Consider the following 135,472-nt stretch of genomic DNA (forward strand, 5'->3'; position numbering starts at 1 on the left):
TAGGGAGAAAGAGAGAAGTCAAGGGAAGGGAAAGGAGAGCCCAGAGAAGACATCTGGCCACTCAAGGAGCTGCAAAGGCTCCTGGCTGTCACCTCCCAGGGACAGCTGCTGCCTCTGCTCAGGGCTGTCCCAGCTTTGACAGAAGAAATGCAGGAAAATGCAGTTTTCCCTTGAGCACCTGCAGTGATTCTGCACCTCTGAGGGACATCCAGAGTGCTGCTGCCCTCACAGCCTAGACAAGTTTTGAAGCTGATGACATTGGTTTGGGCTGAGGGAGCTGCTCTGAGCAGTGATCATCCACACCAGGTGACACTGGGAGTGGCACCAGCTCTCAGAGGAATCCCCAGGAGGGTTCCACTGCCACTTAACCTGTTCTGAGGGGGCTAAGGGGCCAGGCATGGTCAGCACAGAGATTGTGAGAGTAACCTTCATTTCCTCCACACGTAGCTGTTTGGAAAGGAGGGAGGGAGGAAGGAAGGAAGGAAGGGAGGAAGGAAGTGGCAGAAGGAAGGAAGTGGCAGAAGGAAGGAAGGAAGTGGCAGAAGGAAGGAAGTGGCAGAAGGAAGTGGCGGAAGGAAGTGGCAGAAGGAAAGGAAAGGAAAGGAAAGGAAAGGAAAGGAAAGGAAAGGAAAGGAAAGGAAAGGAAAGGAAAGGAAAGGAAAGGAAAGGAAAGGAAAGGAAAGGAAAGGAAAGGAAAGGAAAGGAAAGGAAAGGAAAGGAAAGGAAAGGAAAGGAAAGGAAAGGAAAGGAAAGGAAAGGAAAGGAAAGGAAAGGAAAGGAAAGGAAAGGAGTGGTTTCCATCCATACCAATTGCTTTTGGTCTTCAAAATACCTCTCAAAACCACAGATCTCCCTGTATATCTGTCCTTGCATTTGCCCCCAGAGCAGAGGGGGCCTCCTGCCAGACACTCCCAAGAAATTTATTGAAGAGCTGCTTTGTCCCACACGTGAGGTTTGCCCAGCTCTCCCTGCTCATTTCAGCCCATTTTCATCACTGGATGGAGGCTGAGCTCAGCCCCCCACACCACTCCCCTGACACCAACAGTGCCCCTGCACAGAGCACATTGCAAAAAATGACATCCCCATCCCTTTGGGCACCCTCTGGCTTCTCCGTTTGCTGTTTTAGCCTACCCACACCATCCCGCAGTGTCCTCAGGAGGAGGGATTCATCCATGTTTCCTCTGGGGCACATAAAACAAGGTGTTTTGCTCACACTCACATGGTGAGGGAGCAGTAGGGTTGTTGATGGGCTGTGTTTCCCTGTTCTCAGCTCTAGACTCTCAAGAATTAAAACTTTTACCTCAGTACTTTCCATTTTGGTAGTTTTTTACCCAGTCTGTATAAACAGTGCTGTAACAGGACTTTGACCTGGCAGGAAATTCCAAACCCAGCAGTTAATTGATCCCAATTTAAGAAGATGAGCAAAAATATTTTCTCTAAGTACAGCTGCTTCTGAAATGTCAGGATAAAGTTTTGTTTTTAACTGTACCTTTCTTGTCATTTATAATAGGAGGCAATACTAAATTTACCCTGATAAGTACTGCAACACTCATCAGAACAAAGCCTATTACAATTTTCTATCATGAGTATGGAGGGGAAAAAATCATCCTCTCTCCGCAGAACATCTCCACTTTGTGCCGTGTTTTCTGAGAAAATTAATCCTCTTGCTCTCTCTTCAAAAATTCAGGCTCAGCAGAGCACCTGAGAGCAGCAGGGGAGGCAGCATTCCTGGGAGCTTCTCCTTGCAGGGGAAGCAGCTGGAGCCCAGGACAGGCTCTGGTCACACTGACTGTGCCAGCTGAACTGCTGACCATGGCTGTCCTTGCTCAGCTTCCCAAGGAAAAGCACCTTTTTTTTCAGGAGTAATACTCCAAAATCTGTTCAGAGGAGGGTTACAGCGTGTTCTTTGTAGTAAGAGCCTGAATGAGAGATGCGGGACTCCAGGCAGCTCTTCAAAAAGCAGTTTATTGTATCTGAGACGTTACAGCAGTCCAGGGTCGTGGGCGACAGAGCCTGTGCCTACAGCTGTCAGCTCCAGCTGCAGGCAGGCCGGGGCACCCCTTGGTTCTGGTTGCAATACATTATACACTTTCCTCTGCTGAGCATCTTAACACAGCAGAAGCAAGCTATCCCTTAACTTTTATCTATAGCCTATCACAACTATCGTAATTACCATATTCATCTTACTCTTCTCCAGTCACGAAAAGTTAGTACATTACAGTTGAAGCTGCAAGTTGTTTTTCAGTTGTCTTGCAGGGGAAAATTCTGAGACCTTTTTTCTACTTAAAACATTTGCTGACTTGTTTGCCTGTGCTATCTTTCTGCTTGGTAAAAATAATCTTCTTGTTTGGGGTGGGTTTATCCTTTGCTCTAAGCCATAAAAACCCCTTCTAACTAACATACCCTTTGCCTCCTTGGTTATCCACTAAGACTGGCTCAGCAATTCTTTTCTTCCATATCAAAACTTGCTTTCATTTCTATTCCTTCTTCAGATTCTACATGCAAAAATCTTTCTGCTAAGCATACCTATCTGTGAGACTTTCTTGTCAAACTTTCATCCTTCCCAAATCCCTCCGAATCCTCTCCCAGCCATCCCCTCTCACCCCACTGCCTTTTCCCAGGCAGAGCTATCTATAACTGAAGCAATAGCTGTAACATTTGATTTTTCCACCCCCCAACACCTCCTGCTGCAGCTAGCACCAGCCTAAGGTGAGTGCACAAAGAGACATAACACTTTAGTAACATGTTACATTTGCTTTTCGCTGGTGCCAGCTGCTGCAGAAGGCAGTAGGGAGTGAGTTGGAGCTGGAACTGGAGATTTTGGGAAGCTGTTGCCATAAATCCAGGCCACATCTAATCTTCATTTCCTTCACCTTTAGCTGTTTGGAGACAGAAAGAGAAAGAGAGGGAAACAAAGAGAGAGAGAAAGAAAGCAATGTATGAAATCTCACATACAGAGTGACCCCAGCCAGGCATGGATATAGGGGTGCAACGTTTCTCAGTTCATGCCCATTTCTTCTTCACCAAAAGGTGCTTCTAATTATTTCCATTCAGGCTGGAAACTCTTGTTTTCTGTGCTCACCAACTCCACTGAGGGGGAATGTTTCCATCTAAAGAAAGTCTATAGGGGAAATTAACTTTTCCAAGGAAACAGCAGGGAGGAGAGAGAACAAAGCAACTGGAAGGAGAAGTGTAAAGCAACCTGCAAAGCTGCTCAGTGCAAACCTCCTCCAGGGGGGAAAGGCAGCTCCCTTGTGAGAGCAGGAATGGCTACAGAGCTCAGCTTTGCTGTGGAATGTGCAGGCAGGGCTTGCAGGTGGGAGCTGGGACCTCTGGGCTGGGACCAGTTAGGGTAAACCCTAAACTCCCAGTTCATGGAAGCACCAGCTTTTCCTTTGCTTGCTTTGGTGTTTCTGGCCCTCATCTGCAACCCAAGAGGCTGGAGGAGATGAGCAGGGGCTGGGTTAAACACAGCAGGTGTGGCCAGGCAGAATCCCAGTGTGAGTGACACATTTGGCTGGCCATGGTTTTCCACAGCCAGCAGCTGCTCACAGTGGGCTTGCAGATATAATTTTTGCTGGTTTCTTTAACTGGATAAAAGCAAATGCCCCTGCTGCCCTCCCCGGGGTCCCAAGGGAAGCAAACTCCCAAGCCTAAAACCTCCCCAGCACAAGCTCAATTCAGGGCTTCACATCTTCTTGGGTCCTCTTTAAAGGAGGACACAGCACACCACCACACTCACTGAAGTGAGCTGACCTGTATTTCTGCTGCTCCCTTGCTCCACTCTCTGTTCCCCAGAGCAGGGGAGGCTTTTCCTCCATGGTTGGAGAGGACAAAGCACTTTGAGATAAAACCAGGAGGGCCAGGCTGCAGAGGCAGGGCCTGGGGCAAAGACAGAGCTGGATGCCTGTGTCCCCAGGGAACCTGCACCTAAGGCGCCTTAGCCACGTAGCTACTGTCCACTTTTTTAAATTTTAAAGGTTTATTAAATTTTAACCAAAAAAAATACAACAAAAGGACTAAATAAGGGAAAACTACAGCACTGGGAGCTCCCATGACTACCAGCCTCATGCTGGTCTTCAAAATGGATGCTCTGCTTTTTATACTTCTAGCTCCTCTTAAAGTCTTGTCAGTCGACTCCTTCCTTGCCGTCCAGGGGTGGAGATCACTTTCTTACACCTTGATTTGAGGTCGGGGGTTGCCACAGTAACAAGCCAACCCTCCCCAAAGGCCCCAGTGACCAAGGCCATCCCATGATAGCAATGCAAGGGGAGGACACTTTGCAGTAACGAAACTACACATCTACAAAACTTCTCTTACCACACACGTAATGTTCGCCCCTTAATTGTGAGAGCCAGCCATCTCATTACTCATCTGTAACAGCCAGCACCCATCCAGCAGAAGGAAGAGCTTCTGAGCCTGCTTCCCAGGCCACCATTCCAGCTCCTGGTTGTGAAGTTGTTTCCCAACCACCAACATAATTCTTCCAGCAAGGACGGCCCAGCTCTGCAGGGAAAACTGAACCAACAAATCAGTGATGCCCAGACACCCATCACAGAAACAGTGGTGGCAAGAGAGCTCTGGAGATCAGCCCAACCCCCCTGACATTGTGACTGTGAGCCATCCACACAGCACAGAGCAGTGCTGATCCAAGGGGATTCCTGTTTTCCCAGGCTCAGGTAGGTGCTGGTTGAGGTGTTCCTGCTTTCTCTCCCAGCACAAGCCCTGTGCCACATCCCCACGTTCTCACACTGCTGTGAGCTGAGGACCAGGCAGCAAATCCACTGCTCCCCTGTCCTTGGAGTCACCAGCACCCTCAGGGGGATCTGTTGTCTCCTGGTGGTGCCACTCACATTTACACCCACTGCTCTCCAGGCTTTGAGGGAACTGGAAAAGCTCTTTGCTTTATTCCGTCTAATTCACAGTGGAAGTGCAGGGGTCAGGAGGAGGCTGCTTTTCGTGCCAGGATGTCCTGATTAAGTCAAGCACTGCTGATGGCATCTTAAAAGCGCTGAAGAGGGGTAAATCATCCCGCAGCATCGGAAGTTCTGGGGGGCAATTACCGAAGAATGCGCTTGTTAGGAGTCAGAACGGACCGGGCACCTGCACATCCCTCTGCCGGGAGCCCGTGGTGCCCAGGAAAGCGGAGTGGCCCCTCACGACACAGGGGCTGGCAGGCTCTGTTGGCATGGCAACGCGGGATGCTGGCGCAGGGGCCGCGGGCGGGAGTTTGCGATCGGCAACGCGGAGAAATGTTTGATAGATTCAAAAATGCCAACCTCGCACACTCGCGTTCTCCCCTTCCCTCCCTCCTCCCGCACTCACTCACTCCACCTGGTGCTGCCGAGCTGAATAACGGCGTTATTGGGAGGAAAACGGCATCATCTGTGTCCCGGCTGGCAGGAGAGGGGCACAGGGGGCTGAACCACTTTTTTATCTGCCAGTGCCCCATTTCCTGCCAGGATCTCTTCCTGGAGGCAAAGGCAGGCGGTGCAGAGGGATTGGGGTTCCAGCAGGAGGCTCAGGCTCTCTCTCAGGCTGTGATATCCCACGTTTCTCATCAACATTCTGCAGTACTTTACCCTCCCCATTGCAGGATGAAGAGGGCAACTCTGAGTTACCTTTTTTATATTTAAAATGGTTTAACACCCAGGGCTTTTCAAGCATTAAGTAGTTTTTGTTCACCGTTAGAACTCACACAAGGTATTCCCTAGGGAGCTAAGAGGAGTGAAGAGGCAGAGGGGTCAAAAAAGCAGATTTTTCTGCATAGCCAAAACTTCACTGCTTCCACAGAGGATCTCTGGGATGTTGGAGATGAGATCAGAATTCCCTGCACCAATGGCAGCTGCAGAAGTCCCTATTCCCACTCCAGGGGTGACCTCCCAACCCAAAGGAGTTTGTCCCCCAGCACAGCAGGCAGGCACATGTTACCCTCCTGCACATAATTTGGGACAGTGTGACAACCACACAGTGCCACACAGGTCTGGCTGACACCAGGATAAACACCCTGCTGCTTTTTATCTGGGTATGATGCCAAGGGGACATTTCAATGTCGTTCTGGCTTCTCCCTGGCCAGGGGTGCAGACTGGTCCTGGTCTCCTGCAGGGGCTCACTGAGGTTCCCCTCCAGCAGCATCAGCTCTGCAGTGGCTCTGGGAGCCTTGTGCTTCACACCAGGGCTTTGTGTGCTGCTGCTCCCCACACCACCAGCCTAGAGAGAGAGGTGATTGTGGGGAGAGTCACCTGTGACATCTGGGAATGCTCAAGCAGCAGGACACCCACCCCAAAGAGCTTTTCCCTAGGAGGCTAGAGCTGTGTAACAGCCCTGAACGCATCACCAGCCCCACGTGGGGGATGGCATGCCCACTTCTGTCTTCCCCAGCACAGAGAGGGGTGCGTCTCTGTGCATCCCCCTGCAGCTCACATCCAAGGAGAAAGGCAGACAGCCAAGGTGCTTCTGGAAAGAAGGTCCCAGTTGAGCCCCCTACACTGCAATTTCTACCTAATACCTCCCAGCTGGGCAGAGCATGAGCCAGCTCCTGCTCCTGCTCCCTCCTCAAGGTAAGAGTGAGGGTGACCTTTCCCTTGGCAGGATGGACAAGAAAAGAGCAATGTTCTAAGGTCACCATGGAGGTCTGTGTCAGAGAGCAGTGTTTTGTCACTAAAACACACCTTGAACTCCACACAGGCTTTAGGCTCTACTATTTTGCACTCAGATGTGGTTGAGCATGATCTGAATGGGCGAGGAGACACTTGTGTCCTTTTCTCATGAGAGTGAAAAGGCAGAAAGGGTTAGTAAGTGGGAACTGATGCCTCAGGTTTAGCTTTTTGTTTGTTTCAGATTCTGTGCTGCTTTGGTGTGTGGGTCTGGGTTTCATATTAGGGGATGGTGAGCTCTCTTCACAGGGCAGGGAGACAATTCCTTCTGCAGCTGGCCACCAAGGACAAATGATCCAAATCTCAGCCCAAGAGCACAAACAACGTGGGCTGAGGAGAGAAAAACAAGAAGGCTGGGACTTCATGGGCTAAAGCTGGAATTGGACAATGAACTCCAAAATGCAAATGGACCAGACCTTATACAAGTGTGAGATCTTGTGACCAAGCTCTCTCCTGCTTTCACCCTGGAGCCATCCAGGCAGAGCCACAGCCGTGGCTCCAGTACTGCCAGGGTGTGGCCTTTGAAGGCACTTCAATAAATCTCCCCTTTATTCCCCTAAGCTCCATCTAGCCTCTGCTCCAGCTCCCTAAGGCATCAGTAGAACCCAGGTCCCATCTCCTGGGCTGCCCTCCTGCAGGAAGGAGCACGACTGCTCTGCAGGGCTGGCTGGTGTCTGGTGTCTCCATCTGTGGGGACAGACAGGACCCTCCCGTGGCTCAGGGGGTCTCAGGCACAGCAGCTGATGTGCTGGCTCTCATTAGGAGCTGAAGTTTTGAATGCCTTCCTCAGTGCTTGCTGGTACAGCCCCCTTCCTCCTGAACCTTGCAGAGAGGCACAACCCCCCTGGATTTCCTTGGGGAGAGGCTGTGTGCTTTTGTGTGAGCGCTCAGCCCTGGCAGAGGCAGGAATCCCCCATCTCTGGAGGGGAGCAGAGGGGGATGGGGCTGCTGTTTTCCTCCAGCTCTGGTTGATATGCAGAGAAGAGGAATCCTCTCCAGCAGCTCGTCACTGTGCCAGCACCAATCGCAGGCGGCACAGGGAATCCCTTTGCAGGGAGCAGCTCTGCTGAGCCCAGCCAGCTCCTGACAGGGATCCTCCACACACACAGAGCCCCCCTGAGCAGCACCCCACCTCCTCCCCACCAGAGGAATCTTCAGAGCTTCCTCTCTCCTCTGTTCTTTTGTGTCCCCCCAGCACAACCACCTCTCTCTCCCCTGAATTTCTTCTGCCTCGCTCCACACTGCTCTGCAGCTTTCTGTGCTCAAAATAATTTCTGCTCAGGGAATTCCTCTCCCTCCCTCCCTGCTCTCCTGCAGTATTTCTCACTGGCCTTTGCCCTAGGAGATGTAGTTGAGCATTAGCCCAAACATCATCTCCCACTGGTGATCTGCAGCAGACTGGATGACTTTAAAACCCTCCTGCAAAAACATCTTGTTTCAAAACCAGAGCATGAGAGAGGAAGGCTTTGCTCTCCAGGTGGGGTGTTTGCTGAGGAATTGTTCTAAGCACTGAATATCTTGGTGAAGGGCTGTGTTCACCTAGAGCCTGACAAGGAACAAATTCTGGCCTGGGAGCAGCAACCTTGGTGCTGCTGCCAGCATCCATCTCCTCTCCAGCCTCCTGTGATACTGGAGGGAGCCTCTGTACCCACCCCACAGACTGCAGTAAAATCACCTGCAATTAATCTCCTGCAGATCCCAATCAGCATATTTACTGATGGATAGGTGCTGTGCTTCTCTGGGAGGTCTCACAGGTTGGGCTGGGTTAATCCTGGCAGCAGAACTGTGAGGCAGAGGTCTCTGGGCTGTCAGAGATGGGTCTAAGACACTGCAGAGCCTGAGTTTTTTCATTCTTTGCTGTAATTAGGGATTGTTTCTTACTGCTGCCTCTTGTTTTAGGCTTCTTCCTGCTGCAGTGAGCTGCTGAGTTTTGTGATTCCTCTGCAAAGGGCTGAGGGCATGTGAGCAATTACTGCCCCATAGCAAATGGGTTGGGCTTTGCTTTTTGAGCTGGACCTAATGCTCGATGAGCCTTGAGAGCAGCCTGGTTGCCAGGGTGCTGGGCATGCTGTAGTGTGTGTGTGCATGTGCTGCAGCTGCTGCTCAGAGATTCAGTGAGGTAAGAGGAGGAAGCTGTATGTTATAACCTCCCTTTAAATTACTACAGCAGCCCAATGCCAGCTTGTGACGGGGGAAGAGCAGCTATTTTTAGCAAAACGCTTCAGGTGAGTCGAAACTTTCCCCTTTGTTGCCTGCATCTTCAAAGCTCTGCTTGCAGCCTGGAGAAACAAGGCTAATCAGCCCCCGTGGCTCCCAGTTCTCCCAGCAGCGAGGCTGCAGGCTCTGGGATGCTGCTGCCAGGGGGTGCAGCCTGCCCTGCTCTGTGCCTCAGTGCTGGGCCATGAAATGGAGGGATAGAAAAACACCATAGGCCTGAAAAAGCTGGGAAATGCCCTGGGTGGCCTTGCCTTCCAAGGGGGCTGGGGTGATTGGAAGTGGGCTGGGGTGATTGGAAGCTGCTCCTTGAGGTTTCTCCAGACCATGACCTGGATTAGCTGGGGGCAGGTGATGCTGGAGCTGTAGTGCTCTGGAGGTGTGGGCTGGGGCAGTCACCCAGAGACTGGAGAACACAGAGAAGACCCCAGAACAAATATCCCCATGGGACCAAGAGACACATGAAGGGTGTGTGAGGAATGGGTGGGCAGACAAGGCCAGGGGTTGCTTTGCTGGGGTCCCTCCCTGCCTTGAGCTGTTGTGTTGCTGTGCCACAATTCAAATAAAAGAACCAGATGTCTGAGACTCTGCCTTGGGAAACCTGAAGTGCGGCCAGTAAGAAAATATTGTCTGACAGTGAGAATGTGGGGTATAGGGGGCAAAACAGGGAACCTGTGAAGGGACCTTGGTCCCAGCAGTGACAGCGGTGGTGCAGATGTGCCCCCAGGAGTCTGAATGGGTGAGGAGACACTTGTGTCCTTTTCTCATGAGGGTGAAAAGGCAGAAGGGGTTAATAGGTGGGAACTGATGCCTCAGGTTTGGCTTTTCTATTTTACAGATTTTGTGCTGCTTTGGTGTGTGGGTCTGGGCCTCATATTAGGGGATGGTGAGCTCTGCACAGAGCAGGGGGACAAAACAATTCCTGCTCCAGCTGGGGACCAAGGACAAATGATCCAAATCTCAGGCCCAAGAGCACAAACAACATGAAGGGTCAGCTCATCTTGTGTTGTGGAATGTCCTCACTCAGCTGTGCCAATGGACACAGGGGGCTGAGGGTGCCAGCCACCCACTCAGTGCTCCCCGCTGAGGAAGAGAGCTGGGCTGGCAAAGGGCCACCATCCTAAATTCATTGGGTAGTGCTGAGGACTGTTTGGCTTTTCTCTAAAAGATCCTTCTCCCCAGGTGACTGGCAGAGGCAGACCCCCAGGGAGAGCAGTTCTGTCTAACCCACTTTTACACCGAGCACTTAATGCAATGAATCTCCTCACTTTTCTCCAAGATCTTCACTTACAACAAGATCCCTTGGCACACTCTTTAAAAAAAGAAGCCTTGCTGACATGCCTTTATTGGGCTGCTCTTAAAGCTGGCACAATTAAACAGCACAGATAAGAGCTGTTCTGCAGCCTGCATTCAGTCAGTAAATATTAATGCTGGCTTTTTTAAGGTGAGTGGTGTGCTCCTATGCTGCTGGCAGCTAGCTTGGCTGCTACAAGAAATGGCTTCACTTTTGATAAGGGTTCAAAGAAGGTTTGAGCTCTTGGAGTTTGAGGCCAGAAGGGATAATTGAATAAGTTTTTTTCTCTATCTAGGGTATCCTGAAGTTTCAGCTGGTTGACACTTCTCAGTTGATGAGCCTTCAGCTGGATGATGGCAGAGGAGGTGTTTGGCAAGGCCAGCTTATTAGAAGAGTTGTATTTTGATTTACAGATCTCTTGTAAACCAAAGATCCTATGCAAACAGGCATGGAATGCAGCCACAGGCAATGCTGTGCTGCCATTAAAAGTGTGTGCTTTGTGACTTTTTTCCCCTGGCTAACTTCAAGCTCTGGAGGTCACTTCTGGCAGAGAAGTGTTTCTGCATCCTCCAAGCAAGCCTTGTTTCTCACCTTCTTCCCCTCTCCTCCCCCTGGCCAGCCTAACCCAGCTTTAAGCTGAATTTAGAGGGCTTTGCATCTGCAGCTTCATTTTCGGTGGTGTGAGCACCTGCAGTGTCCTACCGTGGGCACAAGGTGTGGAGCTGCTTAGCTGGAGTGCAGCTCTGTAACTCCTGGGAATGTTCATTTGGCATTTCAGCCCTCACTGGGAGCTGGTGGGGATGTCCAGAGCTGTCCCTCCAGTCCAGGGGATTACAAATGATCCCATGGAAGGCCTGGGGTGAGTGCCAAGCAGTCCATGCTGTCAGGGGGGTGGTGTATTCAAAATGCAGCTTATCATCACTCCAAGACTGTGTCTGGGGCCCAAGAGGTCAAAAAATGGAGAGGAAATCTGGCTAAAATCTTACTGGAAGGCAGATGCTAATTCTCAAGGCTGCCACGGGTCCTAACCAGTAACAATCTTGTGTCTTGTTTGCTTTGTGCTGCCCTGAGGCTGCCGGGGAGGTGGTGAAGGTTTCTTGATCTGCCATTGCACCTCCTTCATTCAATTTTGCACCTGCAGAAACCAGGGTGACTTTTGCCTCATCAAAAATCTAACTGGACCATAAAACAACAGCAGGGCTTGGCTGGTGAGAAGCTGGGTTGGGACCCTTTACAAGGAAAAAAAACCCATATATATATATATATATATATATATATATATATATATATAAAGAAGGCAATTTATGCACCTCTTTGATACCTGGTAATGTAAATCCACATTTAGCACAGGGGGAATTGCTGGCTCTGTGGGGATTGAGGGCTGTTTGGCAAAGCAAGCACTCTGCCATCAAATGAAGAGATCAGCTACGCTTCCTGGAGCCAGCAGCCTGGGTTATATTTAACCCAGCAGTTTTCACACTGGGAGAGTAAGTACATACTTTATATCTCATTTCTGTCCTGGGTGCCATGGTGCATCACAATTGTGGCAGGGGTGATCCATTCCCCATTAACACCTCCACAGGCTGCTTAGCACATCTGAGGCTCCTGGAGGGTGGGGGACAGAGGAAAGGGAGGCAAAAGCACCTGCAGAGCCTGGAGCCTCTGGTCCTGGCTCTCCTCCCTTCCCTGGCTGGCTTCCTGACATCCTCCCAGACCTGCAGGGAGTGGTCAAGCAGAGCTGAATTCCCTTGGGAACGTTAGGAGGGGATGAAGAGGTGAAGCAAATGGAGGAAGAGGTGCAACCTCCCCACCTGAGGAGTCTGGGACAGCTCTGTGTAGGCACACGGTTTGGGGTCGCTGGGATGGGGCTGGCCCAGCCTCATCCCCCGTGGGCACAGCAGTGAAAAGCAGGTGAGCAGCACTGACAGCAGCGAGCCATGGAGTGCCCAGGGGTGCTGAGAACCAGCAGAGGGAACAGAGGGCACACAGGCGCAGTGCCTCAGCACCAGGGCTGTGGAAGGCTGGGCTAAAGAGCAAGAAGGGCAGGTGGTTGCAGCCTTCTGAGGTGGTGTGGTGCTGCTCTGTGGGCAGACACCTGAAGCCTTCTGATGAGGTAAGGTGTCACTCTGTATGGGTTGAAGCCTTCTGAAATTGCATGGTGGCACTCTGTATTGTGGCTGTCTTGACTGTGACAGCCCTGGAGGCTGAACAAGTGTTGTCCTGACCCTTGCAAGGCCTGGCTTGGACCAGGGTGGCCACTACTCTCTCTTGGGACGCCTAGTTCAGATTGGGAGTCGCCTTAATTGGCCAAGACTGAACCAGAGTGAGATGTGCAGGAAGGAGCAAGATGTGTGATTGCTCTCCTGTCCTTCCTCTGGTAAATGCTGCTCCTTGGAGCTGGTGCCCAGAGCTTGGCAGCCTTGGGGACAGCTCTGCTCAGGGCCTGCTTTCCCAAGAGCACACAGACACCAGGGGTGTGATGCCTCAGCCTGGAAAAGGGGGTTTCTAGGCCTGGGGCAGGGAAGGGGAGCAGATCATGCCCAGGAATGCTGATTTCCTGCTCACCCCAGAGGTGAGCTGTCCCCTCAGGCAGGGCTGAGCCACAGTGCTGTAACAGCAAAGGCAAAGGGGACCTCAAATGTCACACTGCTCATTATTTCTCTGTACCCTGGGGGAAAGTGTGGCATCCAAAGTCTTCAATTAACACTAATCAACACCCTTTCTCCTGAGGAGAGCCAGGAGTGGAAGCTGATGGGGGAGCAGGAGGAGAGCTGGAGGGTGCAGAGCTGCCCCTGGAGCACTGAGCAGTGTGACCTCCTGCCCTGCAGGTCAAGGTTTTCCTGCCCCTCCCGTCTGTCCCGTGGAATATCTGGCATCGACAGCTCTGTTTACAGGTATACATGGAGAACTAAAAGTGCTTTACAGGAGCAGGCTTGTAGGCCAGGTTGCCTTAAAAAATAGGGGGAAATGGGGCATGTTATTGTAGCAGCGTGCTCAATGTGGCAGCAATCTGACAGCCAAGAGCACAGACCTTGCAGGACCTTAGGAACCCATCCTGAGCAGGTTTGGGAGATTATGAGGGGGCTGAACCCATTTCCTGCCGGGCAAAGGCAGCGTGGGTGCCTGCTGAGGCCTAGGAAGGGGTGGAGATGTGGAAAGGAGGCAAGATACCAGGGTCTGGAAATGGCTGGCCAGATGTGTGCTGTGAAGGACAGAGCGTGTCCTGCCTGCAGGAGAATTGCTCTCTGAGAAATGGCACTCGGGCCATGGGGTGAAAAGAGGGGCAATGCTGGCAGCTTCATTTCAGCTTAATGAAAATATGATTAACAGTTGTAATTAACTGATGAGATGGTGACTAGTTCTCTGCCCCCTCCTGATGATTGATGAGGTGAGGAGACTGCCTGTGTCCATGGTTTCTGCTTATGGCAGCACTCTGCACTAGCTCAAACTTTCTGCCTCTAGCCTGGGTCTGGAGGGCTTTCTGTGGCTCTTGCTGCTGAGATGGGAGTGTGGAGCTGTCCTTTTGCTGAGCCTGACCCCAGCCCTGCCTGCCTGGGAGGTTTCATGGCAGGAATGGGGTGAGGATGCTGGTCTGTGGTGGAGCAGCTGCTCCAGAGCCAAGCTGGGAAATGGAACCTCACGGAGGGCTGGGGCTGAGCTGAGCTGCAGGAGGGGACATTTCCTGACCTCAGGGGCTCTCTGTGTCTCCTGCTGTGTGCCCTGGAGCTGTGACACACGCTGAGCCTCGCAGAGGGGTTTGGGGTGTGCTCACAGGTGGGAGCACAGGTTGTCATGGAACACGAATGTCCCCGGTTCATGCTGGGCTGGGCTGGTTCAGCTGCTGTCAGCAACCGCCTGAGGGAGGGGCTGGCCCCGGCACAAAGTGCTGCCCTGCTGCTGCATCCCCTGCTCAGTGAGTGCCCCTCTCCTCTCAGCAGCACGGGCGTGCCAAGGGCACAACTGCAAAGTGCCAACCACGAGCCATGCTGCCTGCCTCTGTCTGGTCCAGGCAGCGATCATTAAACTGTGTGAAACAGGACTGAAAGGACCCATGGAGCTGAAATTGCCACCTTAAAAAGCTAGATAAAAACGTGTAGAACTATGTGGGAGCAATTATGAGTAGGGGAACAACTCTTGTTTATTGCAGTATGAGGGCAGCATTTGTCCCTGCAGTGAGGACAGATGGCACCAGAAGTGCCCAAGGCAGGTCAGAAACTGGTGCTCTGTCCCCTCTGAATGGCTGCTGCTTTCTCTGGAGCAATGGCTGAGGATGTGCTTTTTGCTGTAGAGGGGAGGAACGGGGCAGGTGAGCTATATTTTGTTTGTCTGATTACATATGCATGATCTAAAAAAAGTGACTCTCCGTTTTCTCCAAGGATACCTGATGAGCATTAAAAATACAATTGCAGGAATAATCAGGTCAGACTTCAAACAAATGCAGGGAAACAGCTCTGTTCAAGAAATAGATACCCTGTTATGTCACACTTTGTCTGAACAGTTCTTAAAAAATGATCTTCCTTTTGGAGATGAAACCGAGGCTTTTCAACCCAAAAGCTGTGAGTAGCCAAGGAGTTCTAGCAGGGAAGAAAAGCAAACCCCACAGTTTTATGGGGCCTCTGCAGAGCTTTCAGCAGGGTATGGCTGGTGCAGGGCCTGTGCCTCTGTGGCTTAAAACAGGTGCAAAGAAAGGGATAGGACCAGGGACGGTGTGGGGATGGCCCTGAGGGCAGGGGACTGACCCCATTCCATGAGCCCTGCTGCCTGTGGGGCAGGGTGGGTGTGAGGAGAGCAAGGAGCCTCTTGCAGCGAGCCCGTGGTGTGCCTGTGGTAGCCCAAGCCTGGTGCAGAGCTGCTGCCTGACTCTGGTTGGGAGCTGCAGGGATAAAGCTTTTTCGTGAGGGAGCCTTTTCTTCAGCGGTGTCAGGGTCAGAGGTGCTGCCAGCTCCTGTGGGATATTAGCACAGGGGCAGGGAATTGGAGCTTCTCCATCCCTCCAAAACAAAGCCAGCCTCTCCTCAGGTGTCCAGCTGGGACAGCTGTGTAGGCAGAGAACCTGTGCAGACCTGCAGGTGGGCTTTAGCCCCCTGCCTTTGCTCCTCACCTTGCTGGGGAGGTGGACAGCCTGGAGCAGCAGAGCTTGTAACTCTAAATCTACTGAGAAGCAACAGCTTGAAGAAGGAACTATCCATGGCTCAGCTTGAAAGAACATCCCAGATACACGAAAATGCCATCTCACAGTCACTTTACCTGCAGAGGGACACTTTCATGCATCACTGGGATGCAAATGCTTGAATAAGCTTCAGATTAAATGGGAGTTCATCTGGGAAGGGAAGGCAGAGGTCTCCTGTGGGCATTCCCACTCACCAGGAATGCACTGGGTGACCTCAACAGCTGTGGCACGTGTCTGCAGGTGACACTGCTATTGTTTTACAGCTTTTCACATGAGCAAGTGAGCCTGGCAAAGATACCCTGGGAGCTCTGGGCTGCCAGAAGTCCTGTGTGAAAGGAGGGGAGTGAGGGAAGCTGCTCTGTGTCCATCTCATTGGAGAGCTGTGTCTCTACTGGAGTCTGGAGAGTGGCTCTGAGAGCAGTCTCCTTCCTCAGGAGCCAGGGAAGTCCCTGCCTGCTGTTCCATCACTTCTCTGCAGGTGTGAATATGTAGTTGTGCACACCCATGTCACTGCTGCTGCCCAGCAAGCTGTTGTCAGTGGGCTGGGGCTGTGAGGGCCTGTCCCAAAACCAAAAACCTTGTGCAGCACTACAGGCTTGGGCAGAGTGACTGGGAAGTGGCCCAACTGAAAAGGGCCCGGGGTTGCTGGTTGGCAGGGGCTGAACATGAGCCAGCAGTGCCCGGGTAACCCCAGAAGACCTGTGGCACCTGGCTGGCATCACGAATAGTGTGACCAGGGCAGTGGCTGTCCCCCTGTGCTGGGCACTGCTGAGGCCACACCCGTGTCCAGCTCTGGCCCCTCCGCTCAGGAAGGACAGGAGCTGCTGAAGGAATAAAGCTGGGGAAGGGTCTGGAGCACAGATCCCATGAGGAGAGGCTGAGGGGGGTGTGGGGGCTCAGCCTGGAGAAAAGGAGGCTCAGGAGTGTCCTTATCGCTCTCCCTGGCAGAGGCTGGAGCCGGGTGGGGTCAGGCTCTGCTCCCGGGGACAGGGACAGGACCTCAGGCTGTGCCAGGGGAGGTTCAGGTTGCACATCAGGAGTAATTTCTTCACCTTTCAGAAAGGGTGATTAGAGCAGTTAGGGTGATTGGAATGGCTGCCCGGAGAGGTGCTGGAGTCACCATCCCTGGAGGCGTTTGAGCAAAGGCTGGACGTGGCACTCGGTGCCATGGTCCGGTTGACAAGGTGGCGATCCCTCGGAGGCTGGACTCGGTGATCCCAGAGGTTTTTCCTGACCCGACTGACGGACTCCGGGCGAGCTGCGCCGGGGCCGCTGTCGCTCCCCCCGCGGCGGGCAGGGGGCGCCAGACCCCGCGGAACGCACGGGGGACACGGGGACAGCCAGCCCCGCACGGACTGTCCTGTGCTGGGGGACACAGGGGACACCCAGCCCCGCACGGACTGCCCTGTGCTGGGGACACGGGGACAGCCAGCCCCGCACGGACTGCCCTGTGCTGGGGGACACGGGGACAGCGAGCCCCGCACGGACTGCCCTGTGCTGGGGGACACGGGGACAGCCAGCCCCGCACGGCCTGCCCTGTGCTGGGGACACGGGGACAGCGAGCCCCGCACGGACTGCCCTGTGCTGGGGACACGGGGGACACGGGGACAGCGAGCCCCGCACGGACTGCCCTGTGCTGGGGACACGGGGACAGCCAGCCCCGCACGAACTGCCCTGTGCTGGGGACACGGGGACAGCCAGCCCCGCGCGGACTGCCCTGACTGCCCTGTGCTGGGGGACACGGGGACAGCCAGCCCCGCACGGACTGCCCTGTGCTGGGGACACGGGGACAGCCAGCCCCGCACGGACTGCCCTGTGCTGGGGACACGGGGACAGCGAGCCCCGCACGGACTGCCCTGTGCTGGGGACAGCCAGCCCCGCACGGACTGCCCTGTGCTGGGGACACGGGGACAGCGAGCCCCGCACGGACTGCCCTGTGCTGGGGACACGGGGGACAGACAGCGAGCCCCGCACGGACTGCCCTGTGCTGGGGGACACGGGGACAGCCAGCCCCGCACGGACTGCCCTGTGCTGGGGGACACGGGGACAGCGAGCCCCGCACGGACTGCCCTGTGCTGGGGACACGGGGACAGCCAGCCCCGCACGGACTGCCCTGTGCTGGGGACACGGGGGACACAGGGGACAGCGAGCCCCGCACGGACTGCCCTGTGCTGGGGACACGGGGACAGCGAGCCCCGCACGGACTGCCCTGTGCTGGGGACACGGGGACAGCCAGCCCCGCACGGACTGCCCTGTGCTGGGGACACGGGGACAGTGAGCCCCGCACGGACTGCCCTGTGCTGGGGACACGGGGACAGCGAGCCCCGCACGGACTGCCCTGTGCTGGGGACACGGGGGACACAGGGGACAGCCAGCCCCGCACGGACTGCCCTGTGCTGGGGACACGGGGACACAGGGGACAGCCAGCCCCGCACGGACTGCCCTGTCCAGCCCTGTCCTGCCCTGGGGGGCACAGCAGCGCCAGCCGGGACACGGACGGGATCGTCCCGCTCTGCTGTCACCTCGGGCGCTGGGGCAGTTTGGGTGCCGCGATGTGCGAGGGCTCTGAGGCTGTCAGCGTCCAAAGGAGGCCGCAGGGTGGTGAAGGGTCTGGAGCTGCTGAAGTGCCCCGGTCTGTTCAGCCCAGAAAGGCCAGACCTCAGAAGCCTGCAGCTTCCTCCCAGGGGACAGCACCAACCTCTGCTCTCTGGTGACCCGTGACAGGACCCGAGGGAACGGCTGCACTTGTGCCAGGGGAGGTTTAGTTGTGTATTAGGGACAGGCTCTTCCCCCAGCGGGTGCTGGGGCACTGGAGCAGGCTCCCCAGGGCAGCGCTCACAGCAGCAGCCCGACAGAGCCCACGGAGCCTTTGGACAATGCTCTCGGGCACAGGGGGGACTTTGGGGCGTCCTCTGCAGGGCCAGACTTTGCTCTTTGTGTGTCCCTTCCAAGTCGGGATATCCTGTGAGACACTTGGGGTGCCGGGGCTGGTCAGAGCCGTGTGGTGGCAGTGCCTGTCAGGGCCAGCCCAGTCTGGATGTGGCTCCTCCACCGGACCCCTCTGGGACAGCACCTTTGTGCCAGGGACAGCTCCCCGGGCTCGGGGCTGGCCGGGGCCGGGCTCTGCACAGAGATTGTTCTCTTCGGAGCAGTTGACTCCAGGCTCACATTGATTTCCATTTGAGTCAGGCACTGCCTAAAAGGCCCAGAGGGAGCTTGCACAGCATCTGTATTGCTGCAGCTTCCAAAGCCAGCCTTGCCAAGGCTCTCAGGGTGTGAATTCCCTCTCAGCTGAGGGAATCCCTCTGCAAGCTCCCTCTCAGGGATGGCTTCCTAGGTCTCCTGACACAGGCTGTTCTACTGATTATCAGTGCCGGAGCAAAGAGGTCCTGCCCTGCACAGCCCAACACCTTCCCAGGTGTGGTTTCACTTCCCTTGGCAGTGCAGGAAAATGTGTAGCTGTTCTCATCACAGAGCCATGGAATGCCTTGGTTTGGCAGGGATGTTAAAGATTGTCTCATCCCAGCCCGTGCCATGGGCAGGGACACCTTCCACTAGCCCAGGTTGCTCCCAGCCTTGTGCAACCTTGAACACTTGCAGGGATGGAGCAGCCACAGCTTCTCTGGGCAGCCTGTTCTGGTGCCTCCCCACCCTCACAATACAGAATGTTTTCCTAATATCCAATCTGAACCTGCTCTCTGTCAGTCCGAATCCATTCCCCCTTGTCCTGTCACTCCATCCCTCGGAAACTGTCTCTCTCCATGTTTCCTGTGGCTGCTTCAGGTACTGAAAGGCCACACTGAGCTCACCCCAAAGCTTCTCCTCTCCAGGCTGAACCAGCTGTGCCAGCTTTTCCTCCTAGCAGAGTTGCTCCATCCCCCTGCTCACCCTGGTGCCTCCTCTGGACTGGCTCCAGCAGCTCCAGCTCCCTCCTGTGCTGGGATCACAGAGATGAGGTCTCCCCAAAAGATGTTACAGCAGCAAGGACTGTCGCCTCCCAGCACCTGAGTACCTTCCCAGGAGTGCAATCCCCCTTGTGAAGCGCCTCTCATGGATTCAGGGTGTTCCTCAGACCCCTCCTCACAGCCAGGGCTGGGCTGGGCCCTGTTCTGCACCAATTAGTGCTCAGCACTGCCTGGCTCCAGGGGCTCTGAGATTTGCCTTTGCAGTTTCTTTACTTTGCAAACTGGTTGCTATTATCAGCCCAGATTCAAAAAAGTATCTTTAACAGCAAGTTAAATCCTCTTCTTCTTATTTTTCCTTTTTTTCCTTTTTTTCCCCATGAGTAATGTCTTAGCACAAGAGTTGAACCCGGTTCAAATGGGTGGTTTCTCATCCATTTTCACATGACAAAGCTTTTTTTGTTCCGGTTTATTTTTTTAACCTTCTAATGTGAAGACTTACCAAGCCTTTCCACCTCCCTCAAAGTGATAAAAACCCCTCATTGCTTTTCAGGCTGGTAAAATGGGAGTGAAGAAAGGGACTGAGGCAGTGACTACTTACTCAAATATTCTGACTTCTGTGTCACTCAGGTGAAAATAGAAGGATGAAAAGGAGAAAAGAGCTGAAAGAGATTGTTCTGTTTCCTCTGAAAAATTCATCTTTTTTATTGCTGGTCTGGCTTGTAGAGAGCTTAAAGTGGATACATAAGACCTTACAGAAAAAAATGCATTTTTAAAAAAAGTTTCATTTTACGTTTTTAAAGTAAAAACTGTTGGGGTTTTTTTTATAGGAAAGGTAAAAAATCCAGTGGAACAGGAGACAAAATACTGGAACACAAAGGTGTCTGGGGCAAGGTGCTCTGAAGATGGGGCATAAAGAATCAAACCAAACTGCCTGAGGATGACTGGGATGGAAAGCAATCTGCCTGCAGGAGCCTCAGGTGGGAAGGGCTGAATTCCCTGAGGAAACCAAGACTTGCAGGTGGCCCAGGGAGCCTTTGCTGTGGTTCATGGGCACAAAGTGCCCCGTCCAGAGCAGAGGCCACCCAAATGCTGCTCCCTGACCTCATGTGTGGCTGTTCCACACACCCCATCAAAAACATCACATAGAATGCAGAATATTAAATGCACGTGAGGAATCCTCTCCTGGCCAGCAGCAGTTGGCCGTCCCCAGCTGTTCCAGATGTGTTTGCTGTGGGCTGGAGGCCAAGGACAGCTGGCTGCTGCTCTGCCAGGCTCCAGCCGCAGCTGCGAAATCCAAGCCAGGCGAAGGCATCAGATGGCTGAAAATTCCTCCCCAGAGCCCGTGGTGAGACCTCATTGGTGTGGCAGCCGTAGGAGGGGTTAGCAGAGCTTCCTGGGGGGGCTTTTCATGGTTTTTAGGAGGTCTGGAGTCTGCTTTCACAGAACTTTAGGGATGTCAGCCCTGCTTTCATACGTGTGCCCACTGTTCCTCTCCCTGATCCCTACACTCTGGATATTTTTTCTTTTACATTTAGGGTAAATGAAGTACTGGCTCTTTGATCAGTCTTTTCAAGAAGTTGTGCTTCCTTGTCAGCAGCTGAGCTTTTATGCAAACCTGGTATTCTCTGCCTTGATTTCATTAGTCTTTTTGGCCTAAAAGTTTTCTTTTGTGGTGCTCGGGTTCTTGTTTGGTTTTTTTGCTTTTGTTTTTCTGTGGTGCTTCTGTTGTTTGTGCTTTTTTTATTTGGTTGGGGGTATTTTTTCTACCTCAGTTTTTAACCTCCTGCTCTTTGCCAAGCTTTTCTCTGCTATGCATCCTGATGTTACTGAAACGTTTTAGCAGCGAAGCCTGAAGTTAGGGAGACGAAAATTGAATCTGCCTCTCTTACCTTACCCCACCCCTCGCTGTGCATATGCATCAATACAGCCCAATTAGGTGACCCCCACTGCTCCTCTCCCCAGCACCTCTGCCTCCCTGAGCACTTGCATTCAATGTGGCTTTTAGGGTTTTTTCTCTTCGCCATTGTACAATCTGCTCCTTTGCTCGGTAGTACTCATCACCATTGTATTAGAGTGCTTCACACATGGTAATGAATTTAATTTCACACCACCACTACTGGAAGACAGGTTATTTTTAGCCTCTCTTTAAATTTGTGAGAATTGACATGCAGAGCTTCAAGCAGGAGAGCACTGGATGCTTTTGGCTGTCGAGCTGGAGATCTCTGGTGTCGTGATTTTGGAACACTTACCCCAGAGGGTTCTCTGCAGGGCAGCTGTCCCTGAGGAAGAGTAAGGGGGGAGGCTGGCACACCTGTAAGTCAGACCCAGGATGTCTCTTACCCCTCTGGGAACCAAAGCAAGTGGCTCCCTATGGAAACTTGGGATCAAATCCCTCTGTAAGAGCCAGAGGCAGCACCTGCTCCCACAATGTGCCCTCCCCAGAGGAGCATCCCCTGTCTTCCTGCAGCTTCATGGCTGGCTGCTGTTTGTCCCTCGTTAGCAGCTCGCTGTAAACAGGAACTGCTGCTCCTGCATTGTGCTAATTCCATCTGGGACACACATCTGGCTGGCTGCAAGAGCTGGAGGTGCTGGGGAGGGTAAGGAGATCCTGTAATTAAACACTCTGGTAATTTGCTGCTCTTCTATCTGTGTGTGAGGGCAGGGGGCTGCTCTGAATGCTGGCACTCCTGATTGCAGTGCTTGACTCCCTGACCTCGTGGATATTGCTTCTGGAGAGGCTTCACAGGCTGCTGGCAGCAGACACTTGTGGCCATCGCAGTGTTTATGGGCTCTGGCCCCCTCCCCGGGTGCCCTGGCTGCTCTCTATGACCCAAAATCCTGTGTTTTCAGCCCAGCATTTGACCAGTGTGTCCTTGTCTGAGCTGTTCCAACCTCCCCCACCAATCCCAAAAATCCTGTGCCCACAGGTAGAGCTGTCAGCCACTGAATTCCTTCCTGTCCTTTTCAATTATTCCAGGTCTTCCCACCCCTCCAAATACCTCCCTCAGCTTTCTGTGTCAATTCCAAGGAGACCCTGCTCTCCCCACAGCTGGAGAAGCTGAGCTCAGTCACAGCTGCCCCCAAAACAGCAGCAGCCTCCTGGCACAAGGGTGCTGGAGGATAAATCCTAAAGGAAGAGAGAGCTCTGCACTCAGGACCTACCTGGACACTGAGCACATTCCAGCCAAACCAGATTTACCCCCACTGTGGGTGTTCAGCGTGTGCTTTTTGAAGGGCACTCAGGCTGCTCCAGGGCTCAGTGCAGTCCAGCTCCCTGCAGCAGTAGGGGAAATGTATGTTCCTTTGTCCCTGGCATTTCTGCTCCTGTTAATAGTGGTGTTGGCCAACACTCCATCAGGGATGATGATATGGACTTCAGGCCACGCCATGTGATCCTTTTCCTCGTGGATCGATGCTGGGGTTGGCTCGGCAACACAGCCACAGAGCTGGGATGTCAGCGAGGGATGGGGGAGCAGTGCGAGTGCAAAAGAAGGTGGCAATTCCTGCTGGAATATGTGACTAATTGCTGTGCTTTGAATCCAGGGGATTTGAGAAATGTCTGTACAGAGGCTGATTAATTAGTGGTGATGTCATTCTACTGGCAATCCCAGGGCAGGCCGGCTGAAACATCACCTTTGGATGTAGATATAATCCTCAACAGAGTGCTCTGCATTGGCGTGCATAATGTGGAGCTGCTTCGAGGCAGCCACAGGGAAGCTGGAAATGCTGCCACTGCCAGGGCAAGGAAAGGGAGTTTGCCCTTTTGTTTTGTAGTTTAAATGAGGAGTGTGAGTCCGTGCCTGTCTGAAGGTGATCACTTGGACTTTCTGAGTCCTGGAGAAGTTGTAGCTTCATCAGGTTACCCTGCTGCTCACCAAAAGCTTTCCTGTAGCATGCCCCTCCCTGCCTTCTTTGGCATCTGGAGACTGCTTTACTAAACCCCTACACCCTCAAAAAAACAGGAAGGGGTGAGATTTTGTGTTTATATTGTGTTGGGCTGAATGCAGGGCTGCCTTGCTGAACTTTATTGCCATGCCCTGCAGAAAAAAAGCTTGAATTTGGATGAATCTTTGCAGGTTGACAAAGTGGCCCTTTGGTAAAAGCTTCCTCATAAGGGGACAAAGCTTCCACCATTCCTTCCTAATAGTGTTGAAGTAAAAAACATGGCAGGGCTTTTCTTCCTGCAATGGTCTGCCAAAGCCTTTTCTGTCTGGGGGTTGCTTTGGCTTTGTGGAAAAAGGTAGAACCAAGCAAAGGACTTCTGGGGCTGTTGGGGTGAAGTAGAGCCAAACCTCCTCCTACCCCCACAGCTCCTCTTCAGTGTCTTCTCATAGGTTCTGCTTTCTTCCCACTTGATTTTTTTTCCCCTCCTCTTTATATAATTTTTTTTCAATTTTGTTGTTGGCAGCTCCTCTGTTTCAGATCCTCTTCAAACTTAATTAATGTGCTGCTTATTCCCTCTTCCAGATCGGTAATTATTGTATTTAATAAGACCAGATCTAGTCCTGATCTGTGCATTACCTCCTGCTATCCCAACTCTTTCCAGCTTGCCAGCATGTTACAGCTCACAGCAATGCAGCAGCACACCAGCCCATGCAAAAACGTCAGAGGGGCTTCCCTGGAAAATAAAGAGAAAAACCACACCAGACCTAGAGAAAGCCAGCTTGTGTTGTTAGACAGAAGGTGGAAGGAGAAGGGGCTGGAGTGGTTCTTTCCCTGCCCCAGCTCCTGACACGTTGGATGGATCCAGATTTGCAAATCCACAGAGCAAGGTCCCTTCTGCTGCTCCTGGCAGAACACGTGAGCCTGCTCCCTCTGTGGAACGGGGCTGTGGGCTCCTGGAATTCAGCAGAGCTCCTGCTTTTCTCTCTGCCTTCCTAATTATCATCTCTGCATCTGCTAATTGTCAGGTTTTCATCAAATCTTGGCGGTTTGTGCGCAGAGAAATTTCCACTTATGGAAGAGGGGGGGGGAAGCCCCAGTCCTACTGACAAGCTCTGTCCGGGGCCCTTTGAGGACCTTGGAGATGTTCCACACCACCAAACGCCACCTCCCCCGCCTCCTCCAGACCAGGGAAGCTTTCTGGGGGTTGCATAGCTAATACCTAATGCTTCCCACTGATCTTTTGTGTAAGAAAAGTAACAAAGTAGCCTGATTAACCGGGATTGAAGGAATTAGGCGGGTGTTTGTGGAGATAGTGATCAATGAGGTCCCTTTTAACACACTTGTTACTCTGGGCTTCCTTTGATTGGCATTTCAGGAGCTACACACCATAAATTACCTTGATGGATTCCCCTGTGCACCTGAATTTAAAAGAGATGAGGCAGAGGGTTATTTTAGTTAATATTCCAGTGTGTGTCTTGCCAGGTGCTGTGCAGCTCCTGCCTTGACTCATAACCTCTGTTCTTTCACTTCTCAGGTCCTGTCCCACAGAAACAGCACTGCAGCTGCCCTTGAACCTGCCTCTGGGCTTTCTGGAGCTCCCAAATTCCCTGACCCAAGAGTCCTTTCTGCCTGGACCTTTCCTTAAACAGTTTATGCCTTGAGGAGGGAGCAAGTGCTGTGAGGCCGGGGCAGATTAATTACTGACACAAACTCTTGGCAGGACCTAGCAGCTACTCCCAGGTGACCAGCTGGGGCTGCTGGCATGGAGAATTAGCTACAGAAATGTTCCTGGGCGCATGTGGGTCCACGGGAGAAATTCCGGTGCCCCCCACTGTAGCCCATTAGCTCAGTGAAGTGAGAGGCTGCCTTCCTTGGATTAGAAAGCACTTGAGGATGTCATTTACTCAGGCAGATTTCCCAGCTGACTGAGCATTCTTATTCCACTAATTACAAATCAAGAGGGTGGTGTGTGCGTTGGCTCCCAGACAGGAGGACCTCTCCTCCCTAATGGCGGGGCTGGCTGGGCTGGGGGAAGCAGAAAGGATCCTGACCATTATTATCCTCTCCCCTCCTATCAGCTGGAGCAAAGTAAAGCTCACTCTGGTAAATCCTGCAAAGTTGGGAGCTCAGGTGCTGCAGCCTGGTGCTCTCTCCATTGCTGGGCCCAAGTCCAGCAGGTGAATGCAGGTGGATTCTGTCAGCACTGGGGCTCACTCAGAGCCAGGACCCGCACTCACTCTGCCTGCTGCTGTGGAGTCCCCAGAACAGCCAGCACCTCGCAGGAAGGAAACAGCTAACCTGAACCTTTGGTAGCTTTTGACCAATGCTGTCTTACCCAAACTGCTCTCAGCTGGTGTGGGAGGGAGGACAGGGGAAAAGTTGCTGGTTTAAGTTTCCCAGTACTGAATGCCGGTGGGCTTTGGGATGTGGAGTGGAAACCACACAGCCCAACCAGCTTCAGGGCTCCCTGCTGTGCAGGGCTGTTTTGGATCACACAGCTTGGCCTGTTGTGAGTATTGCTGGTTTGGGGGAAGTTAGAGCATCTCTCTTCTCATTTTGAGCATCCCTGGGTCTGTGTTTCCCTACTTGGCTGAGGCAGGCTGCATTTCCAGAGGCTCCATGTCCCGCTGCCAGGCGCTGAGAGCAGCAGAACATCTGCCTGTCCCCGTGCCCCGTGGCGCTTCCTCCCGTGCAGAGCTGTTCTGCTCCTCCGCGCAGAGCCTTCCTGTCACCAAAAGCACAACCCCCCGGCTGTTTGCCTGTGACCTGGTTACACCAAACAGCCCCTCCTGAAGCAGGCAGGCCCTGGGAGAGGCTGAGGATCAGCTGCACATGTGTAATCACAGCTCCAGCTGGAGCCTCCAAAGCGCTGTGCCAGGGAGGAGCTCCCGCCGCCCGCCCTGGCACCACAGCCTCGTGCCTGCCTCGGTGCTGGCCCAGCTCTGGCAGCAAACTGGTGCTGGGGTGTGTAACGCACGGGACTGAGTGTGTTCCAGAGACTGGGGGTCTCCACCAGCCTTGGGGAAGTGAGGGAAGGCCGGGAGCTGGACGGATGGCTAAGCCAGTCCCCCAGCCCTGGCACCAGCTGTGCAGATGGTGCAGCATGAGGAGCTGCGGGCTAACAGGAGAGCCCTGGGGCTCTGAACTGCTCCTTTTGTTGTGCCTTTCTGCCAGGACAGGGCTAACACACTAACCATTTCTGAGAATGATGCCTTAAGCTTTAGCTTTTCTATTTTTATTTTTTCAGATGCTGCACTGCATTAGTGTGAAGCTCTGAACTCCATGCAGAGTGTTGGGAAGCTCTCTTCAGTTTGGTCAGACAGAACAATCCTTCCAGGCCTGAGAGCCAAGGACACCATCACAGCCCCAAAAGGTATAAACAAAAGTGAACCGGGGGGAAGCAGACTGAGCAATGTGACTTCATTACCTGAAGCTGTAATTGGGGAATGAACCTCTGATATGCAAATGGACCAAACTCATATCTGCCCAAAGAACTCGTGACCATCATCCATCTTGGGTGTAGCCTCTGCGAGGCTCCTGCACTGCCCAAGGTGTGCCTGTTAAAGGCCTTTCATAAATATCCACTTTTTAATTTTAACTCTAGAGCCTCTGCTCCAGGTAGCCATTCCAGGCATCAAGAAGTTCCTCCTTTCATTAACCACTGAGCTGCTGGGTCAGCCTCAGCTTCCCGGGGTGGCTCCAGCAGCCGGGGCTTGGAGCAGCCTGGCCCTTGCAGGCACCTTAACATCATGAAGAGCTCTTCTTACCTGGGTCTCTGCTGGTTTTCTTCAGCTAATTCACCGTTAGGCTTTGCCTCAGCCTTCCTGTGCTCCCTGTAAACTTCACCAAACATGACAACATTGAATCCTTCCAGGGACCGTGGCACAGGCAGCGTGGTGACATTTAGAGCTCTTGTTACAGGAGCAGGTTCAACTGAGGTCTTTGGGAATCTTCTGCTCTGCTGCTGACAGGCTCTGTCCACAACCACACTGCATGGGTAACTCTCCTGCTTGATGAGAGGAGCCTGAGATGGCTGTTTGAGAGAAATGCACTCAGAGTCCAGATGTGGTAGGTCCTGAGTGCACCAGAGTTCACTCTTCCCTGGGGATTTATTCTCCTAAAGGCCTTTGCGCCCGAAGCTCAGCAGCATCTTGGTGCCAGAAGGCTGCTGATGTAAACTGAGCTCTGTTTATCAAGCTGTGATGAGACCAGGGTCTCCTCTGAGCTGCCAAAGAGAGCTGAGGAGAGTATTTGGAATGAAGACCTACTATCACATATTGCATGAAACATGAACAGAGGGCATTTTCCAAACGCTTCAGCTGGCGTTGTCAACCCCAGCAATTTTTAGTGTGAACCTCCTGATATCTGGCCCTGTTTCAAGTTCTAGGTTTTGGCTCCCTGCCACTCGATTCCTTCTGAATAAAAATTGAGTTCACAGCTTTGTGGGTGCAGAGAAAAACTCAGAAGGACCCCAGTCAGAAAAAAACAAGCACAAACAGGGACGCTCAAAGCCAGCCTTCGTAAGCACTTGATTTAGGTGTTAGGTATCTAAATCGTTTCAGAATATTTGGAGTTGACAAGCATGTGCAATGTCAGAAATAGAAATGCTGAGGCATCGAAAACCTTATGACTCCACAGGGGGATCTTTGAACTGATGCTGCTGTTGTAGCTGCAGAACAGAAAACAGGGAGTATGTGAACAGGTCTTTCTCTCCAGGTTTATTTTTGCTCTTGCCAAGGGACTGCAGGACAAATACAGTCTCTTTCAGGCTCATTAGCTTTTATGAATTTGTTCCACTGCCAGCAGATAGCTTTTGAATTTCGAGACAGCTCCCCCCGCTAAAAGAGCTCTGGTACTTCTGCATGGAGTTGGACCTGGCTTCTGGAGATTTGGATGGCATGTTTTGTCATAGAAACGAGACTCCAGCTCTCTGCTTTACCAGGATCTGCCTAGACACAGCCCTTGAGCTCTGCAGTGCCTAGCAGGAAGGGATTTTTAGCTCTGTGAGGTGTTGTCTGGGTAGGCATGTTGACCATCTGTGTGAAATGAAGATTTACAGCCATCCTGATGGTCATTGCTGGGTTTCCTTGGGCATGTCTAAGCTATTGGTAAACCTTCAGATGCACTGGAACCCTCATCTAAGGCAACAAGGATTGTGGTCTTGTGTAGAAACACTGCAAGCATCCCTCAGGATTATATATCAGTAGATACATCGATCAGTTCCTCTCAGGGAATGTGGAATAGTGAGGAAAAAATATATTTTCCACTAGTGCATGTTTGATTGTGGATTGTGAGTGATTTTAGGTGAGCCTCTGGATGGCTGTGCCTTAAGCCCATCACCTTCCCACCAGCACAGCCCTGCAGTGCCCCAGCTGCTTCTGAAAATGATCAGTTTTCTCTCTTACTTTGCCAGGCTACTTCTTCAGTTACCTGAACTTCTGGTGGCAGGAGCCACCTTCGTATTTGTCTTGTCAGGATTTAGTCCCAGCATTATCAGGTGCGTGGAATTTATGGATGAAGTGACAATCTGCATAACATGTGGGATGCAAAGCAAAAGCTCTCTTCATTTTCTGAGGTTTAGAGGGGGAGTTACAGCAGCAAGAACCGGTTTTGCTGTGTGTTTGAGGGGGTGAAAGGAGCATGTCCTGTAGCCCCTTGCCATGGGGAAAAACTGTGTGGGAAAAGTCTGTTCTTGTGGGGACCAGCAGATTGTAGTCACTGCTTTGAGCTGTGCTGGGCTAGAACAGCTCCTGAGAGAGCACAGCATTTTAGGTGGCTTTTGTCCCCTCAGGGCAGGCTTTGAGGGCTTCACCATGGACATGGAGGGCCAGCAGCTGCTTTCCCAAGGAGAAGGACACCGTGCCTTTGTCCCTCAGCCCGGTGCCATCGTGGGGGCTGTCCCCACACTCTGCTCCCTGCCCAAAGGCAGCGGGGCTCCAGCTCCGTGCTGCTTCGTACGGGTGGCTCCAACCACCAGCTTTTGGCTGCTGCCCCTTTGGATGGATGTCAGGCTTCGCTTGAGGGGTGAGGATGCGGTGCCGCGGATGGCAGAGAGCAGCCCCAGCTGGGAGGCTGGCACCGTGGCAGCCCGGGCGAGCCGTGACCCCGCGCCCGACCCAGGAGGGAGGAGGGGGGCTGATTTATGGCACGGACGAGCCGGGGGTCTCTCCGAGTGGAGCTGGAGGCGAGTTGCCATGGAGATGGGCTAATAAAGCACCGCAGCAGCCGGCTCTGACGCTGCTCCGGTTGCAAAGAGCGGGCGGGTGGGGAGAAGGGGCAGCTGCCACGTGGGGATGGAGAGAGAAGGTGACACCAGGAGACTGGGACAAGAGTTTGGTCTGTAAGGCTGTCGAGCTGTCCCTGGGTGCTTGAAGAGTGGAAGGGAATGGGAGAAAAGAGCCCTCCTCTCGCAGCTCTTTGGGAAGCAGGACATCATCACGGTGCTCCTCGGCGGTGAGGGACCAGCAGCTTCCAGGGAAAGGCAGAGTATCTTTGTTCTGGCCACCTGTGTGCAGGCTGGCTGCTTTCCCTGGCAGCAGGAGAGGGCTCCGAAGTGGCTGTCAGCTTGCAGGGACCCCCTCACGCAGGACTGGCACACAGGACTCCGCTGTGCCCAGCACTGGGTCCTGTTTCCTCCACACGCCAGCTGCTCCGTGCCAGGGCGAGTGCCTGAACCCCAGCAGGACATTTGGGACCGCACTGCCCTCCCTGTGCTGACCACCTTTGGTCCTTGGAGGGCTCTGTGCCTCCCAGCAGCCCTGGGGGAGCTGTTCCTGGGGCTTGTCCCTCCCGGCACGCTGCCCTCCTGCCTTTCAGCCTGGGGAAGGTCAGCTGTGCCCTGGCTCAGCTTCCCTGCAAAGAACTGCAGCTTCCTTGCATGCTGCCTTTGGCTGGAGGGTGGGAAGAATGGGGATGGCCTGGACTTGCCCCCACGAGCTGTGTGTCCTGGAGGTTTGCTGCACATCCCTAGGCTCCTGCTCCAACCTGCAACTGCAGAATGGACCCTCCTGCTTGGCTGCTGAAGGGCTCAAATCTGCAATTCCATTCTGTTCAAGGGCATTGCAGCCCTAAAAGCAAGCAGACTTTTATTCTGGCTTGTTGAGCAGGTTGATGGGAGGGAAAGGCTTTGCTAATTATTAGCAAGGTATTCCCAGGCTGCTGTACTTCCATTTTGAGAGATTACTCTTCAATAATATGGTGACAGCCACATTTTAACCTTGATCACCATAAGAAAGGTTTTGCCTCAAAGCCATGAGCTCCTGGACTGTGCCAGAGTTCAGGGAGGTGTTCCAGCACGTAAAGGCAGACACAGGGAGGTTAGATAGTTTAAAAAAGAAATTAAAAGCCTTATGATGGAGAGATGCATTAAAAGATAATTGCTTACAGGTTTCACAACATGTTTTTATGTCTCTTAAATTGATGAATGTATCCACAGAGACTGATACTCTTAATGGAGGGTTACCTTTACTTCTGAATAGAGCAGAGATCAAAGCAATTACAAGTAGATATTGATAACACTACCCATACCCCCCAGAGAAAAGGTTGTCTAAAATTGGATTTCTTAAGCTACCTAATGCCTGCTTCCTTGGCCAAAGCCTCTTCCTTCCATCCTGACAGCATCCCCTGTTGCCCAAACCCCTCCTGTGCTACTGCTGGATAGCCCTTATGTCTTTAATTCCATCATCATGTGCTGTGCAGATGGTGGGAGCACTCACTTCCCTTATGGGTCAGTCGCTTTTCAGCACTGGCTGGGAAAAAGGAAGATTTCCACAGCCTCCCTTGACATCTCTGCAGGGCTAACAGGGGGGATGAGCAAATCAGGAGGGGCATGAAGATTTTTGGGATCTCTGGCACCGCCTCTCTGCTCCAGGAGGGCTTTGACTGGTGCGTATTTTGATTAATGGCTTGGCAGCTGGAAGCAGACCTTGCTGTGGTGCACAGGTGCCTGCTCTGCCAAGGACTTGCATGAGCTGATTGTGGTGTGGATCAGCACATCTGGAGGGGCAGAAAGGGTTACAAAATGTACATCCTCAGACCTCCTAATTTGGGAGGTGTACCTTTCTTAGGTGCTGCACCTCTTGCTCTGCTCTCAGCAACTCAGTGCTCATGTGGTGCTCTCTTTTCTGTCTGACTCCAGTGAGTCTCTTCCCCACCTTTGTAAGAACCTGTGCTGTGGCTACAAGGGGAGGGATTCAGCTTGATTTTTAGGTTTTTGGAAAAGCTCTTCCAATGATGGGGCATATTCCCAAGACTAGCTCAGGCTGCTGGCAGTGTCAGAGCCTCTGAGCAGGGGAGGCAGTGTTTGGTGAAGGCATCTCAGGGCAAAGTAAGAGGTGTTGCTCCTGGGGAACTGTGTATGACTGTTGATTGTGGAAGAACAGGCCTCAAGAGAAGCATGGTTTTCATTGCCTCTGACTGTTGTTAGCAGTACTTAAATGTGTAAATCTTGGAATGTTCTTCAATATGAGCCATTTAAAATCCTGAGTCACTTCTGTCTCCGGATATGCCTGTCTCACTGATTCTGTTTCATGCCTCTTCTCAAATCCAAGGCAGCTCATGCCAGCAGCTGAATCAGTTTGGAAAAGAGGAAGAACAAGTATGAGGACAATTTCTGCTGTCAGCCTCAGGGCCACCAATGTCCCTGAGTAGGCCATGTCCCCTGTCTGGGCATGGTCATCCTGGTGTATTCTCCAGTGCAGCACCCCCTCCCAGGGGGAAGATGGTGGGCCAGACCCTTGGGGCTCTTAGCTAAGGGAATGGTGCCTTGGGACTCCCTCTGGGCTCTTCCCTGTTCCCTTGCCAACGCTCTTTTGTTCACAAGCATAGAAATGAGGAACAGAAGACGTGGCTTGGAGGAAATGTGGATACAAGCAGGAATTCTGTGTGAAGAGCTATGGCCAAATTGTGTTGCTCACAGGGCTCTTCCTCAGCTGACCATGCCCTGAGCAGGACACTGGGTTAGCTGCTGGTGTCCTGAAATCTCTTCCAGTTCAAGTTCTCCTATGATCCTATGGTTTGTCCTAGTTTAGGAGACCAGCAAAAAGCTCCTCTGCCAGCGTGCACACACAGCTGTCTTCTTGAGTGATGCTTTATATTATGGCAGGAGGAATTCAATGCAGAAACAGACTTTTTTTTTAAATGGCAACAGCCCTACACCATGTACTGGGTGCTGTCATTCATGTGTGAACAGCCTGAGGACAATTAAAATGTTGGCTGTCCACACGAGATGTCTCAACTTAGGTCTCTGCTGCTCAGGCAAAATATTTTTCAGAGGACAGAAAATAACAACTTGAAGGTCTTGCTGCTACTGCAAAATTGTCCTGCGAGTATTTAATCTCCATTGTCTGGGGTTGGATGTGACGTTGAGGGCTGGAGAAACTTATCTTGATTAGGGTTTGTGGTGGTTCAGAGTTCCTGTAAGTGAGCCAAGCGTTGCAGTAACACTAAAGATGCTCTGGTCTAAAACACGGCAGCTTTGATTGTGAGGGCAGTGACCAGTTTTTGTTCAGGATGTTGGTCTTCAGACCTTGTGAGCTCCTCAGGTCTTGCCTGTGGACCCTGCCCAGTAGAGGAAAGCAGAACTCTACTGGCATTTAACCTGCTGCTTACAGATACATCTGGATACGTGGATTAGTAAAGACCGTCCTCAGACCACAGGGAGATGAAATTTGACTTTGAAAGAGAGATGAGGTTCTCTTCCTACTGTCCAGGAATGTCATGATAAATACCCCTATCTCACCAAAGTCAGGATGGCTGTGTTCTGCAGGGATGAGGTAGAACCGTGATTGCCCCTAACTTTCTCCTGGAAGCAAGAACTGGGTCATTTTCTAATACCTCAATGCAGAGAACTGACAGTTAAATTGGATTTAATCACCCATGCCTTCAGGGCCCTTGTCCTGAAGTATGTTTCCGTGTTATTTTAAGTATTCACAACCAAGAGTATTTTCCAGAGGAGCTCTGGGGTGGTCAGCAGTGCCTGCAGGGATGCTCCAGTCGCCCACCCCAGCCCCAGTGCTGGAGGGCTGGTTCGGTACTCGGAGCCGGCTGCGGCTGAGCCTTGCGGTGCGCGCTGAGCAGGGAGAGCTCTGCAGGGACAATATATTTTGAGTGTGCCTCACTGTCAGCTTTCGCCTTCCCAGCTTCGCTGCCGTGTGGCTCTGCAAAGCCTCCCCGAGCCCAGCCGGCTCTGGCCAGCCCTTCCTCTGGGATCCCTGCATTTCCACACCGCTTCTGCCCTTGCCCGCTGCCCACTCCTCGCTGCATTTTAACCTCTTTTCCTCCTCTCCCCTTCCCCGCGTTTTCCTCCTCTGCCTATCGTTTTATTGCGATATAAACCTCGGCAATCCCAACTCGTGGGCCAAACTTCCCTGCCCCGGCGGGAGACCCGGCCGGGCCTGGCAGCGTGGAGGCAGCTTGGGGTGCTGCCCACCTCCTGGCAGGAGCATCAGCGCCTCGAGGAGCTCCCCCCTTCAACAGGTAGGGAGCAGCCAGCCCTGCTCTGCTCATCCTCCTGCGCCGAAAGGATGGCGGTGCTCTGAGGCCGGGGCTGGGCGGAGGACCCCGGAGCATCCATCGCTCGCGGAGGTGGCTCCAAACCGGGGCAAGAGACAGCGACCCATCCCCGCTGCCTGCGCTGCGGGGCGGGCGGCTCGGCACAAAGCGGGTGGGTAAACCCTCCTCCGGGGCGCGGGGAGGAGGAGGAGGAGGAAGGCGGGGGGATGCTGCTCCCCTCCCTCCCTCGCTCCCTCCCTCGCTCGCTGTCTGCCTGGCTCGCCGCGGCCGGAGCAGCGCGCAGGCGGCACGGGCAGCCCCGGCCGGGCGGCACGGCGGGCTGGGCGCGGAGCCCTGCGCAGCGCTGCGGAGCCCGGCGGGCTCCGGCCGCCCCCCGAGCCCCCCGCCGGGGCAGCCGGCGCCGGTGAGTGCGGGCGGGCGGGCGGCGGGCGCGTCCCCGCTCCCCCGGGGCTCCCCGCGCATCCCCGGCGGGGGCGGGCGCGGGGGCAGCGCGGAGCCGGGCCGGGGATGGGATGGGATGGGATGGGATGGGATGGGATGGGATGGGATGGGATGGGATGGGGTGGAATGGGGCTGCCGGGGGCTGCGCCGGCCCCCGGGTATTGTCTGGGGGTCGCGGACAATAGGCGGAGCGAGGAGGGAAGGGGGGGCTCGGCGGGCGGCCGCGGTTCGGAGCATCCCTGCTCCCGCGGCAAGTCCCGCGCGTGTCGGTCCGGAGCGGAGCCGTGCCCGGTGCTCCTCGGCGGGCATCCAGCCCGCCCGGCCGGCACTGCCGGCTGGAGAACGGGGAGAGCGGCTGCGGGGAGAAATGCCTGGAGGAGGACAATCCTGAGCCCCCCTGGCTGGAGCCGGACGGGAAATGCAGGGGAAGGGCTGAGCGGGGAGAAGGGTGTAGTAAAGCAAAGTCAAATTTCCCCCTGAATCCTGCAGCCAGGCCCAATGGGCACAGATGCTGTCCCCAGATGGCTGGGGAGGGAAAGGAGTTTCGGGGGCTGCTGTTTCTGAGGCTGGTATGAGGGGAGTATGAAAGGGGCTCTAGGTCTTTTCTCCTTCTCCCAGAGTTACTAGGACTGAGATATGGGTCATTAAAAAGGAATAGCCTAATGCAATTAAGTGGCAGACAGTCCCCACTGCAACACTTAGCCATTGTTCCTCACTCTGCCTTCTGCCAGAATGGTTCTCGCCTGGACAAGAGAAGTACAATCGAACAAATAGTTCATTTCCCTGGCCAATTGCATCTGTAGTGTCTCCCTTGAATCTGCTGCTGACTGGCTGCAAATGCAGCAGCGTCCCCACACAGAAACAGAGAACCAGGACCCTCTGGTGAGATTCTCGCTGCCGTGGGCTGGCAAGAGCAGCTCCCAGTGGCTGCTCCCCCGAGTTGCTCTGATGGCAACAGCAGAGCAGGTTTGCTCCCTCACCTCTCCCTCCCCTTAGTGCCCTTCTGGGGAGAGCAAAGAAGAAAACCAGCAGGTGCTGAGGCAGGACCAGCCCACAACTAGAAGATGCTACTTGTGGTTCAGGCAAGTCTTCTTTCTGTAGTCTGCCTCTTAACTTTTTCTTTGCCCTGGAGCATGTGGGATTTTGGGGGGTTTTGATGCTCTTTCGGTGGAGTTTGGCCAGGCTGCCCTTCAGCCTGTGCCCGTGGTGCCCGGGTACCCCGCAGTGCACAGAGGCAGGAGTGCTGGAGCCCGACCCTGCTGCTCCTTCCCTAGAGAGCTCCGAGCAGCTGGAGGGATTGCGGCCGCACCTGGGCCCTCGGCACACGCTGGCCTGGAGGCTGCTGTGTCCTTCTCCTGGAATCTCCTCCTGGTTCTCAGCGTGCAGCCAGCCCGGCGTGTGGGGAGGCACAGATGCATTGTCTGCACTGCTGCGAGACACCCTCGGCACAGGGGGACTGCTGCTTTTCCTCGCCTTGGAGCTTCTTATCACAAGTCTGCATCATGGAGCTTTTCCCCTTCTGTTCTTTCTCCTTTCTTCTCCCTTTGTCTGTAGACTGCCACCTGTCCCACTTCACTCTCGGCTTCTCCTTCGCCTTTTTTTGCTTAATGTCTTCTTTCACCTCAGGTTTTTTTTTTTTTGTCTAAGTAGACAATGTCCTCTTAAGCCTGCTTCTCTCCACACTGGAGACAGAGCCCAGCCCCTCATCTCAGTCCGAGTATTCCTGCCAACTGTTTACAAAAAGTAGCACAATACCCAGGCTGAACACTGACATAATTACATACCCAGCCAGAGAGTGTAGTAAATAATCCAGCTTTTCAGGCTTTTGCCCAGTGGTGAGTCTTTTGCCATCTCCTCTGCCCATGGGCTAAATGTATTATACTTGGCTTGCATTCACTCACGTTCTGGAAGCACGGAGTCAGTGCAGCCGTGTGTGGCACAGAGTGGATGCACAGGGATGCCTTGCACCAAACACACTCCCCGTGCCTGTGTGCACCGTGTGTCTCTGACTGCTCCTGGGGCCAGGCTCTGGCAGTCGTGCCGGGCTCCTGCGGGGGCTGCCAGGGCAGGGAGGCTGCTGAGGTGCGGGCATTGTTCCACCAGCGAGGGCAAGATGGCTCTGGGGTGAAGGTCAAAAGTGCCAGCAAAAACCCGCGGGGCTTGGTGCGCAGTGTTTGCGCTGCTGGCCGGCTTTCCAGCGGTTGGTGTGTACATGGAACTGCAGATACACAGAGCTGTGAATACTGTCAGCACCGTTGTATTTCCAGTTGTGATTGTGAGCCTGAGTCTGTCTGCAGTTGCTTTGATTGTGAGTCAGTCTGTCTGCAGTTGCAGTAGCTGTGAATCAGTGTCTGCCTGTAATTATGTGGGTGAATCAGTGTTGGCTTGTTACACTATGAGTGCAAACGGTTTCCCATAGCAGTTGTGGGTGTGAATCACTCTACAGTCCCTCTGGATGTGTTTTTGAGTATGGAGATGCAATACTTGGATTAATTTTGTTTTGATGAGGAAAAACTGTCAAGCGGCTTCTCATTTTGGAAAATTAAGGCTGGGTTGGGAGTTGGGCACGGACCTTATTCCTTCGTTACCAGCAGAACAACTTACACAAGAAATCCACTTTAAGGCTTGCTCCCAAGATTTACATGTTGATCTAAACCTTTAATTTCTTTGCCTGGTGCCTCTGCTTCCAAGTGTCTTCTTCTGCTGGCATCCCTTGCAGGGCTGCAGACAACACATTTGATAACCATCACATGTGCCTCGTACCTTCTGTGTGTGGCAGATTCACAGGAAGGTTGTTTATGGCTCCTACAGTGCCTGTGTGTTTGCAGGGATGAGCCAGCGTGTGCCTCTTGGGTAGGTGAGCACAAACATTTCCATGCTCAGGGGTCCAGGACCGTGTGGTTCCTCTGCCTTATGCCCCTTGCTGCGAGCCAGGGCTGTTTCTCTATGTAGGTGGCAAACAGCAAGTTGAATTCAGGTGGATGGACGTGCTGCTGCCTGTTTCTTGGTCTCTGATTTCTCTAAAATGCTGTAGCAGCTTCTGGCCTTCAGTAGCATCTGTACAGCACCAGGCAGCGCTGAACTAGAGGCGAGCTGGAGAAATCCGGGCAACCTCAGGTGATGGAAGCAGAGCACCGGGCTGGATCCAGGCTCCCAAAGGCAGCCTGGCCCTGTGCTGGCTGCTGCGGGTAGAGCTGGGAGCTGGCAGGGCTGGGCTGCTGAACTGGGTGTCTGTGCCTGTGCTGTGCAGCACACACGGGCGTCCCAGCCCGCTCATTTCAGAACAAAGGGATGCAAACAACCTGGGATGCGAGACAGGGGTCTTGTGAAACACCACAGCGCCTTACTCAGCCATTTCCGGGCTTCCAGATGAACTGTGGCTGCTCATTGCTGCCCCTGCCCTCGAATGAAAAGATGTTTTTGTTCTAAGGGACCCTCCTTTTTAGCTGGAGTGATTGAGAAGTAAAGAAAGCCCTCCCCAGCAGGGACACAGGGCAGCGTGTGCCTCGCCTGTGTTTATTGCTGCTGCACTGAGCACTTGCTGGCTGCTGTCTCTGCAGAGAGAGCTTGGAGCTTTGCTCAAAGAGGCATTAAAGAGGCACAGCAGTGGTCACCAGAAGCCTGGTGTGCTCACAGAGGGTCAGGGACAGCTGGACGGAGCCCAGCCTGTGCAGGCTGGATGATTCTGCAGTCCTTGAGGGGTGTTGAAGAGCCTCCCCTGCTGCCCGGGACCTGTTTTGGAGAGCCTCCAGTGCAATGAGGAAGGGCTTTAATGAGCTTCTTGTGCTGTGCAAGTGCTCCTAAATTTGGGGGTAAATATGCAGGTGTTGTGAGGTCACCTAGAGCGCTGTGCTTGGCTGTGCTGCCGTGCAGGTGGGCAGATGGTGCTTGACATCACCAGGGTGTGGATCACCCTCTTCTTCCTGCACAGAAGTGCTTTGATCTGGGCTTTTGGGCTGAGGCTGCCTCTTCTTCCCAGTCTGATTTCCAGCTGGCTCCCAGCATCAGCTCCTCACTGCACAGCCCTCCCCGAGATACCTGACTTGACAAAAGATGCACAGCTGCTGCAGGTCCTGGAGGCTGAGTGGGAGCTGTCAGTGCTCTGCACCCCTCCAGCTGACGCCACTGGTGTCCGTGCATGGCACGTGGGGATGCTGATCCAATGACACCACAGGTGGACAGCATCTCTGGGTGCTGTGCTGGGGCAAATTTGTTCTTTGGGCTAGTTTCTGAATGCTGTCTGCATGGTGAGACTCTTGCTGAGAGAACCAGATGGTTCCCCTGGCTGTGCATCTTCCCAGGAGGCAGTAATTTGGGTGAGATGCCCATGTGACTCTCACAAACGTGCCCAGGTGGGCTTATGGGCCTCTTCTGCCTTCATTTCTTTACTGGTGCTTGCAGTATCCCCCTCTCTGGCCATCCTCTCAGGTTTTTTGCAATTTGATCTTTCAGTCTCCACCTCCAGAGTTCTGTGTCTCTCCCTTGTCAGCAGTAAGCCTGTGCTAATCACTCTTCCCTAGGAAGGCACTTCAGAATATTTAATGGTTTCTAGAATAAGGATTTCTGGGAAGATCAGGCTCAGTGTGCCAAGTCAGGAGATACCCAATGTTGGCATAGCTACTAGGATACCTTGCTGATTTGGAAGTTTCCAGCACTTTTTTGGTTCCCAAACCCACTCCAGTGGGAGCAGGAGCTGGAGCATGTTGCTTTCAAGAAGGAAGGAAGGAAGCTTTCCCAATTCCTTGTTGACAGCACATCCAACACGAAGACTGTATTTCCCTGGAGTGCTGTTGTGCTATGATGCTCTGGAGATTGGACAGATTGTCTTGGAGAGGAGTGGGAATGTTTGTGGAGCCCTTAGGTGTGTGCTCATAAAGACACCTGCCAAACTCCATGTGTTGTGAACTTCAAGTGTTGCTGCATTCCAGCTGCAGGGTGTCAGCAGAGCTCCTAGGAAATCTGCATTGGATTCAGCTGTGGAGGTTACCAGCAATGGCACAATTAGTGCTGAGTGCATTTGCTAACTGTGCCATTAAGGAGTGAGCATGGACAGATGGAGGAAGGAAGAAGTGCAGGGCTGCTCTGAACGCACACCATCCCTCCAGACTCCATCTTGCACAGACACTGAGGAGAGCCAGAAGCTCTGGGGAAGATGTTCTTTAACTTATATGGAAGAGGGGGTCAGTCTAAAGAGTTGTACCACTCTTGTCTGAGCTTTAAAATGTTGGTATTCTGCACTTTTTTCTTGATGGACACCGTGCAGTTTTCCCTTCAGCAAATCCTAGGAAGAGATTTGGGTTTTTCCTTCTTTGAGGCTGTTAACAGCCAATTAACATTCCCAAACCCTCGCTTGGTTCCATGCAGTTACACGCACGTTGCCTGCATCCTCCCTCCCCTTCCCGAGGATCAGGGATCCCTGCAGGTATTCAGAACAAGGCGTCGGCTGATTCAGAGCTTTCCTGAGTGGGAAGTGACAGCTGAATAGCCTAGCATGAGGACAGCCCCAGCATGGCTGGAGGAGCTCCAGGGCTGCTTTTCCTGAGGCACTCTTGGGGGTGTTCCCATCCCTTCCCTGGGCACCGAGGTACCCCTTTGCCTGTTCTGCCACCAGCATCCTCTCCAAGAGCTACTCTTGTGTGCTAAAATCTGAGGAGCTCAGTTACTGGGATGTTGAAACCTCAATAATTGTTTTACAAACTGATTTTATTAGGGAGGCTGCGTGGCCAGTAACTGTTTGGCTCCTAAAGCACTTGCACCAATTGGTGTTTTGTGTGTGTGCCTGTGGCTGGGCTTGCAAGAGCCCCAGGAATGGGGCAAAGTGATGCTGAGAGCTGCTGTGCCATGGGAACCACTCTAGGATCTGGCTATGGGGAGCTTTGGGTGATCCCCTGAACTGTCTGAATGGTGAAATCTCCTCCTCTGCAAATCCTCCTTGTATTCTCCAACACGTTTCCTGCTTGGCAGCAGGGTGATGAGCTGGGCTGGCTCTGCTTCTCAATGCATCTCCAAGTGTGAAGTAGCCACAGAATGAGGAAAACACCCTGCAGCCTCTTCTGTCCAGCTTCCCAAAAAAAACCACAACGCAAGAACCAAAGGAAAGTGGTAGGAAACAGTGCCAAGCTGTTCTCCATGCTGTTCTCCTCCCCGAGTCCCTGAGTGCAGCCATAGCAAAGCCCCATTTTGGGGACGTTTCAGGGTGAACAAACTGAGACGTGGCTGGCAAAATGTCTGCTTGGGCAAGCCATGAAAACAGATTTTGCTCCAGTGCAGGTAGGTAGAGCTGGTTCTGATGCTTCAAATGAGACTTAAGCACAAATTTTACTTAATCCAAGCACCCCTGTTGTCCTTGGCTAGCATCTTCCTCATCGGAACTATCCAAAGTGGAAAAGGAACCTTCATCTGTGTATAATATTGAAGGAAAACTCTGTGAACAAGGTTTGGTGAAAATGCAGTTGTTAAGAGCTTCTTGGCACGGACAGGACACGCGCACATGGAAGGTGTTCTGGATTTTGTCACTGTTCTGACCCTCCAAATTACCTTGTTCCTCCGTCTTCTGGTACTTTCTTCACTTTTCCACTGTTGGTGCATAATCTGTCCCACCCATGGTTTCACCAAATCTGATAAAGATGGTCCCAAATGTTCTACAGGAGCCACGACAGTTCCTGCAGAGCCAGGAGGCACCTGCTGCAAATCCAAAGTGTCCTCATTTGTGTGGGGATCCCTGGTCAAAGTCTGCTGGCTGTGCAAATTCTGCCCTAACAAAGCATTTTTTGAAATCAGCAGTTGAATGGGAAAATGTTTATTTCAGTGAAAATTTTCAGTGGTGTTTTGGGGAGGGGAGAGGACAGACAGCAACGGTTCTTTTATTTTTTTAATAATTTTTTTTTTTTTTGCTTTTGGCTAGTATTTGAAATTGCCTTAGGAAAAAAAAATCAATAAATACTATTGTATAATATGCAAGTTGAAATGAAATGAAAGGGAAAAGTTGAAAGGAAAGCTGTTGAGAAGCTGCTTATTGAAGAAGTTCTGAATTTGCCTTGTAAGAAAAATCAACATTTTATCTGTCCTTGTCGTGATTTGGAATGAAGTCTCCCCGAAATGTTGGAATTTCCCAGAGAACAGATGTTCAGCCAGTTAATTTGTGCTTCACCAGCAAATACTTGAATTTCCAGGGCTGCGCGTCCCTTCTCAGCTGGGAAGTGGGGAGAGCCAGAGGAGGCCTCCCAAATCAGAGCTTTTCTCACCAGAGCCATGGGTGTGTCCATGGGTGTGGCAGAGGATGAGCTTCCCTAGGGGGCATTCAGGTGGAATCCTGATTGATAAACCTAAGCGCACTGTGCCTAAATTCACCTGTGCATTCCTTTCTGCAAGGATTTTGTGTGACTGGGGGGAGGCAGGTGAAGGTAACTAGGGCCAAATACTGGCTTGGCTGGCTGGGTTTTTTTTCCCCTTGTGCCTGCTGTTAGTGAGTACCTTGCCAGAACAAAGGCTGAGGTGGGTGGTAAGGACTGGTGGTGTCTGGCTCTGCCTGCCTGGCAGCTCGTGTGCTCCTAGAGCTAAAAACAAGGATCAGGCACAGCCTCCAGGGAGGCTGTAGGGCCCCACTGCTGCGGGGAGACCAGCTAAATGCAGAAATGTGATAAAACACACCAGCCAGCCTGGCCTTGTGCCTCATCTCCAGGTGCACACTGAGGACATGTGTGCGCTCCAGGTGTTTCCATGCTGCTGGGCTGAGCCCTCTGCACAGGATTTCTGCTGGGAGCTCTCCTCTCCCACATCCCTGTGCAGACCCCCCTGCTCCTTGGCAGCACCCAGATAGTTCCCCTGCCCCTTCCTCCTGGGCCAGAATTGCCGCCCAGCTGCTGGGGTTTGGCTGTGCAGCCAGCACCTCCTTCAGTGCTGGAGGGAGCTGCCTGAGGCTCTGCAGCGTTGGATGGAGAACTCCAGAGGTCATATTTGGCTGGCACCAGCACCTTGCCCTGGTTTCTGCCTGCTGTGATTGACTGGAGCCTTCACTGCTGGCTCTGGGGGCTCAGAGTGGGGCTGGCTGTGCCTGGCTGAACCCCCTGGGTGCCAGACGGGGAGCGTTGCGAGGGGGAGATGTCATGACAAGCTGTATTTATCCAGGCTGTTGCTTGGCAGTGCTGCTCCAAGGTGCATCAACATAATGAGATACATAAAAGGAGAAGGCAGTTAAATGTGCAATAACATCACAATAAAAGTAAAACTGAGCATTAATGAAAACTCTGAGCACCCTAAGCGTAGTATCGTCGAGTGCTCCCACCACCTTGGGCCTCGGTGGTCAAACTTAATAATAATTTCTGGCAGTGTCATTACTGGAATTAAATGAGGGTTTAACTGTCTAGAAAAAGATGTTGGGGAAAAAAAATGGGTCTTGAGACTTCGTAAGTGGTTCTGCTGTGTGGATGTCACTGAGGTAGCAGAGGTAGCAGGTGAGCTGGGGGCTGCTGCAAGGGGCAGCTTGTGACTGAGCCTGCAGGGTGAGGTGGAGGAAGAGCCAGTGTGGTTACTTTGGAGAGTGAGCTTTGCACTTGCTGCTGAAGCACCTGGGGAGCTGTAGGATCCTCTGTGAGGGTGTTGGTGAGGGTTTTAGTGTGTGTGCCTGCTTGGCTCTGCTGTGATGCAGCTTGCCCAGGGCCAGCAGTGCTCCAGCCCATGATGCTGCCTTTGGTTCCTGAGGCTTTCCTGAGATCTCAAATACAGGACCCCAGAAATACTGACAGCTGCCCAACATGAGAAATGGAACTGTCTGCTTTTCCCTAGTAACTGAAACCTCTTTTCTCTCCTGTCATTCCCCTCTGTCCCTCCCTGGCAGGTTTGGAGGCTCGTTTTGCAGTGGCTGCACGCTGCCACCATGGCACCGAGGCTCCTGGGAATGGGGCCCTTCTCCCTCCTCGGCCTTGGAGTCCTGGTCCTGCTCCTGGCTCTCCCTGCTGATGCTGGGTAAGGTGGTGAGTGCTGAGCTGTTGGCCAAGGCTGCAGTCCTCTTACTGAACTTATCAGACTGGTTATCCCGGGGTCAGCATGTGTATGAAGCAGTCCAGGGCAAAGCACTAAGGGGTCTTTGCTGTGTTTGACCCTCTTCTCCTTGTCCCCATCCCCATGCCTTCCACCCCGGGGCTGTTCATCCCTAACATGGCTGACACTGGCATTATTTGAGGTGCTGTCACTGAGATCGGTTCTCAGCAATTTTTTGCAACAAAACCTATTTTCAGATTTGGCCTCTGCACAATTCATTCTGGGCAAGGACTCTGCTTGCCTGAGTTTTAACCTGGAAGAGAGATTCCTCCCGCCCCATTTAATATTTTAATACTATTTTAAAGAGAAGAAAATCAATCTGCTTCATCTGTTTGGCTGTTAATGGTGTAATGACCCACAGGCAGCACACCTGACCTGCTGCAGCACCGGGGCTCTCTGCCACCCTGGCTGCTCTCCTGTGCCTGGGTGTGCAGGCTCTGGCTGTCCTGGCAAGGAGAGTGCTGCTGCCAGCCTCACCTTCCCAGCCTCTGGGAGCTGACTGGAGGAGTGAAAGCCTGTTAGTCTGTGACTGCCTCTCACCAGAGCCTTTGCTGGGTGAGCTCGGGGAGCCCTTCGAGGAAGGAGGACAGAGATGTGGGGAGGGAGGAGCTCTGCACAGAGGGAGAGAAATGCAAATAATACATGACTTCTATAAAACATTTAGAAAAGCCTTTAGAGTGCCAGGTATGGACACTGAAATGCTGTCTGCTGAGTTGCAAGTCCAGAAGGGATCAAGGATCTTCATGCATGAAAAGATGTCGGTGCTGCCCCTCCTGCCCTCTTCTGCTTTGCCTGCTTGGATTTGACTTTGCAGCTTGCCCTGCCCTGTGGGTGCTGACCCTGCACGGGCACAGTCAGCCCTGGCCTCTCACCTCCTCCCCACAGTGGCTGTGGGGGCTGTCCCCACACCCTGTGCCTGCAGCTCTGCCTTCCTCACTGCTGCCTTTTCCTCACTGCTGCTTTTCCTCCCCACCCTGTATTCACCGGAGCTGCTGCTCCCTCGCCACCTGCCACGCAGGGATTGCTCACCGAACTGGTCCCCAGGAGGATTTACCTCCCAAATTGTGTGTGAGAGGACCCCTGTGCTGATGTGGCACAGCTCCCCAGAGAGCCTGTGCACAGGTGGCAAGGTAATGACTTTTCCTCAAGCCTATCCTAATTAAATTTGCTGTAAACCTCCGTCCTTCCTGCCTAGAGGATTTTAATTATTTTAAAACCTTGATTCCGCACATCTCTTTGCAGTCCCTTTATGCCTTGCTAAAGGGCAGCTTTAGCTTTATGTTAAAGTGAGGTGAAGCAGCCCAGAGCTTTCCTGGGAAAGGAATGATTAGCCCAGATCAGGTGGCAGGCAGAGGTGCTGCTGGCTCTCCCCTGCCTGCACCTTCCCTTGTCCTGCCTACGCTGCTCTTCCCCCAGCACTTCCCAAGTGAATCCCACACTGCTCACATTGAAGTCAAACCCTCAAATGTCAGGCTAAGTAAAACAGCTTTGAAATTTGTAAACTCATTTTTCCCATCACTGCTGAGCCTCCGCCAGGAGTTCCTTCACAAAAATCCGTCCTCTAGCTCTTTATATTATGGGTAATTTTTAAAGATAGCTTATAAAACATTAATGAATGAGCTTTTCATGAGCATGCTAGCTATTCATAAGTTATAGATGGTTATATACTCATCAGCAGACACCGGGACAGATTGCTTTTAACCATGACATCTATTGAAAGCTGGTACAATTGAAACCCCACTAATTACTGCAGGCATTTGTTAAATTTCTCAAAACCCTTCTTACCTGCAGGGAGTTCAAGTCCAGATGAAAAGCCAAAACCAGCACTTGGATTCAGCTGGAAATCTTGGAGGCTGTGATGCAGTTTGTAATGTCAGACTTGTTTTGATGTTTGGATCTGGCAGGTTGCATTAGGGCTGGGTCAGGTGTTACCTCAACCACACCTCACCCCACGGAAAATGGAATTTCAGACTGTGCTACCCTCCTTGTGTCCTGGAGGCTCAACTTCATGGCTTGACCACTCCTCCAGGTGTTGCTTTGCTAAAAAACAGAGGTCAAGTCCTCCTGTGAGAGGTGGGATGTGCCCCTGGAGAAGCAGACCTCAGGCACTTGAAAGGAAATTTCCCAGAGTGTTTGGTCAATGAAGCCAATGAAAATTAATGTCAGAATTGCCCAAAAGGGAATATTTCAATTAACTGCAGCATTCTAAATAGTATTGATTCAGCCTGACTCTAGAAGTACCCATACCCTGCTCTCAATTTTTCCTCTTTTGCTAGGAAATACTCTTTGCTCTTCTTTTGTCTTAGACAATCTGGGTTTTCTGTTGGGTGAGCACTTTGACAGAGAGCTCCAAGCCAGCTCTGGTACTTGCCACCTTACTGACACTTGACAGTGTATTTACAGGTGCACCAGCAGTGTCAAGGGTGACCAGTCTGACCAGATGTGGTAGCAGGATTAAGCTTTGAACTCCTTAAATAATATTCCTTTTTCTGTAGTTTTTTGTTGGTTTTATTTTTTTCCCCCCAGTTATTTCATGATGCATGCTGAAACCAGTGGCTGCCACACATCAAAGGACATAAGGCTGGGGTGGGAAGGGAAGGGGCAGAAGTGTTAGTAAGTGACAATTTAGGGGCTTTTCTTCCCCCAGCATTATATTTCTGATGGTCAAAGGTGCTGTCCTTGGTACTTGGAACCATGATTTGCATGTCCACCAGCTCTGTGGCACTCATGGTCTTCCTCTGGCCAATGCTCCCCAGTTATTCACCTCTCCATTTAATCCCAGTTTGCCAGTCAGAGCTTCCCTGCTCCCGAGGGGCTCCTGTAGCTGCTGCTGAGCATCCCTCTGCTTCAGCAGCCTTTTTTCCCCTGCCTGGCTGGGCTTCCTCAGCCACCTCGCTGCCTGTTTGTGCCTCTTAATCTTTCTTTTTGCCTCATTTGTCTCTCTGTTATTTCCTCTTCCATCTTCCTTGAAAACTCTTCATCTCTATAGATTTTTCTTTTTGTTTTCTGTTACTTAATCTTCTGCCTTTCCATTTATTTTGGTCCTAACAGCCATTTCTGCTGGGGAACGCTGTGCTTGAAGCCACAGCACTGCTGCTCTGTGCCATCTGAAATCTCTTTTAGAGGCAGGTGGTTCCAGAAGGACTCACAATCTCCTTTTCTGTTGATTGAAAGGGAGACACAAAATGCAAATGTATTACTTGAACCCCTTGTGTTTGCAAAACTGCATTGAAGATTTTGTTCAGTGAGATGTGCTTTTTTAGAGGAATTTACTCCTTGTTTTATTCCACCTGGGGCAGAATATGTTCTAAGGAAATCACCTTGTTTGGGGGCTTCCAGCCTTCTTGTGTTGAGCAGAGATGGGAATGTGGAAGCTCATTTGTTTTTATAAGCAGGGAAAGTTCAGCAAACTGCAGGGATGGTTCACTAAGTGTTTTAATGGTGACGCTTTAAGCTTGTTTACTGAATTCTTATTTTTCTGTCTCCCCTCTTCCCTGGGGCAGAGATCTTTGAAATGGCTCAATCTGCCAAATACCTGGTGTCACTTCTTCCACGCTGCCTGGAAGGAGATAGTGGCACTTCAGTAACTCAGCTTCTCACAGCCTCTGCTCAGAAAATGCCCATTTTTAGGGGCAAGCAAAGGATGCTGGGGCATTCCTGTTAAAATAGGGCTCCTAAACCACTCCCCGTGGTGCAGTGGTGGATCCCACCATGGTGGATCTCCCCATGATGGATCTGAGCGGGGAAAGGAGGGGAGGGGACAGTGAGGAGCTCTGTGAGGACAGAGGGGAGCTGATCAGAAATGCCCTGTGGTGAGTCCTGCAAACACACGAATTTACCAAACCTGAGCCCCATCCTGCCCTTCAGGCCCTTCCCTCCCTGTAGCTCTGGGAGCATGCACGGTGTAGATTTCCCCTCTAACCTTCTCTCCTGCTTTTTCCCCCTGCTCCCTGTGCCAGGCTCTCTCAGAAGCACGTCTCAGACGTCGTGGATGACAGCAAGGACAACATCACCATTTTCACACGCATCCTGGACAGGCTCCTGGACGGCTACGACAACCGCCTGCGGCCTGGCCTCGGAGGTCAGTGGTGCTTCCTGCAGGCTCTAGCAGGGACAGGCAGCACAGGTGGCTTTGGAATGACTCTGGCACTGCCAGGAGGGCAGGCTGTTCAGTGCCAGGCTCAGTTTGGGGCTGTTTCCCCATTTTTAGGATGTTTGGTATAGAATTTGCAGGCAACCTCCAACAAGGGGAGAGAATGATGCATCGGACTGCATCTTATCAGAAGGCTAATTAATTACTTTATTACACTGTATTATTCTATACTATATTACACTATATTACACTACATCTAAACTGAATCTGCCCAGCACTCAGCTCTGCACACACTGCCCAGAATCTCGTGGCTGTGCCCCGACAGTCCCCACACACACACACACTTGGCCCTGACAGGCCAAGGGACCAAAACACCATCCCCGTGGGTGAACAATCTCCATATTGCATCCTGCTTTGGCACAAACACAGGCACAGCAAATGATAAGAATTGTTTTTCCTTTCTTTGAGGTTCAGAGAATGTGAAACCCAGAAATATTCTTGGGAAGAACTGTGCCCTGCTTTTCTCTGTGAGGAGAAATGTGGGGCTACAGTTTGGCTGTTGGGTATCTCGTGGGCTGAGAGGTGTGAGTCCCAGGGTGCTGTGGTGGCCTGTGACAGTGCAAGGACAGGCCTGCAGATGGAGCAGCTGTGGGTGAACCTTTTCCTGCTATTTTAGAGGCAGGAAAAAAAGAAATCCCTTTCAGAAATGCTGATGCATTCATTGAGGGGCAGAGCATGTCCAGAGAAAAGGTCTGGAGCACAACTCTGATGAGGAGCAGCTGGGGGAGCTCAGCCTGGAGAAAAGGGGGGACATTCTCACTTTCTACAGCTCCCTGAAAGAAGGCTGGAGGCAGGTGTGGGTCAGTCTGTTCTCCGAGGAAACGAATGACAGGACAAGAGGAGATGGCCTCAAGTTGCACCAGGAGAGGTTTAGATTAGATGTAAGGAAAAACTTTTCACAGAAAGGGTTGTAAAGCACTGGAAAAGGCTCTCTGGAAATGGTAGAGCCACCATCCCTGAAAGTGTTGGTGTGGCACCTGAGGACATGGGTTAGTGCTGAACATGGTGGTGCTGCTGGCTGCACAGTTGGATTGATGATGGATCTTTCCCAACCTGGCCCATTCTGTGGCTCTGTACCACCAGCTAACAGAACCTTCAGCTCATGTTGGTGTTGATTTTAGTCAGTTTGCTTTGCTACAGAGCCTCTATCTGCACATCTTCTCAGTTATTTCCTATGCAGCTGTCACCTGGCAAGCTCTCCCCCCATGCTGCTCTGGGCACCGGGCACTCACCCAGGCCCTGCTGCCTCCTGAGCTGCCTTCCACACTGCTGCCAACACTGCTGCTGCTGCAGAGCCTCTCTGCAAGCTCCTGCACTTGTCTGAGGTGCCTCAGAAGGAAAAACCAAGGAAAAACCTTCCCACCTAATGCCTACAGCTGCAGTCAGCGTGATCTAAGGGGGCAGAAGAAATAGGGAGATGTGTGGAGAAGACAGGTGTGAGATTAGGGAGGTGTGGGCTGGGTGGTTTCCTGGTGTGTTGCTGCTGTGGCAGAGGTGTCCCCTCCCAGGTGCTGACAGCTGAGTGTCCCTGCACTGCTCCGAGCTCTCCTGCTCAGCCAAGGTGTGCTGCTGGTGGTGATTCCCACCCAGAGCTGAAGTCACCATGTGCTGGTGGTGATTCCCACCCAGAGCTGAAGTCCCATTTTCTGTAGGTCCTACTGCCAAGAGCTGCTTTCCTGAGCTCTTGCATGCTGATGGGATCTCCTGGAATGGCTCTTTCCTTCCCCAGAGCAGCTTTGCCTTCTGCCAGCCCCGTGTCCTGCTCTGTGCCACGGCCCTCTGCCCTGCAGCTGCCTTTGAGACCATGCCAAACGTGGGCAGAAAGGGCTTTTCCAGCGAGCATCCTCCCCTCTGCTGTGCTGCAGGACCCAGGCAGGAAAGGGTTCCAGTGTCTGCATAAGCAATCAGTCAGTTTTATTGCTTTTGTTGCTTGTTTCTTTCCCCCAGAATTAACTGTGGTCCCACTAATAGCTCTGCTTCCTCAAGTCTGCCCGATGGCTGTATTGATTTAAGTGAAACGAGTTCTGCACGGGGACTGAGGGGCATTTATGCTCACTGTAGGCTCAGCTGCAGACGAGCCTGCTAAGTATTAACAAGAGGAGTCCCAAGAGCCCCTTGCTGGGGAAGTTCAAACCTTTCTTGGAACATCTTTGCTCTGTTGCTTTAGATCCTTTAATAACGTGTTTAACATAATAAATTGCCTTTGCCTGAGCCAGCCCTTGCGTGTTTAAGGACTGCTTTCACCTCTGAGCTCCCCTGCTGAGGCACACCCAGGTGGGAGGCGGTGATGAGGGCTGCAGGTTTTGGGGGCTCTTGACTGGCAGTGAGTTGTCCTCTGTGTGTGGAGCAGCCTGGTGAGCCAGGTTCTCCCCAATTTTGGTTGTTTTTCCCAAAGCTGAAGCCTTGGAGGTCTCTCAGGAGGAGAATTAGAGTGAAAGACTTCTCCCACTGCTGCTGGTGGCCAGAGAAGCAGAAATGGTCCTGCTGCAGACTTCAGAGTTTGGGGTTAATGGAAGAGCCTGGGGTGGCAGTCAGCCAGAGGTGAGCTCCTGCTGTCCAAGGCTGTGTGAGGGCTGGGAAAGGGATTGCCTTGCTCCCCATGAGCAGCTGTGCTGTGCTGTGCTGCTGTGGGACTGGGCCATGGACGAGGTTTGGTTTTCCTGTAAGACAGCACTGGGCAGTCCCTGTAGTCTCCCCATTTCCCTTGGGAATGTCTTCCATTGCTTTTCTGAAGATGTCCTGCAGTCCATGGAAAGGGCAGATGTGGTGCTCTTGTGTCCACACAGGCTGGTAGAAGGATGGAGTTCCCTAAATTGTGTGTAACCTGTGTGAAGCAGGACGTGCAGGCTCTTTGCCTGGCTGGTTTTCCTGTTCTGGATGAGATGGCCCTGCAGACATTCGGGCCATGGAGGTCTGAGCAGGGTTTGGGGCTGCAGCACCGCTCAGGGCTCTGCAGTGCTGGGTGTGCTCAGCCCTGTCCCCTCCTTCAGCTTCCTGTGCGCCAGGAGCCGAGCAGTGTTTGTTTAGACTTTGGGAGAAGACACTGTGTAAGCAACAGAGTGTTAATGTGGTGACTTCTCCCCTCAAGATAGCCTCTTTGTATTTATTTTCTTATCCCCTCTGCTTTCACCATCTGCTGCCACCCACTCTAATAGCTGCCATGCCAGAGCTCCTCTTCCTGCCAGGATGCTGCAGACACGAGCTGAGCGAGTGCTGAGGCTGCTCAGGAGTGCCTGCTGCTGCTGCAGAGCCAGGCTCCAGGTGAGTGCCTGCTGCTGCTGCAGAGCCAGGCTCCAGGTGAGTGCCTGCTGCTGCTGCAGAGCCAGGCTCCAGGTGAGTGCCTGCTGCTGCTGCAGAGCCAGGCTCCAGGTGAGTGCCTGCTGCTGCTGCAGAGCCAGGCTCCAGGTGAGTGCCTGCTGCTGCTGCAGAGCCAGGCTCCAGGTGAGTGCCTGCTGCTGCTGCAGAGCTCCAGGTGAGTGCCTGCTGCTGCTGCAGAGCCAGACTCCAGGTGAGCATGGCCCTGGCTGCTGCTCCTGCCCCAAACAGGGCACATCCAGTCCAGCCAGGACTCCGTGCTGTCCTGAGGCAAAGGGCAGATTTGTGAGCACAGTTCAGGCTGTCTCAGAAGAAGAAAGGCAGGGGAAGGTGGCTGTCATACCCCTTCTTCTGCAGTAACCCCCTGCAGCACTGGGGACACGACCATTTGTGTCACAGTGTCTGACAGCAGGTTTGTCCCTGGCTCTGCCAGCTGAGCCTGGGCTGGATTCCTCTTAGGAACAGACCAGAGTCTTTTCTTTGGGCTCATGACCACTGAAAGACAGTCTGGGCTCGGGGAAGGGGTAGCTGCATAAACAGAACATCTCCTAGGGCTCAGAGTGGGGCAGGAGAGGAAGGCGCTGTCAGCTCAAAGGCTGTGTTTCCCCTGGGAGAACACGGGGCAGATTGGTTATTGAGTCAGGAGAGAGCAGCGATGGACCCCGAGGGGATGGAGACATCTGCTGTCATGACCAACCTTGCAGGATCAGAAAATGTCCTGAGGGAGCTTCTGTGGGCAGCACGGGCCTCTGCTCCTGGTCTGGAGCTGTGAAGTCACACAGATCTTCTGTGAAGTCACACAGATCTTCTGTGAAGTCACACAGATCCTGTGCCCAGCCTGCAGGGGCTGCACTGGAAAATGTCTGTCTGTAGCTCTCGGGTTCTCCTTGCTGGGGCTCCCTGCAGAGCCTCCTTTGTGCACCTGGAGCTTACCTGGAGCTCACAAGAGCAGGAGAGGGGACATGTGGCCAGGAGAAGGAGGTGGAACTGCCTGACCAAGGCTGAGATGTCCTGTGCTCAAAAAGAAGAGATGCTCAAGTAGTGGAATGCAGATGAAGAGATTCTTTGTGAATGACAGATGCACAAAACCACCCTGTGTGTCCTTGCAGTCCTTACAGGGCCACTGTGGCATCCAGCACAGTGACCATGAGGGAGAACACAGAGGTTGGGGGTTCCAGGGTCAGGGGTGCTCCCTGGACAGCTGAACCTCCTCTACCTTAGTTCCTAATTGATGGCATTTGGGGCCCTTGTGCTGCAACTGAAACAGAGCCATCCTGGGGGTGCCTGGACAGGGCCAGGAGGGGACATTTCCAGGCTTTTCCTTCCTTACAGCCTCGAGAGTGCTTTAAATATGCCTTGGCAATGTAAGGCTGTTACTGCTGGAGTAGGAGGCATGTGGGACCTTTCCACAGCTGTTGGCAAAGCAAAAGGGGTTTTTCCAGCTCAGGGAGAGACTGGCTGTTCCACAGGGCCAGGGATGTGCCTGAGGTATATTTGGGGTGAGGCTGAGGAACCCAAAGGGCATCTGGACAAAGTCTCTGTATTGAGTGGCTGGGAAGCATTCCAGAAAACTGCTGGGCTTTTCCAGGGCATGCCAGGAGGGAAAGATTGTGCCCCAAGGAAGAGGAGAAGAGTGTAGGCTGCTCAGTTTTCTAAAAGATGAGCTGTAAACATCCTAGATAAGCCAGTTTCTCCAATTGCAATTAAAAGCAATTTGTACCATGTTAAGCAGCCAGGCTGGGATCAATGAGTGTTATCCCTCCTGGATGCAGCATGACTGACAAGGTAACTTGTGGTGTTTCCTTGAAGCCCCTACAGCATCTCTGGAGTGCCTGAGCAGCTCAGCCCTGCTGAGGGGGTGGCAGCTGCTCAGCATCCTGCCAGGCCAGCTCTGCACCAGGGGCTTCTGGACAGCTGAGCTTTGGGAGCCTCCTGAAGTGTCCATGGGGTTTAGCAGGACCAGCAAACACAGACACCTGGATTAAAGCAGCACAATTCCCCAGGCGGAGCAAGGCCCCTCACCCACTGGGTTTCTTCTTCCCTGGGGACAGGGCATGGCACCCATTCCTTGTCTCTGAGGTGGTCCCACCCAGGCAGAGGGGAGGCCCAGTTTTTACCTTCCCAACTGGGTCTGTCCAGAGGGTGAAAGCAGCCCAGGCTCCTCTTCCTCTTCTCCACTGTGCTGCTCTTTGGTGTCAGCACCTCCCAGCCCACGCTGGGCTCGAGCAGGACTTGGTGCAGTCAGGGCCTGCTGCTCACAGCAGCACTCAGATCAGGGGGGCCCACCTGGCCTCTTGTGCCTTTTCTCTAGCCTTACTGCGTCAGCTCTGTCTTGCCAATGGTTTTGATCTATAGCCACCTGTTAAAATTTATCCTGCTGTTGTATTTCCGTGATTATTTTGTCAGCACGGTGCATCTCAGCTGGAGTTTTTCTTGTTTCCTCTTTCTGTATTGCAATGTCTCTTCCTGCTCTTTTAATGATGGCGTGGTTTGGCAGGATGGCTCCTGAGGAACATCTGTATCCCTGCCTGGCCACCTGCATTTCACTAATTCAAGTGCTGATGGCCAACAGGTTTTGGATTTGGGTTCAGAGCAGCTCCTTTTAGGTTGAGACATTCCCAGGGGATGCTTGGCTACACCTCAGTGCATCTGTCATTTTGGCCTGACCTCCTGCAGGTGAGGGCTTGTCTGTTGCTGTGGGAGCACTAAAGCAGAGGGGCTGAAATAGAATAATTAAATTACAGAACTGCCTTCTCTTGAAAGTACAGTGCTCTCCAAAATGAAACAGCAAGACCTTATCTGCCTGGCAGGATCCAAGAAGAAATCTGTTTGCAGTGACATTAACCTATAACAGTGGTAAAAAATGTTAAATTGCCCAGATTGAAGTTTATGGAACTTTTGTTTCCTAAAATCTGGATGAAATGTTGAAATTGACCTTTTCACTTGTGGATAGGTTTTTTCACCTGTGTGTGCTGAAGCTGCCTCATAAACATTATCTGGACCTAGTGTTTGTGTGAGAGAAACATGGGATGACAAACAGAGTTGTCCTCTGTTGTTTATTGTGATTTCTAGGGTTTCAAGTCTGTGTTTAATCTGTTTTTCTTTCTTAATGTTCCACTTCTCACAACTTCTCATCTCTTCTCTCTGATCTGACTTCATGCTTTGTATTGATTACTCCAGGGAGGAATTTGATCCTTTCTTAGGAAAAAACCCCAGAATCCATGTCTTATCTCAGATTTTTGTCTCTGTCTGAGTTTCCTTGATGAGTTTTAATTTGAAGCTGAGGCATTGCCTGAACAGCATTTCCTTCTGTTTACCTTTCTGGGCAATGGGGACCCTGCTCTGCTCGTCAGACTTCTGAAGTCAAGATCTGTCTGTGAACAAATTAAAGAAAGGTTGTCTTCCCCTCGAGGGCAGCTCTCCAAAGGCAGCTTTGCTGTGGATTTGCCGAGCCCTGGTGCTCTCCTCTCTGGCACAGAACTCCTGGTGGTGTTGCTGTTTAGGCCCCTGGTGCACAGCTGTGTGTGAAAAGCCTTGCACACATCAGAAGGCAGGCGAGGAGCGCAGCCCTGACAGCTGTGCCTAAGGGTGGAAGTCTTCTCTTAAATAAGTTATGAATGTGCTGAGGGCAACAAGCCTGTATCGAAGCTTCAGGGATGTCACAAGAAGCAGGGAGGGGTCGGGAATCCGCTGTGAAAAGATCCATTGTGAGATAGGTTGCTTTTGGTGTAAACACCCGGCTTTGGGTCAGCGCTGGTGCTTTGGGGGCGTCTGGCAGCTGCCACTGCAGAGCTGTGACGGGGTCACCACGCCAGGTCTGTGCCGGCCACCCTCTGAAAGGGCAGCCATGAGGCCAAAGGCCATCACCAGCTGTCCCTGTGTGCATGCTCCTGGGCTCTCCAGAGCAGCCCAGCCAAGCCCCCAGGCTGTGGGGCTGTGATTTGTGAGAAGTGTTTCTCCTGCTCCTGTGGGTGCCTTTTTCAGTTGGTGCCTTCCCTGGCTGCGTGTTTCCAGCAAGGAGCTGCTCACCCTGCCCTGCACCCACACATGTAGGCAAGATTTTCCCCAGGAGACAAGAAATATTTCTAAGAAAGGAAAGCCACCTGGAGGGGTTTTTTTGCCCCAGTAATATGTGCTGGAGTATCTCAGAGCTCCAGTGCTGGCTCAGCCACCTGCAGTGAAGCAGTGTGAGCGTCGGGCAGCTGCTCCCTGCCCGAGGGGGAGCTGTGGATGTGTCAGAGATGGGATGATGGTGTTTGTTTATAATGAGTCTGGAAGGCGATAGCTGATGTTTCAGCATGTTGAACATGTGTTAGATGGGTTTAAGAACATTAGTAGATGATGTTATAGATGGCTATAAACTGCTTGTGAGGATGTCTTTATTGATCTGTTGGACTATGGCAGCTTCTCCTTTATTAGAATTTCCATTCGTTCAGGCCCATGTAAAGGATTTATAATGGGGCTTTGATATGGATTGAGAAATAAGATTGTTTTATTGGATGTTATGGAGTTTAAAAACAGCTTTAATTGGTTTGTTCTGGGAAGCTGGTGGTGAAACAACTGGTCAAATACTGAGGAAACAGCAGCTATTTTATTTGTTGAGCTAGAGGAGAAAATGTTTGCAGCAGTTCATGTAGTAATATAGAGGTATTGTTTATGTCTGATGAGGCAAAGTCATTGATCGTGTTGGTGGTGAATTTCAGCCCTGATCCATCTGGAAGAAGCAATCAAATCACATCTATCTGAGCCCCCTGTGGAGGGGGGATTAATGCTGCTGCTTCAGACCTGTTAGCTTCTTAATGCTGTTCCATTTATATAAAGGTGATTGTTTGATTAAATAAAAATACTGGAGTGTTTGTGAGGGTGGAAGATGCATGGGGCTTTGGGGAGTGCTGCAAGGCTGTGAGGCTAAACTGTGCATGGTCCCTTAAGGACTATTAAAAGTCAGAGGGAAATACCCTGTTGCAGTAAGTGGCGAAACTCTCACTTGGTGGGGCAGGAATTTCCTGAAATATTTCTTTGTCTACTAACTTGTAAGTGAACTTTAAAAATGTGCCTCTGAAGGATGTGCAGCTAATGTTTATTAAAAAGAAAAAAGGAGTGCTTGTGGAGTACTGACAATTATAGGCACAGAGTATAGCCTAGAGAGGGATTTTAATCTGCAATTTGCATTGTGAGGAAAGGACACCCCGTTCTCTTTAACTTCTGGAAGGATATCATTCCAACCAAAGTGTTGAGAACAACAGCCATAGAAGAAGCATATGATTTTTTTTTTCCCCCTCTCCCAACCTGCTGGAAAATCCTATTGATGACAAAGTTCAGGCTGAGTCAGTGGATGGAACAACTCGTGACTGGAGCGAAATAAATTGTGTCTGAAAAGCCAAGATGCTGTTTCGACGTCGCAAAAGCCATTTCAGACAGCTCTGGTTTGGGAAGATCAGTTATGATGCGAGAAACTGCTGAGGAAAGGTCTGAGGACCATAACAAATCCCCCCAAAGCACAGCCATTGGTGCCAGAGACTCTGCACAGGCCTTGCTGCATCCTTCAGAGTTCCTGTTGAAGAAGTTTTGTGTCCATACAGGCCAGATCAGGGGGTTTTTTGCTGTCCTGCATTCATACTTACTCATCTGAGTTCTTATCTCATCATGTGGATGCCACTTTAGCCAGCTGTGGCCACAGTCCTGCAAAAAATGCAAACTCTGTTGGGTTTTCCCCCCCCCCGCCCAAGTTGTGTTTTCTGTGAAGGGTCTGTGCACATGTGGGAATTGAATTCCAGGCTCTTGTGCATGAAAGATGAGAGCTCTTTCCTCTGGAGAGATGCACCTGGTCTTCCTTAATTTGAAAACACCTGTTCCTGGCAAAGAGCCTTGTCTTGTCTTGTCCTTTCCTGAGAAAGGGTTAAAAAACAAAAGCATGAAATCTCCTTTCTTCTTCCCTGATCAGTCTGGCCATGGTTATGAGAGAAGCTTTCTGATAGCTCCTCTTTGTCATGTCATGTCAATACCATTAAGTCCACTTTGGCAAGGGAAGCGATGTATAATTAATCTGCAAATCAGTAGAGAGGATGTGATTTTTATACAAAGGAGAAGGTCTTTAACTGCAGAAGGCTTTGTGTGGGCATGGCCATGCTTGGATGGGACCTCCCTCGAGCATCCCTGTCCCAGCAGTTCCCCTGTGTGTCATTCTGGGGACACGCCTTCAGTGGGGCCCATTTGCTGCCCTCCAACAAAAGGACTGAGTCAACAAATAAATGGCAACCAGGTGGGGTAGGGCTGAGGTTAGGAGTCTGCAAGTGCCCCTGAACACCTGCCCAGTGAGTTGGTTGAGTCAGAAAAATGTCTTTAAGACTTTGCCTCCATCCACTGGTTTTGTTGTTTTGAGTTTTTTAAAGCTTTGGCTCTATTGGAATTATTATTATTTTGATGCAGAACACATTAAAAAGGGAAAAGGAAAAAAAAATCCAAGCCCTATCTGGACTGATTTGTTCCCAGAAAGATGTTCAATTTTGTATGTATAATTGAAAGGGGCTAAATATAGCTGTATTAATATTTATGGGCCTTATGTTGGAGTCAATACAAGAGTTGCTGTTCAAGGCAATTAAGCTTTACCTTTTCACATGTAGGATTTCGGTGTTTGGAGATGACATTAGTAGTGTGACCTGCATCCAAGAGAGAAAACACTAAAAGCATGCCACCATCTGTGGAGTATGATACCCTGTATTTAGTGCTGTTTGCTGACAGGCAGTTTGTCTCCAGCGAGGCTGATCTCTCCAGGGCAGGGCTGCTGTCTTAATAGCAGGGAAATCAGTGCTCTGGGAGGCTTGCAGGAGAGCTGGCCCTGCTGTGTTTTGGGAGGATCCGAGCCAGGAGCCTCTGGTGACATCACAAAGTGAGGATTGCCCACCTCTGCTGCGTCTGTAGCTGCTCGGGATAAAGGAAAACCGCGATGGTGGCACTTGATGGATCCTGATTGTGCTCACACCACCCGCGCCCTAGAGCTGGAGCACGGGGAATGCGGCTCTGGGAGGGCTCTCCGTGCCCTGTGCCAGGGCTCAGGCTCTCTGTGCCTGTCTGCAGGGCCAGTCACAACCTTCATGTCACCAAAGCACCGAGAAAGCAAATCCTGGCCGGGGCTCTGAGCCGCTGTAGGGAGCGTGTGCGCGGGGAATTAGGTCGGGGCTGTAACGATGAAAACAAGTCAGTTTGCATGAATAACAAAGGCAAAGTGATGGTGTGCTGGATTTCTGAAGCGCTGCCTTTCAAGAGAAGGGTATCACTGGGATAACACGACAAGAATCCTGGCAGTGGCTGAATTGCCCTGCATTGCTGCTTTTTGGGAGCTGCAGCTCCTCACTGCTCCAGTTAACAAAGAGCTGCTGGATGCTGTAAAATCTCTCACTGATAGGGACTGTCGGAGTCCTGCCTGTCTCCTAAATTTGATCAATGTGTCAGGCTTTTTCTTTTTTCCATCTGGCTCTGACAACTGCCTTTGGGAAGGAGGGCTGCAGCAAGGAGCCGTGCTCAGGGTTGACCTGCCCTCCCCAGGGCTGCAGGTGGAGATTGTCTCAGTGATGCTGATCGTGGTGCTCATCCCTTCTCCAAGGACTCTCAAATCCTGAGTGGGTGTGTTTCTGTTCTTTCCCTGGTGCGTGGTGTGTTTTGGTAGCTGGGAGCCTTTTAACCTCCTTCAGTAACCATCAGGGGGGTGCATTTTCCAAGGATTTTCATTAGCTTTAGCTGCTGGAGCACAATGGCTGCTTAAACAGGGAGGGGAAAGTGGAAATCAAAGGGCACACCTGCCGACAAAAAAATGGGGCCATGCTCTCGGTGGTGGAAAATGAGTTTTCAACTCCAAGTGGCCCCTTGGAATTCCACCTCACTCTGGGGATTTGCTCTGGGTGATGCTGACCCCAGCACTGGTATTTCCAATTACTGATGATATAATCCTTGCCCAAAGGTGCTGGCTCCAGAGCAGAGGAGTTTTCCTTGGTGTGCCTGTGAGTGAGCCAGTCCCACCTTGTCTCTGTTCCTGAGCAAGGGCAAGCCAAGCCATATATTAAGGAACAAGGAAATTGCACCAGTTAAATTTAAAAAACTCATTTAGCTAAAGCAGTGTAAGCGCCCATGAATATTTATCTGATGTTATGGAAGCGTGCGGACTCCCACCTACTTTATTAAATTGATTTTCAATAAAAATGCAAGTGGAAGACGTTTGATTAATGGCTGGTGGGACGGGACAATTAATGTGAAGTCTGGAGTCAGCAAGAAGTGTCCCCTGAGCCTGTGAGTCCCTGCTTGAGGCTGGGCTAAGAAAAGGTTTCTAAACTCCTCCAAGGGACCACAGCAATCTTTATCCGCGTGGTTTCTAAAGTGGGGTGGACAGGAGCTGCTGTTTGGCTGGGGCAAGGTTTTTCTGAGGTCCTGACCTTGAAGCCGGCATGTGATGTTTGCTCCCAGTATTCTGATTTTCCCTGATTTTCCCTGCTTTTCCCACCCCTCGGAGCAGGCTGCACCTGAGAATTAAACCCAGCAGCGAGCTCCGGCGCTCGCGCCGGGTTTGAGTGAGGCTCCCTGGGCCTTTGCATTTAAACATGCCTGGGATTAGCTCCATCAGCCTCCAGATCTGCTCAGCTCCTACCAATTTCCTCGCTTGGATTTGTCTCCTGCAGGAAGGCAATTTGGAGCTGTAACGTTACAGCTCTATTAAGGCTCTCCAGCGCGGTGTCCCGCCGGGATCCTCGCGGCGCTGCTGCCGCCTCTTTCCGAGGAGCTGCTGGGAGATGCTGATCGTGGGCCAAGTGAGGGTTGCTGGGATGGGATCCTGCTCACTCAGGGCACCTGAGCAGCCCTGCAGGGCCTGGGGGCTCCCCCGTCCCAGAGGGCAGCAGAGCTGGGGGCTCCTTGCAGCCTGGAATGGAAACTCTCTGCTGGGGTCTGGTGAAAAACCTCTGGAAGCTGCTGTGGGAGGGATGTTACATCTCCTGTTCTCGCAGGGTTTGCAGAGCCAGGGGTGCAGGGGTTTTGGGGTGATGGTTAGGGGCAGGCAGCGTGCCTTGTGGGCCAGGGAAGGCTGGGGCTGGGCAAGGAGGTGGCTCCATCTCAGCACCCCTCAGCCCTACACCTGTGGCGCACAGAGAGGCACCACAACACCGTGAGCCACTGCAACTGCTGCCCAATGGCGCCAGATAAACAACACCCGAGGCATGAATCCTTCCCCCAGCCAGGATGGCAGCCCCGTGCCCCACACTGGGGAGCGGGATGAGCACCTCGATGCCCTCAGCCCTTCCCAAGGAGCACATGGCACCCAAAGGGCTCCAGGCAGATGGCACAGGGAGAGCATCCAGGGGCAGGGAGCTGCAGGTGCTCCTGCTGCTGCACCTCCAGGATGGAGAGGCTCATGCAGTCTCTGTTCTGCAGCACTTTGGGGTTTTCTCTACATGCAAATGTGGCAGCAGGGAATAGGCACAGACGCTTCTGACACAGTTGGGCTCTCCCCTGCTGTGCTTGCTTTGCTGGGGAGTTGGGCATGGACAAGAGTGATGGGAACAGAAAGGAATTAAAGGAAAAAAAAGGGGGAGCAGATGCTGGGCATGGACAAGAGCGATGGGAACAGAAAGGAATTAAAAAAAAAATAAAAGGGAGTAGGTGCTGGCAAATAACTGCATGGCAGAAAAAGAGAGGGAGAGTTGTGGTTGAAAACAGAAGCTGAGGAAAGGCAGATTGGCAGGCAGCATATTTCTGGAGACAGCTTTCTCCTCTGTAGGCTGAGTCACCTAAGAAACGTGTCAATAAAACACACTCTCGGGCACTGTCTCTAATAAATATATATTTAAGAGAGACATTTCTTCAAAACTTCTGCGAGGAGATGTCGAATTCTGAAGGGATGGCATGAAAAATGACATCTCCAGTGGAAGCAGAGAGTTGCCATGGGAACTGGAACGCTTTGAACATACATCACTAAAACAAGAAAACATTTTCCCCAGCAAAGGAAATTAAAAATTACATACATCTGGAGGCATCTGCCCTCTGCCTGTCTCTGATGGGAGCATCAGAGTACCATGCAGCATATCATAATTCATGTAGTGGGCAGGACTGACAATTCCCTATCGGTTGTTGAATTTTTGTGAGTAACTGTGATAAAATAGCCTTCCTGTCCTTGGGACAGGCAATGCTGGTGTCTGAACAGTGCTGGGCAGGGGGAGAATTGGAGCCAAAATGGAATTTCCTCTGAAATTGTTTTGCTCACCTGGGGGTAAAACAGCAGCCTGAATGCACAACTAAGCCCTTCTTGCCACGTGGGCATGAATCCACTGCTGCCAGAGCTTGCTGGCCCCACTGGGCAGCCAGGGACTTTTCCTGGGAAGCAGGGGAAGGCAGGTGAGAGGGGATGTCCTGGAGGAGCACAGTGAGTGTTTGGGGGTTTATCTTGTGCTTTGGAGGCTCTGTTTGCCAGTGCAAGTCTGGGGCAGCAAAACCAGGAGGAGTTATTTGCACCTGGCAAAATAAATGTAATTCTTTCTTTCCCTTCTTTTCCAGTGCATTTCCTTTTTTTTTCTTTCCCAGTGCCTTTCTCGGTGCGTGGCAGAGGTGGCACAGGGTGAAATGCTAAATTGACCAGTGCAGGGCAGTGTGAATTAAATAAGTTTATTTGCACACTCTATTGGCACTGCTGAAATAAATAAGCACTGGCCATGCAGCTCAGTGACCCGTGCATGACAGGGGACAGACAGCTCGGTGCAGAGCTGGCCTCTGCCACTCAGACCACGCTGGGGTGCATGAAAAAGGGAAAACATTTGTCTGCAGTGCCCTGGGAGTGGAGGTGAAGGATGCCAGGAGCACCACCGGAGGCACACTGTCTGAGGAGCTGATTGAGTTCTCTGCTGAAGGAAATGCCAGCCAGGAGCTAATGGATAGGGAGCCAGAGTGCAAATTACAGCTTTGCTCCCTGCTATGGTACTCTTGTATCTTGTCTCAGTACCTGGTGTTGGCCTCAGGGGACAGGCTTGAAAATTAAATGGGCCCTTCCTCTGAGCTGTACAGCAACCCCCAGGAGTCACTTTCTTCTTCTATTTTTTTATTTCCATTTTTTGCCCAGTACAGCCCATCACGTGTTCTGGCAGTGCTCAGCCTGCAGAGGAGCCTGGAATGAGATACAGCCAGAGGCACGGGGCTGGAAGGCAGATGGGGAAACTGAGGCACAGCAGAGCTGCCCTCAGTGCATGCTCAGAGCCACGGTGCAGAGCAGCAGTGGTGGGGCTGGAGCCCAGAGCTCAGCCCTTCACTGAGGCATCTCTTTTTTTCCTTCTCCCTCTGCAACAACACACATTTAATGCAGATTTGGTTTGAGTGAGACTGTTCGGTTTGGGGGCCCTCATGACAAGAGGAGCTGGAGCATGTCCAGGGAAGGGAATGCAGCTGGGGAAGGGTCTGGAGCACCAGGAGGGGCTGGGGGGCTCAGCCTGGAGCAAAGGAGACTCAGGGGTGATCTTACTGCTCTCTACAGCTCCCTGACAGGAGGGGCAGACAGCTGGGGATCAGTCTCTTCTCCCAGGCAGCCAGTGACAGGAGCAGAGGAAATGCCCTCGAGGTTCAGGGAGTCAAGGGAGGGTCAGGTTGGATATCAGGAATAAGTTATTTACTTAAAGGTTTGTAAAGCCTGGAACAGCTGCTCAGTGAAGAGGTGGAATCACCATTCCTGGAAGTATTCAAAACACTTGTAGATGTGGCACTTGAGGACATGGCTTAGTGGTGGACGTGGTGGTGGTGCTGGGTTGAGGGTTAGACTTGATCTTAGAGTCTTTTCCAACCTTAATGATTCTCTGTTTTTTCTTGCATTCCCCTGTTTGCTTTCCAATCTTCACAGCTGTTTTTCCTGTTGTCTGTCAATGATTATCAGGTTGGCAGCAGCAGTTTTGTGCTGCACCTTCGTGCTTATCTTTTTCCTGGGGATCTGCCTGATGAATTGCAGAGCTCAGTAATTGCTTTACAAACTCCAAGGATGTTACTGGCACTGATCTGAAGATTTTGTAACTCCTCTCAAAGCAACTGTGGCCAGTTGGGAGGTGGGCATTTCTGTTAAAGAAGGCTTGCTGAAAATGAGTTACCTAAAGGCTCAGTGCTTTTAAGAAAGGGAGTAAGCAAAAACCTGCCAGGGCCAGTCTGCCTGAGGAAGAAGCTTCAGAGGCACACAGGGTTCATGTAGGTTATGGATAAGCCTGGTCCAGTAAGTAGTTTTCCCAGCTGGGTTGTTCATGTGTGGAGGGATACAGCAGTGTTTTGTTTTGGTGCCTCATCTCCTGTGTTCGCAGCCTCAGGCACAGCACTGAGGTGCTGAACCTTCTGCAATATTTCCCTTTGGCATGGCCAGCAAGAGCCCTGTCGCTGATCCCTGAACGGGAGAATTAACTGAACAAGGTCGTCCAGGCAGGCCCAAACCAGACCACAGGTGGGTGGAGTGGGTTTGCCCAGTGCTGAGGTAGCAGCCTGGCATTTGTGCCCTCAGGTTACTGCTCCTGCAGCAGAATTCTCCTGGCTTTGGTTTCCTCAGGGCACAGCTGGATGTACCAGCCGGCACCACGGCCTTGCCTGACTGCTCTTCCCCTGTCCACAGGGACCAGCAGGGATTCCCTTTCCCAAGTGCCTCTGGCTTAGCCATCAAGGCCAGCCTTTAATACTGAGGATGTTCAATTATGCATGCTAATTTATATTCACACGTTTTCCCATTGTATTTATAATATATAACAAACATGTTTATGTGGCATCTCCCTTCCATTATCACAGGGTCTGGGAGCACTGCAGAACCTCTAAAAGCATGCTCATACATACATATTCCTCCTCTGTCTTCCTGGCATCTGAGGGTGTCCTGAGTCCTTAAAATAGCAACGACAGTAGCTTTGTTCATTCTGTCTTAGTTCTGTCTGTGGCAAAAATAGCACAGCTAATTTGTAGGCTCTGTTTGTAGTCTGTATGTGTGAGAATGAGGGGTGTGTATAAAGCCTCCATGGCTGCACACCCTCCAACAGTCACTGCTTCTGACTCTCTCTTCTGTCCCTGCTGGAGTGGATGTTCATCAATAACTTGCACCATATCCTGAGTCTAACCCCTGGATGTGTATCTCAATGTGGGGATAAAAATATGTGCACGTGGATTAAAGGGGGGCAAGCTAAATTAAGTCACATTCTGTGGAGCCTGGTGGTAGGTTTTCAGCCAGGGCTTCGAATGGTGTAAGGCTTATCACACCCATCTGCTGCCTTTTGTCTTCCATAAGCTTTAGAGCCTGCTGGCTGATCTGAGCAAAGCCTGACAGAAAAGGTGGATAACTCTGAGATTTGGAGTCCCTCCAAGATTTGTGGAATCATGAAGCTGAGTGGAAAAAGACCCAAAGCCGAGAGAGGTAACTAGGTGGGATCAACTGGTCTTAGGCATCAGAAAATCAGGGAGGAAAAGCTGATCTGAGGGAAGCAGGGCTTGTTGGCTCCTCTGCTGGTAAAGCAGCATTTCTCCTAGGCTGCTCTGCTGGATAGAGCTGTAACCTGCACCCCACACTCTTGACAGGTGTGAGAAAATGCCTTTCACCAGCATGGGAGGGTGTGAAATCCCTGTAGCACCTTCTACAGCAACACCTGGGCGTGCCAGGTATGCCTGGAGTCCCCTCAGCCCGTGTGTGTTGAGACAAAGGGTGAGTGCAGCGAGGTCAGAGCAGAAAGCTGGGCTACCCGTGCTGTTACCCCACGGAAGGGCTGGGAGGGAGTGCAGTTACTCACCCAACAGGGACCAGCAGGTGCCCCTGTGCCCCTCAGCACTGTGCTGAGCAGCCAAGTGTGCCCGAGAGCTCTGCTTTAAGCAATAGCTGTGCCTTGATCCCAGCTCTGTTGGTTATGGAGCTGGGTGGGTGTGCAGAGAGCTCAGCCCTGGGTCAGAGCCACGAGCACGCGTACAGACCATTTGCAGACTCCTGAGGGATTTCTCTTCCAAAAATCGAGCTGATCTTCCCTCCACAACCCAAGCAGTTTGTGCCCAGCAATTAGACATCCATCTCTGCCTGAGAGTGTGCCATAAATCCCAGACAAGCCACACTCAAGTGGTAACTGGGTCACTTCATGGTCCTGCAGCTCCTTCCTGCAGAGGACATTGGTTGCAGCCATGTGAGAACTCTGCATCTGCAGCATGTGGTGTGAGACAGGGAATCAATCTATTCCCTGCCTCAGCTCTCCGTGGCCCTGCTAAGAAAGGGAGCCAGGGCAGGCTGTCTTTCTGAAGCTTTGACAGGCATCATCTCACTTCATCTGGGCTGAAGAATTGAGCACATGTAATTGCAGACCATGCTGATCTCTCTCATCACGTGTGAGCGGCTTCCTTGTTGGCTGTCTCTTGAGACAGCCCCTGGAATTCTTTTGAATTCCTCATTCTCCCTGAAATATCCAGGTTGAGGGGAGAGAGGAGAGAAGCACAGCTGGAAGTGACACCACATGGGTAGCTGTGTTTACAGATTGGATGATTTCTCTCTAGTCTGGCTGGAGGACACGCAATTGTAGACACTGATGTGCCATCACACCAGAGAGAAGGTAGTAATTAATCACCATGGCTCACAGAGCAGCAACTTGGGAACTGGCTGTACAGCAAATGCTGGCAGTGCCAGGGGATTGGAGCAGCGGCAGTGGGTGAAAAAAAGCCTGGGCACCCCAGGACTGGGGAAACAGGCTTGATGCTTTCCTGGCGAGCAGCAGATAGCCTTGTTCCCCATCTAAACGTGATGTCCTTTTGATCATATCCCTGCAGAAGTCACTGGAAGCATAACTGAGGGCGTCAGAGCTGTTACACAGACCCAGTTACTCTGGAATCAAGCAAATAGCCGGGCAAAACCGTGTGAGACAAATCATTTGTGACATGGCAGAGCTAGATAAGGATCCAACCCAAAGGTCTTGTTGGCAATCCCCTGCAGGCTCTTACTCACCCCTGCTTTTGCTGAGATAAGACATTTGTTTCAGACATTTATATTGTTCCTTCCCTTACTATGTGGTTTATTCTGCAGAGTACAGATTTCCCAGTGCTCTGTCCTTGGCTGACCCCACTTTGCAGTAGATGAGCATGCTGTCATCTTTGACCACTCTGTCCCAGGTCACCAGCCTTCATCCATGGACCCTGCTCATCCTCATCTCTGTGCCCCCTAGAGAGAGGCAGGTGCCATCAGAGGTGCTGAGGTCTGGGTGGGCAGAACTACCTGTGGGATTACCTGTGTGGCCAGCAGGCTCTCAGCTGTGTCGCGATGCTTCTGCCTAAGTGAGCTTTCCTGGAGATGTGGGGGTTTCAGGTAGCTCAGGGAATTCAATGTTGCTGTTAGCTCTGTCTGGGCTCTGAAGGGCTGGGCCACCTGCCAGCCCCCTGGTGACACTCCTGGCCCTGCTGGCTGCCACTTGGCACTGACAGGACCGAGACATTCTGTGTATGTTCTTGCTGCTTCTTCTCAGAAGAAGAACATGTACACGCTGCTGTCCACTTTGGGAAAGGTGCCCGGGCTGAGCTGCCAGACAGGGGTGAACGTCTGTGATAGGAGACTTGGCTTTCACTTCTGAGCAAGTAATTTCATATTCAAGGTTGCTGGGGTGCTGCAACAGCCAAGCAATGTCTGAAAAAACGTGTTTTTACTTTGGGACTGGGAGTTTGAAAAGGTTGCTCATGACCTCTGTCTGTGTTGTCTGAGATCCCCCAAGTCATACCCAGCTGAGGAGAGAGAAGGACTTGTGCTGAAACCTGCCTGCACCTCTGCTCTCCAGCTCTGCTCTCCCTTTCCCAGAGGCTGCAGGGAATTCCAGGAGATTCTTATGCCTTTTTGCCCCCTCTGTTCCCCAGCCTTCCCCTCCTGACCCCAGCAGAGCCTCTGCTCCCAGGATACCTGGTGTGGCAGCACTCCAGGCACAGAAGGGGTGTTTGTGGTCGTGACATTAGCAATAGCTCACACTGCTTTGTGGCCTTTTGTGTGGCAGGAGCTCGGTCAATGTCCTTGGAGTCAGCTTTATCCCCTGGCTGGTCTGGACAAGCCCAGGAGGCATCAACAGCACTGCAGTGATGTTTACTGAAATATTTCCTTCTCTGCTGCTATTTCTGAGTTCCCTCGGAAAAAAAAAAAAAAAATGCAAGAAAAGCAACTCTGAGGTATATGGGGGAGTCCTTCTGCCCCCACAGCAGGAGAGCAGCAGTAAAGGCCACGTCAGGGCTTCCTGGTGTGTGCTTGGTGATGTAGATGTCTCCATTTCTGCAGCTTTAAGTTGTGGAGAGAGGTCACCCTCTCCTCTTAGGCACCTATCCCTCTGCTCGTGCCTCCCTGTGCTCTCCCAGCACTGGCCTGGCATTGCCCAGTGCCAGGTGCCACGTGCCACACCACCCAGAGGTGTCCCTCCTTTCTTCAGAGCCTCTCATCCTGCAAGGAGACAACATTCAGCTCCCACTTCCCAAAACAAGGCAGCACCAGAGGTTAAAAACCACCTGACAAGCCCCAGGTGGGGGCTGGGAAAGGCAGCCCTGGTGTGATGGGGCTGAAGCTGTCAGGGGAGAGGAGGAACCCGAGGGTGGAGTTTCTGGCTGGGGCTGTAGTGACACCTCTGAAGGTAAGGGCTGCCCAGGGCTGTGGTTCAGCTCAGCTCCAGTGGGCTCGTGGAGCCTGTAGCAAAGGTCATGGAAACCTCTTTTGTTCCAGAGGCTAAAAGTGGAAGGAAAATTAAATTCCCTCAGTGGGAGGCTGAGAAGGCGAAGAATGAAACACACAAAGAGCTTCTGTGTGCAGCTGCAAAAATTACCTTCTGCTGCTTGTTAATTACTATAGCAAGGAGTTGGGGGAAGCTATGAGGTGGAAGTGGGTAGTACCAGCTGACTTCTTGTGTTTGCCTTCCCAGAGGAGCTGAGTTAGCTGGGAAACACCACCCTGGTGGCTTTGGGTGTCACCCTGGTGTCCCTTTGGGTTGTGTGATGTGGAGGAGAGCAAGGCTGCCTCCCCTCTCTTCAAGGTGCCACTGCTCTCAGCACAGGCTGGTGGGAATCCTGCCCCAAGGGTTTTGTGTGGTTTTTAGAGGACACTGAATAAGGGAGCCTTATTCAGTGTCCTCTAAAAGAAGAAATTCTTGAGCTGAGGATAAATGGGAGGGAGGGAGTAAAGGGGCACTATCAGCTCATTACTGCCCTTCTTAGGTTGTGGCCACAGCTGGCGATGGGACATTGGAGCCCAGAGCAGAAACATCTCCCTCCAGGAGCTGACCTGGAGTGGATTGATGGCTGCAGAAAATCCTGAACCCTTCTATTCTCAGCTACACCACCCCGCACAGATACACCAGCACGGACGGGTTTGTCACCTCCCAGCTCCCTTAGGTCCCCGCACAGCCTGGAGCTGCCTGGAGGAGCTCCCCATCCCCCGGCTCATCCCGATCCTCCGCGCCGGGGCTGTGCAGCCTCCCTGACGTCAGCGCAGCATCCAGGAATCCCCTGCACGGAGCCGCAGCGGCTTCGCCCCTGTTTTTCACAGCACGCATCACTCGGGAGCCCCCAGCGCCCGGCTGCACGGCTGCAGGCACAGCGGCCCCGTGCAGGCACAGCATCCCGGCTGTGGGCACGGCATCCCAGCTATGGGCACAGCATCCCAGTGCAGGCACGGCATCCCGTGCAGGCACAGCATCCCGGTGCAGGCACAGCATCCTGGCTATGGGCAGAGCATCCCGGTGCAGGCACAGCATCCCGGTGCAGGCACAGCGGCCCCGTGCAGGCACGGCATCCCGGTGCAGGCACGGCATCCCGGTGCAGGCACAGCGGCCCCGTGCAGGCACAGCATCCCGGTGCGGGCACGGCATCCCGGGCAGGCACAGCATCCCGGTGCAGGCACGGCATCCCGTGCAGGCACAGCGGCCCCGTGCAGGTACAGCGGCCCCGTGCAGGCACAGCATCCCGGCTGTGGGCACGGCATCCCAGCTATGGGTACAGCATCCCGTGCAGGCACAGCGGCCCCGTGCAGGCACGGCATCCCGGCTGTGGGCACGGCATCCCAGCTATGGGCACAGCATCCCAGCTATGGGCACAGCATCCCGTGCAGGCACAGCATCCCGTGCAGGCACAGCATCCCGGGCAGGCACAGCATCCCGGGCAGGCACAGCATCCTGGCTGTGGGCACAGCATACCCGTGCAGGCACAGCCTCCAGGAGCCCCTGTCTGCCCAACCGCGCTCAGCGCGGCCCCAAACCTCTGCAGCTGACAGACAGCCGGCCGAGCCGGGGTATCAGGGGTGATTCTTGAATAAACGGCACTGGATGAGTGCAGGGGGAGGTTTAACACGGGCCCGCTCAGCCCGCCGTGCCCCCCTCCCAGGATCACTCGCAGCTCTGCATAGGAGGGCAGAGGCAGCGAGGCGGTGTAATTTGTGTTCCAGCCCTGCCGCTGCTCCCCGCGCTTCCAAGAAGCAAGTAAAAATAGCACTCCGTCATTTTGTAAATAATAGCTATCTCCTCCCGGGCGCGGGCAGTCATGAGCATTTGAAGGGGGAATTGCAGGGGAAAGGGGGTGTCTGCCTCGGGCCAGGGCAGGGAGATGGGATGGGGCACAGGGGAAATGGAAAGCCTGAAACGCCTCAGGACAGCTGCTGCTGGTTGACACCTTGTGCTCACGCAGGGAGGTGACAGACCTGCTGGTGTGGGGCTGCGGGGGCTGGAGCTGTCCCTCCCCTCGGGGCTGGGGGGGGATTGTGGGGTACATACTGTGCTGCCATATCTGGGGGAGCGGATCCCTGGAGGAGAGGGGTAGCTCTCAAAAAGCAGGCAGGTGTAGTGAGTGCCATGGTAACACTGCGGGAAGGGCGGTTTGGTTTGCCATTTGCATTGCAGATCTGCCCAGCTGTGGAGGATTTCTACAGCTGCGAGCAAGGCAGGAGCAGGCTCTGTACCCCAGGGGGAAGGGGCAGCCCTGGCTGACCTGCAGAGCCTTGTTCTGCTCTCACACTTGCTCCAAATTCTTCCTAGGAACATGGTTGTGCTGAAGCTTGGGAATAAGCTGAGCCTATAAATGGGCAAAGCCCCCAGACAAGAGAGCCATCCTCAAAAAGATGGCTTGGGAACATGGCATGCCACTTGGATCTGTAAATTCAGTTCAAATACTGAACCTGGAATCTCTTGCTCTTCCAGTTTCATGTTGGCTCGGGGTGTTTTTTTACTTTCCTGGTGCAGCAGCTCGGCAGGGTGGCTGGAAGGGGCTTGGGCAGCCCACCAAGGGCTCTGTTGAGCAGTGTTGTGCCAACCCTTAGGGCAGCCAGACCTGGGCTCTGCTCTTTGCTCTGCCCCAGCTTCCTGCCTGAACCCAGCCCTTGCATTTTTGTTTCCCTGGTTATAAACAGGACTGGCAGCATTCACCTGCCACCCCAGCCACCCTTTAAACCTTGAAGGCTTGACTCGTGCCTGTAAAAAAATTGAATTACAGGGAAGGATGCTGCTAGGAAATGAAAAATGCCATTTTGTGTTCTGCAGCAGTTCTAGGGAAAGTGCCTGCCCCCTATAATGTCCTTAATTGTTAAATCTTTGGTGAGAACTGTGCAAGACAGCCAAGCTACAGCGTGACCACATCTATGGCTAGAGCAGAAAATAAGAATTTCCCTGCCATGGCTCTAAGCAGAGGCAGGAGAGGCTTTTCTCTCAGCTTTCTCTTGCTGAAAAAGCAGGTGCAGTTTCATCTCATTCAGGCGCTGGGTGGGTCAGTGTGGGGGCAAGGAGAGGGGAGGCTGCTGGGGCAGCTGCTGATTTCTCTGCAGGTGGAGGTCTCACAGTCACAAGCTGGGAGCAGTGCAGGTGCTCTTGGGCTGTGGGATCACAAGGGAAGTGAATCTTTGAGGCTAGAGCTTGCTCTGTTCTGCTGGTGTTTTACTTATCTCTGGATTTCCCAGCTCTGCTGAAATCCCTGCCTGCGTAGCAATGATTTAATTTCAGAAATCCCTCCGGATCCCAGCCAAATCCTGCCCTTAGGAGCACATATTAACAGGGAGGGTTCAGTCTGCCTTTTGCCATGAGAGGTGCAGGAAGCTCATTTTTCTCAGAGCTGAGGGACAGCACTGATCCAGTGGTGGAGCCCCAGCTTGTCCCTTCTCTGGGTGCTGCATGGCCTTGCCAGGGGGAAAATCTGCAGTCTGGGAATGGGGGATTCTCTTCAGACATGGGTTGTAAGTAGTTATTAATATTAATAAGTTATGAATAGATTATTGAAGTTTCCTAATGCCATTATCTTTGATTGGATTTACCAGTAGATTGAAGGGTCAAGAAGGGGTCTCTGGAGCTCTGTGTCAGCCAGGTTACAGCATGATGAGGACATAAAAGCTCATTTAAGGATTGCAGGATCATATCAAAAGGTGTCCAACATGAATTCTACCTTTTTGTCTTCTCCTGGCTTCCTGAATCCCTTCCCCTGTGCTTGGACCTTGCAGAGCCTTCCCTGACCCCCTGTCCCTCTGAGCAGGGCACAGCTCATCCTGCACCTCCCAGGGACTGCCTTCCCTGGCCATGGGTGGCCACAGCTCCTGGTCTGCCATCCATGGCTGCAGAATGAATGCCAGGGAGGGGAGGGCAGGGAGAGTTTTGTGTTTTCTCCAAGACAAAATGAGCTTTCTCCTGCAGCATGAGCCTCGCCCCGCTCAGTGTTCTCTGCTGTGTGCCTCATCTGGGGACCTGTGTGGAGGGATGCTGACAATACCCAGGGTGTTTCAGCCTCACAGAAGGGGCTCATTTGGTTTAGGTTTCTGGGTGTTTCACAAAGGGTACCACATACATATTTCTCTTTAACCTTCTTTTTAGAGCATCAAGACGAGATCAAGGGTTACTTATATAGCACAATAATATAAGCCACGGGCTGCATCAAAAGCTTCCCAGCCATAATAACTCAAGACATGTATACGTATATTTTAGCCATTAAGGAGAAAACCCTGCCAGAATGCATTATCTTATTTTGGGATGTAAAACTTTGAAGCACAAACCTAAGCTTCATAGTACTGCAAAATGACTCTCAGGGGACAGAAGGATTTCCATAACTAAATTAAACAATGGGCTGTCCAGGCTACTTGCAAGGCTGCTGCAATGGCCAAAATTGGGTCCTGTGCATAAAACATGAACTCTGCTTTGCAGCTTTAAATTGGTTCTTTCATTAGGAGAGCAGCTCTGAGCCAGCTAGTGCCACACAACAGCATGATCTACCCCTAAAGTGGGGAGGATTTATGGGAACTGAGTGCTGAACTCAAGGCAGCTCATCCATCATGTTTTGAGCTCAACCCAGTGGGCAGAGCACAGGTCTGTAAATCTGGGAAATCACTGTGCCTTGATTTCCCTGCAAAGCAGGGTGGCAGCAGAGGTGTCAATTAGGAAACAAGCCAAAATCCAAGGAAGCCAAGAAGGAGAGCTCTGTGTGCACGTGCTGCTGGCTGTGTCCAGCACTCCAGGTGATCTGAAGGCATGTGGTTGAAGTTGCCCCTGGTTTTCACAGCTGGGCAGGCAGTGGGACCCTGTGGCTTTGCAGGGGCCGTGAAGCTGCTGCTCAGCATCCGTGAGGGAATCTCAGCCCGGGATGCAGGGGCAGCACGTGACGAGTGAGCAGCAGCAGCTTTGCGAGAGTGAGGCACTTAGGAGAGCAGCAAGCACGATGGCAGTAAAAGGCAATCAGAATATTGATTCTTTTTACATACAGATAAGCCTGGAGCTGTAACAAACCCAGGGTTCCCTAAAACTGCTGGAACATTGCTAGGCTGTTTATCTGGCTGGGAGACACAAAGGGATTTCAGATTAAAAAGGAGTTTCAAAGCATCAGGGCTTACCTCTGGATTGAAAACATGTGGATCTGTAGCAGGGTGTGGATGATGCAGCCACACAGATTCTGTAAATACGCATTGTCTGGCCGTGTGGGACAGATTTGTCCTCAGTGTAAGCGTGGGAAGCAGCAGAGCTGCACTGGAGATGAATGTGCCCAATTACCAGTGATAAAATCAGCTGTTGTTTGGGGCACAGAGCACGGTGCTGAGGGTTCAGCCGAGCAGGAATAAACACTATATAACAAACCTCAAAGCCTTGCCTGCACAAGGAAATTCAGCTCTCTAATTGCTCTTTTTTTCCCTCCTTTTTTTTTCTTTTTGTCCCAGACAGTGTAACTGAAGTCAAGACAGACATTTACGTGACGAGTTTCGGCCCTGTCTCGGACACAGACATGGTAGGTGTCTCATGGGGAGGGCTGGCTTCTCCTCAGCGGCTGCGTCCCCCCCATCCCAGAACAATATGGGTAAAAGTGGGATTTTCCTAAGTGCAAGAGCCGGTGGTATCTCAGTTCCAGGGGCAGACAGAGTTGTTTCCCAGCTGTGCTTGGGCTTTTGGAAACCAGTTGATAACTGGAGGAATGAAGGTGCTCCTTGGGAAGAGGGGAGGATGCCAGAATCTGGTCTGGTTTGGTGGCAGTGTCAGAGACAATGATTCACCATCAAACCATCCTGAGTGCCTGAACTGGAGGGAAGCAAAAGAGGAAACAGAAAAGGCATGGACTGACTGCGCTATTTTGACATGTTCAGGGAAAATTATTAATGAAAAGGCCTGAGGTCTGAATTTAGGCTTGTATTCCCACAACAGTTTGTCTTCTAATTAAAACAGGACTGTGGAGCATAATTAATAGTGAGGTTTCTGAACAGCAGCTCGTATTCCACATGCACCCAGAGAAGGGCTGGCTGTGGGTGGTTGCTCAAGAGTTCCAGGATGCCACGTGAGGACAGCTGTGCATTCAGGACTGAGCCCCTCCTGCATGCCCCTGAGGTGCCCTGGTGCTGGCATCGCCCAGGCCAGTGGTGGGCAGTCCATGCCTTGGAGGGAGCAGTTTTGGGGCAGGGAGCAGGTTGTCACTGGCTAGGCCAGGCTGGAGCAGTGTCCTGTGGCTCTCACAGCCCCTCCAGAGCTGCAAGGGCTGAATTTTCTGGGCTGGCATGGCCTGAACATCTCTCTCCAGCTGTCCCACAGCAATCCTGTGCTGGCGAGCAGAGGAGCTGGGGGAGAATAAAATCTCTGTGTTTCATGGAGTGGCTCACTCCATCACTCTAACCCGTGTTGCTTTGGGAAGACCACTCCCTCCAGGGTAAGAAGTTAAGTTGATGTCAGTGTAATCAAGATTATGAACCTCATCTGAGTTCTTCCTCTCTCTCCTGCTTTCCTACCACAGCAGAGACCCATAATATATTCAGCAATCGTAGCCCTTGGGGAGTATCTGATAATTACTTCCAAGGTGGAGCATATTTGATTAAGGGAGTGTGTATAATGAACTGTGAAGAAAAAAAATATGAGGTATTGAAAAGAGGAAGGTATTCTCTGCAATGTGATTTGACAAAATGAATATAAAATTAGGAAGACAGGTAAGGAATAATAAATTATTTCCCCTCCGCGTGCTTTCGTTCCGTGTATTTTACAAATGCATAGCGAATGCGTTTTAGCTCTGCTACTAAAAGTAAGGGAGAGAAACCCCATCTCCTCGGGAAGCAGGGGGAGAGCCTGCTCCGGGGCTTCCTTTCATCTGGGGTGCGGGGAAATCCCTCCCTCCCTCCCGCTGGCACCTGCCCGGTGCGCGCATCCCGCGGCGCTGGAATTGCGGAATTGCGGTGATGGAGGAGAGGCAGGTAAAGCTGCTCTGGGGAGAGGGAGAGCAGCTGCTCACAGAGCGCGGAGAAGGAGGAGGAGGACGTGGAGACCTTTCCACTGAGGTGCTCCAAGGGAGTCCCAATCTCTCTGTTGGTTTGGAGAGCAGAGCCTGTTCACACCTGAGGTGTCGCCCTGTTCTTTTAAGTTCTTCTGAGTTCTTCTAAGCCTTCTGATGTTTACGTTTTTGTAATGAGGTTTCTCACGCACTTTTATGTAAATAATTACTGTTTTTACATTCCTCTCTGGAGGAGGAGAAATTTGATAGACTGTTGGTTTGTCCGGTGTCATTGGAGAAGTAGCACTTTCACCCTCCAATCCACTGGGACTTTTGAAAGTCTATAAAAGTTAGAGTCAGGAAATAAACTGCCCTTCTTCTCACCTTGCAGTTCCAGGGTCCGTGTCGTTTTATTTTGTGTCCTATTGTGACACTGAGGCCCACCCCAGTCTTCAGGACTGAGCTCTTGCAACTTTGCCTCATTCCCAGGGAAATTATTGGAAGGAAAACAAAAATTGAAAGGGATTTTTTTTGTTCCGTGGATGGACTCTGAGGACAGAGTCAGTCTTGATGTTTTCAGTCACTTCTGTAGGCAGAGCGTAACACAGAACTAAGCGTGCTCCTTGCAAGGGGTGAGTTGGGAATAATGCTTTTATGGAAAGAAGCATAGAAAAGAGAGAACATGATTTCTCTTTGCTTCAGGAATGATTCCTAAGCATTAAAGAAGATAAGCAGGGCCTTGGAAGTCATTAAAAATGTTTTTCTTCTTTGTCTGGCACTTTTTAAATAGAAACAGGGAATGAGAGAGCCCTTCTCCTTCTCCTGAGAAGGACTTTTCCCAGACCTCCCAGGACTGCACACAGGCTCATTTCTTTGGGTTTATCCCCAGAAATGATGAATTAGAGATCACTTCCATGAAGGGGCAAAATGCTTTGTACAGGGCAGAGCCCTGGAGAATGTAGAATTTCTCTTTCCTTCCCCAGCCAAGACCCAGAAGGTTCATATTTGAGCAGGGTTGTCTCCATGGCCAGGGAGCAGGGATGGATTTATTTACAGAGATGCCTCCTTCAGCTGCCATCTGCTGCAAAACCTGTAGGAATTTCTCTGTCCTATAGGAAAGTGATGCACAGCAGTTTTTAAGGGCTGCTGAGAAGTGCTGCAGGAAAGAAATCACTCACAATGATAAGTTTGGTTGGTCCTGCGGCCTCCAGAAATGTGTAAATAAAGATTGCAAGTCTGCAGCAGCAGGGGGAGGGAGAACAGTTGGGACAGAGAGGTTTTCCAAAGACCCCTCTGTCTCCAAAAGTGGTTTCTGCATCTGCATTCACTGAGTGAGAAGCTGGCTTGGCTGCAGGGTTTCAAAGAGGTCACTTCTAAGTGCCCCAGCTGGAATTTGGCCTAGGAAATGGGTCTCTACATTGGCAGAAAGAAAAAAAAAAAGAAGAAAAGGGAAATAAAACAAGAAAAAGAAGACAAGAAGACAAAAGAAAGTCACAGGATCTTCTAATGCAAGTAAAGTCTTCGATTCAATGATTTTCTAAAGGTGGCCTGGGGAACAAAATAACATTAAGACAATGTCATACAAGGTTTTTTTTTTTTTTTGGTTTTTTTTTGTTTGTTTTTTTTTTTTATGAGCAGAGATATAATTACCAGCATCCTGGCCAAATTCCATCTCCAGGATCTTTATTTTTGCCTTCTAAAATACCTGTGCAGCTGCACATAATAGCCTTTCTCCCCTGAAACTTCTGCACGGAGGGTGGTGGTGCAGCAGGGCTACCCCAGCTCTGGCCACTGTAGGCTGTGCTGCAGCTTCTCTGCAGTGCTCAGAAACACTGACATGCACATTTTGACATCATAGGCAAGTCATTACCCAAATGTGCTGAATCCCATCTACCCTGCAGTGCTGTTAACCCCTTCTGCTTGTTGCACCACACTTTGTGTCACCCAAGGTGTGCAAAACCCAGTTTGCTGCCACCTCTTGAGCCGAGTAAAAAACAACTTATTTTTCTCTCCTCTCTCCCCAAAGGAATACACCATTGATGTCTTTTTCCGGCAGTCCTGGAGAGATGAAAGGCTGAAGTTTGATGGTCCCATGAAAATCCTTCCCCTTAACAACCTGCTGGCCAGTAAGATCTGGACTCCTGACACTTTCTTCCACAACGGGAAGAAATCTGTTGCCCACAACATGACCACGCCCAACAAGCTGCTGCGCCTGGTGGACAACGGCACCCTCCTGTACACCATGAGGTGAGTCTGGCTCTCCTTCCAGGGAATCCCAGGTCCTTCTGCATGTGCAGGGACCTCAGGGTGCCTCACAGCAGGGTTTATGCAGGCTTGCACTAACTCTTGTTAGTAGATTTGAGTCCTAGCCTGCTGCTTTCCATGCTCTCCTTGTTTCCTACCTATGGACGGTCACTGATCCTCAGCTTGGCACATTTTTACAGGTAGATTTTCCCTCATCATTCACATTGGTTTTTTTTTTTTGCTTTTATGTGCTGAGGTAGATGCGTTGAGATCTATAGTTTGTGAGGTTGATGTGCCACCTGACTTCATTTTCTTCCTGACCTGTGATGGGATATGAATCAGGTATCCAATGTTGGTATGGGAACATCAGGCTGGGAGAATTTGCTATTCTCCAGCAGCTTGAGAAGAGATCTAAATTTGTTCAGCATGTTAGAGCAGAACCATTTCACACATCTAATGAGACCAAGCTTGCTTGTGACAACAATGGGGTTGTTTTTTCCCACTTCGTGGAATAAAAAACAATCCAAATCTATGTGATCGATGCACATCATTAGGGAAAAAACCCAACAAACAGCTAATTAAAAACTGTGATTTGGAGAAGCCAAGGTTGCAGGAGTCATAGGTTGTAAATGAAACAACAAGCTGCTGATAAATGCACAAGAAAGGTATTGAATTGGTTTTGGCAAGGTGTAAATCTTTGTTTTAAAGAATTATTTTCTCTGTCTCCATCTCCAAGCCAATCCTAACTAATAACAGGCTTCATTGTGGATTCTGTGTGCTGAGATGCTGCACTTTCACCTCTGTTTATGAGGACCAGGCAGAATTTCATCTCTTCATAGTTAAACTGGCTGTGAATCTACACGGTGTCAGCAAGTTTTACAGCCTACATTGATAAACAATGCCTTGCTTTTGTGCAGCAGTTCTCAAATATGAGCTAATCCTGCCAGTGCCCTGGGGGTTTAGGTCTCCACACATCAGTGATCTCACATTAAGGCAGATGGGGTAAATGAAGGGAAAATCCCAACTTGACTTAAGGGTTCTGCTCTGCTCCCAGCTCTCTGACCTGCAAGTAGACAACTCACACTCCCCACACTTTGTATCATTGTCCGACTGTAAAGTATTACAGGAGCTGCTGGCATAAGACAGCAAAAAAAAAAAAGGCTCAATTTCAGAGCTTTTAAATCATTTCACTACTTCTTTATTCAGCAAACAGCCATTAGCTTCAGCAAGTTTTGTGTGACTAAAAAAGTATTGGATTTAGTTTTCCATTCAGGGCTGGGCAGGTGCCAGGATGGCAGCAGCATCATGAGACTCTTGGGAATGAGCTTCTGGAAGAAAAGAGAGCCTTGGGATTTTTTAAAATAAACTCAAACCATCCTTCAGTTTAGCTGTCTGCTGAAGAATTGGGGAATGAAGGAGCTCCTCTTACAGGTGCTCCTGTCCCCCTTAAATACCTCCCTAAGGCTTTGTCAGAGGTGAGGAGTCCACTCAGAGGCTGAGGGTTGGATATGAGACCTTTTGTCATATTTTTATTGCACAGAGCCAGGAGCTCTTGTGCACAGTGATCTTTTCTTTCCCCAGTGGGTGAAGCCCATGGGAGGCTCTGGGCAGCCCCTCCTGGAGCTGGTCATGTGGTTAGAGCTGCCCAGATCACCACAGCATGCTGGGACAAAGCAGGACTCCTCTGGGATAGCAGTTAAACACATCCAGGCTGGGATGTCTGTCCTGGAGCATCTGATGATTCCCTTTCTTGCTCTTGGTGCTGCTCAGGATCACCGGGGTCTCTTTTGAGTGGGGTGTCAGGAAGATGCAAGGGCACAGACTGCAGGGCCAGGACCAAGCCTCAGGCTCAGCCACCAGAATCTGTCTGGCTTTGCCACTCCAAGGCACTCCCACCTCAATTCCCCTGCCAAACAATGATGGTGGTATCACCCTCCCTTGTTAACTGCTTTGAAACCTCTCCCAGGGAAGGGCTGCAGGGAGTCTCTTGTTTTCTGTCCCAGTGATGCCTTTGCTGTCCTCCCCCACGCCCAGGGATGTGCATGTGTGTCCTTAAAGATAGGAGCAGGACCTTGAAGCCAGACTCACACAGCTGGCATCCAGCAAAGGGCAAATACCAAAGGGGTGCCCTGCTCACTGGGGAGAGAGTCTGGGCTTCCGCCAGATTTCCAGTGCCTGGCAGCACTGCCCAGGGGATCTCTTGCAGGCTCAGTCCAATTGATACCTGGCCATGCAGTTTGGCTCCTGAGAATGTCCTGCTCCTTTCCCTTGTACCAGGCAACATCCTTGAGGGATCAGCTCTGCTGATGTGCAATTAGAGGCACGTCTCTTGCTATTTATCCTGCTGGGAAAGCCAACTTCTCTTAGTCAAGGCTTACAGTTATAGATGAACTTGCTCTGGTGAAACAGCAAGTCTGACACATGCATCCAGCAAAATTACACCTGTGTGACAATATTTATAGCTCCTGGAGAGAGCCTCTTTATCACTGACCAGAGCTCCCAGTAGCTGCAGAGCAGCTGTAGCCGAGCATCCAGAGATTTCCTTCAGTCATGGCACATGCTGCTTGTGGATCAGTGCAATGCCACAGTGCCCAGCCCTGACCACTGAGAGGCCTTGGCACCTGGGCCACAAAACAACCTTTGTGACCACTGCACTGAGCTGCATTTCTCTGCTCCCCAGGATTACTGATCCCTCTGCATCCTCCCTGCTCCTCTGGCTGCCTCCGAGAGCACAGGGAGTGCAGTTTTATTATGTAGCCCTGCCTCTGCAGTCTCTTCTGGCAGAGCTCCTGCATGGTCCAAGTGCATCACAAAAGCCCAGCTATGGTCTCTAAACTCTGGTGTCAGACCTGAGTGCAACAACCTGAGAATTGTGCATGGATTTACATAAGGAAGAGAGAGAAGTAACCGGCCATCTCTGGGTGTGCTCTCTGGCTCAGACTGTGTGGGGCACACAGGTAATGCTCTGGTTCTCCCCAGCCTTGAGGCACAGAAAAGCAGTGAAAATTTAATGCTGTGCTGATGGGATTCAGCTTTGTGAATCAAGGCTTTAAAAAGCTCTTCTGCTCTTAACAGGGCCTGTCAGAATGGCGTGTTGAGGCTTTGTGGTTATTGTCAGAGTGGTTCCCAGACAATATGTGCTCAAGTTATGTACTTGGAGGATGTTTTCTTTACCTGTCAGCCTGACACATTCACTGCATGCCCAAAGGCTGTGCCTCAAGAGCCTGTGCTGCTGAAGACAACGTGCAGTCCTTGGAAGGAGGCTCTGTGATCCCTCAGGTGAGGCAGAGGCAGGGCAGGAGGGAAAGCTGAGCCCACAATACGTGCAGACCTACACAGGCTGTGGAATCCCAGAGCAGGTTCTCTACCTGGTGTGCCATGCTCAGGGCTTTGGGCTTCCCAGGCTGCCTTTTGAAATCACAGAGCTTTGCAGTGTCTCTCCCTAGCACAGGCTTTTTGGGGTGTCTTTACTGGCTGGGGTTTTTTAGCCCCGAGGCAGGCTCCAGGCTTTGCAGCACCCTCCCCACGATGGAGGTGCAGCCTCTCTGCAGGACAGCCCAGCCCCAGCTCTCCTGGGCTGTAGGGGCTGGCAGCTCTTTGTCTGTTCCCACACCAGGACTGACCCCAGGAAACATCACAGACAGATCCAAGCAGAGCGAAGCTTGGCTGGCTGATAAAAACACAAGCAGGCAACAAGATGAGATTTGTTCCAACTTTTCCCTGCCAGAGCAGATCCAAAGACAAAAATGATCTGTTTTCCAGGCTTGGCTTTGTGCAGACAGGCTTTTTTAAGGAAACTGTCCCAGGAGGGAGGAATCTTCAGAAAACACCTTATCTCACTGCATTTCTGCCATCATGGGCTAAAATCTCCAGGGGCTGGGGGAGGATGGAAAGTGAAATCAGTGCTTCCAGATCCAGCACAAGGATCCTAGAAGCAATTTGGCTTTCAAGCTCAAACCCCTCAATTAAACCTAACCTAGATTCTCCCACAGCCTAAACCGTAAACACTGCTCGGCCTGACTGTGGTTATTAATGAACCTCCTGGAGAAGAAATCAGGACAGAACTCCAGCAGTATCCCTGGCATAAACAAAGCCAGCCCTGCCGTGCAGGGTGCTGTCATGTTTTTGTAGCTCTCACACACCGAGGGATTATTACATTTGCATCCCAGAAATTGGGCTGAGATCCTGGCTCATCCTGCAGCTGCACGCAGGTAACGACAGGGGCTCTAATGACACATCAAAGGCTTTGCTAAGCTCCTGGTAACCATGAGAACGCAGCTGAAGAGGTTTGTTATCCCCTCAGCCCTGGCAGAGGGATGTTTAGCCTGATTCACGCTTCTTGCCATTGTGTTGGCGCAGTTCAAAGGACTTCCCGTGACTTTAAAAGAGGAAAAAAACACGGGTTCTGTCCTGGATGTTCCACTTTCAGTGCCATTGTGCCAGCAAAGTGAAGAGAAAACAAGAGGAGTTTGGGGGCTGGTTTCAAGACAGTTCTGTAGAAGTTGCTGCAGGTGCCTGGGACTGATGAGCCACAGGCTATGACTGCTGGCTGATGTGATTTCTGGAAGCTTGGCTATTTTTTAGCTGCTCTTTAGGCTTTCTAAGGACTTTTCAAGGCTGCTGGATGTGAATAGCCCATCAGAGCAATGAAGCAAAACGCAGTGGCTCTCTGGCCATCAGCTCCCTTGCACAGGATAAGGGGCAGAGATGAGAATTTCTGCAATAAACCCTTTAATCCAAATGCTGCAGAGGCTGTGGGAATTGTCTGGGAAGGGAGAGACATTCCTCGTGGTTTGACATTTCATGTGTTACCCATGAACCCGCTGACCTGTGGCTGGCTGAAGCTGCTGAACCAGACTCACCTTGCTGGAATGATGTAACTTTTCCTTTTTTATTTAATTTTGGGAGACTTAAAAACTCCTTCAGTTCTAGGTGGAGCAGTGGCAGACTAGGTTGCTTTTCCAGTGGTTTGTTGATGGATTTCTTGTTTCATTGCTTGCTGGCTCAGCTAATAAAATAGACTTTATTTAAAATGCAGCTGCTGCATTCCCACACATCAAGGGAGTCACTCAGCATCCATATAAAATCGTCTCCTTCCCTTGACAGCACTTGCTCTTGTTGGCCATGGCCTGGAGAGGGCAGGATATGGCCAAAGCCAGTCTCTGCTGCTGTCCTGGTCCCCTCTGAGGCTCTTCCTGGCTGCTCTAAGTGGTACAAACCCACCAGACCCACAATCTGCAGTCCTTGGGGTCATCCAGCCTTATTCAGAGTGGCTGATGATCACAGCCAACGCTTGCAGACAGTACAGCGGAAGGAAAAGACTTCCCTGGGTTTTTGGGGTGGGTTCAGGATGCATCAGAAGGAGGGCACCGGTCAGAGATGAGGTCCTTTGGAAAAGCCAACTTTGGGAACTCCCAGCTAAGAGCCTTTTGAAATAATAAAGCAAGGAGTGAAGCAGATGAAAAAACAGGGAGGTAAAAAGGAAAATTCTGATGTGGGCTGCTGAGACTGGGAAAATGTCTCAACATTTCCCTGACACAAGTGGCAGTGACAAAATGAGAAGCAAAAAGTCCATTGCAGCTGGAAAAGACACAGAAAGAATTGAAGACTAAGATCTGTGAGAATATGCTTGACAAGCTTGCCAGCCAAGAGTTCCCCAAGTGGATTTTGAGCTGGCTGAAGAGTACATCAGAAAAGAAACAGAACAGGAGGAGCAAGGCAGTCAAGTCCACACCAAGCTGCCAGGTTTTTATACCTGCTTCTGAAAATCCGTGTTGCAAAAGAGAGGCATCAGAGGAAATGAACAATTTGTTCGTGGTGGCCTTTGAGTGTCCAGGAGAAAATAATTACAACACTTGAAGGCTTGTGAAAATCCCTGTCAGTCTTCAGTGAGCCTTGACCGAAGTCTAAAGGTCAGTTCTTCTTCTCTTTCATGTAAAACAGGTGCATTCAGTGCAGTGTGAAGAACAGATCACCAAGTCAGACACAGTGATTTGTCTCCAGAAGTTGCTTTAGGCCCACAGTGGTTCTTGCCTTGGCTGAGGAAGCCAGGCTGGAGCCAGCTGTGAAGCAAGCAGGACAGCCAGCATCCCCTCCATCCCCTCTTTGCCAGGTTCTCACAGGACACAGGGTTTCCATGGCCATGGGTTCAGACAGGACTGGCACACCCACTGCAGGCCAGGCCCCTGGCCTCTGGGGCACTGAATTGCCAGATGTTCCCAAAGACTGGGGGAACTGGGGGTTAATGCCCTGCTCTGAGTGCTACAGGGCCGCCAGAGAGTTTGGGCCACCCAGCTCTGCCCCACCAAAGTTATGGCCACTCTCCTGCTCTGCTTCTTGATTTAACTCCTCTGCTCTCTCTTGTGGGGTTGCCAGCTTTCCTGAACCCTCTGCAAGCTGCAGGTGAGGCTGGATGTGACTCTGAAATCCCAGGGCTCCTTTCCTCACCTGGCAGAGCAGAACTCACAGGTGATGGGGTGTGGCATTCACATTCTCTGAAAAATCCCTTTGCCCGGGACTTTTCCCTGGGAAGCTGAGAAGCCTCAGAGAAAAGGAAAACAATTCTGATCTCATTTGCTTCTCTTGTGTTTTGCTCCTCTGGAATGTGTTTGGGGATTGTTTGCCCACAGGTGATTGTTTCATTGGGTTCTGCTGTGAGTTGTTTTCACTCTTTGGCCAGTCAGGGCCAAGCTGTGTCAGACTCTGGAGAGAGTCAGGAGTTTTCATTATTATCTTTTAGCATTCTGTAAGTATCCTTGCTGTATTCTTTAGTATAGTTTAGTGTAGTGTTCTTTAATATAATACAGCATCATACAGTAATAAATTAGCCTTCTGAGAACATGGAGCCAGATTCATCATTCCTGCCTTCGTCTGGGAACCCCACAAATACAATACTGGGGAGGTTCCAGTGCAGCAGCTGGGCAGGGTTTGCTGCCTTGTCCCTGTTTGTGGGTGTCCCCTCTCACAGCAGCAGCTGCCACATGCAGCCACTGTCACTGTGCCACCCCTGCCACCTCACAGCCACTCTGCTTTGTTTCCTCCACAGGGGTTTTTACAGTAATTTGTGAAGAGTTTGGTTTTGTCCACTGAATTTTATTATGTCAAATTTTTTAAAAATCCTCTTTTTTTTTAATAGAAGCATTTAAAGTTTGTCTGTCTAAAAGAAATAACCTTTATTTTTGTTTTAGTTCCTTTAAAAAAAGTTTTATTCTTTGCTCTCAGCAAACAAAACCCAAAGCCTTTATTTTTTCAGGGTTTATTTTGCATTTGACAAAGCCTCAGAATTTCTGTGAAGAATAACTTAGCCGAACATTTTTCCAGACAAAGGAAAATATCTCAATAGAAGCTTCTTGATCTGAGTTTTGCACAAGCCACCTTCAGTCTGTGCAGTTGCCCTTTCCATCCACATGTTGCTCCTGCCATGGTTTGTTTGCTGTTTTGCTGAGCCATCAGACTTGAGCCCTATTTTTTTGTTCCCTACAAATGGTTTCTTCAGAGAAGATTGTTTTAGACATCTCCTGGGAAGCTGTCTCTCCTGGCTCCTCCCTGGCTGTACTCTTTGCAGTACTCCAGGAAGGAACACCAGCTCCCCCTTTTTTAGAGCCCTTTATCATGGATCCTTTTATGCCTGGCCCCATATTCTGCAGCACTCTGCTGTTATGGCTGTGCCTCCCTCACAAAGCTGCTTCCTGACGAGGTATCCTGCTGGGGTTTGGGGGATTTGGAAAGCACAGGTTGTCCTGCACACCCCCAGGTGTATCCTGCTGGGATTTGGGGGATTTGGAAAGCACAGGTTGTCCTGCACACCCCCAGGTGTATCCTGCTGGGATTTGGGGGATTTGGAAAGCACAGGTTGTCCTGCACACCCCCAGGTATCCTGCTGGGGTTTGGGGGATTTGGAAAGCACAGCTTGTCCTGCATGCCCCCAGGTGTATCCTGCAGGGATTTGGAAAGCACAGGTTGTCCTGCACACCCCCAGGTATCCTACCAGGATCTGGGGGATTTGGAAAGCACAGGTTGTCCTGCATGCCCCCAGGTGTATCCTGCAGGGATTTGGAAAGTACAGGTTGTCCTGCACACCCCCAGACAGCCCCAGGATGTTCCAGTTCCCCTCCTGCCTGCAGCACCCTCTGCAGTGGAGGGAGCCAGGGGAGGTGGGATGGGGTGTCCCACATGGACAGGGGTGCTGTGCCCTGGTGGCTCCATAGATCTGCACTTTGAGCCATCTGTCAGCCCTCAGCTCCTTCCAGAGCACCAGGCCTGTTCCCTGGGAGCCCCTGGAGCCCTTCCCCTCTGCCTGCCAGCGTGGCCCATGAGGTGTCCCCTGGCCCCAGGAGCTCTGCTCACAGCCCATGAGCTGTGACACAGGACTCCTGGGCTCGGGCAGATTTCCCCATTGCACTCAGTGGCTGAAGATGAACTCGGTCAATAGGGTTGAGTTCATGGAAATGCTGCCAGACGTGTGTCCTTCTGTCCTCTCCACAGCTGGGGACCTTGTGCCCCGAGGCTGGTGAGCACCTGGAGGCCTTTGCCAGGGCTGCTGGCTGCAGGAGGCTGTGGCAGAAGGGCCAGCCTGTCCCTGAGCAGCCCCTGTGCTTTGTCCTGCAGGCTGACCATCCACGCCGAGTGCCCCATGCACCTGGAGGACTTCCCCATGGACGTGCACGCCTGCCCCCTGAAATTTGGGAGCTGTAAGTACCCCCAGCAGCCTCTGCAAGGAGGGGCTGCAGGGCTGAGCAGCACTCCTTTGTGTGGCTGGTGTCACACAGGATTTTAGTAAGGGTAATATTCATTTTTGCTGATGATAATGTGACCAAAATTGTTTTCTGGTGTCTCATACATGCAATCCATCACTGAGTGAGTCTGTGCTCACTTCAGGCTTACAGGATGGGTTAGACACCCACGGGTTTGCTGTAAATTTATTTAGAAAGTAGCCAGGTGGGAATCAGTCTCTTCTCCCAGGTAAAAAGGGTCAGGATGAGAGGAAATGACCTCAAGTATTGCCAAGGGGTGTTTAGATTGGATATTAGGAAAATTTTCTTCACTGTAAGGCTGGTCAAGCATTGGAACAGGCAGCTCAGGGAGGTGGTGGAGTCACCATCCCTCAAAGTGTTCCAAAAATGTGTATTTTGGGCACCTGGAGACATGGGCTTGGCAGTGCTGGGTTAGTGGTTGGACTTAATAATCTGAGAGGTCTTTTCTAACATTAATGATTCTGTGATTATAAATCTGAGTTGTGCTTTTCCTTCATCACAAGGGGATGTGGGGAGACAGATTTGGGACAGCAGTGCTGGCTGCTGCTGGGTGTCCCATCCTGCCAGCCTGGTTGCTCTGGCTCCATGCTCCAGTGGAGCTCACAAACCCCCTGCCCCTCTTCAGCCTGCCAGGCAGGCTGCTCTCAGGTGACAGGCTTGGAAGCTCTGGGAATCTCAGCCCCAGCAGCCAAGGGTCCTGGTTTAGGGAAGATTTGCAGGCTGCTGGTGAGTTGAAAGCTGCTCCCAGACTCCCAGACTTGCAGCTGCTCAGCTGCTTGGGCTCCCCATAGAATTCCCTTATCTCTCCCATATGCAAGTTAAATTTCATTTGGTTTTGTTCCTAAAGTGAGTGGGAGCCAAACCCCAAGACTCTGGCTCACCATGATGTGAAAATAAACATCCTAGTCTGGCTCTGCCTGGCCTTTCCCAGGTCCAATGGACTGAGCACCACTTTTTAGTCTGTATTTGTGTTAGATGAGAGAGTTTCCCACCTCCAACTAAAGAATGAGCCCACACCAGTAACCCCCAGAGAAACCCCAACCTTCCCAAAGTGACACTTCCTTCCTGTAGCCATTTGGGAGCTAACTGAGGACAAAGTTGAAAAGTTTGATTGGCAGGAGAGGAAATCATATTTATCATGTGCATCTGCTCCTCTGCCTCATGACAAACTGTACCCATGAAAGTGGATTATTCGGAACTACTAAAATAAAGCTATTTCTTAGGCAGCGCCTAATTAAATGTAGAACTCTTTGCCACAAGACATCACTAAGGCCTTAGAGAAGGATGAATTATTAATGTTAATTGACCTTGTGAGGAGGGATATCAAATCTCATACCTCAGGCCCAAACTCTGGGATTATTACAAGACTTGCAGGAAGGCAGATTACTGCACATCTAATTGCTTATAATGTTTCTTGGTGAGGAAAAGAGATTAATGTGTGTGTTTCTGCTGGAACACCCTTTGGGCTTCTTTTTTTACTGATTTGACCTCTGAATGATGAGAGTTTTGAGACAAGGAGCTCAGAAAGCTGCCCCTGGTTAACATTAATGTGACTTTTTCTAAAGCACTCACAGAGCATCAGAGCTCACCTCTCCTGTGCTGGAGTGGGATTAAACCAGTGTTTTCACTAAAAAGCCATTGACAGCTGGGAGCTGCTCATTTTCAAGAAGCCTAAAGTGGGTCGGATTTGCAATTAGAAGGACAATGCCAGTGCCAGACCCACGCTGCCCAAAGGATGCTGAGTTTGCCTCACAGACCATTTTCTGCTGATCCCCACAAGTGACTCAGCAGTGGCCTTCTGTCCCTGGGCAGCAGCCCCCTGAGGGGGCAAGGCAGAGAATTTGCAGGAGAATTAAAGGCATCAGGCATTCCAGAGAGCTTCAGCTGCCCACCTGCAGCATGTCTTGGGCCAGGCACAGTGAAGGGATGGCTCTGCCTATCCCCTGCTCCTGAGGATAAATGTGCACTGCAGAGAGCTGTTCCTAAGCCATCACAGGACACTTGTACAGCAGCTATCTGAGACTAGGGGAGCAGGAGATGCTGCTGAATTTACCAGCTCCTCTAAATGTCCACGAGCTGTCCCTGTTTGGATTGAATTTTGCATTGCAAACGAGGCATCGAGCTGAACCAAAGCAGCTGCCTGGCATTAAACGTGTTCCAAGCATCCATGCCATCCCTGTGTGACATCAGATACCCTTCTGTCCCAGACAACCAGAATGCTAGGAGCTATTTTCCCCATAATGCCCAAAATTCCTGTTCATACCAACTAGATATACATGCATATACTTGGTATGGACAGAAATTGTATGTATGTATGTATATATATATATATATATATATATATATATATATATATGTCATGTACAGACAACTGAATTATCAGGAACGATGGCAGTGAAACTGTGGGCAAGTTCCTTTTGTAGGCTGGAGTGGCAGAGGCTGGACTGGGACTGTAGGGCAGGAGGTGCTGCCCCTCAGGTGGAAGGGCAGTGGCAGAGCTGCACAAAGCTCTGAAGGAGGATGGAGGGCTGCAGAAGCATCGGGAGGGTTGGAAGGAGGGGTTGGAAAAGCAGGGTGTTGCACATGGTGAGAGGTGCCAGCCTGCACCACAAGAGCTTAGGCACTCTGGCCTGCTGAGAAACCTTGGCTGATCACCAAAACCTCTCCCAAGGCTTTGCACAGCCCCTGCCTAACGTGGAGCAGGTTTGCCAAAACCCAGAGTGCAGCAATAACAGTGATTGCTTTAGAAAGATAGCAGGAATGTGGTTTTCTCAGGACACAATCTTCCACAGAGCAGGAGCTGAGATGGTTCTCCAGTAGATCTGACACATTGCTTGACCTGACCACAGCCAAAGAATTCCCTCATGTCTTCACCAGGAGAAGGTGATGGGTAAAAACGAACTGAAGGCTTGGTTTAGTGAACTTTGTTCTTGCTTAAAAAGCTGGTGCAAACTTGGTATGGACAGGAATTTTGGGCATTATGGGGAGAAATATCTCCTAGCAGTCTGGAGAGGCTCAGTTGTTGGATAACCATAGGACTGGAAAAGCCAAGAGCACTCTTGAGAGGGAGGCTGGCTGTGAGGACAGAGCAGGGCCTTGGCCACAAACACAGGGAAAATGCTGCAGACAGGTAGAGATATTATAAAAGAAAGGCCTTATAAAATAGAGTTTGGCCCTGCTACTCTAGCTAGGCTAGCAGTAGATTGTAAGTCCCCGTAAGGAAAAATCATAAGAATGAAGGCAGTTAACACAACAACCTGTTCTAGTAGGAAAAATAAGTTTTCACCTGCATAACCAATAAATCTGTCAGATAAGAATCAGTGAAGAAAATATGTAAACAACCCCAGAATAGAGAGCTTTGATAGAGAGGTAAAATGCCAGTTATTAACCAATGAACTGAGTGGCAAGAGAACTGCTAGCCAATTAGAGTTGAATACAAGGTCTGTAAAGACCATACAAAAATGAGTTATGTGAATAAAGAAGGGGCTTTTCCTGCATGAAGAAACTGATTCTGGCTGCTTATTAATGCCACAGGAAAAAGCATTTAAGTGTGAGAGAACACCACCTCCAAATCTGAGAGTCTTGGAGAGGGTTGCCTTTGAGTGAGGGTAAAAACTTTGTACTTTTTAACCTAAAATTTAGCCCCATTTGCATTCAGCCTTTGCTGCCAGCTGCTGCCAGCAGGACTTTCTCTGTCCCTGGCATGGCAGGGCAGTGCTGTCCTGCTGCCCCAGCATGCTGCTGGCCTGGATGTTGTCCCTGTTGGAGGCAGCTCTTGCAGAGTCAGCACGTCACAGGGACAGCCTGTCTCTCACTGACAGAGCTCTGCCCCTCTGCAGCTCCCTTCCAAAAAGCCCAGCTCGCTCCTGCTCCTTTGATTTAACAGTTGTTGATCTGCCTTGGTCTCTGGCCATGCCTGGCTGTGCTCAGCCATGTGGCTCTGAGAGATGCACAGCAAAGATTCATTTGGCTACAGGCTAATTTTGGTATATTTTAGGTCAGGCAGAAGCACAGACCTCCTTCTTCTCCCTCCTCTGCAGATGCCTACACAAAGACAGAGGTGATCTACACCTGGACCCTGGGGAAGGATAAATCTGTGGAAGTAGCCAAGGGTGGATCTCGCCTGAACCAGTACGACCTGCTGGGCCATGTGGTTGGCACAGAGATGGTTCGATCCAGCACAGGTATTTGTGGGACCACCATGGGCTGAGCTCCTGCTGGCATGAGGTGGGCTTGGAATGCCAAGATTTGGGATAATTATAGAGGCAGTCCAGGAGCGCAGCGCTTCCTAAGCCAGGAGGATGCAGCTGGTGACATCTTCAGCGGTCACCAAGAGGCACAAAGAGGTTGTTTTTTCAGTGGTTTCCACTGAAAGAGTCTTGTTGCCCACAGTCTTTAGGAGAACTGATCTCAAGCATCTACAAATGATCTGCTGTGTGGAAAGTTTGCCCCACGTTGTCCAGCTGGTTTGTGGTGCTGAGGGTTCATTTGTCTTCGATTCCTTTCCAGCCACTCAGGAAAGCACTGCAGGCAGGGGAGGCGAAGGCAACATAATGTTCAGTGTGGTTTTCACTGCATCTGCTTGCACAAATATTATCATAACTAATAGAAGATTATCCCAAACAAATGTTTCCTCTGATTAATGACCAATATTAATCATCTTTCTCTCCCATCTGCTGCTCCTCCCTTCCCCTCTGAATCCAGGTACTGATAGCTTCTGTTTCCTCATGTGTGTCTCTCATAATTCTTCTTTTTTCCCTTTTATTTTTTCCCTCTGTATGCACCAGTAGTTCTCTCATTTGAGGATATTTCCTCTCTGGTGCACTTGATTTTAATAGTGTCTGTCTGTAACAACTCATTTCACCTCCCTTGGGGAAATGTGGGGAGCCCAGGGAACTAAATGTCATAATATCTGGCCCATCTCTCTACTTAAGTTGTAGTAAAATGTACAGATGAATAACCTGGAGTGGTGAGAAAGCTGCTAAAGGCTCCTGTGTGTAATGATTTAGCAGAGCCACGCTCACAACATAAAGGCACACTAATCCAAGGAAATACCCAAAGCTTTGGGGGGAGGAATAGGATGTCGAGGGAAAAGAGGGACAGCTTCCTCTTCAGTTCACAGGTGGGACCCTTAACAACAGAACTTGCCTGGATTTTTGAGGTGGTTACAGTGAGGGAAGGTGGTGTATTTTCAGGATTGTCAGAGAAAATAAAATCCTGTGTCCTGCAATCCTATTAAAGCACTGTTAGGGTGTCTCCAGGCTTAAGGGATCTTACCCACAGCGTGGCTCCCTGGGCTGGGAGCAGGGTCAGGAGAGTCCCCCAGGGGCCCCTTGTGCCTGGGGCAAAACAGTGAAAGGCTTTATTGCCCACTTGTTGACACTGGCTTGCCTTTGTCCCACACCCGTTTTGTAGCTAATTCAAGAAGACTCGGAGAAGTGTTTTGAAAGGACAGATGTGATGTGAGAGCCTCCTGGGCTGTGCTGGGCCACGCACCTGGCCATGTGTGTGCCCGCTGCATCCCTGCACCCCTCCTTCCCACCAAAATCCCCTGAAAAACTGGGACTTTGTCCAGGGTGGATCTCTGGAGTGCCCAGCTGGCCCTGGGCTGGCACAGCATCCCTCCCTGGCTGTCTCTGCAGGGGAATACGTCGTCATGACCACGCACTTCCACCTCAAGAGGAAGATTGGGTACTTTGTGATCCAGACCTACCTGCCCTGCATCATGACTGTCATCCTGTCCCAGGTCTCCTTCTGGCTCAACAGGGAGTCCGTCCCTGCCCGCACGGTTTTTGGTGAGTCTGGGAGCACAGGGCTTCCTCTCAGCATGGGGCATTGGGGAAGATGAAACAGGAGAGCCTTATAAATATGATTGCCTGGCAAAAGATTTTGGGAATATGGAAGCTATAAGCGAGGTTGAAATGAAAGCAAGCTTTGAGATACCTGAGCTACTGAACAACTGGAAAACAATGGCATGGCTGGCTGAAGGTAATCCCCTTTTGATGAAACAATGCCCTGTGCCTGCAGACAGGTGCAAGGGTCAGAGCAGACCCTGCCAGCTTGGCAGAAGGGGCACAAAGAGAAGTTTTTAGGGTTTGAAATGTAACAGAGTATGGTAATGTAATGATTCCTATAGGCTGTATGTAAATGCTATGGGATTTGTATCTTGTATTAGATTGGTTAGTGAGAATTAGAATATTCAGCACAGAAGATTTATGGTGTTGTAACGGGAACCTTGCTCTCTCTCATCCTCTTTATCTCGCTCTTGCCTCCTCTCTCTACACCTCTCTCTCCCTCTTTGGGGCTGCTCCGAGCTGTGGCTGGCAGCTCCCAGCAGGGCCCTGCCCCCAGGCCCTTTGCAATAAACCCCAAGTTCCCAGACCCGGCTTCAGAGCTCTCTCATCTCCGTCCATCCCAACCATCCCACCCCAGCGCTCCTACAATGGGAGAAAGGGAAATAGGGAGGGAAATGCACTGAGCATCAGGGCAGCTCTGTGCCAGGCCCTGACCAGCCGTTCTAAGCTGCTGGCCATTCCCCAGGATAGCTTTCAGTGTCTTCCCAGTGAGCCTGTTCCCCCCAGATCACTGCAAAAATACTCCTGGCCATGGCTCTGCTACCAGCCCAGCCATAAATATTAACAGTAATCAAGGTATTGATCATCTAATTATATGCATTTGGCTGTGTCTGCTTATCTGCGTTGGCTCTGGAGCAGAGCAGAGGATAGGGACACGGGGAGGCATTTAAAGCCCTACCTTTGAAATTGCTAATGTGCCCCTGGTCACAGCTCCACATAACAAGTTCCTGGGCTGAGGCAGCATAACTGCATGGTGAATATAGTGTTATTATTTCCTCCAGCTGCTTTCAGATCCTCTCACCCAAGCAAAGTGCCAGGCTGGCACTGCACATATATTAATAGCTTTTACAAGCATTTAATAACAGAATTGCTTTGTGATTTCCTGTCAAGACCTTTAGTTCAGGATCTACACAGGCACGCTCCCAGAGCAGGTGTGATGCTGCAGGATTGTATATCCTGGAATTAACACTGCCCCGCAGATTCCATTGTACAGAGAGGATATTGGACAAAAGTCCCCAAGCAGAGAGGGGATATGTGGTATCATATGTGATTCCCTCCTGTGTTACCCTGAGAATTGCAGTGAAATAAGCTTCCTCAAGCAGCAGCTCAGATCGAGCAGGCAAGAGCTGACTGAAAAATTAAAACCTACCTGTGTGACAAATGTCTGTGCTCCCAAATTGCCTTGCTTTCCTATTAAGAAAATAATGAGAACTAAAATTGTTTATTCCTTTTTTTCCCTGCCCCTCAGAAAGTATTGTCAACAATACTGAATTGAAACTCTTAAATTACCAGGAGTATGGCTTAAGGGAACTGAAAATTAGTCAATATTTTTATAATGTTTTTAATGCATTTTTAATTGAAAAGCACATTATTGGGGGAAATGAATGGTAATGGTTGCTTGCTTTAATGAAAAAAAGCTTTAAAAGACATTTTGCAACAGATCATTTGTTTAAGATAAATCATTGTGACATTTATTCTGGCAGCTTGGGCCGCTGACAGCAGGATCCAGGATCCCAGGTGTCCATCCATGCAGGTCACAAGACAGTATTTCTAAAACCCTGAGAGCTGTGTTGGATGAGTGGCCAGTTTCTGATCCTCCCTGAGGTTCACAACCATCTAGCTGTTCTTTTCGCTGTTATTTTATTATTTTTATTTTGCTTCAAAAGCAACTAGAGGCTTCTCCATGACATACTCTACATGAGCTGGGTGTAGCATCGTGCACCTCACCCTGCCAGCAGCTGAGGAATGCAGTGCAGTGCCTCCCTGTGAGCTAGGACTCTTATGGGGAGAAGAGGTCTAGTCACTGCAGTTTGGGGAAGGTTGTGAAGGTTATCTTCATCCTACTGAAGATGATTGCCACTGATTGTACTCAAAACTGAACCAAAGTAATTCCCTGAGCTACCTGAAGTTGGCCCTGATTTGTGCAGGGGTTGGACAAACTGTTGCCCAGAGCAGCTGTGGCTGCCCTATGCCTGGAAGCATTCAAGGCCAGGCTGGAGGGAATTTTGAGCAACCTGGGATAGTGAAAAGTGTCCCTGCTTGTGGCAGGAGTAGAACCAGGTGGTCTCTAAGGTCCTTTCCAGCCCAGGCCATGCTGTGATTTTATGGCTCTGTGAACCTGAGCTGCTGTTCAGTTATTCTCTGGGTTGCACTAAGGACTAGCTCTGGGTAAGCCTCCCTTAACTGCAGCGGGAATGTGGCTCAGGAGGTGGCTCCTACTTCCCCATGAAGGGAGCGGCAGCAGTTTTGGGAGAAACAGGTACAAGTGCACGATCTCACCCCTGTGATCTCATCCCTGTGCCCTGCTGTGCCCCGCAGGTGTCACCACGGTGCTCACCATGACCACACTAAGCATCAGCGCCAGAAACTCCTTGCCCAAGGTGGCGTACGCGACGGCCATGGACTGGTTCATAGCCGTCTGTTACGCCTTCGTGTTTTCTGCGCTGATCGAGTTCGCCACCGTCAACTACTTCACCAAGCGCAGCTGGGCCTGGGATGGCAAGAAGGTGCTGGAGGCCCAGGAGATGAAGGTCAGCCAAGGCTGGGGGAGGGGGTGGGAAGAAGCGCTGCCGAGGGAGCTGTGCCAGGCACGGCAGTGGGTAACGTGCAGCCCCGCAGCACTCGGGGGGTGGATGGTACTCACTGCGTGCCCTGCCCAGCTCCTGACTGCAGCGCTTCTTGAGGGCCGGGAGGAATGGCCTGGGGCTGGTCAGTGTGCTTAGCTGGAGGGGAGCACCCAGGCATGGCTGCTGGCTCTTGCCTCTGTCCTCTGTATGGCTGTTTGCCAGGGGAACATCCGTGCTTTGGGTTGGCACTGCTGGTGGTTTTGTGTCTCCTTCCTTTTCTTTCCAACCCAAACCCCAACCCCAACCCAACCCTCCCAAACCAATGAACCGAACCAACCCAGCCCTCCAACCCCATTCCTTGTTGCTAGCATGCCGAAAAAACCCAAACATGCTGCAGGACACCCACTGAGCCCTGTCCCTGGCCAGCTCTGACACTGGTGCCATTGCCCACAGCTGCCAGCAGCTGCTGCTCTGTGAGCTGGGCACAGAGGGTGGGTGGGAAGCCAGCAATCCCAAATGCCAACTGGCAGCAGATTAATGCCTGGCATCACCCACGTTTCCCCCCCTCACTCGGGATCAGCCTCTCTGGCAGCTTCATCCTGACAGGCTCTGCTGCCCCTGCTCGTGCCCCCCTCCCTCTGAACTGATTTAATCTTGGCTGCGCAGAGAAATCGCTTACTGTAGCATGCTGCTCCTTGTTTATATTTATTGAATCAATTTGAAAATCAGCTTTGTCCTTGTTCTTGGTTCTGGAGCCTTTATATTTTTCTCCTTCGCATTTTAATGTGTCGTTGGAAATTGTTGTGGGGCTGTATGTTAAACACCTGACAGAATTGCAGCAACTTTTGAGAAGACAGCAGCCAGTCATCTCTCTGGTGCGGAGGTCAAAGAAGGTGAACAGAGCCATCAGTGGGTGTTGGATGCCTCTCTCTTGTCTTTCTTGGACTCTGTCTGTCTGTTTGCTTTTGCAGCTGTGGTCTGAGCAACAGACTCATGGCAGAAAGCATCCAGAGGGGGTCAGGTGATGGCCTTCCACTTCCACCATGAGCAGTGATGCTAACCTGGCCTCTACGGATGAGAGAAGCCTTTCCTGAGCCATTGGCACGAGTGAAGAGTCAGGACAGGTCCTCAAAGCCATGGTGTCCCTTTCAGGGATGGGCAAATCAGCACAAAGTCAGGATTCACACAGCCTTGGGCAATTATGTGAACTGGGTGGAAAAAGCAGTAAAGGCTCAAAAGCTGCAGTTTATCTTAGAAGCAGCGTGTTCTTCAATTTATTCACTGACCCAGCACCACAAGACTAACAGTGCTGAAACAATAGGGTAAGAGCACGCAGAATGCTCCTGCACATGATAATCAAACAGGAAAACAAAGCAGGACCAGGAATGTTTCAGAGAGGGAGCTCTCCGTGCCTTTGCTGCAATTGGTATCAGCCTGGAGAATCAGGAAGGGCTCCCAATTTGAGGATGCTTTTTCCAACTATCTCTGGTCTTTACTGCAGGAGCAAACTCACTCCCAGTCTCTGCAGCTCAAGAGAGCTCCCTGAAGAGTGATGGGCTTTCAGGGAGCTTAGGAATACGATGTGTCAACATGTTTGCTTTTCATCTTTATTCCAATGAGTATTTCCAAGCAGTGCATTTGCTACGCAGTGGAGGTGCCTCATTGGCTCAGTTTCAGCCTTTAATTAGCTCTTCTTGAAACAATTGACAAGCCAGGTGGTTGAAGCCACAAAAGGAAGAAGAGGCAGAAGAATAACTACTGGCATTTTAAAGTGTTTGTACCAAGGGTAAAACTGCCAGTGAGAAGCCCAGGCTGAGCCCTGGTCTCTGGAGATCCTTCTCCCCAGCCAAAAGCAATGTTCTCTATTGGTGTGATGGCAGGGATCCTCACTCCAGGTTTGATTGCATGAGCGCAAAAAAAAAATCACTGTAGGCAGCAGCAATGCTTCCCATCCCACTTGGACACAATCACTGCCGTGGAAAAGCTGCTGGTTGCTGACAGACACCCCCAGTGTGTTTATTCATTTGTTTTCTCCCCCTCAGCCAAACCATTGGTTTAGATGGGAAAGCCTGGGGGTTTTTCCAGGTAGAATCTAAAATGCTGGGCTGATCTTGGTGAACTGCTGGTCTCTGCATCATAAAATCATGACGGTGTTCTGGCTGTAGCCACAGCTGGTTCTAGCTGGGAGCTACTCTGCACATTCTCTGCAGTTCTCCATGAAAAGCAGCAGATATCACCATAGATGTCACTAAAAATTACCTTTTGCCTGCACTCTGATAAGATTTACTTATGTTTTTTGGACATAAAGATTTTTTCCAAGCCTTTCCAGCCTGCCATCAGTAATTGCTAATTGTAGATGAAAAGTTTCTTTTCTTTTTGTACGGTAGAGCAGCTGCAACCAGCCTAGAGGTGCAGCTCAAATTGAAGAGAGGTATTTGGGTCCAAAGAGGAGAACTTGTTAGGAAAGGAAAGGTGACTTTTGAAAACAAAACATCATCAAGAGGAAGGTATGAGATGGCAGAGAGGTGTGAGATGAGTGCGAGGCCAAAGAGATTGAAAGGTGAGTGGGTTCAGTAGCCAGCAAAGCTCCCGACCTCCATCATCATCAAAATACCTTGTTGAAGGGATCCACTTCAGGACAGGACCGAAGGGCTGTGTCTGGACAGAGAGATCCATCCACCATCCCAGGTACAAGCATGGCCTTCTCAGGGTAATTTCTGGAGGGGCTGTGACAGTGAGGATCCAAGGAGAGAAGAAGGAATGGTGACTTTGCTGCCGGGAAACTGCAAGGATGACATTTACCAGTGAGTTCACCACCAAAAGTGTTGTCTGTTTCTCAGGATGGAAGATGTTTTGGATTCTTGGAAGACACTTAAACCCACTTCTGCCTGCAATGCCATTCTGGGCATGAAAGCTGATCTAGCTCTGTATCTGTGCCTGGATGGCTCTACCCTGGAAGAAGCGACACAACCAGTACAAGTATCTGCAGTCAGATACATAAAAGCAGAACATGCTTTGGATAGAGCAAATAATCCTGGATCTTTATTTTTGTTGCAAGACAATAGTTCTTCAGTGCATGGTGAGGTTGGGTCTGGGCTTTTAATGTACTTTTTACCAAGAAAAACATGCATGAGGTGCTTTTTCTACTGGCTGGGTAAAGCCTGGCTTTTTGTGCAACCCATTCTTCAGCAATTCTCAACTTTGCCCTTTGATCCAGCTCCCTTGGGAATCATTTTTTTTTTCCTTTGTTTCTTTCCATTTGTGGCATCTTTGTTCCAATCCTCGAGGAGCTAGAACCAGCCTTGACAGGCCACCATTTTCAAGCAGGTTGAAGTCTTCAGGGCTCAGGATGGTTCAGACCCTTCTCTTTTATGTCTGCCTCACTATGGTCAATGTTTTTGCTGGGATTTTCCCTGATGGTCATGCTCTGCAGCCCATGTGTCCTTTCTTCTTTGCACTTGCAATCTCCATGATTTCCTTGAGGATCCCAGAGTTCTTTTCCAACCTAATGGACTCTGTGATAACACTGCCAGTGATTTATGTCCTCAGCACCTTCAGCACAGTCCATGAATCATTCTTCAGCAGCATTTCACCCTCTTTTCTCTCATCACTGTGTGGTGTGTTGGGCTGATCATTTAATCCATCCAACCTCATTGTCTAGTGATCCAGGGAGCGTAAGATCACTGGGGCCAGTCCCATATAATCTGAATTATCAAGTCTCTGGCAGGCTGCAGGAGGAACTTTGGCTTGGTGTGGGGCAGGAGCGATACCTTTGCTGCAGCAGCAACTGCAGCTGCTGGGCTTTGTTATGGGATACAGGTATGCCAGACTGGACCTGCTTGGGGGTCATTAAAGTGACTTTTCTCTTGAATGACAAGTGGCAAATACTTGGATTTCCCGAGTCCTGCAGATACTGGTGACTTTCAGAGTTGTCTGTCAGAGGCATAGTGCTTCCAATCCAAATTTTCTCCTGCCAAGGAGCAGGTACAGAGAACTAAATCTCAAGCAAATCATAAACAGAAGCAGTAGTTCCCATAATTTAGGTGTTCTGATGTTAGTTCCTCAGCAGAGAGGCTCGAAGACAAGAATATTTAGCAAAAAATACTATTATTTTCCAGTGTGTGTGTTGTTGAACAACTTGTCAGACTGCACTATCTAGGGAACAGATTTATCTCTACACCACATTCTACAGCTTTTCCCTCAGGAGACCAGCACAAGGACATCTTTGTGCAGCAATTCAGTCTTCCTGGGCCTCAATGGGGCCATAAGTGCAGGAATTGCTTTGCAAAATAGATGTTTTAAATAGGACAAGGTTTCAAAGCAAATGTGAGGGTTCCTCCTGTTTATCCACTCTCTCCTTCTGTTTCAGGAGATTGTGGAATTCCAAACAGATGAAGGTGCAGGGTGAAGGCTGGGAGCTACTCTGCAGCTGACAGCAACGAGCACATTTTGCTTCGTTTGATTGTCAAAATCTTGCCTGAAAAACTTGTTTATACAGCCCAGCCACCAGGCTGAACCATTTCTCTGACGTGTCAGGGGCAGAACACATGGAGAGCACATGCATGCCTTGGGGTAGGCAGTGTGGGTGTTCTGAGTGCTCCCAGCTCTGACAGGGTGAGGACTCCATGGGCAGCTGGGAAAAGGGCCTGGCTGAAGGTTCCCAAGCCTTTACTCTGCCTGGACATCCTGATCTGAGGCCCAGGGGAGCCCAATTTAATGCTTGGGGTCTCTGGATCACACTATTGGGAGCAGCAGCTCGCTGTCACCACCCACAGCACCCAGGTTTGCCTGACTTTACTCCATTTCAGCTGTTTCCATATGGATCCACTTTCCAAACTCTGGGGCAGGAAAGCTGTCCAGGTTGAAAATGTCATGCCACTGGTATTCGTGTTATTCCTCTAATGAATAACATGGCTGATTAATACTAAGATAATCACAGTGCATTACCAATCACTGTGAACAACATTCTGTTTTTCATTTCATTACTGATTTTTAATTATTTTATTGCCTCCTGTAGCTGTGTTAATAAGTAATCATACTTAAGCATATTTAAGTGTTTTAATAGGTGAAGCATCTTTAGCCCTTTACTTGTTTTTTGTCAGTTCTTCAGCAGGAAAAGTTCATCTGCTGTGCAGAGGGAACATGTTAACGTGGCTCTAATGACTGCAGAATCAGACCCAGTTAATTGTAAAAGACCATCAAATACTGTGAATATGGTCCAAACAGTGGTTTCGTCTGGTCTGGAGCCTGAAGACATCTAGACCTCCTCCTAAAAAGTTAATTTCTGTAATTGCTGGCATTATTACAAGGCTGTCTGGCTGTGGTGTTATTGGAGAGGGGTTTAAAGATTGCACAGAAGTCTGCTTTTAGTGTCCTTCTGAAAATCCCTGTGGAAAATTCATTTCCTAAGGTAACCAGGAATATCCATGGTGACTGTAGACACATTTAAAATGGAAGTGCAGCACTATAAGCCAAAGCCCTCTCTCCTGAAGTGCTTCCCTCATAGGAACATGCATCACCATGCCCAGCAGCCCTGGGAAATGCCTGGATGAGCCTCACCTTGTGTTTCAGCTGCTTTCGAGCAGAAAAAAGTCATCCAAAGGCACACCTTGTTCTGAGTTTAGAGACCAGAGTCCCACCATGAGGCACTGCTGTGTCTGGTGCTGGCTCTTGGTGTAGCAGGGGGCACCTGTGGGGTACCTGAGTGCAGATTTCATTTAGTGGCCTTCTCCTTGTAGCCTTGGGTTGCTTAATACAACACAGTGCAGCTGGTCTCAGGTCCCTGGCAGCAGCAGGAAGATCCCCAGAGTGGGGGCAACACCTGTCATGACCCCCTAGGTCCATCTTCCTGCCCACCCATCCTCATGAACACTGAACTGTCTGTCCCCAGCATGCACCCTCATCCTTCAGTGCATCACTTCTGACACACAAGGGCCATTCTCTCTGCAATTTGTCCTCACTGCAGCACATATGCTGTCCCTCAGAGCCCTGTGGGAGGGATTCCCTCACCTCCTGTGATTTTCAGCATCCCTTGGGTAGGAAGGCAGGAGAAAAGGCTTCCCTCTGCCCTGCAGTGGCGTGCTGAGCATTCCAGAAGTCCTGGTTGGTGCAAATGCCTTCCATCTGTTCTGTATCTGACCTGGGTGGTTCATGAGGTGCTCTAAAGGGTTCCAGAAACAATTTGAACATCATTATGTTAAATCGTAAGGCGTTCCTGTGAGGAACTCGGGCCACTGAAATACGGTGCAAAACTACTGCAATGCTGTTGCCCATACTCTTAATATGGCTTTTTGCCACCAAAAAAATACAATCAAGCTGTAATCCTGTGTGCTGTGTCCTCCTCTCACCTGACCCAGGAAGCAGCCAGCCAAGCAGAAAATGCAGTTCTTCCCCAAGGATGAGCGCACGGGGTGTCATTCCTTTTTGCATTCTCCTTTCACAAGGTGCATTCCTCCCTTCCTGGCCTCCTGCTCCTCACACCTTTCTCCACCTTCTCACTCGGACAAGCAGGTAAACTCAGAGGACACAAAGTTCTCATGCTGTTCTCTGGCACTTCATCTCTGTTTGTTTGTTGTTGTTTTTTTTCCCCCTCCCACCTCCCCTAGAAAAAAGAGCCGGTGGCGCTGGCCAAGAAAACCAACAACACCTACAACATCGTGGGCACCACCTACGCCCTGAACATCTCCAAGGAGCCCGGCCTGCCCACCATCTCCAAGAGTGCTGCTGCCACTGCCACTGCCACCAGCGTGCCCCCCAAGATGCCCCGTCTGGAGGAGAAGCTCCCCGAGAGCAAGAAGACCTACAACAGCGTCAGCAAGGTAGACAAGATGTCCCGCATCGTCTTCCCAGTCCTCTTTGCCATTTTCAACCTGGTCTACTGGGCCACCTATGTGAACCGGGAGTCAGCTATCAAGGGAATGATCCCCAAACAGTAAAACAGGTCACACAAACCTTCCATCTGTGAGCATCATCCCAGCAGGAATTCTCCAGGGCTTTCTTCTTTCCTTGTTTTGTTTAATTATTATTGTTCATTTGATATTATGATGATGATTATTATTATGTCACTCTTTTATAATGTTAACAAAACTGTGATTTTAATTTAATCCCATATATACTTTGGTTTCGTTTACTTTGATGATGAAAGCTTAAAAAATAATAAGGGATCATAACAAGTTGTGCCTCTAACATCTTAAGTCTGCTGTCCCCCATCTGACCAAGCCCCCCTGTGCTGCCATCTCTCCTCTGCCACTCTGCCACCTCCTGTGGTCCCCATGGTCTTCATGCCTCTGCCATTTCATGCTGTCCCCAGGGGCTCCTGCTGTGGGGCTCCTCCTCCTCTGAGATGGGCTGCCCTAGCCTGGGGGATGCTCCTGGACACCTGGCTGCAGGCTGTGTCAGTCACTCAGCCAGGCTCCTCTTCAGTGCCTGGCGCTTCGTGCTGGCTCCTGCACCTGGGCTGTGAGTGCAGGTGAGCTGGTCACCTGTGGGGACAGGGGAGCAGCCTGGCATGGGCCAGCTTGTGGCCCAGTGCCTGCTGGGGCAATCCTACCCCTGCTGTGGTCCCCAGAGCCATTGGTGGCCACATCTTGTAGGAACTGCAGGTCTTCTTCCTCTCTATCTTCACCAAACCCAGCTGGTTTTGTCTCTCCAGACCAGAAAGGTCCCGGCTGGCTGGCATCCTGCACCCTTGGGGCAATTCACGTTAGCAGGAAGTGTGGTTCCCACCGGAGAAATCATTTTTCTCAGCATCAGTCAGGAAGTCCAGGCAGCTTTACAAAGCCTTGGAGGAGATGGCAGCTGTGGGGCTGCATGCACCCAGCATCAGGACTGGCCACCAGAGAGCTCCTGCTCAGGGGGATGCTCTGTCACTTTCTCTTATGGCCCCATCCACTTATCCTTCTTAGCAGATCCTCTCTGTCCCAGCCCCTTCTTCCAGCTTCCCTTTCACCTTCCTCGGGCTGCTCATTGGTGTCTCAGAGCTCACAGGTGAATTTAGGCAGGGAAGCTCCCTCCCCTCGGGCCTGATGGGCAGGAGCACAGCCTGGGGCAGCCCAGCTCACGGTAAATCCCTGCTCCAGTGCAGGATGTTCCCTGTGGGACCTGCCACGAGGATGAGCCAGGGGGCAGGTGGTCCCCAAGACTCTCCCTGCCCCTGGTGAGCTGGTGCATCCTCAGCACCACGAGAAAACAGCACAAGGGGCTCTTTGGAAGAGCAGGGTGACACTGGTGTCCCGTAGAGCCACCTGAGCCAGGTGCCATCCCACGAAGCAGCTGAGGTAAGGCCCAGTCTAACACTGCACACTCCTGCAAGGAAAGCCCTCCAGTGCCTGGGAGAGAGGCTTTTTCTCCCTTCCTGACCACCACAGTGGACCCAAACAGGTGTTTGTCCCTTTCCCAGAAGCAGCAGCACAGAGTGGTGACATCCACGCCATCTGTCCCTAGATCCATGGGCACACTGTCCTCCTGCAAGGAGGGACATTCTGGGCTTGATGATTCCTTGGGGTAGCACGGTCCTGCTGCCACAGAGGGGTGCATCCCTTCTTGCTTAAGCCTCCCTCTAGCCCTCAGGCTGCCCCCCAGAGCTGCCTCCAGTGCATTTTGGGCTCATGCAGCCAAGCCAAGGCCCCAGCACCCCCAGGGTGATGCCTTCAGCATTGCTTTGAGCCCCTGTGTCAGGCTTGGCTTCCCCTGCCCGTGCAGGAGCAGGGCTGAGCACAAGGCACAGGATTTTCCCCACCTGGAATATCCATGGGGGCGTCAGGACGGAGCGAGGAAGGCCAGGGCACTCTGTCCTGCAGTGGGTGGCACTGGGCATCTCCTGCCTGTCCCTTACCAACCTCATGGCTCAACAGCAGTGCAGTCACTCCCCCTGCCCACAGCTGAGATTTGCAGAGGAGTTTGGAGATGTTTAGCCCAGTCCCAGGGTGTTGAGTCCACAAGCACATCCACGTGGCTGGCAACATTGGGAAGGAGGAACCAGACCCTGCCCCCCCCCAACTGCTGCTAAGGAGGCCAGCTCTGTCCACACCCTCTCTCACAGCACCTGCACCCCAAACCATGTCATTTCTACAGTGCCTTTCATCCCCAGGGGCTCCCTGCTGGCTGGGAAGACCCAGGAGCTCTCCCACTCTGCCTGCAGCACCAGGGTGGAGGAGCAGAGGGGAGGGTGCACCACCCCCAGCCCTTCTGCTGGGCAGGGAGGACATCCTGGCTTCTTTGGCACCTGGTTCTGCCTGTTGGGCCTCCTGCTGCTGCTGCAGCCACCCCACTATGACACCCCAGCTGCCCCATCCCTGCCTGGACGTGTCCCCAAGCCCCTCACCCCCCAGGCACCCCCCACACTCCCTCCAGCAGTGAGTTCCCTTCCTGCCACCCTTCTGCTCCCTGGGCCCTGCAGTGGGAAGGGCTACAGCTGTCTGGTAGGGAAGCATTTTCTTAAATAAGCTGGATGAAGAGTGTCTCATAAAACATTCATGTCACTATAATACCCAGGCCTAAGTGAATGGAATAGAAACCCTACAACAAGCAAAGCCAACACAATAAAATGGTCACAAAGAGTATGTTGTGCTTACTGATGGAATTACAGCAAGTTTAAATGCTGCAACCAATGACTTAGCTGACTTAGCTGGCCCTGCTGCAGAGGGGCTTTCCTCTGCTAGCCTGGGAATTCCCCAAAATCCTCTTTCTCCCAAGAGCCATGTCACTGTCTGTCAGTGCCTGCTTTGTAGAGCTCTCCATAAATTGTCACAGAATCACAGAATGAACTAGGCTGGAAAAGACCCTTAGGATCATCTAGTCCAACCTGTGACCTGACACCTCCTCATCAACTAAACCATGGCACAGAGTGCCACGTCCAGGCTTTTTTTAAATGTCCAGGGATGGTGGCTCCACCACCTCCCTGGGCAGATGATTCCAGTGCCCAATCACTCTTTCAGTGAAGAATTTCTTTCTAACATGTAACCTAAACTTCCCCTGGTGCAGCTGGAGGCTGTGTGCTCTGGTTCTGTCAGTGCTGCCTGGAGAAAGAGCCCAGCCCCAGCTGAGCACAGGCACCTTCCAGGAGCTGTGGAGAGTGACGAGGGCACCCCTGAGTCTCCTTTTCTCCAGGCTGAGCACCCCCAGCTCCCTCAGTGGTTCCTCTCAGGGTTTGTGTTCCCAGCCCCTCTCCAGCCTCGTTGCCTCCTCTGGACACATTCAGGACTCTCAATGTCCTTCCCACACTGAGGGCCAGAGCTGGGCACAGTAAGGTGTCAGCTCTTACCATCGGCCCCAAGCCCCCTGGGGCTGCCTGTGCTGCCTGCCCAGGCCAGGTGGGCTCGGTGCTGTGGGGTGATGCCCAGGAGAGGGGCTGGGTGTCCCTGAAGCACAGGGGCAGCTCCTGAGCCTCTTCCCTCTCTCCTTCCTGCAGTGATCCAATCCCTCTGAGCTGTCGGGGTGAATTCCTGCCTGTCCCTCCCCTCCTGTCCCTGCCCAGGACACTGCCACTGATGTGGCTTGCCCGTGACACCCATCTGCTGGCTCTTCCCAAAACGGTGCCTGATGAAGGCTGCCTTCCTGTGCCTGTGTGAGCCCGCCTCGAAAGCCAAGTCTGTTCCCACCAAAGGCTGGCATGGGCTCTGAGTCTCTTTGCCAGCTGGAAGCAGAAATACCAGCATCCTTTGGTTAAAGACAACAAACCAAACAGGATTTCTAGTTTGGCTTCCAAGCAGGAAAGCATTTTGGGAAGATAGTTATAAATAAGTGGTTTAACATCTCCTGCCAGCAGACATCACAGAGAAGATAATGTTCTTTTTTTATAAAACTGTCAGTGACTCAAATTAGGACTTTTCCCTCCCAGTTAACACGAGGCTGTTTATGGGGGCTTCTTCTAAGAGCTTGCCAGGCCAGAGCTAATCCAGCATCAATTACTGGAGTTTTAGGCTTGCTGTGATAGCATAGAAGGGTTCCATTTTTATAGCTGATCTGTATAGAAATTCATCTGTATATGACCACTGATAATCTAACCCATAGTGGTGCAGAGAGTGGGCACTGTGAACCTCAAGACTCCAGTATTTCTTTTCTTCTGGCAAGGCCCAGACTTCCCTGACTTGAAGAGAATCTCCCAGGCGGGAATTGGAAGTCTTTTAGGGTGCTAAAAAGGAGCTGTTGGTCTGCACTCTTGTTTTGCAGCTCACACCACCTGGAGAGCACACAGTGCAGTCCCAGCCTGCAGCTTCATTCCTGCTGGAAATACCAGAGGGACATTTTGGTACTGGCAGCTCGCCCCTTCCTCTTCTGAAACTGCGCATGGGCAGAGAACTGAGCCTGGGGAGGCAGGACAGCTCCTCTGGGGTCCCTCAGCAGGCAGGGACAGCAGCATGTGGTCACTGAGAGCTCCACATTGGTGTCAGCGTGGAGAACATCCCTGTGGGGTGACAGGAGAGGGCTGGGCAGAGGTGGTCCCTCAGTGCCACCTGTTCTCCTGAGGGTCTGATGGAGTTACCCTCACAGAAGGTCTTGAAAGCTTCTCAAACATCACCCAGCACTCAAGACAGAGCCTCCCCACCCTCCTTTGTGCACCCAGCTCAGCCTAAGCACAGCTGGCTGCACCACAGCCAGCACAGTGCCCTGGCCTGACCCCTGCAGCTCAGTGGCACTGGCAGGGTCCTGGTTTGTTTGCTGCAGGACATCCCTGTGTGAGCAGACCCCAGGCTTGCTGTTCCCAGGCACAAGATTGTCCCCAGCCTGTCCCTGTGGGCCCATCCTAGCCACACCAGGTGCATCCATTTCTCATCCTTGATTTCTTCTGTCCGTGTCTCAGATTCCTTTCAGCCATCCCTGGGGGAGGATCACGTCCCACCCCATCCCAGAAAGGGTTTCTCCTGCTGCAGGTCACCTCTCCTAGGAAGAGCCTCTGCTCTGCTGAGAACCTCTCTGAGACCTTCAGAATCCTGGGGCTGCTGCCGCTGCCAGATGGTCCAGGAGAGCTCTGCAGCACAGAGAGTGCCCTCCCAGCAGGTTTTCCTTGGGAAGGGTTTGACGGGGATGTGCTAGTGCCCCCCTGCAAGGTTCTTGGTCCTGGGAGTGGTGAAGAGCTGGGGTGGAGCTGTCCCAGCACACAGTATCAGACCAGCCCCCCCTCCAGGCCCTCTTCCCCCAAGTTTTATCCCTCCCTGGGGCCACGCTTCAGCCCACCTGATCAAACACCTGTGTGGATTTGGCAGACTGCAGAGAAACATCTCCATGACTCCTGTTGAGGTTGGGGAGGGCTCAACCAGGGCAAAGGACACATTGATGGAAACATAAACACTCTATTAATATTAAAGTAGGAAGAAAAAACACCCAAGCAACTCACCAATCTTCTCCATATCAAGCTAAACTACTTCTGAAGGTAGTTTTGGCAAGAGGCCACAGCACAGATGAGATTGATGGCTTCCAGGTATAAATATTTACTGTTTGACCTTGTTATTGTTCCATCAGCCAAAGGTTTTTACATATTTATATATTAATAGATATATATATACAGGCATGTGTATATATTTATGCTCACAAACTCTTTACATCTGAACATCAAACCTCTTTGTCTTTGAAAGCTAGAATGGCCACTTTTAATTATTTGACTTCCCTCTCATTCTCTTTGCTGAATCTTCTAGAGTGAGCTGAACCCTCTGCACTGGGCTTTGGGAGGCACAGGGAATAAAGGGAGTAAGGGAGAAGAGCCTCCCCCACTCTGGGGGCTCAGGGCAGGCTTGTTGCACGGAGCAGGGTCCCTGCTGCCAGTGCTGCCCAGGATCTTTCGGGAAAACGGAGTCCCCAGTGTCCCAGCCCTGGGCACAGGGATGCTCCCGAGATGGCTTTTAACACAGCAATTGCTCCTCAGCCCATTGCACAGCCAGGGAATGTGCAGGGGGAGGTCTCCACCCCCAGTCTGCTTCAGGAGGGAGCACGGCACCTGGTGGGATCCACTGCAGCTGCCCCTGGCCAGAGGAACACCTTGGCCTCTCCTGCCTAGCCCAGGGGAGTGCCGGCAGCCGGGCTCTGCTCGCTGCTGCTCCAGGTGGGATGCAGGGATAGCTGAGGCTGTGAGCATTGCGGGAGGTGCCAGTGGGAGCTGCTCTCCTGATCTCAGCACGAGCAGCACCACACACAGCTGTTGGGTGGCCCGTGAGCAGCGGGGCCGTGCTGAGCAGCCCCTCACAGAGGCACCCAGCACCAGCTCCCTCAGCACCACCCCTGCCTCTCCCCTGCCTCAGAGAAGCATTCCGTGAACCTGCACTTGCCCTTGTAGTCCCCTGTTCCCTCCTCTGCTGCTGGAGAGAGCCTGTGGCAGTCAGCAGTGTCACAATGCCACACAAAATGAACGATACTCACACGCTGAGATGTCTAAGGCAAATAAGAGGTTTGTTTATTTTCTGATTTTGATATTGATAGAATTTTAGAAGTGACTATAGATTGGAGGATGAAATTGCTACTTCTGTAACTACACTGGTCAAACTAACAGTTTATCAATTCTTTCTTCTTCTAGAAATGAATGCAAAACAATCATTATTTACATGACAAGTGAGTGAGAAACTCCATTACATAAATGTACAAAACTCCATTACAAAAAACATCAGAAGGCTTAGAAGAACTTTAGAAAAACAGGGCGACACAGCAGTGAGGGCTTTGAGGTGTCCCAGCCAGGAGAATGAAGGATGTCCCCACTTCTTGTCCTGGGTGTGTGCCTGCCTCCCACCACAGGAATCTGTGCTGCTTTGCAGCCTTGGGTTTGGGCTGGTCCCAGGGCCTGTCATCCTTCACCACAAGTGGGTGATGTTGGTTTTGGCTCGTGAAGCTCCAGGACAAACCAGGTTCTGGTTATTCTGTCCTGTTCTGGTCTGTCCTGCTCCTCCCTGTCCCATTCCCCACTGGAGCAGATCTCCTGTACAAAACTTCACCAGTCCCTTCTGCCGAGAGAGGGAAGCCCGGCTTCATGTTTGCTGCACAAGCCAGGGTGCTCCCACAGTCTTTGAAGGCTCTTGGCTCTTCTCTTCAGTGCTGCTTGAAGGCCCTGTCAGCTTGATAAGACCATTGGCTCGTGTTGCACTGTGAGCTGCACCCTGTCTCCCCTGAAAAGTCTGTCGGTGCCTCCTGTCTTTCTGCAAGGCACCCAGCAAATGTAACAGCAGTCACACGTCAAATGATTTGATTTTTGCAACCACAGAAAGTAGGGGCAGAGCTGGGAAGCCTGAGTCCCTGCCACGCTGCCTTTGCCAGGCTGCATTTAGAGTGGAAGGGTTCCTCCCTGCTGTCACGAGGGAGTTTCTCAGCCCCCCCAGTCCAGTCAGGCGGCCTCGAGCATCCCTTCACCAACCAGATTGTCACTGCCAACTGACCTGGGGAGCGCTGCAGGCAAACGTCCTACCTGAAGGGGAGGGCACCAGCTGCTCCTTTGGGTACAGAGGGTGGCACTAGCACCATGCCAGGGCAGCCCATCCTGGAAAAGAGCACACCCAGCAATCAGAGAGCACGGCCATCGTCACTGCCTCGGGTGCAGCCTGTGCCCCAGCACGTCCTCAGCTTTGTTTTCCATCTGTGAGACTTTCTTCACTCCACTATGAGAAAGGATCTAGCTGGCAGCAGTTTAATGCATGACAATCCTGTTATTACAGCTGTAAATAAATAACATCTAGGGGGGAAAAAAGCATTTTTAAAACTTTTTGTTGACTTTGTTTTCACTACTGAGTAGCTGGTAGCCACTTTCTTAAGGGATTTCTCATGGAAACTGTGACCTTTATTCTCTCTATTTCTCTCTCTTTCTCTCTCTCTCTCTTTCTTTCTGAGATTTTTTTCCTGTGTTTCAAATGCTTTTTGGTGCAATGTTCAATGCCTGTTTGTATTTTTGAATTGTATTTTTCAACCTTTGCTGGAAAAAAGAGAAAAAAAGGCCCATTCCAATTGGCAGGATTTTTAGTCCTGCCATTTTTTTCAGCTTTTAGCTTTTTCAGTAAGTTAAAGCAACAGAAAAATGCCTCAAAAATTACAGTGAAGTTCTGAGGAGAGATTAGAAAACATCAGAAACAAGAAGTGCATGAGTAAGATCAGCAAGCTGAGTGGAGGAGGAGGACTCTTGTGACACCTACTAACCTCCTGATGTAGCACACAAGGTGGGACTAGACCTCTTCACTGAATTAAATCACTCTGCTGTTCCACTCTACCCACTCTCTCGAACTCCGATCAAAACAAATAAAAATTCATATTTTAAAAAAATATCTGTTTTTTGCCATCAGTTATTGTCCTCAGGTCTGGTTCTCAAAGCCAAACGCTCTGGGCTTTGGACCACCTGCCCATTTGGGGAGTTTGTCCCACTGACAAGCAAACAAGCCATTAGAAAATAATATTCTGGGGGAAACTAAAAGCTTGAGAATATTTCCCGTGCCCATTGTGTCACGTTTAAAACACTTTCCCTTCCAATGACAGGGGAGTGGAGGGCACGAGGTTAATTAAGTCAGATTGGCTGGGGACCAGCTGGAAGGCAGGGGGGTGGTGGTGGTGATGTGAGTGGTGGGAGAGGGGTCTGAGGTGCCTTGCCCTTCCCGTGGGTGACCCATGGTCAGACACTGCTGTTCCGGGGAGCTTTTGGGCATTTCTCTGTGCACGACAGGAACCAAACTCCCTGCTTCTCTAGGGGCAAGTACAAGAGACTTGGCCAGGACCTGAACTGCCAGAGGGCAGGGTTAGATGGGATATTGGGAGGGAATTCTTTCTGTGTGAGTGCTGAGGCCCTGGCACAGGGTGCCCAGAGCAATTGTGGCTGCCCCTGGATCCCTGGCAGTGCCCAAGTGCCCCAGGCTGGGCAGGGCTTGGAGCAGCCTGGGACAGTGGAAGGTGTCCCTGCCTTTGGCAGGAGGTGGCACTGGATGGGCTTTCAGGTCCCTTTCAACCCAAATTGTCCATGGTTCAGCCTTTCCTGAAGGAGTTTTGATTGTGGCTCCCCTGTGGGTATTAGATTTACACACGCTATATTTGATAGCACATGCCAGGTGCCCCAGCCAGTGTGACATGTTCTGTGCGTGCTGAAAGAGCAGTTCAGGGTGTGGGGGCTTCATCTGGACACTCCACTGCATCTCTTTGGAGCCATGAGATGTTACACTGAGCAACTAACGGAAAGAAGGATTTTCCTCCCCGTGTAGAAAGATCTGAAATTAAGTCAATCTCTCCAAATGCAAAAGCAGAGGGCAAATCACCTGCAAGAAAGGCTGAAGTTCATCCTATTGCATTAAGCTTGAAACTTCCAGTGTTTCCATGCCCCTCTTCTGCATTTTTTGTCAAAAATTGATGATTTATCCAAATCCAACATATTCACTGAGGACTTCCCCCTTCCCCCAGCTACCCCTGGGAAGTAGCAGGAGAAGAAAATCACTCCAGTGAGAGCATCAGTTGTTTTCCAGGCCTGGAGAGGGAAGGAAACACCCTCCACCTTCCCTGGATTCCCTGAGCACCCTCTGTATGCTGTGCCAGGGACTTGCTGGCAGGACAGTATCTCTAAACATATTGTAACCTTGAAAAAAAAAAAAGGAAAAAAAAGAAAAGAGAAGTTAGGCATTTGATTTTGCTGCATTCAGCTGAATCCTCCCTCTTCCTCCGAGATTCAGATGACAGAGGAGGCTTGGGAGAGCTGGGGCTCACAGCTGCTGTGGCAGATGGAGTGTTATCATGGGTGTGAGCAGCACAGGCTGCATACTTATGGCTTCCTGAGGAAGGAGCAGGGCTTGTGGCCTCGGCAAGAGCAGCCCACCACTGTCTGAAAGCATACAAACTCGAATCTGAAGTTTTCCCCCCTTTCCCCACCACTCTGCCAGCCCCCCTGCCTGAGTCCTCCCCTAATCAAGACTGCACAGGGTTGGTCCCAGCCTGAAAAGATCTTCCTGACTCAGAAGACAAAAATAAACAGTGATGTGAAATGCTTCCTTGCATTATCACTTCTCTATTTGAACCTAGAACAAGGACCCTGAAGAGGAACAGAGTGTAATTGCAGTGTCCACAGAAAAGAAATAGTAATGAAAACAGACAGAGCCGGGAGAATTGGCAGAGAAGAGGCAGAGCTGAACAAGTATTTATTACCCCAGCACTTAGTGCTCAGCCTGACAGGTGTCTCAGGAATGCAAGAGCTGGGTTTTATTATTAGGTGCTCATAACACAGAAGTGCTGAGGGTGAGGGGAGGGCAGAGCTGCTGATGTGTGGCTCCTGAGGTGCCAGGAGCTGGGGAGCAGATAGTTCCTCCCCCAAAGAGGCCAGTGGGGATGGCTCAGCCCCACAGCCCCACAGGGAAGGCAAGGATCCCCTCTGAGGCACAGTGGTTTCCTTCTGCCTTCAGAGCATTGCTGTTTGAGAAAGCTCTTCTGCAAACCAGCTCCTCGTGAGATGGGGCCAGCTCCCCAAAGCCAGCCCTCACATATTCTTCATGCCTTAGGATTTTGGCTTTTATATTTTCATATATTTGTAACCCTGCAGTTCTTCAGTGTGTAACTCTGAACTTCATCTTTAGTGTGTAACTCTAAACTCCATGCACAGTGGGAGCTGCTGCCTTCCCATTTTGGGCAGACACAGCAATTCCTCTCCAGGCCTGGCAATCAAGGACACCTCACTGTCACAGACCCCAAGAGATGGAAACAAAAGGGAGCTGGGGGAGCAAACTTGGGGTACATGACTTCATTAGCTGAAGCTGTAAGGGGAAAATTAACCCTCCCAAATGGACCAAACTTATAAAAGTTTGAAAACTCATGACCTGTCATCCATTTTGGGTGCAGCCCCTGGGGGGCCTTTGTCTGCCCTAAATGTACCTGAAGGCCCTTCAATAAATAAAACTGCTTTTTATTGTCCTGATTTTGTCTGGCCTCTGTTTTAGGTAGCCCCATAAAGGCATCATTCAGGGTGGTATCGTCAAAAATGCCAGCACCAAGGCAGGGTTCCTCCTGCAGAAGGAGCTCTCTTCTCTTCCTTCCCCCTCTGAGACAGGTGGGTCCAACACTGCACTGCTCCCATCTGCAGGGCTCTTCCCAGAACTATTGATGCCAAACGATTTTTGCCTTTTTTTCTTTTGTATATTCTCTCTATTCTTTACACATATATTTGTAGCCTGTTATTTGTAGCTAGTTTTCCCTACCTTTATGCTACCCTGATGGGCAAAAAGACAAAACACATTCCAAGGCTGAAAAACAACCTTATATTTTTATAATAAAGTTCCATTTTCATCTGAGGGGGAAGGATTTAGAGAGGGGGAAATTACCTCACCTCTTATATCTCTAATTCGTGATTTTTGTCAATTATGCTAATTTGCTAAACTTATAAAACTGTAACTTTTGCTAATTTGCTAAACTTGTAAAACTTTATTCACTGGGTAGGGATGGGGGGGTGAGCATTTTGTGGACATTTTCCATATCTGCCCCTGGAGGCCTCCAATAGAGACCAGCATTTCTATTTCTATTTCTATTTCTATTTCTATTTCTATTTCTATTTCTATTTCTATTTCTATCTATATTTACATTTATATGTTTATATTTATGTTTATATTTCCTCCTATATTAATATTATCTCAAAAGCATGTTGTTTTATTTCAAGGTTCTTTCAGGCATCAGCGTGGCTGTGCTGGCTGCCCTGTAAGCAAACACTTCTTTACTCCACAGTTCCCCCTGACCCAAGGCATCCATCAGCAGGCTGTCAGCAGGAAAACACGGCTGGAGAGTTTGTGGTTGCCCCTGTGCACAGGGCAGGATTGTGTATTCCCAGGATCCATTCCCTCCCCGGCAGCTGCAGAGGCTGCCGGGGCATCCTCACTTGGCTGGAGGTGGGAGCAGCTCCCGTGGCTTTTCCTGTGCCCCACCACGTCCCCTTCCCAGCCTGGGGTGGGTGAGGGGAGAGCAGCAGCCAGAGCAGACCTGTGGGAAATGGGTTTTGTAGGAAAATTCTCAAAACTTGACAGAAGGCCCACACTGTGTGCATCTGTATGCAAACCTCGAGATAAGAAATGCTGGCTGAGAAATGCCATGGGATAGGACAGACATTGCTGAGAGAGAAATGGAAATAGAAATAAGTTTCAAAGGATGGCCTTGCAAAAAACACTAGATACTTTGGAGAAGTAGAACTATGGAAGATGTATTGTATTAGGACCCACGAGGAGTAATTTTAGATGATTGGCTTTGAGGTATTTGCAGTATGGTGTGGCAAAAGCTGATAGGCCAAGAAACACTGAGAGTGTGTTGGAATTAGGAAATAGCTGGCTTCTGATTGTGATGGCGTCAGTTACAACATCTGTATTGTCTCACCCTCCTCATGAGACTGAAAACAGAGTAAAAGTGTTTAAAACACCTTTCATTTGCCCCATGTCTGGGTCAGAAAAGGGCTTAATCCAACAATCTCCCTCTGTGGAGCCTCCGTGTCCTTCACGGGCAGGGAGATGTCCCCTCGTCCCCCCAGGCCCCAGCAGGGTGAGCGGGGCACCTGATGAGCCTGCACTGGTGGGGGTGGCTGCCAGCCAGGGCAGAGCCCTTCACCCCACAGCCACAGGGAGTGCCCCCACGGGCAGGGCTTCGGGGGAGGCAGGAGCTGCTCCAGCCCTGCTCGGAGCCCAGGGAACGGGAGTGGGGAGTTCCCTGGACAGCTCTGCAGCATTTCCAGCAAAGCTGGAGCTTGTCCTGTGTGCTGCTGAGGGCCCTGCTGCAGGGCAAGAGTCCAGGTGGGGTTCAGGCATCCCCTGCACCTCACCCCGGGGCTACAGAGGGGTTCTGCACTGGGAATTTGGCTGGCACAGCCACAGGGGACTCAGCCAGCCTGGGAACAGCAGGGACCCTGGGCCAACAGGGCTGTGCCACCCCCATCACCAGCACATCTGGCAGGCAGAGAGAAAATCTCTCTGAAAAGCAGCCCCTGGGGGATTTTCTTCTGAAGGGGAGAGGTGCAGGGGCTGGCTGAGCATTAGGCACTTTATGAAAGCTCTTTGGGATGCCCCATAAATAGCAGTGGAGGCAGTGGCAGCAGTGGTTTGAGAGAGGCGGGACTGCAGCAGGGATAGTCCAAGGACGTCAGGGAGGACAGGCTGGGAGGAAAAAGCAGTATTTTCTTTATTACACAGCACAGGTGGGGAAAAGAAGCCAGGCTTTCTGGTCTATAAACTCTCTTTGGCATGTGGTGCTGGAAACTCCAGGCTTAGAGCTGAGAACAGGTCCAGGGAAAGTCTGCTCATGAGGCAGTCAGAAGGCAAAGGCTCCCAGCTCCCAGCTGAGTGGCAACTCACTTGAAAGGAGAAAGGTGCTTCTTGGGATTTTGTGAAGAATAGGAGACAAAATAGTGTTGCTGAGCTTACCCAGAAAAAAACAAAAACAAAACAAAACCAACAACAAAACAACAACAACAAAAAAACAAACAAAAAAACAAACAAAAAACAAAAACAGGCAGTGATCTAGATACAGAAATCAGTATCATATAGAAAATTCCTCTGAAGTCAACACACAATTTTCTCAGCATGTTCAGGCTGTACACTTGCCCAAGAAGCCTGGGAGCAGTCAGTCTATGGTGGGACCCCAGCCCAGCCATACATCAGCCCAGACCTGTGCTGGAAATGACCATAACTCACCAGCCCCTCTCCCAGCATCCAAAGGAAGCTGCTTAGGCTCCTCTTTGATTTCTCTTTGCTATAGTGAATTTTTCATACCTATGGCTGACTGTAATCCCCAGTTTGCCTGTAAAACTAGCCTTTGCCTTCTTACTGCTTTATTACACCCAGCATAAATCAGGAGGGGTGCTGAGACAGGACTGATAAGGAGGATTTATTATGCTTGAATAACCATCTATAAGCACTCATTGCTGAGGGACTCCCCCTCCTCCCTCTGGAGAGCAGCTGCTGCCAGAGTACAGTCCTTGTCAAGTGTGAGCACTCCATCAGCTGGGACTGGGGAGCCTCACTCACATCCCCTTCGTGGGGAGAGGGTTGGGTTCGCCTCCCTGTGGTTATCACAGAATCACTGAATGCTCTGGGTTGGAAGGGATCTTAAGGATTATCTCATTCCAACCCCACACCATGGGCAGGAACACCTTGCACTGGAGCAGAGTGCTCAGAGCTCCCCCCAGCCTGGCCTTGGACGCTTCCAGGGATAGCAGTGACACAAAGGGAAGCATCTCTAAGCAACTTTCCCTGTCTCAGAGATGTAGAGGTTGATTTATAGGGGAAAAAGCCCTGAGGTGGGGGTCTGTCACCACAGATGTCCCAGCTAAGGAGCAGAGATGTGCAGAGCTCCCTGCTTGGGGTAAGGATGCTCCAGGGCACATCGTGCTGGCCACGGGGAGCTCAGGGTGGTCAGAAGTTGCATTTCACCCACAGCAGCCACTCCTCTCCCTTTTGGGTGGCCATGTGTAGAAACCCAGGACATGGGGAATATTCCTCTGTCTGCTCTGGGGTGCCCTGACCCCCAGGGGAGCACTGACTTTGACCCTCATTCATGGAGAAAGTTTCCCAGACTTCAAGCTAGACTGGAATCCACAAAAGTGTGAAGTAGATTATAGAGAGCAGTGTAGGTGTGTCACTCAGTAAGAAATTTAGGGTTTGGGATTTTTAGTGTGTAGTGGATGGAAGCAAGATGGAGAGCACAGGGTGTGGTCCTGGGTTTCTTCTTCATGCTGCTTCTTCTTCCTTCTTCATGGGTTTGGGTGGCATTTTGGAATTGGGCACAAAAGTCTGCATTGGGGCTCTTTGGGATCAGTTATTGGGTTAAAAGGGAAAACAATCCAGGTGTCAGTTCTTAGCTGGATAGTTTAGTCTTAAAAGACCTTGTAACCAGAGATTGTTGGCCATTTTGTGCCTTGCTGCCCAACTCACAATTGTGAGGCTGTTTTACTGACAAGAAATAATAAACACCTGGGTCCCAACATGAACTACTGTCTCAAGGGTCTTCCGTGCAGAGCCACAGAAACCAATACTGGTACCAGCACAGCCATGTTAGCAGTGCAGTGCAGAGCTGGGGGTCAGCATCCCTCTGGGAACACCAGTGCCTGTCTGCTGGGCTGAGCAGACAACTGGGTAGAAAGTTCAGGGTGGAAATCAAGTCCAGCTCTCCTTCAAGGGACACAGAGAGGAGCTCAACACGTTTGGTGGCTTTTAGAGAATTATTGCTGGGGACTTGGGTGACATTTTCCTTCCCTTGCTAAGTTTAGAGAGTAATTGTTCTGCTGCTTGTTTGGGCTTTTTGCAGTCCTGCTGTCTGGGGACCTCATTTGCGTAATTTTTTCGGGTCCTGGCTAATAATGACGTCATGTCAAACCAATTCACTCTGCTGGACTGAGAGTGGGCTTCGTCGTCATGGTAACTTTTGATTTGAGGCTTGCAGGAAGGAGACAGGTAAGTGCTTGAAATTGCCATATTTCAGCATGGTTTCAAATGCCTTGGACGTCTGAGGCCCATTTTCCATAAATGAAATTTCAAGCCTTGTTGAAGTACTTTGTAAACAAAATTCACTTATTGCCTGAAGAAAATGGAGGGGAATTTAGTTGCAGAAAATACTTTTAGGAAAAAAATTAAGGTTTCATGAAGCACTCTACAAAATAATGGGAGTTCAACACAAGCAGAATGTGCTAATGCTGCTTTGCTCCCCAAACCCGGCCCTGGACAGAAGTGATCCTTTCCCTGTGAGGTGACAAAGTCCAGTGGTTCTCAGGGCTGGTCTAGCGAGGCAACTTTAGTGCTGGGAGAGGCAATGAGAGGGACAGAAACAGCTCTGAGGGGAGCAATTTCTAATTAGTTTCAAACGTATCCCCCACACGTGTGCTCTGTTCTACCTAGTCTGAATCAATGAGCCTCTCTGTTCCCAAAATTTGGGTCAATGTGTACTATATTAGTCAAAATACTCTGGAAGCTGAGATATTCATTCAGAGCTGGATATCAACATGCTTGTTTGGAGCTGTGATTATGAGTGCTTGTGGCTTCTCTGGCAATCAAACAGGAATGAGGATGCCCTCTGGATACGAGTTAATCTGAGCTGGAGCTGCAGGGGGATATTTCCAGCTAGGAGGCCCTGGGCTTCTGAAGAAAGGTTCCCAGTTTGGAGAGGCTGTGTAAAATCAGCCAAAGCTGTACAGAGCTGATTTCCTCTCAGTAAGAGCCTGAATGAGAGATGCGGGACTCCAGGCAGCTCTTCAAGATGCAGTTTATTGCACCCGAGATGTTACAGCAGTCCAGGGTGACAGAGCCACACCTACAGCTGTCAGCTCCAGCTGCACACAAGCCTGAAGACACTTTAATTTTGATTACAATGCATTATGTATTTTTCTTTGCTGTGCATCTTAATACATAACAAGAAATCACTACCTTTACAGTAACCTAAAGCCTATCACAACTACTCTCACTACCATACTATAGTCAATACTATCCAATCTCATTAATTAGTATGTTTAAGCTTGAAGTTGTTTTTTCAGTTTTCTTGCACTGGAAAATTCTTAGACCTTTTTTTCTTCTTGTCACATCAACATGTCTTGTTTGCCTGTGGTATCTTTCTGCCTGGTAAAAACATCTTTTTTTTGTGGCCGGCTTATCCTTTGCTCTAAATCATAAAATCTCTTTCCAACTTGACCTAACCTTTGCTTTCTCAGTTGTCCAGCAAGACTGGCTGAGCAATCCTCAACTTACACATCTATTATTCTTCCATATCAAAACTTGCTTCCATCTCTATTCTGCTCTCAGGTTCTACATTCAGAGAGCTTTCTGCCAAGCACACATAGCTGTGAAACTTTCCTGTCAAACTTTCATCCTTCCCAACACCTCTCCAAGTGAAAGTCAGCCTGCACCCAAAGGCATCCCACAGAAGGCAACGCTCAGCATTTGGCATCAGGATCCAGCCAGTGCTCTGGTGCTGGAGCCTTTGGTTCTGCAGCCCCCTAAATGTTCTCCAAGGGGACGTCCAAGGTCTGTGAGTGCAGCTCTTTGGCCAGCCACGGTGTGAAAGGAGAGCCTGGTGCATTGTTGTTACCAGGATCTGGGTCGCAGCCTTTATCCAAAGCCTCTTCAGCATAATTTATATATTCCCCTGAAGTGTCCCTTCCTCTTCCTTCCCCTTTCAGTGTCTCCCCTGGAGTGTCCTTCCATAATTTATATATTCCCTTGAAGCGCTCTGTCTCTTCCTTTGCTTGGAACAGGGTGGCTACCTGGGGGAACTTCCCTCCAAAGCTCAAACAATCCCCTGGTACTTAAAGAATTGCATAGAAAATATCATTTTCTCCAAGGCAGGTGGCAAAAGAAACTGCAACTGGTGCTTTGGGGAGGGAGGGGGATAATGAGAGGAAATTAAGTGTTCAAAGTCAGTTTGGACAGGGCTTGGAGCAACCTGGTGTGGTGGAAGGTGCTCCTGATGGAACTAGATGGTCTCTAAGGTGCCCTCCAACCCATCCTGTGAGTCTGTGACTTTCTGAAACCCAGGTGGCTCTGCAGCAATCCCCAGCCCAGGTGCAGCCCGCAGAGCCCCAGAGCTGCTGCGGGAGGCAGAGGCTCCGGGGGGGATATTTAGGATGTGGCTCAAGCACAGGGGTTCCTGGAGAGGACTGCAGCTGCTGCAGGGCTGGAACTGCCCGGGGCTGGTTCAGGACCCTGCTGCAGCCCCAGGGGTGTTCAAAGCCCTTCCTGGAAATTGCACCAGCCCTGGTGAAGGAGAGCGATTCCCCCAGCAGGATGGAGTGTGGTGGTGGGGAGGGAGCTCTGGGGGGCTGTGACCCCAGGGCAGAGCAGCAAACTGGGGCTGGGCTTCTTGGGCTCACCAGGAGCCTGTCCTGGTGTAGAGGAAGGGCCTGAAATAGAAACATTCTGGGAAAAAAAGCTGGAAAGGAGGGGATTTGAGTGGCTCCAACCCTTCTCCATGTGATTTTTCTCAAACCTTTTGAGCAGTTGTTGCTTCTTTTGGTGGCAGGAGCTATTCAGGGAATTTGAACTGAATTTTTGCACCACTTTAGGTGCCTAGAAATTGCATTTATTTAAAGGAAATAAGTCATTTGCTGAAAACATACTGTCCTGCTATGCAAAGGAGAAAAGGCAGGCACTCCTGAAATTAACCCAACGCCTGTGCCAGTGTTTGCCAGGCTCCCAGTCTGCAGGCACTAAACTGGGAGAGCCCAAAGCCTTATCTAAAGAGTGTCTGATCTCTGACAGCACTCAAACAGCAGATGCTTCCTGTGATCCTGGGCTCTGTGTCACTCTCATGCATCTCACAGATCCTCACCAGAGCTCTCTCCCAGCCCCCGGTGATCTGTGGAGCAGGGAGCTGCCTGTAGGAGCCACATCCCGGTGTTTAAATTTGTTCCCCTTCTGTTGGGAGGCTGGGGGGCCCTCACTGCTCTCTGCAGCTTCCTGGGGAGGGGAAGCAGGAGCTGAGCTCTTCTCCCTGGTGCCTGGGGATATGGTGGAGGACCTCAAAGCTGCTCTAGGGGAGGTTCAGAGTGGACATTAGGAAGCATTTCTTTCCAGAGGGGCTGGTCAAACACTGGAGCAGCCTTCCTGAAGAGCTGGTGGGTGCCCCAAGCCTGTCAGTGCTTGAGAGCTGTTTGGATAATGCCTTTAAGAATTGTTTTCACTTTTGGTCAGCCTTGAAGTGGTCATGGAGTTGGACTAAAGGGTCATTGTTGGTCCCTTTGGACTGGAAGTCTCTGATTACTGTAACTCTTGATGGGTTGCTCTATGATTTGGCCTTGAACTCATCTGTGACTACAGAAAGGAGTTTCTTGTTTTAATTGTGGTATAAAACTCCCACTTAATTTGGTTTGGAGGCTCTGGTTTTCCCTTCCATTTGATGTCTCCTTGCATGCTTTCTTTAGAAGAGAAGTTACACCCCTGGTCTGTGTCCGTCCTATGCCTGCCTCTCACAATAACACACTTGGGTTTTATGCACCATTTTAAAGAATCACAGAATGTTTTGGGTTGGAGGGGACCTGAAAGAACACCTAATTTCAATCCCTGTGGGCAGGGACACTTTCCACTAGGGCAGAAGCTATCCCAACTGAAATACCTCAGTCATGGGGGCTGAGGGAGCCAAGGGCTCTGCACAGAGGCACCCCAGCCACAATGCCCAAGGCAGGAGCTGAGTGCAGCCCCAGCCCTGGGGAGAGCTCACCCCTCCCTGCCTCTGACAGGCTGCACAGTCACAGCCTGATGCACTCCAGGGCTTCCTCGCCTCCTGGAAAGAGCTACAGGAGATCAGAGCTGGGTTTGGGCAGCTCTGTGTTTGCTAGGAGCCTGCTGGAAGGGAATTGCAGGACAGAGTGGTTTCTTTAACTGTGACAAATCAGAGCTCCATGGGGCAGCGCCTGGAGGTGCTATCCCTGTGCCCTGACCCAGCTCCCCAGCTCTGCTGATGCTGTCACAGCTCTGATGAGGCTTTCCCCCCCTCTCTTTGCCCTTCTGCTCAGCTGGGCTCCCCAAGCTCAAGCTGAAGGATTTCCATTGTCCTGCTCCTGACTGCTGCCTGCCAGCCATGCCCAACTCCCGTGCAGGGGGTTCTGAAGATGTAGATAAATATTTCTTGAGAGCAGAGTTCACTTTATTAGTGATCAGCACAGCTTTTCAGGGACAAAACATGGATTTAGAGCTTAATCCCTGGCTCCTGCTGTGTTGCAAGCTCTCTCTAAAACCTTTATGGGCACCAAGGCCATTTTGGAGTTTCAAAGTTAAACAGTCCCTCTCTCCCCTGCGTGTGAGCACTGGGAGGATTAGAGAATCAAAGCCCCAGTTGTGAATATATTCTGGTTCTCAGGTGTCTCCCTTGAATCTGCTTGTGTGGCACGACTCCAAACCTTGCCACCTTATTTCCTGTGCTCAAGGCTGGAGCTGGTCAAGGAAAATCAAAACAATCACAACCCTCCAGATGCATGAATATGCTGTAAACAAAAGGGACAGTGATTTTTAGCATAAATAAATATTAATTTGGGTGGGGGTTTTTTTGGAAGCTTTTCATTTATTTGCCATCTGTGATTCTGCTGATTAAAAAACCATCCCAGCATCCAATCCAAGACAGCAAAGGTCTGGCTGGGGCTTGGCTGGCTCACTCTGTGGCACAGAGATCACTCTGGAGGCAGATGAACCCTATGGTTAATTTGTGCCTGACACGCTGAAAATGGCTCATCAAAAGTATCAAAAAGAGCTAAAAATTTGCCAGGGGGAATTCAAGCAGCACAGTGAGACCCCAGTGCAGGGTTTGCGTCCCCTTTAGCAGTGGGGGTTCAGAGCAGCAAAGCCCTTGCTTGGAATTGCACTTCCCTGGCCTTGTCTGAAGTTCTGGAAATATCCTCCAAACACAGTAATTTGATGTTGGAGAGAGAGAGAGAGAGAGAGAGAGTGGGGAAAACACAAAAGATGACCAGTAAAGTAAATGTGCAAGGAAAGAAAAATCAGCGGACAAAAGGCTTTGCTCTGCCAGCAGTCAAACCATTCAGGCAGCCACAATAGCAGCTCCCTCCTCATCCTGTGCACCCAGCCCTGCGCAGTGGTGGTTATTATCTCTCCTGGACCAGACTGGTGTTGACAAACAAAAGCCCAGGTAGCTTTGATTTGCCGTGTGTGCACGGGCAGGGGGAGCTGTCAGCTGCCCCTCGCTGCTGCTCCTCTCGCTGCCCTTGCCCTGCTGCGTGCCCGGGGAACAAAGAGCTGAATGGAGGCAGAAGGTAAATTAAGGGTTTGAAAAACTCTTAGGACAATTAGGCACCGAGGCCCAGTGCAGGGGAGAGCTGGGGGGTCTCTCCTTCAAGGGCTCTGGGTTTCGGGGAGCTTTGGCGGGCGAGGCAGCAGGTCCTCAGGAGAGGAAGGAGAGCTGCAGAAAGGCAGCAGTGATGGTGGCTCTGCCATCAGCTGTCCTGTCACTGGCTGCCCAGATAAGGGAACCTGACAGCAAAGGCTTTTCTGGCTCCACTTCTCCATCCTGAGCTGCCGTGGGAAACAAATCCCAGCCCTGCCAAGGGAGGGGGGGAGCGAGAGCCTGGAAAGCAAATAAGCAAGAGGACAAGGATAAATCATGAGAGCTGACTGAAACATGGAGGGTTCTGGAAGGGAGCAAGTGTCCGGGAACCTGCCCCTTTCCTTAACATCTCCTTTGGAAGATGGGAAAAGAGGCACAGCAAGAACCTGGCTTTACCTGCCGTGGCCTCCTGTAAAATGTGCTGTTACTGTGCAGACCTCCTGCCTTATTTTCATGGGAAGGAGATTTCTGAGGAGGACAATGGTTGATGAGAGCAGTGCAGGGTTCCTTGGTGCTAAGGGCACATGCTGGAGATAAGGATTATTCCTTCCATTACACGGCTGGGGAGCTGAGCACTGAGAAATCCCCCGCAGGCTCCAATCAAGACAGTTCAGAGCTGCAAACAGCCCTAGACCAGGATATTTCTCAATGGAAAATGCTGCTTCTCATGATGGGATGAGAGGCTGAAAATCTCTAGGGCACCTGGATGGCAAGAAACAGCAGCGTGGAGGGAGAGAACAGAGAAACCCACAGAGTCAAGTCACTGTCATTAATTTAATGTTTATTAGATGTGCTGGGAGGCTGAGTGGTCCAGAGGTTTCCCTTCTGTGCTGCTGTTCCCAGAGCACTCTGTTTATTCTTTCGGCCAGGTTTGGAGAAAAGCTTTTACCTCCCCAAAACCAGACTTGGTGTCAATGTAAAATGAGATCATTACTTTCTTTCTGGCAGAGTGGTGTGAAACAATGGTGACTCAAAAAATAGTAATCTCTATAAAACCAAGGCCTGGTCTCGCTTGGCAGGTGTTATTTATTTTTTCCTAGCAGAGGGAACAAGAAATTGTAGCTGGAATCTCCAGTTGGCTTCCCAAGATACTACTGTGACATTTTAATGATCTGATTCCCCTCAAAGGTGGCATTTTCACTTGTTCCCCTGACCTATCACTGTACATTTGTTGTGAAACAAACTGTCTGCTATCAGCCCTGACATCTCAGGCTCAGAGGAAAATAAAATAACTATTTTGAGAGTCCAGTGCAGTGAGTGCACTGTTCCCCCTGTAAATCCTTATGAGGCCATGGGCTCTTTGGGACGTGTCAGTGCCACTCACCTTGGCAGAGGCTGTGACTGGGGTGCACCTGTGGGATGCTCGTGGCCCATGACTCTGTTCCACTCGTTAACACGTGGCTGGAGTTGTTCATGCTGTGAGACCCTTTTCTCCTCTGTCTGCCTTCTTTGGAGGAGTCACAGCAGGCAGAAATGCTGTTTGTGACAGGCATGGCTTGGATGAGGTGACCTGCAGAGGATGTGGCTTCCAGGGTGCCCTGCCCCACAGCCAGGCTCTCCTTTCCACTCTCTGGAGAAAAACTGGTTCATGCTGGTGTAAAATGTGTGCAATGAAGAACACAACTACAGCAAAATAGTTTATGTAAAGCACTGATGTGGGAGAAGTTTCATAAGAGGTTTCATACCTCAGAAAGGCCTTTTGTCAAAAATAGAAGCATTTTCTGTAAGGGAAAAAAAAAAATCAAGTTTCTTGCACAGTCTTCCTGTCGTGCTAGCTGCCATGGAGACCTCCTTTTCTCCCAGAGTGCAAGATGCTGCTCCAGCCCTTTTGTGAGCAGGGCAGAGAGCACAGGCAGCCCTGTGGGGAGTGACTGGGCTGGGGACACCAGCTGCCACCCACTGGGGCTGAGCTCTTTGTCTGAGATGTTCCAAGGGGGCACGAGCAGGGGCTGCTGAGTGAGTCCTGCCTGGTGGGACACAGCCAGAGATGGGTGAGCTGCCAATGTCACCTGGGAGGGAGCAGAGAGGAGAAACTGGCTGGGAAATCGTCTGGGCAAACCTCCACCTCTGCCAGGAGCCTGGGACAAAGCAAAGCTCCGAGCGCTCGCGCTGCTGAGCCTGCAGGTCAAGGCTGGCACCCAGCACCAAGAGCAGGTTCCCTTCCTCAGGGGAGGAAACAGGGACACAGCAAACCCCAAAGAGGCAACAAACCAGAGCCCCTGCTTCAGAGGGGCAGAGCAGCTCCAGGGACAGGAATCCAGGCAGGGAAACCAGGCCATGGAAGTCAATGCAAATGACTTTGATCACGGAGTTCCAAGCCCATTTGCTCTGTAGGAAGCACGGCTGTCAGCAGGGGTAGGCAGTGACAGGGGTGGGATCTCACAGCTTGCGACATGAAATCAAGAATGTGGCAGATGCTTTTTTTTCCTCTCCTCTAGCTTCAGAGGGCCCTTAGCATCACTTTAGGCACCCAAAGGGGGCTGATTTCAAGCTCCATGCCCCTGCTTTTCTGTCGAGCTAAGTGGCAGCACTCTGGGTCGTGAGAGGAATAGTGGATTTGTCTTTACAAACAAGCTGTGGGTCTGCTGGTAGGTAAAACCAGCACTGGGAGAGAAAAGAAACAATGGGAAGGATTCCACTGATTGATGAATGGAAAAGGATTTTTGCTTTTACAAATAAACTTTACATTTGCTGATGAATGAAATTCGACATTGAAAGATGAAAGAAACAACGGGGAAGGAAAACCTCCAAATTCCATAAGAATTAAAAGTTAAAAGGGAGGGTTGTGCATTAGAGGGAAATCTTCAGTATCAGGCATTCTGGGTAGTCTGTACCTCTCAAGTACCTCAGCCAATGGGGAAAGAGAGAGGGAAATTGGGATAAAAAGGAGGCTGTGTCCTCTGAAGACCTGAGAGATCCCAGGGGAATGCCCCATGGCCTCTCCCTTTATTGGAATAAAGCAAAAGGACTCCTCTGTCTCCTTTTTGGACATAAGCCTCTGATGTTTGTGGATTATTCTTCCTATCAGCAGTGTTGGTATTGCTTCTGCAGGGTGATGGGATGGACTCCAGATGGGACTGGGGATGGAGCACCTGGTTTGGGGCAGGCTTGGAGCACAGGAAACCCCAAGAATGCCCTGGGAGGTGCCTGCTGAAGCAGCAGAGCCCCTCCAGGAGCCACAGGCAGCAGCATGGGCAGGGAGAGTGGTACCTGCACAGGGCTCTGCACCCGCCCTGGGGAGCGCTCCAAAGAGGAAAAGCTCCAGTTATGTCACTCATCATTTCCAGGCATTTTTAAAAAGAAATCCCTTGGGGCAGAGGCTCTGTTTTCATTCAGAGCTGCACATGATGGGATGTGTGCCTTTGCTCTAGTTTCTGAGTGCCACTGTTGTTGTAGGTTAATTATCATTAGTATTAGTAATTAATCATCACCACTCACAGAAAGGATTTTCTCTGCTGGTCAGGAGTCACACACAGCATTAACAGCTTCTTTTTTCCCCCTGCAAACACAGCTCCAGCTTGATTCAGGGATTCTTCTGCCCTTGGCAGCTGCCTTGGATCCTCACAGCCCCTTGGAAGGTGGTTGAGAGGAGCCTGGGTTGTTGTCCTGCCTGGTAACATTTTCTTTTTTAACACAATTTAAATACAGGTAGCTAAATTCTCTCCATGACAAGTGTTGCACAGGCTCTCCTAGACCAAGTCTTGTTGACTATCTCCTTCTTTTAATAAGTTTCTAATGCAGTGAAACAGCTGGAAAAAAAAAAACAAAAAAACCACCAAAACCCTGATGATGCAACCAGTGGCAACAGATCAGTTTTCAAAGACACAGCCGAAAAAAAACCAAGTAACTGTAGGTACTGCTTTTGTCATAATTGAAAAGTAAAACCAGGAGAAGGAAGGTGGCATCAGGATGTGTCTGCTAGGGCAGGAGAGACCCCAGGAGACCCAGTGCCCTCGTTGTCACGCAGCCATGGGCACACCAGGAGCTGGCTCCCCTGGCACAGGGATGTCAGCAGTGCCATTCCAGCATTGGCCTCTCCACAGCACTCTGGGCTTGATATATTTTTTCCCTTGCAGATCCAGCTGCCAAGATCCTAAAACAGGTCAGGCATATGGGATCATGGCATGAGCAAACTTGGCTGGCTCGAGCTCAAATTTATAAGGAACTAAGTTGCTTTTGTATCTTTTTTTTTTGGTTTTTTACCCCCCTCTTCCAACTCCAACTAAATCCCAAACATAAATGATGGCAACCAGGCACTTATGGGATCATGACATGAGCAAACCTGGCTGGCTCAAACTCAAATTTATAAGAAACTCGGTTGCCTATTTATCTTTTTCTCCACCCCCCCCCTTCCAACTCCAACCAAATCCCAAACATAAATTATGGCAAGCAGGCTCTTCCTGGTGCCTGCAGCTGCTCAGCAAAATTGACTTTTCCATCAGTGCTGCCACTGGGAGCACAAACCTGGCAGCTGAGCACCGGACCCAGTTGGAGCCCTGCTTCTCCCATTCAACAAAAGTTCAGCCAGCTCAGAGCATTTCAGACTCAGCGAATTATTTTCTGACAAAACCGTGGGTTTATTGGGAAATTTCCGCCTGGCTCTAATTGGGACAGCTGTTAAGGCGGCAGTTTGCACAAGAACTGAGAGTGGCTTTCAGATGAGCACAGCTCTTAGAACGGCTGCTGCTTTGATAGCTGCTCGTTGCCTTTCTTGTCTGATTATTGGGCTTAGTATCTCCCTGCAAGCTTAAAAAAAAAAAAAAAATCCACTTTGCCGGTCTCATCTTTTTCTTCTCTTCACCCAATATTATCTCCTGCTCGTCCTCCTACTTCAAGGAGATTCTGTCAGTTTGAATTTGACCTTAAATCTGAGCTTTGCAAAAATTAACGTGTAGAGCATTTCAGATTAAGAGAATTTCTCTCTCTCTCTCTCTCTCTCTTTATTTTTTAGCCCCCCCAGGGTTCACAAACGCTGTTGAGAAGTCAGAGTAAACATTTGCCTTGTTGCTTTAACATGGGAGATCCTGCCAAGAAAATTAACGGGGCCTATCTCCACAAAGAGAGAAAACTCATCTCCTTCTGATGGGGGTACTGAGAGACTCGCTGGCTTTCGGTAATGACTTTGTTTTTAATTTAATTGTTTTTCTTTCCTAATCTCACATACATTTTTGCCATTTAGCAAGGAAGTTGAATAAAGCATATGAAGGTTCATAAACAGCTAATTCAGTCCCAGAGTCTATGAGCTGGAAATTTTATGTCCTTAGGGAGCCTTGAGGGCTTGAAGAAAGCCCTTGATGCAATGAGACTGAATCTTGCTCTGATCTGCTGGGAATTCCCACCAAAGCCACCTTGCTGCCCACATGGCAATGGGAAGACCTGGAGCCCCAGAAGCCCCAGGGATGACCTGCAATACACATTGCAGGCAGGAAAACTGCTTTGGAGCAAAGCGAGGAATGGATTAAATTTCGTTCATATAGAATCTTTTTTTTTTTTTTTAATATTCCAGTGAAAGAGGAAAAATGAAAAAAATTCATCTTGTCATTTCAGTATGTTGTTCAAACCAAACCAGTGGTTCTTTTTCTATTCTTTTATTTAAAGAAAGTCAGGTTTTAAATGAACAATGGTGTGCTGGAGTGGAAAAACTTGAAACATTTAATTTAGAACATGGATCAATGAAACATTTTGGCATTCTTAAGCAAAAGATTTTATTTCAAAACAGGTAGGAAAAAAGTGCTTTGATTGCAGCTGGTTTTGCTTGGACTGTGGTTTTGTTTGTTTTTCTTCTCATTTAAACTAATTGCCAAATTCTGCCTATATTTGCCCATTAATTTGATGCCCCGGGGCTCTGTTGTGCACCCTATTTGTGGTTCATTTGAAATGAAAAATCTTTGCTCACAAATCATGTGTATACAAGGAGCTAATGAAGGTCCCCTGACTTTTGGTTCCTGATGTGCAAGGGATTTTTGGCTGTGCCTCCTGCCAATCCCCACGGGCAGCTCTGCTGCTGTTCACAGCTTGGTTAAACACGCACTGCCAGTGCCACCCCTCTGGTTTTTCTCACCAGAAAAGGTGCCCGGGACCTCTGGAATTCACACCGTGCCTCCAGCTGCCAAGCACAGCCCCACCCCGGGGTGGCAGAGGGAAGGAATTTCAATCAAGAGGAGACAAGTTTATATTTAGAGCTGGGGGTTGCTCCTTCATCAGATTACGCCGGGTTTAAGTAGGTCAGGCGGGAGACCCGAGATATCCGAGTCCCCTTCAAAGGCATCCGTCCGTCACTTATTATTCCAGGCATTTCCCTTTCACTCTGCCTCCCCTTCACAGCCCTTTGTGGCTGCTGCTGGGCTCTGCTGGCTCTCGCTGTCCTTCCCAACACTCCTTCCTTTCATTGCCTTCCCCACTCCTCCTCCCTCCTGGCTCTGGGACAGCCCTGGGGACAGTGGTGGCCTCAGCTGTGTCACCGAGCCTGGGGCGCTCAAGGCCACTGCTCTGGGGTGCAGCTGAGCAGCTGGAGGCCAGAGGGGAGGATGCTGCTGTGGGCTGCTCCTCACAGCACCACGTCCTCCCCCAGCTGGCTGTTTAACCTGAGCACACATGGGGTTAGGTAAAAGCCAGCAATGGTAGCAATAAAAACGCCCAAAACGCCCAAAACGCCAAAGCATTCCTCCAACCTCCCTGCTTAACCCTATTCGAGGAAAACAATTTCCTGCCCTGATCAGCCTGAGAGCACCTGCCTGCTCTGCCCAGCAGCCCTGACACCCAGGCACCCGTTCCAGCCAGTTTGCCCTGTAATCAATCCTGATAATAAAGATTCTGGGCACATCCAGGGCTCTTCCCGCACGTTCCTGGGCTGCCACACAAACAAAGGCACACGAGGAGAAGGTGGGGTGCTGTCCCGGGGCTCTGGGAGGTAGCAGGCTGTCACCTCCATTACCCACAGAGGCTGAAATCCCCCTCCTTCAGCACAGGCAGGTCTGACAGGGGCGAGGGGATGGCAGAGGAGCAGCCCCTGAGGCTGCTCCTCCAGCAAACCCTTCAAAATGCATTACGCTGTGCTCGCCCAGCTGACTGGGTTATTGCAGTGCTCGTGATTACAGATTTTGCAGGCTGGTGGCAAGGACTTGGCACCTGGGAGAAGAGGGGCTTGGCTGATGATGGGCAGGTCAGCAGTGCCCTGTGTCACCCATGCCAGCCTCCCAGGCTGGACTGGGGCTAGGGATGGAGCAGACCCTCCTGTTGGTCACCCTAACACATTCTCCAGCCCAAACCACCACCAAGTCATCCCCACTTGCATTTTTTTGAGCCATATTTTTTTTGCTCACTCCCAGTCTATTACATTTTTCAACTCTCAGGGGATTTTTTTTTTTTAACTCAAGGCCTCCTTCAAGCTGATCACAAGGGAATGCTGAGTGCTTGTTTTTTAATATTCTGACAGGTGCTATTTTGCTATTTGCTTGTGATGATTCAGGACATTTGCATGTCTTTGTCCTTAATTAAAAAGCACTTCACCCTTGCTGCAGGGGCATGGAAGATTTTTCTTGATCTATTCATTTTGGGGGACTTTTAATCAACATATCCACTCTGTAGATGCGGGTGCCTTTCTGAGAGGGGGGTGAAGCAGTGAGGAGAGCTGCGTGGGTGTAATTACAGCTTACTCTTTTTTTTTTTTTTTTTTTTTGGGGGGGGGTGGAGAGAAAAGGGTGAATTTTACTGCAGTTGAAAGGCATTTTGAACATCCTCCTGGAAGACAGGAGTCCCCTGTCCACCAAGCACATGGGCAATGACAAAGGCAAAATTTGCTGCAAAGGCTGGAGCTGGCAGAGCTGCCTGGGGAGTCAGCGCTCTGCCTCCCTGACACAGGCTCTGGCCAGGAGCCTGCAGACAGACTGTCCCCAGCCTGCAGCACCTTCTTTGGACCCCACCCTGCCTGCACTGACAGGGTCTGGCTCAGCTCATCTCCATCCCGGCAGGGCAAAGCCCCGGGGCTGGGCACGTCCCCCTGCAGTGTGTGGGACAGAGGCCTGTGCGCCCGTTTTCTGCACCGGGGTGCATTTGGAGCATGCCATGGATGACCCTCGCTCTCCTCCAAACACCAGCACTTTTGCAAGGTGAAAAGGCAGCAGCACGTGTTGCCCTGGGCTGTCAGGGAGGCCGAAAGTGAGTTTGGAGGAGGGGATTCAGCAGCAGCAGCAGCAGCTCAGCCCGCAGTGACAAGCGCAGAAAGCAGCTCCCATGCAGGAACCTCCCAGGCCTTAGGGGGGGATATGAGGGGAGGGGACACTCCTCCATGGATGTCCCGTGTTTGGGGATGAGAGGGTGCTGGCACAGGGCCTCAGGGATGCTGAAGGCAGTGGGATGCAGAGGGGTGAGGCAGCCCTGGGCAGGGGCAGGAACAAGGGGCTGCTCTGCCCTGGCTCCTTGCCCTGATGGTGGGACCTGGGCAGAGGCCCTCAGCCCTTTCATCCTCCAGGACAGGCAGTTTCTCTGCAGGTGTTCCCACTTGAGTGGATCCCCCTGGCAGGTGGCGCAGCACAAAGGGGCTGCAGGCCCACCTGGAGCCCCTCCTGTGCTTCTGCTCTGTCTGGCCCTCGCCCCCATGGGGAAATGGGAACCTGGTTCTGCCTTGGGGACCTGAGCCTGCCAGGCCGAAGAGACCCCAGGGAAGGAGTCAAACCCTGTGTGCTGAGATCCCATAAGTGCTCTCTAATAGTCCAGCTTTAAATTTCTGTCTCCTAGAAAATACCAGACTGAAAAACAACTCCAGCAAGGCTCAGTGTTTATATCTGTTCTGCTTTTCCAGGCTGGGGAGCACAGGCTCGTGGGAACCTTTGAAGATTATTTCTCTTCAGTTTTCTGAGGAGCCTTCAGCCTCCTCTTGAATCTTTTTATTTTGCCTCCTTTCAAGGCATCGGCCCGATTTCTCTGAGACTTAACAGCAATGAACAAGATTAAGATTGGAGCTTAGAGAGCATTAGGAGACGATCTCTCCTTCCCTGACGTGCTGGCAATTGCCAGATCCTGGTGCCAGCATCCCTCTCCTGGAGAGGCTCCGTGTGCAGGCGTTTCTGCTCCGCTGGCTCTGGGAGCGCAGGGGCTGCAGGGCAGAGCACGGTGTCAGCTTCTCTGCACTTCAGCTGCCGCTGCTTGCTGCCACGGAGGGGCTGGGGTGGAGCTGGGAGCCAGAGGGGAGAGGGAAGGTGGGTGCTGGACACAGCAGCACTGCCCGCTGGTGGATGAGGTGTGGGTTTCCACATCTTTGGTTGGAAAGGAAAATCCTGGAGCAGGTAGCTGGGTGAGGCTGGCTGTGCCCAGCAGGCACACAGCACAGCCCATGCAGCACAGGGTTGATCTAGGTCAGTGTTTCACAGGGGATCCTGGAGCTGAGGAACAGAGCAGAGCTGGCATTTCCCCATGAACTCCTGTGAGCATGGACTGAGGAGCACCAGGGATGCAGTGTGGGGGGAAAGGGTGCAAATGGCAGTGCCAGCAATAGACAGAGAGCAGCTGGATGGGCTCTGGGCTGGGGAGCAGCTCTGCCGTGCACACAGGGTGGGAGTGGGACAACACCCTGGTGGCAGGACCATGGGGGGCTCTCAGGGCTGCTGTGGGTTCAGCTGTGCTGCTGTGTCCCACCTGGGCCAAGAGGGCACAGAAGGAGAGGCAGGCCCGTTGATTCCTCCATCTGGGAGTGGATAACAGCAGCAAGCACCCGCTCCCTTCTCCCTGCATGAATGATGCTTCAGGGCAGGGGTGCAGAGGATCTGCCAAGCTGCTCCAGGGAAGGAGCAGGCACTGCCCCTGCCCTGAGCCAGCTGTGCTGGGAGCCCACATGCTGGATGGGCAAAGTGCCTCTGAGTCTGCCAGGCTGTCCTCAGCTGGTCACCTCCCTGCTGAGCTCTTGCTGATGAAGCCCTGTTGGAAGCCCTGATGAAGCCCTGGCACTCAGGGCCACAGTGCCACGATCCCGAGCACTGCCTCCCTAAAAACAACTAAAACCTGCCACTCCAAAATGTGTCCCTCAAGTTCTGGCATTCAAGAGAGAAGGGCATCTCCTTCTTTTGCACAGGAGACACTGGAGTTTCATGCAGGAGAAGTTAAAGAGGCCTGGAAAATGTCTAAGAACTTCCAGAAGGAAAGAGGCGTGAAGAAATGGGCTTGCTGCAGGCAACCATCACAGAGCTTCAGAGTCAGTCCCATCACAGGCAGCTCAGAACAGCTCCTGGGACCCCAGATCAGGCAGCACCTGCCACAGGAGGGACTGTGCTCTGCCTCAGCCCGGGGAGGAAAGCTCCTTTCCCTGGTTTCTCCGCTTGTCAACAGTCCTGCATTATCCTCAGGCTGACAAAATGTCAAACTGCCAGCAGCCCGCAGAGCCGGGCGAGAGGAGAGCGCAGCGCGGCTCGGATCAGCTGCGGGAGAGGGCTGTAATTGAACATCCACACTCGGACACAGATGAGCAGTTCCCATTATTTACTGGTGTATAAACATTCCTGAGCCAGTGGAGAGGGAAGGCATTGAAATCCCCGCGCCCCTGGGCAGAAATGCCTACAGGTATTAGCAGCAAAAGGCAACCGTGCCTCCCTCTCTCCTTTTCTTAAATCCTTTGGGTCAGCAGGTGCTGATGTGGCCTCAGCTGTGCCCTCAGGGCCGCAGCAGAAGAAGGGCCAGCCAGAGTCGCTGCTGGCCACGGGGTTTTGATGGTCAGCACCACCCTCCACGTGTTGGCTCTGCTCTGAATCCCAGCCTGTCCCCTGGAGTGCCCCAAGTTTTTCCCAGCTCTTGAGCAACCCTGGAATCACTGTGCCAAAGGCAGCTTGCATCCCAATGACAGTTTTTGCTGGATCCACGACCTTCTTGGCTGCTTTTCCCCTTCCCTGAACCATTGTGGCATGGGGTCACAAGGAGCAGTGGATCTCCATCCAGAAGCAGCCATGTTTCTACAGTGAAGAGAAGCAGCTGTTCCTGCTCCTGCAGCTGCATGTCCCCAAAGTTTGTGTCAGCACTTGCACAGTGTTTAAAATAAGGATGGGAGTTATTCTGGGGTCTAAACTACCAGCTCATGGTCCTGTGCTGGAGGTATCACATCAGATGTACAGATGCAAATTCCACTTGAAAAAGTATTGAAATACCTGGTGCTCAGTTTGCTGAGCTTTTTCCCTTCTTTCTGTCAAATGCTGCCAGTTCTCTTCCCCTTCCCAACTTTTCCCATGTACATTTTCTCTTTTTGCATTTCCATCCCTAAGAGAACTGTAACACGTTAAGCCCTGGGCTGGGGATGGTTTCAGAAAAGCAGATCCATAAAAGCACAGGAAATGGCACCTTTCCCATCCCCAGGGTGACAGCAAGAGCTCTTCTGACACACAGGATCAGATCACCTAGCATTTGGTGATCTCTTTCCACTAAGAAACTAATTTTGAAGAGGGACTGCCTGCAATGGAAGGAAAGTGGAGACTCCTTTGGGCCTGACACAGCAGCAGAGGATGAAGGTAAAGTTCTCGCTCCCGTCAACGCTCCCGTCACCCCCGGGACAGCTTGCACCAGCTTCTGCTACGGCCTGGGCTGTCCTCCCACACCCTTCACTCTCCTTGGAAAATATTCACGTCACATTTGTTCAGGCTCCAAACACATTTTTTAAATCTGTCAGCACTGCAAGTTCACTCCAGCACCTAAAAACTGAACTGTGCCCTGTCTGCTTCATCTATCATTGCTGTCCATAAAGGTGGGGAGGCAGAGCCCAGCTGAAGCTGTTATTGATGTCATGTGAGCCCAGATACAGCATCTGCTGCTGTGCCTGGCGAGCCTGAAAAAGACAAAACCGGGGTTATGTTGAACAAATGCCCTGGTAGAGTAAACAAATGTTTCTACTGCGCAGGACATGCCCCAAGTCAGAGAGCAGAGTCAAGCCTTATGCAGGGTTTTCATCCTCCAAGTTTTGCAGAGGGACCCTGTAAGCAGCTTCTCCTCAGCTGTCCTTCCCCAGGCTCATCCAGGTCTGTCAGAGTGCTCATCCTCATGGGCACTGCTGCTGAGAGGGACCAGCCCTGCCCTGTGCCACAGCACACTGCCCTGGCCATGGGGAGAGGGCCTGGCCTGGCCCTGCGCTGCCCCCGGGGGATGCTCTGGCTCGGTGACAGCTCAAGGACCAGTTCACTGCCAGAAGGACAGAGGACATCAAGGACAGTGGCTCTAGCTGTGCTCTGTCCTCAGCCAGATGACGTGGAGAGTGAGGGAGGAGGGGAAGGCGAGTTCACCTCCATGCAGCCCTTCAGAGCAGTCTGCTGCATGGCCCTGGCACTGCTGCCTGCCAGTGCCCTGGCAGCTCCTTGTCCTGGAGTGCCCAGCTCTGCCAGCAGTGCTCTCAGACCTGACCTGTTCCTGCAGAACCCCTGCGATCTGTCTCTGCCTGGGGTCCTCCAGTCCTGCTGCAGGTGCTCCTCCACCCTTGAGAGAGAAAGATCTGTCTGAGGGAGATCGTGCAAGTGCCAAGAGCCTGAGCTTTCTCAGAAATGAGCTCCTGAACACCCTGGGATCATACTTTTCCCCACTTGTATCAGCTTTCCCTCTGATGTAGCTCAGCAGAAGAGCAGTCTCCTGAGGCAAGCAGTCACCAGCCCTTTGCACAGGCAAGAGGTGGCAGAGCTTTGCCTCCTGCCTTCCCCTGCTGCTCCAGCCTGAGCCCCAAACACACCCCCAGTGCAGGAGCAGGCAGCCCACACCCCGAAAAGGGGCTCTGAGAGAGCATTGAGGGGTTTGGGAAGGGCTGCAGATGTGCCCAGGCTCATCCCTCCAGGAGCACTGCCATCCTTGCAAGGGTTGGGATCCTTGGGCCAGGGCTGGAATTGTCTCCTTGTCTCCCAGAGCTAAATCCTGCAGTGAGGGCTGCACAACCAAACCCTCATTTGCTGTGGCAGCTTGGCCCCCCAGGCTCTGGGCTCATGAGGACTCTGTAAATAATAGGTTTTATTAGTTTGCCGGTTAAACTGAAATACCAGAAGGGATAAAAAACATCTTGAATAAAACATTGCATCTCCTGTTTAAGTTTCGAATCCCATGACAGTAGACCTCAAAACAAATGTCTCTTCAAAGTGGAAAATAGGGCCTGCTCCCTCCCAAAACATAAGAGCAGGACATTTTGTCCTTCTCAGCATTTGGACTGAGGGTGGTTTTCTTGGTCAGAACCAATCACAGTGAATTTGAAATGGATTTCTTCCTAGCCAAGCCTGTGCTGCTTGATAAATAAGGTGTTTGCTTGAAAAGCAGTGCCCTTGCTGTCCAACACCATCAACAGGCTTCATTCTTGTCCTTGGTTCTAGGGAAAGACTCAGCACCAGTTACAAAATGAAACCCCTGTAAATCAAGAAGACCAAAGAGGAGAATTGCTTGGAAGCTCCTGGTGCACAAAAATTGCCTGGAAGGTGTCCCCAGAACAGCATCATGGGGGGATGCTGAGATTGCCTGACATTGCCCAGCCCATCTCCACTGCTCCGAGCACAGCCCTCCCCAGATGTCTCAGTTCTCAAGCAGCAGAACCGGGCAGTCAAAAGAAACCAGTCTTGTGAATTTCCCCACATACCACTTCACATCCTGCGTCTTGAGGGGGAGCTGAGAGCACATATATGAACCCCTGGATTTTCTGTGGTCTGCTCATGACCAGAATGCTTGACAGCTACATCTTCCCTGCAGCTATTCTTGCACCTTTCCCAACTTCAGCTTCATCTGGATCTCTGAAGAACTTCTGGAACAATCCAGTGCCTTGCTTTGAAGCTTAAAGAGCTCTTTCCACCTTCGCTGCTGCTTTGATATTCATTATTTACTCTTTTGACATGTGCTTCCTGTAAACTCTGCCATCCAGAGCTGGCTTCTTTGCAT

The 135,472-nt window shown here is 51.2% G+C and overlaps 1 protein-coding gene across 4 annotated transcripts; it reads left to right on the top strand.

The window, feature by feature from the left end:
• The first annotated feature begins 33,615 nt into the window (after nucleotides 1–33,615).
• LOC119695100 (gamma-aminobutyric acid receptor subunit alpha-3-like) lies at nucleotides 33,616–101,055 on the top strand. Of its 4 annotated transcripts, none has more exons than XM_038122986.1 (10): nucleotides 33,616–33,787; nucleotides 42,914–43,041; nucleotides 47,076–47,197; nucleotides 72,723–72,790; nucleotides 76,275–76,495; nucleotides 85,100–85,182; nucleotides 89,286–89,429; nucleotides 90,888–91,040; nucleotides 93,639–93,850; nucleotides 100,492–101,055. In XM_038122986.1, exons 2-10 carry the CDS (start codon nucleotides 42,953–42,955, stop codon nucleotides 100,819–100,821), a joined length of 1,422 nt encoding a protein of 473 aa, XP_037978914.1. In that variant the 5' UTR covers nucleotides 33,616–33,787; nucleotides 42,914–42,952; the 3' UTR covers nucleotides 100,822–101,055. The 4 variants fall into 4 exon arrangements, with proteins under 4 accessions (XP_037978914.1, XP_037978912.1, XP_037978911.1 ...); XM_038122984.1 differs by lacking the exon at nucleotides 33,616–33,787 and adding an exon at nucleotides 33,844–34,039; XM_038122983.1 differs by lacking the exon at nucleotides 33,616–33,787 and adding an exon at nucleotides 34,837–35,159.
• Nucleotides 101,056–135,472: the final 34,417 nt, after the last annotated feature.

The sequence above is a fragment of the Motacilla alba genome, chromosome 4A, assembly GCF_015832195.1.
Source record: "Motacilla alba alba isolate MOTALB_02 chromosome 4A, Motacilla_alba_V1.0_pri, whole genome shotgun sequence".
Lineage (NCBI taxonomy): Eukaryota > Metazoa > Chordata > Aves > Passeriformes > Motacillidae > Motacilla > Motacilla alba.

Bases quoted from the DNA above. Each gene is read 5' to 3' on its own strand.
- LOC119695100 (XM_038122983.1), top strand. The intron at 47,198-72,722 runs GTCAGTGGTGCT...TTTTTGTCCCAG, and splicing joins CCTGCGGCCTGGCCTCGGAG to ACAGTGTAACTGAAGTCAAG. The intron at 85,183-89,285 runs GTAAGTACCCCC...CCTCCTCTGCAG, and splicing joins CCCCCTGAAATTTGGGAGCT to ATGCCTACACAAAGACAGAG.